This window comes from Vanellus vanellus (genome assembly GCF_965231255.1).
Source record: "Vanellus vanellus genome assembly, contig: HAP1_SCAFFOLD_35, whole genome shotgun sequence".
In the NCBI taxonomy this organism is placed as follows: Eukaryota; Metazoa; Chordata; class Aves; order Charadriiformes; family Charadriidae; genus Vanellus; species Vanellus vanellus.
The window spans coordinates 2,434,941-2,576,366 of NW_028128889.1; the positions used below are offsets into that span (position 1 = coordinate 2,434,941).

The following is a 141,426-nucleotide window of genomic DNA, read 5'->3' on the forward strand; positions in this document are numbered from 1 at the left end:
CAATTGTTGCAGATGAAAGAGAAAAACTTTGCTTGCCTGAAGGGTTAACAGCTGCTGTGAAAGCAGAAGGAATCCCTGATGTTTACCTAAACCTTGAACCTTCTCCCACAAGAAGTTGTTCTGAAACTCGCAATGATATACTGCCAAAAGTTCCTTTCCAACTTTAACTGGAAGGACTCCACCTCATTAACCCAACTGTAACCTGAAACGTTGAAAGGACAGTGACTAGGGAGCAGCGCCTGTTCAGAAACAGTAAGAGCAACTTTCAGTGCAAGCCCAGTGAGGCTGAGGCCATCACAGACTAATGAGGTTCCTTAAATAGAAGTGCTGTAATGGACTGGTGCACTTCAGCAGAATGGTGCACTTCAGCATAAAGTGCACTTCAGCCATGCTTCAACAGAGTACGCTTGACCCAGCTGGCTCATGCAAGTCCCTCTGATACAGATGTGTGTATGTTTGGGGAAGGTTTAAGAATTTTAGCCAATACAGACATGAACTTCAACAGGTTATTGCAAGAGGTTTAAGCCTGTTTTTCCTGGGGAAGAGTCTTAACACTCTGTTTAAGAAACTCAAAGGCCAAATGAAAATCCTGAACCTTACACATCCAGAAAGAAGCTTCCAGGGGTCCCCTCTGGTAAAGTTCTTCTTTGTGCTGTGACCTCTAATAGAAATGAATGTATGTCAGAGGACTGAGTTCCTCAATGAAATTAGGCTCAGGACTTTTTGACCCTGCACAGAGCACCTGGGAAGAATTTTCCACCAGTTTGCACAGAGTGGCTACACTGCTGCGGTGGGACCAGAAGGAGACCCAATCAGTTGCAAGGGAGAAACTCCTCTGAACCCATTCAAACTATTTTTTTTTCTAATCATGGTCCTCACTCCACTTCAGTACCAGAGCAGAAAACCTCACAATACCTGAGTTTTTATATTCCTTCAAGGAATAAGTCTGAGGTCTAGTCAGAGGCGACCACTCCTTCATCAAAACCATGTTGTCAAAGAAACCCAACTCAACTCATCCTCTACTCAGAATCCTTATCCAAAATCTCCTTTCACGCAACTCTGAAACCAACTCTGGAAGGAACTGAGTGATGTTGAAGAAGATATGACAATCTATCATAACCAATCTGATATCCAGAGTTTCTACTCTGCTGCTCTCCTTCTGTGCTCCCCTGAACTCCAGTATTTCATGTTGGCTGCAGTCAAGGCAGCCACTGAATGTCTTTGTCCCAACTCTCTTGGTTATAAGATTGCCCTTCTTGCCATTGGGATACACATTTTCGCCTTCACATCCCCAAAAACCCCAGCACCAAAACTGCCAGTGAGAGTAGAGGGTCACCTCCCATCATGCAGCCAAGACCAGTCCTGAGAAGCAAGGCCCAGGCTCAACACCTTCTCTGCCTGGGATGTGTAAACCAGCTCTTCCCTGCTCTCCACAGGGGACCCTAGTGACAATGGCACCTGTACTGGCAAAGCCCTTACACTGGAAGAGAGATGCCCTGGATGCAGGGACCAGCACCAAACCCCTCACTCCTGAGCTGTAATCTTCAGGCCCCTCCAACATTTTCAGGCTGCAACCAGCAGAGTTCACATCATACAAAGGAAAGAGTTGCACCAGTCTGGGACCTTGGTGTAATTATTCAACAGAACATAGATCTGTGTGTGCCGTCCCAGCTGGCAGTCACCTGTACCTCTCCTTCCAGCCTGTCACTCGGCTCTTCTCCCCACAACTAAGGAGCGAGAAGATGCAAAGTGCAAGTCATGGGGAGAAAGGCAGAGAAATACTGTGTACTATTTCAGGCCACACATCTTTGGATGTGCCTCCAATGGCCCCTCCATGCTTACCATGACGTGACATAGGCCCATGTCCAGACAGGGTCCCATGGCAGCCTGAGAGTCTGGTGGGACCAAGACTGGGGGTGAGCCAGAACTCACTGAGAGCTTTGAAAAGGGGAAAAAAAAACCAAACAAAACACTGGAGGGATCCTTTTGCATTCAGCTGCTCAGGGCTTCTACTTCCCATCTTTTCATCCTATTCTGAGTGCTCAACAGTGACCACATGGATGGAAGGGGTGTCCGAAGCAAGGCCAGTGTGGCTCACTGGCAGGGAAGCATGCTGCAGCAGCAGTGACACCTCCTCTCTCTCACTCTGGCTGAAACCCCTTCTGCTTCTCTCCTGCCTCAGCCCCTCCATGCCTGCTCCCGCTTGCAGCTACAGCCCCTTCAGCTCCAAATGAGTGTTGGGCGTTTGCCTGGGGCTGTAGAGAACTTCTTGGTGCCAGGGTCTAACCCAGGTCAACCTCTTGTCAAAAAAAAAAAAGTCACAGGATGTCACATCCCACTCAGTGCCTCTGGGATTGGGATTTTGAAATCTCAGTGGGGTCACTGCCACTTAACTGTCCCCAGCTTCTCCTGGACTTGGCATACACTTACTCAGTCTGTCATGTCCCCATCCTCTCAGTTGCTCTTTTTTCCTCCTCATTTGTGCAAAGGAAGTTAACTTACATAGTCACAGTCCTCATCTGATGCCTGGTGGTACTCAAGGACTTCCTGAACACTTGGTTTTTCCTCAGTCAGCTTCTCATCCGTCTTTCCCAGCTCAGGGCAGAATTAAGAGCAACCAACCGAAGTGGTTGGGTTTCAGTACTTCACTGAACCTGCATGGCAATCTGACATACTTTAGCCCTGCTCCCAAGCTCACTCTGGTGCTCTGAACATGCACCACTAGGGCAGCCAGCACCTAAAGATGCTGGACTGTCACCAGCCCCTTTGGTCTGGTGCAGCCTCAGGTACCACTGGCAGGGACGCTGGAACCCTATCTAGAGAACCAGGAGAGCCACTTCAGCACAGCCCTCAGGGCATGTCCCAGCCTTACAAAGGAGTCTAAACGAGGGGAGGGACTGTCCTCAAGCTTGACTCCTTTCTGAGTAACTCCTCCAACAGAAGAGCCATTTGCAGTGCATGCCAGGGCACAGAGCATTCAGAAATACCAGCTGCAGCTGGGAGTGCTGGACTTGCCCCGAGATTTTCTTACCTCAAAAGTTACTGGAGATTTTCCACCACAGGGAAGCAGCATCACATCCTGTGTCTTGTGCTACCTGAGGCATTGCACTGTAGCCTTGGCTTCAGTCCCCCACCAATAAGGGCAGAAGGAGAAGGTACACACCCCTGCCTGTGATCAGCTCTTTCACTACCTATCTTGCCCAGGTGTCATCTTTTCCCCACTCCTCTTCCCAGGTGGGCTTCACAAGTCCTACAGGCCTCACAAATGGTTTTCTAGCTGCCATCGCAAACTTGCACATGGAAAGAGGAAAAAAAACACGAGTCTGAAGGAAAGGCACTACATTTCCTTCATACCTTGTGTTAGTAATGGGGACAAGAGGACACTTGGGAGTTACTATGACATCCATTCAAAGTAGAAGCAGCAGAATGTGACAGATCCTGGAGGACTGCATTAGGAAGCTGAGTGAAGACCTCTAGTGCCTGGAACGGTATAAGGTTCACTAGACTGTGTTTCCAGTAAGAAAGCTTATTTTAACACAAAGCCTCTGTTGCCATTGGAGATCATCTTCCATCTCCTCTTCATGCTCATGTCCAGGCAGAACAGACTAATCTCCTTTCCTCCAGCTTTCCAGCACCATTTCTAATTCCAGTCTTGCCCTCCAAGAAGTCTAATGGGAAAAAAACATACAAGACTCATCATTTTATTTGCCCTTTTCCCTGAGCATTGCAGGATGGGATCCCAGGCTGGATGAATCTTTTGGTAAATCCAGTACAGCTGTTCTCAAGTCATCTGAATCCTACAGAAGAAACAGTTCAGGGAGCTGGCTTTACCAGGATTATTCACAAGCCTAGGAAGGCTGTGGCAGGCCAATAGAAATCCTTTCACTTATACTTTGCGAGGGTTTTAAAAGAACAAGTACCACTGGAGAAAAGAAAAACTTGCCCTAGGAAGAGCTTTTGCCAGCTGTTCAGTGTCATTCAGCCTTTGGAGAAACATTATTTAGAATCTTTTTTTCACATATTTTCCTAGAATAATGAGCAGATCAATGTCCTTCAAAATAAGGGCAACCTTCTTCCCACTCTGGAAGCAGTGAGAGAATAGGTGCACAGTCCCTCCTATGCAAAGCCTGCACTGTGTTCTGAGAAACTGCAATGCTCCAGGCTGTCCAAGCATACTTCATGGACTCAGCTTGCTTCTCACCTAGGAAGCAACAACAGAAAAGCAAAGTCACTAACAGAGAAGTTCGGAAGCTAAAAGAGAGGGCCAGGAGCTTTGAGGTCTTCGAGAAAGACAGTGCTACAGAACTGTCTTCTTCAACACTCCAGTAAAGTTTATGAAGGTGGCTGATGTCATCTATCCCTAGGAGAAGTGCAAGGCACTCTGTAACTTGATGCAGTGCCAAGTGTACAGCAATGCTTTCCCCCCACCCCTCCCCAAGATAAATAGGAAAAAGAAAAAAGGTCCTCGTCCTCTGGTATGAACATGAGGCAGGATGGCAGAACAAGAATTGGGTGAAAGAGGGCTGGTTCCCATGAGAAGGGAGCAGTTGCAGGTCAATTTAATTGTGTCCATACTCAAGGCACTCCAGGTTTGAAGAAACTTAGCTGTGCCACTTTGCATGGATAGAATGATGAAGGAGAACACAAGGATTCCACAACAGCCCTTAAGATCATTCTGGCCACCTCCAGGACCCTCAGAATTGGTCAGGAAGCACCCTCCACTACCAGAGGCCTGTCCTTGAGGGATGCCAAGCTGATGTCCACATCACAGACACAATGTAGTAATTTTAAAGACTGATGGGTTTTCCAACACCCTACTGTTCCCATCTCCATTTCAAGGCTCTCTACAGCCAGCTTCAACCCTCTTCTAAGTAGGAAAATAGTAAGAGCCAGCACGAACACCAGTGTTTGCCTTTACAAGGTCTGGTGGGGCATAAACATGGGCCAAGAGTTTTAATTAATCGGATTAGAAGCAGCAGTCCCAATACAGCTGGTATGTAGCCACCTTTAAAGCAAGGCTTGGGAAGGGGGGCACCGGACGAAAAGAAAGAGGGAGAATATAATTTTATTCTGCATTAAGAAGTCATGATAATTAAAATCAAAACCTGAAGCTGTTCTCAGAAATCTAGCTGTTCACTAGATTTCTAAAAGTCACTGCTAAACAGCAATTATCCACAGCCCAGAGGCATCACAGGGGGAAGCAGAAGTTTCACTGTCTTCCTACCAGCAACCTGGTAAGAAGACATTCTTAGCCTACAGTTGGTGAGGCCATGAACCTCTACAGTATACTTGGAAAGACGAGATGTGGGTCTGCAAACTGTGAGAGAACCCTTCTTTCCACCACCTTCTTGTCCTCTTGCAACACTGAAGGTCCCCAGTTGAGTAATTCTAATACCCTGAAAATAGGAAAGCATGACTAGTCTGTTTGATGGACAAAAACTGATGACTTGTTGGAGTATGGGGATAGTGCTCTGCGCCCTGTCCAGTCCTGACCTATGAATGCAAGACAGAGCACTCTGGAGAAGCCATGGAGAAGCCTTGGAGAAGTCCTTTTGAAAAGCATTCCAGATGTTTCCATGCCCCTCTTCATCACTCTCTCAAAAATGCATGTAAAACCAGAAATAAACCCCTCAAATACATAGGATCATAAGAACGTTTCCAAGAATTAAGGTCACTTCAGAAAAACGCACCGACCTCTGTATTTGATCTTTCCACTCTGACAGGTGGGTCTAGAGAAGTCCCAGAAAGCATCTCTCACAACCATCTAGTGAAGCTGGACTGGAGTGTTTTCATCGCAGTTTAGGGAAAAGCTGGTCCATTGCACATGCCATCTGCAGTGTCCTCCTGAAGGGGTTTTCTTTTGGTTTCTAAGGAGGGGAAGAACAGTTCTGTGGGGACTGAGGCAAAAGAAGGGTTAAGTGTGGTAGAACTAATAGGGAGGAATAAGCAGCTGCAGCACTGTTCTGGCAGACGATGAAGTTGTGTGAAGCTACTCCCTAGATAAGGAGGTGCTGCTCACATGGAAGGAAGATTCCCTTTTCGGTGGGAACATGATCTTTTGGAGTATGCGATGGTGTAAACAAGTAAAGTAGAAAATTACTGGCCTTGGTAGAAAAGTATATAAAGAGCACGCTTGCTTAATAAAGCTGATTTCGATCCTACATATCGGAGTCCGTGCCACTTCATCTCCAACACAGTTCCACACATGCCACCAGGGTGTCAGGACTGCTGAAACCATTAGAGTGGGAGGGGAGAGACAGGATGACGGATGAAACCCCACCTTGCTCAGCACCAGCTGCTCTATGTGAAATACTCCTCCCCAGATAGCAAGTCTTTGGAAAGGCACATCATGCTCCAGGTTGGCTGGCTGACAACCATTCAGCACATGCCTAACCAAGAAGACAAATGCAGGTGTAATCAAACGGTATCCCCCTCTCCAAACTTGGCCTCATCCAAGACAGGGCCTGCAGACCTCGGCTGGGTAAGGCCTTCAGGCTATAACCTTTAATCATACCTTAAGCTGAAGCAGAGGCATTAGGACATGGTGATCCTGCCACCCGACAGCCACAAGAACCTCAGGCACGTTAGAATGTAGTTATTCTCCTGTTATGACATCACTCTTCTTTGTCACCACATTGCAACGCACTGGTGGCAAGTAGTCATGTGTAATTAAACTGTGAACTTAAAATGTTTCAGGCCCAAAAGGGAACATCCCACCACCAAGATGGTCTAGCTCTGAGGATACTTGGTGCTAACCCACATTTGGAGGATGAACTCAGGGCTCATCAGAGGTCACAGAATCACTCAACCATCCAGGCAGGAAGGGACCTTGTGTGGTCTCCAGCCCCATCTCCTGCTCACATTAGGATCAACAATGAAGCCACCCCAAGTTCCTCAGGGCTTTGACCAACAAAGTCCTAAAACCCTTAAAAGAACAGAGTCCATAAGCTCTCTGGAGCCGTTCAAATGCTTTGTTACCCTAACTCTTTCCTTCACATCCAGTCTGACTGGCACTTGTTTCAGCTGATGACCATCATCTCTTACTCTCTACAGATCTTGTAAAGACTGCTATCTTTTTGGCCCAGTGGAAAGTGAATGTGTGGCACCAACACCTGTGTCTATGTGAAGTGCATGCCTGTATTCATGCCACAGGAAGGACATGTAGTCTGGGGAGACGTGTCTGTGTGCTGTGGTCACTTGTATAGATGTGTTATGTGCGTATGCATTTGTACATGCCCTGGGCATCCTGGTGGACACCAAGCTGACCATGAGCCAGCAGTGCGCCCTTCTGGCAAGAAGGCTGAGGATATCCTGGGCTGCATTAGCAGTCTTGGTCGGGGGAAGTGATCCTTCCCCTCAGCACTGGTGGGGCCACACCACGAGTGCTGTGTCCAGTGCTGGGCTCCCCAGTACAAGGGAGGCATGGACACTCTGGAGTGAGTCCAATGAAGGCCCACAAAGATGATGAAGGGACTGGAGCATCTCTCCTATGAAGAGAGGCTGAGAGAGGTGGAACTGTTCAGCCTGGAGAAGGCTCAGGGGGATCTTATCAATGTATATAAATACCTGAAGGTTGGGTGCAGAGAGGATGGAGCCAGGCTCTTCTCACTGGTGCCCAGTGACAGGACCAGAGGCAATGGGCAGAAAGTGAGAGACAAGAGGTTCCCTCTGAACATCAGGAAACACTTTCACTGTGAGGGTGACTGAGCACTGGCATAGGTTGCCCAGGGAATTTGACAAGTCTCTATCCATGTATAATCAAAAGCCGACTAAACATAGTCAACCTAGGTGGACCTGCTTGAGCAGGAGGTTGGACCAGATGATCTCAAGATATCCTTTCCAGCTTAAACAATTCTGTGGCTCATGTCCAATTTACCCAGGTGACCAAAGGATCCAGCCACCCAGGCTCCACCTCCTGCATGACCCCCTCAGTCTCCTGACAGGCTGAGACAGTTGGGGCTGTTCAGCCTGGAGAAGAGAAAGCTCTGGGGAGAGTTTATAGTGGCCTTTCAGTACCTAAAGAGCCTACAGGAGAGCTGGGGAGGACTTTTTACAAGGGCATGTAGTGATAGGACGAGGCAGAATGGCTTCAAACTGTAAGAGGGTGGATTTAGATTAGATGTTAGTAACAAATTTTTCACTCTGAGGGTGATGAGGCACTGGCCCAAGTTGCCCCAAGAAGCTGTGGCTGCCCAATCCCTGGATGTGTTCAAGGCCAGGTTGGACGGGGCTTGGAGCAACCTGGGCTGGTGGGAGGTGTCCCTGCCCAGGGCAGGGGGGGTTGAAACTCGATGATCTTCAAGGTCCCTTCCAACCTAAACTATTCTATGATTCTATGACCCTGGTGGCCAGGTGCCCCTGCCCTTCAAACCCCTCAGCTTGTGTCTGGGGGACCTAGGAGTCCATGGAAGCCATCCCCCCAAGCCTCTCTGCCCATGTCTGGAGGACCCAAACCTCCAAAGGTCCTAGTTGCCTGGGTGCCCTGCTCCCCCCAAGTCCCAGGAACATGGATGTTCAGGCAGGAACAGAAGGTTGGTGCCACGAGTGACAGGCAGTATTGGGGGTAGGGGGGCCTGGATGTGACAGCAGTGTCCCTAGGGTGCTGAGCAGGTTAGCCTGCAGAGAGGAGGGTGGCATCTGCTACCTGGGAACAGCCTGAACTTTGGACATCCCCACCTTGGGGGTGGTGGGGTGGGGATCTGTCCACCTAGAGACCCCCACACCCTGAGGACACACCACTGGCACCATCATGTGTGGCCTCCATCCTGAAGACAGAGGAGCACCTGCTACACCCAACATTTACTGGACCCTGCCCAGGCTCCAGTGTGGAACTGGTGGCAGTGGTACCTGGGGAAGTGCAGGGGGTGTGTGTCAGGGAGGAGCTCCCAAATACCCACCCTGGTCCCCATCTCAACCCCCACTGTGTCCCCACATTCTCCCCTGCTCTTGTGTCCCACCGTCCTCATCCCAGATCCCCATACCACCCCCCTTCTGTTCACTGGTTCCCATGTCCCCCCAGCCAATCTCCATGTAACTTCCCTTGTTCCCAGTGCCTCCCACATGCCCTCACATCTTCCCACTGTCCCTCCCGGTGTCCCGCACCAGTCTTCCCTAAACGCATTCCCAGTGCCCCCACATCTCCCCAAGTCCCCATATCACTCCCCCTTCACCACATCTCCTACTGTGCCCCACATAACCCCAGTGCCACCCACATCCCCTTACCCAGCTGAACATCACCACTGCCACCCCCTTGTCCCCTGCTGGTCCCCACATCCCCGCTGCTGGTCTCCACATCCCCTCCCATGTTCCAAGGACTCCCCACCTCCCCTCACCCATCGCCAAATGTTGCCCACTTGCTCCCCCTGGTCCCCAGTGCCTCCCCCATCCCATTAATCATCCCCACATGTATCCCCATGCCCACGAGGAGACATGGCAGCAGGTGCCAAACCGGGGTCTCTCCTCAGGGCCGTGGCACAACAGAGACATGAAGCCAGGGCTAAAGGCAATGCAGGTGGCCCCCTGGGTGCTGCTAAGGAGCTGCAGGCTATGCCATCAGGGGGCTTGGCAGCACCTAGAGGAGAGAGGGGCACAGAGAGTACTGGCCACAAACAGGTGCCGGGAACACAGCCCCAGGGTGTACCACACCTCCCCTCCAGAGATCATTCACACACCTGGATCCATACCAGGGGAACTTACATCCCCCTTCCCCCAAGGCCCATCCCCTTTGAGCTCACCCCCCTCCTTGTTTGGTCCCCTCCCCGGGACTGTCCCCCCCAACCATCCTCCTCTCCCCTCAGAACCCCGACCACCCCCCAGGCCTTACCCCCCCTCAGACCCCCACCCTGGGCATGTCCCCACGAACCCTCCTCCTCTCCCCTCAGAATCCAGATGCCCCCCAGGCCTGTCCCCCCCAACCCTCCTCCTGTCTCCTCAGACCCGACACCCCCCCTGGCCTGTCCCCCCCAAGCCCTCCTCCTCTCCCCTCAGAACCCCCCTGTGGGTCCTGTACCCTCAGATGCCCACCCTGGGCTTGTCCCCACCCAACCCTCCTCCTGTCCCCTCAGACCCCCCCCTCAGGCCTGTCCCCCCGCAATCCCTCCTCCTGTCCCCTCAGACCCCCGACCCCTACCGCCCTGTCCTCCACAACCCTCCTCCTGTCCCCTCAGACCCCCACTCTGGGCCTGTCCCTCCCCAACACCTCCTCCTGTCCCCTCAGACCCGACACTCCCCCTGGGCCTGTGCCCTGCAACCCTCCTCCTGTCCCCTCAGATCCCCACCCTGGGCCTGTCCCCCCCAACCCTCCTCCTCTCTCCTCAGATCCCCACCCTGGGCTTGTCCCCCCCCAAACCCTCTCCTGTCCCCTCAGAATCCTGACCCCCCCCCAGGCCTGTACGCCCCAACCCCTCCTCCTGTCCCCTCAGATGCCCATCCTGGGCCTTTCCCCCCCAACCCTCCTCCTGTCCCCTCAGACCCCAACCCCCCCAGGCCTGTATCCCCCAACCCCTCCTCCTCTCCCCTCAGACGCCCACCCTGGGCCTGTCCCCCCCAACCCCTCCTCCTGTCCCCTCAGACCCCAAACCCCCACTGCCCTGTTCCCCCTCAACCCTCCTCCTGTCCCCTCAGAACCCCAACCCCCCCTGGCCTGTCCCCCCCAACCCCTTCTCCTGTCCCCTCAGACCCCACCCCTCAGGCCTGTCCCCCCCAGCCCCTGCTCTTTACCCTCAGAACCCCGAACCCCCTCAGGCCTGTACCCCCCACCCCCTCCTCCTGTCCCCTCAGACCCGACACCCCCCTGGGCCTGTCCCCCCCCAACCCTCCTCCTCTCCCCTCAGATCCCCACCCTGGGCTTGTCCCCCCCCAAACCCTCTCCTGTCCCCTCGGAATCCCGACCCCCCCCAGGCCTGTACCCCCCAACCCCTCCTCCTGTCCCCTCAGACGCCCATCCTGGGCCTGTTCCCCCCAACCCTCCTCCTGTCCCCTCAAACCCCACACCCCCCCAGGCCTGTATCCCCCAACCCCTCCTCCTCTCCCCTCAGATGCCCACCCTGGGCCTCTCCCCTGCAACCCCTCCTCCTGTCCCCTCAGACCCCCAACCCCCCCTATCCTGTCCCCCCCAACCCTCCTCCTGTCCCCTCAGACTCTCACCCTGGGCCTGTCCCTCCCCAACCCCTCCTCCTGTCCCCTCAGACCCCCAACCCCCTCTATCCTGTCCCCCCCAACCCTCCTCCTGTCCCCTCAGAACCCCCACCCCGGGCTTGTCCCCCCCCCCCGATCCCTCCTCCTGTCTCCCGGAACCCTGAACTCCTCAGGCCTGTCCCACCCAACCCTCCTCCTGTCCCCTCAGACCCCCGACCCCCACCACCCTGTCCCCCCCCAACCCCTCCTCCTGTCCCCTCAGAACCCCGACCCCCCCCGGCTTGTACCCCCCAACCCCTCCTTCCCTCCCCTCCCCTCAGACCCCCGATCCCCCCAGGCCTGTTCCCCGCCGCCGGGGGGGCAACAGCGCATGCGTGCCGCCACGGCGCGGCGAAAAAGATGGCGGTGCCGTCTGCCGAGCAAGGGGACAGGGGCAGCGGGTCCCCGCTGGCCCCGGAGCCGGAGCCGGAGCCGGAGCCGGAGCCGGAGCCGACCCCTCTGTCCCCATCCGCCCCCGCCGCACCGAGCCCGCCCGCCCCCTGTGGCCGCGCCCGCCCCCTGTGGCCGCGCCCACCGAGCCCGGCCCTGCGGCCCGGCCCTGCTGGGAAAATCCCCTCCCTGGGCGGGGGCTGACAGTGCCCTGCGTAGGGGTGAATTCTGCCTCTGGGGTTGGGCGGTACATGCCGCCCAGGAGGGGGCAGATTGTGTCCTTGGGGGGGAGATTCTTTGTGGGGGCGTAGATCCTCCCGGGGGCGGTGGGGGTGTAAAGCCGGGCCCGTGGGGCGGGCCGCGCTGGGCCGGGCCTGTGCAAAGGATTTTCCGGACTCTCCTCCCCCACAAGGAAGTGTCCTGCCCCACAGGGAAGTGTCCAGCCCGGCGGCGAGGTGGTCTCCTTCCCCACGGTGAGGTTTCCTTCCCCACCCCTCCCCAGCCCCATGGCAAGCTCGCCTGTCGCAGCGCAAGCTTTCCTAGCCCTCGGCATCCCACCCTGCTGTGAGCTCCCCTGCCCGATAGTGAGGTCTCGCCCCACGGCAAGCTTTTCCCAGCCCATGCCAAAGCTTCCTACCCCACCATGAGCCCTGTGGTGAGGTCTTCTGCCCCACCCCAGCAAGTTCATCTGCAGCTTTTCCACCCTGTGGAAAGGTCTCCCACCCCACCATGCACCCCATTGGGAAGTCTTCTGCCCGCTGCTTGCCCCGTGATGAGCTTATCTGCCCCACAGCAATCTCTTCTGCCACACAGCAGCCTCATCTGCCTCATGGAAAGCTTCTCCATCTTGTGGCAAGGTTTTCTACCCCACCAGGAGCCCCATGGTGAGGGGTCTGCTGCCCCACAGCACTCTTATTTCTGCCACACAGGGACCTCGTCTCCCCCACAGGAAGCTTTTCCACCCTGTGGCCAGATTTCCCACCCACCCATGAGCCCCATAGCGATGTCTTCTGCCTGCTGCCCCTCCTCCCCGTGAACTCATCCACCCCACAGCAATCTTTTCTGCCACACAGTGACTTCATTTTCCCCACAGCAAGTTTTTTCACCTTGTGGCAAAGTCTGCCACCCCACAGTGAGCTGTTCTGTCCCACAGCAAGCTGATCTACACCCCGGGAAGCTCTCCTGCCCCACAGTGAAGTCTCCTGCCCCATGGAGGACCCTGTGATTCGCATACCCCCCTACCACTATGTCCATGTACTGGACCTCAACAGCAATGTCACCCGCGTGGAGGTTGGGCCCCACACCTACATCCGGCAGGATCATGAGAGGTGGGTGCTATGGAGCAGAGGGGTGCCTATGAGTTGGGGGGGATGCAATTCCTACATCTGGCAGGACCCAAAAAAGTGGATGTTATGGGACAGGAGGGGGTCTATAGGATGATGGGTCCCACCCCTGTGTCCGGCAGCACTACAAACTGTGGGTGCTACAGGGCAGGGGGTGAATTTCTGTGGCTATAAGGTGATCTAGTTTTATAGGTGTGCGGGGTCTGTGTAGGGCTGTGGGGGATGTTTGGGGGACTCTGTAGAACCACAGGGGGCTTGAGAGGATCTGTAGGACCATTGTAGCTCTTTAGGGCTGTGGGAACTCTATGGTCACTGGGGATCATTGAGGTTGTATGGGGCCATGGGGGTGTTTGGAGGCTCTGTAGGGCTATAGGGGCTCTATGGGGTCATGGGGATTCCATCAGGCTGTAGAGGGCCATAGGAGGTCTATAGGGCTCTATAGGACTGGAGGACTTGATGAGCTCTATAGATCCCTGGGGGTTCTATAGGGCTTTATAGGGCTTTGAGGGTTTGGGGGGGTGGGCTCTGTAGGGCCTTGAGGGCTCTATAGGGCCGAGGGGAGCAAGGGGGGGCCACCCGCAGGGTGATGTTCGCCCCGAGGCGCATGGTGATGGTGCCCCCCCGGCACTACTGCGTGGTGCTCAACCCTGTGGTCCGGGACCCTACGGGGGCCGTGGTGCTTGATGGAGCGGGGCAGGCCCGTCTGCGGCATGCCGACCTCGATATTCGCCTGGCCCAGGAGCCCTTCCCCCTATACCCTGGCGAGGAGATCCAGCAGGTACCTGTAGCCCCCTATGGCAACCCCAGGGCTCCCCATAGCTTCTGTAGTCCCTCCATGGTTCCCTCCATAACCTCTCCCCGTAACTCACCACTGTAGCCTTCCATAGCCACCCATAGCCCCTATCGCTCCTCTAATCTGTCTTCTCTGACAGTTCCCATAGCTCATATAGCTCCCTATGCCTCCCATCCTCCCATAGCTCCTACAGTCACCTCATTGTCCCCCCTCCATTGTTCCTATAGCCCCCCCCCCAGCCTCCTATAGCCCCCAGCTTGTTATCCCAATCCCTGCTCTGAATCCGTGTACCTCTCCCCAGGGTGTCCCTGGAGTGTTCTCTCTTCCCCAATAGTGTCTTCCCTGTCCCCAGGCTGTACCCCACATCCCCTGCAGCAAAAACCTGTGTCCAAGTCCCCAGGGTTTTACCCACCATGTCCCCTGCTGCCAACCCTGTGCCCCCTTACCCCCACAACCCTGTCATGACCCCCATGTCCCCACATTCCCCATGGTGACCCCCAGATGCATCCCCACGTCCCCCGCAGTGACCCCCCCATGGCCTCCATGTCTCCCACCATGCCCCCTACATCCCCAGAGTGTCCCCAGCGGATCTTCCAAAGTGCTCACTGCACCCTTCAGCCCCACATCCTCTACACCGCCGCTGTGACACTGTCCCCAGGGGATTATCTCTCAACCCCGTATCCATGTGTCCCAGGACATCACCCCACTGCAGATGGTGCTGGCAGACACCGCCCTGCGCCTGCGAGCCTTGCTTGACTTCAAGGATGAGGATGGGAAGAAGTTCTTGGCAGGAGATGAGTGGCTCTTCGAGGGTCCCAGTGAGCATGGGGTGGCACTCCCTTTTGGGGACAACCTGGGGGACCTGTGGGCTGATGGTGCCACCTGCCCACAGGCACCTACATCCCCCGCAAGGAGGTGGAGGTGGCCGAGACGCTGCAGGCCACTGTCATTGGGCACAACCAGGCCATCCGCCTGCGAGCACGGAAGGAGTGCCTCGACCGCTATGGCACCCGCCGCGTCACAGGTAGCATCTGGGGACAGCCTGGTGGCTTCCTGGGTTCAGCCCTTGCTTAGCAGCCTTGGTGTGAGCTGGCATGATATCACCCTGTACCATCAGTGCTACCCCTGGGAACCCATGGGACCCCTCTGTTGCCTGAAAGCACCCCTGGGACACCCCACCCCATACCCCTGGGACCCTTTTCTCACCCTCCAGCACCTCTGGGACCTCTCCAGCACCCATGGGAGCTCCATGTCATCTGACATAACCCCTGGGGCCTCCAGTACCCCATCCCATCTCCTGGGACCCTCAGCACCCTCTTCCTACCCCACAGCATTCCCAGGATCCCTGTCCCATCCCTCAGTGCCTCTGGGATCCCCAACACTCCCATCCCACTCCTCATAACCACCTTCCCACCCCACAGCATCCCTGGGATCCACAATGCTCCCATACCACGCACCCCATATCCTCCCTCCCACCTCACAGCACCCCCAGGATGCCTGTCTGATCCCCCCAGCACCCCTGAGATCCCCAACTTGCTCATTGTACCCCCCATAAACCTAACCTCATCCTGCCCTGCAGCACCCTTGGGACCCCATCTTATCCCCCAGTGCCCATAGGACTCTCGGAACCACCAGTACCTCCAGGGCCCAGCACCCTTAGGATCCTCCCATCCCAACCTTAGGACCCCCCAACACCCTCAGGGCTGCCATCCCACCTGTAGGACCCCTTGCCCCCAGCATCCTTAGGATGCTTGAGAGCCATAGGATCCTCAGCACCCCTAGGACATCTGTAGCACCCCATGCTGCCTGTTCCCCAGCACCCTCATGACCCACATCCCACCCCAGCACCCTTGGGACTCCTGGTCCCCTCCCTCCCCAAGCACCCCAGCGTCCTCAGCTCTCCCAGCACCCGTCACCCTGCTCCCAGGTGAGGAGTGGCTGGTGAAGCAGGTGGGTGCCTACCTGCCCGGTGTCTACGAGGAGGTGATGGACATTGTGGACGCCTACATCCTCACTGACAAGGTACCGGGCATCCTAACCCTTGCCTCCTTGGTGCCCATGGGTGATGAGGCCCCTCTGGGCTGGGATTGGGGGTCCTGTGTCTCTATTTCCCTGCACCCATGGGTGACAGGAACCCTTCAGGAAGGGTGAAGGGTCCCATCACCCCCTGATCCACCATGACCCTGACCCCTTGCACCCATGGGTGACCAGGACTCTCCAGGGAGACCTGGGGATCTTTCCAAGCCACTGTGTTCCAGTGGTCCCTGGTCCCATGAGTGATGAGGACTCTCCAGGAAGTCCCATCCCCTTCACCCGTGGTGTCCCTGTTCCCACTGCCTCAGTTGATAATGAAAACCCTCCTGTCCCCCTGCCTCCCACCATGACCCTTTTCCTGCTGCACCCATGGGTGATGAAGACCCCCTGGGATACGTTTGGGAGTCCTGTGCCCCCTGCACCCATGGGGGATAAGGAGGCCCAGGATGGGCATGTCAGTTCTCTTGCACTCACGGGTGACAAGGACCTTCCAGGGGGTTGTGCTGCCTCCACCCACCCCATCCCTCTTCCCCCGCACACAGAGGTGATGAGGTCCTTCAGATGTAGATTTGGGGGTCCCATCACTTATGGGTCTCCCTGCACTGATGGGTGACAAGGCCTGTTGGGGCCAACTTTGGGTGTCCCATCACCCACCATGTCCCCGTGTGTCCCCTCACTGCAGAAAGCCCTGCACCTGCGGGCAATGCGGACCTTTGAGGATGAAGAGGGCCGGGTGCGGCGCACAGGCGAGGAGTGGCTGGTGACCCAGGCAGAGAGCGAGGCTTACATCCCGGAGGTGTTCGAGGAGGTGGTGGCAGAGGTGGCGGTGACGACGCTGGGTCCCCGGCAGTACTGCGTGGTGCTTGATCCCGTGGGACCCAATGGGCAGCCCCAGCTGGGCCAGCAGCTTGTTGTCAAGGTGAGCACCTGAAGGTGGCCCCGGGGGACTTGCAGGTGGCCCCAAGGGACGTAGTGTAGCCTTAGCTTGCCCATAGGTATCAAAGGTGGTCCCGAGGGACCTTAAGATAATGTGATGTACCACTGTTGTGTCACTGGGGGACCCTAAGATGCCCTGAGATACCCAAGTGTGGCTCCCAGGACCTGAGGTTGGCCCCAAGGGACACCTGGGTAGCTCTGAGGGAACCTTGTGTATGCATAGGTGTCCTCTAAAGCCTCAAAGATGGCCCCAAGGAACTCCAACGTACCCCTGAGATGTCCCTAAAAGTCCCTAAGGCATTCCTGAGGGATCCTAACATACCCTTGAGGGCCCCAGCAACCACAGGTAGCCCTGATGTACCCAAATACATCTCCAAAGGTTGCAAAGGTGGTCTCACGGTACCCTAAAATACCTACATTAGCCCTGATGTCTTGCTGCAGGACCCTGAGTTTCCGTAGGAACCCATGGGTGGTCACCAGGAACCAGAAGTTGGCCCTGGCATACCCCTGTAGACACCCCTGAAGGTCTTGAAGGTAGCCCGCTTGGGCCCTAAGACATTCCTGAGGGACCATAATGCACCTGTGTCCCTGCCCTGTGCCCCACCATGTTCTGATGTCCCTATCCCCAGTCCCACCATGTCCCCATTCCCTTATTTCATGTTCCACTGTGTCCCCATGCCCCTGCCCCATGTCCCCACTGGTTTTCCACATCTCTGTCCTGCTGGTAACATTTCCCCATGTTCCCAGGGGGAGAAGTCCTTCTTTCTGCAGCCGGGCGAGCGGCTCCAGGCTGGCATCCAGGATGTCTATGTGCTCTCTGAGGATGAGGGACTTCTGCTCCAGGCGCTCCAGACCATCAAGGACACCAATGAGGTGGCCCAGGGGACACCTGGAGTTTCAGATCCCCTGGGAGAAACTGGGGGGGAAAGCCAGTGAACCTGGGATGACTGGGGCAACCAGAAGTAGTTGGGGGACAAAAGGGGACAACTCGGAGGAGGGGGGGACGCAGGAGTGGTTGGGGGTCATCGGGGACAGCTGGGGCACCTGGGAACCAGTTGGGGTATGTGAGGGACTCCTGGGGTATTATGGAGGCCGCAGAGGATACCTGGAGGGACTCCTGTCCTCATTCCCGTGTCCCCAAGCCAGGTGGGTAGCAGAGGGCCATGGGACGAGTCCCTCCTACTCTGTCCCACAGCTGAGGGGCTATGGGGAGGGTGTCCTGTCTCCATGTCTTCAAGCCAGTGGTTGGCAGAGGGCCGTGAGAGAATGTCTGTGTCCCCATGTCCTCATCCAGGGGATGGGGGAATCCCTGCATCCCCAGGCCGGTTGCTGATGCCATCCCCGCGTTCTCAGGAGGGGACGGAGGTGACGCGGCGGGCAGGCGACCGCTGGCTGGCCCGGGGCCCCCTGGAGTACGTGCCACCGGCAGAGGTGGCTGTGCTGGAGCGACGCCGGGCAGTGGCCCTCGCTGACAACGAGGGCATCTACGTGCGCGACATCCGCACTGGCAAGGTGCCCACCCCAGCACCACAGCTCCCTATAGGTCCCCTGGAGCTCCCTTGTAACCCCTATAGATCCCCAACTCCACTATAGCCCCTTTTAGCTTCCCATAACCCACATGGCCCCCCATGGTTCCCCATAATGCTCATAACTCCCCATAACCCCTATAGCCCACCATAATCGTGCAACCCCCTTTAGCCTCCCATACCCCTTCCCACTGCCCCCAGTTCCCATGCCCATATTCCACATTTCCCTAGTGCCCCCCATACCCTCACCCAGTGCTCCTAGCCCGCTCCCAGTGCTCCCAGTAACCGTATACCCCATCCCAGTATCCACCCACTGCCTCCCAGTACTCCCAGTATTCCATGTATCTCATCCCAGTGCCCCCAAACATAGTCCCAGTCTCCCAGCCTCCCTCTCAGTGCCCCCAGATACCCCTCCACCTCATCCCAGTGCTCCCAGTACCCCATATACCTGCTCCCTATGCCTCCAAACCCCATCCCAGTTCCCCTGATCCCTCCCAGTGCCCCCAGTACCCCATCACCACATCCCAGTGCTCCCTGTATCCCTTATAGCTCTCCCAGTGCCTCCGCACACCCTCCATAACCCCTCCCAGTGCTCCCAGTAACCCCCAGCCCCTCACCCAGTATCACCCACACCCCTTTGCAGTAGTCCCAAACCCCATCCAAGTGCTCCTGTTGCCCCCCAAGCCACCCAGACACCCCCTTCCAGCATTCCCAATCCCTCCAGTGGCTGTCCGAGCCTGGCAGCACCCTGAGGTGGCTCTGGCTGCAGGTTCGGGTGGTGACAGGCCAGACCTACATGCTGACAGAGGCCGAGGAGCTGTGGGAGAAGGAGCTGCCCCCTGGGGTGGAGGTGCTGCTGACCGAAGTCCGTGGAGAAACCCGTGTCGTGGACGCCGGGATCCACTCCTCCTCCAGCCCAGACACTGGGATCCCTCAACGTGACCGCACCCGCGCTGTCACCTACCAAGTGCCCCACAATGCCGCCGTGCAGGTCTACGACTACCGGGAGCGGCGGGCACGGTGAGCACCCGTGGTTCTGGGCATGGGGGAGAAGGGATGTGGCAGGGAATGGAGGACATGTATGGGGATGTGGGAGGATATGGGGATGGAGTGGCCAGAGGGGGGTGCTGGGCACCAGGATGCAGGTGATGTTGCTGTGGTGCCTGTGCCGTGGTGTGTTCCTTGGTGTGTCCTTGGCATGTGACCAGTGTCTTTGGCATGTCTGTGGCTGGCTGATGCTGGGCCCAGCGCTGGTGGTGCTGGGCCTCAGGGAGCAGCTGATGGTGTGGGGACTGGTGTGTCTTTGGCATGTGACCCATGTCCTTCACGTGTTTTTGGCACATCACAGAGTGGTGCTGGGTATAGAGTTGGTCATGTAGGGTCCTGGGGAGCAAGTGACAGGGCAAGGACTCTTGTGTCACAGTATATCCTTGGCTTCAGTCTGTACGAGTCATCCTCGGGGATCCTGGGCTCCAGAGACCAGAGGGAAAGTCTGGAGCAAGGAAGATGCACCCTTGGTAGAAAAGGTTCAGGTTAAAGAATACTTAAGCTAATGTATAGGTCCATGAGCCCTAATGGGGTGCAGTTACGAGTGCTGAAGGAGCTGACTGATGTCATTGAGTGGCTGCTCTAGATAATCTTTGGTCAGTCATGGAAAGTGGGAGAAGTGTCCAAAGACTGGAAAGGTCACCCTAGTTTCCAGAAGTGCAAGAAGGAGGACCCAGGGAACTACAGGCCTCTCAGCCTCACTTTGATCCCTGGGAAGGTGATGGAGCTGCTCATCCTGGAAACCATTTCCAGGTGCGTGAAGGACAAGAAAATCATCAGGAGCAGTCAGCATAGCTTCACCAAAGGGAAGTCATGCTTGACTAACCTGATAAACATCTCTGATGAAATGACTGGGTTTGAAGATGAGGGGAGAGCAGTGACTATTGTCTCCCTGGACTTCAGGAACTCCTTCGACACTGTCTCCTACATGATCCTCATAGAGAAGCTGATGAAGTTTGGGCTGGATGAACAGTGAGGTGGACTGAAAACTGTCTGAGTGTCCAGGCCCAGAGGGTGGTGATCAGTGGAATGAGCTCTAGTCAGAGGACAGTAACTAGTGGTGTACCCCAGGGGTGAACCCAGGAGTGAATGCAGGGTCCAGTGCTGTTTAACATCTTCATTAATGATCTGGATGATGGGGCAGAGTGTACCCTCAGCAAGCTCGCAGAGGACACCAAAGTGGGAGGAATGGCTGAGACGCCAGAGAGTCAGGCTGCCATGCCGAGAGACCTCAACAGGCTGGAGAAATGGGCTGACAGGAACCTCATGAAGATCAACAAGTGGAAGAGCAAAGTCCTGCCCCTGGGGAAGGACAGCCCCAGGCACCAGTATATGCTGGGGGCTGATCAGCTGGAAAGCAGCTCAGCAGAAAAGGACCTGGGGTCCTCATGGACACCAAGATGATTATAAGCCAGCAGCGTGCCCTTGTGACAAAGGTGGAGAATGGTGTCCTGGGCTGCATTAGGAGTGTTGCCAGTAGGTGGGCAGGTGATCCTTTCCCTCTGCTCATCACTGGTGAGGTTCCACGTGGAGTGCTGTGTCCAGTTCTGGCCTCGCCAGTACAAGAGAACATGGCCATACTGGAGAGAGTCCAACAAAGGGCCAGAAGGCTGATTAAGGGACTGGAGCACCTCACAGATGAGGAGTGGCTGAGAGAGGTGGAACTGCTCGGTCTGGAGAAGAGAAGGCTCAGGGGGATCTTATCAATGTATATAAACACCTGAAGGTTGGGTGCAGAGAGGATGGAGCCAGGCTCTTCTCACTGGTGCCCAGTGACAGGACCAGAGGCAATGGGCAGAAAGTGAGAGACAGGAGGTTCCCTCTGAACATCAGGAAACACTTTTTCACTGTGAGGGTGACTGAGCACTGGCACAGGTTGCCCAGGGAGGTGGTGGAGTCTCCATCCTTGGAGATATTTGAAACCAGACTACACATGGTCATGGGCAACCATCTGTAGGTGGTCCTGCTTGAACAGGGGGGCTGGACAAGATGATCTTCAGACGTCCCTCCTCACGTCAACCATACTGTGATCATATCATCCAGTGGTTCTGTGATATGTCCTTGGTGTGTCCTTGCCTTGTGACCTTCATCCGTGACACATGTCTGGTGGTACATCACAAGGTGGTGTGGGCGCCCACATGTCACAGCTAGTCCTTGGTCCAGCAGGGTGGCTCTGGGCTGCACAGAGCAGGTGACAGCGCTGGGTCCAGCATGTGGTAGCTTGTCCTTGGTGTGCTCTGGTCCCCTCCTGTGCAGAACGGTGCCCCTGGCATGTCACCCATGCCCTTGCCACGCTCTTGTCCTGTCACAGGGTGGTGCTGGGCCCCGAGCTGGTTATGCTGGGCCCCGGGGAGCAACTGACGGTCCTGTCCCTCTCGGCGGGGCGCCCCAAGCGTCCCCATGCCCGCCGCAGCCTCTGCCTCCGCCTGGGCCCGGACTTCTGCGCCGACATTGTCACCATCGAGACAGCTGACCATGCCCGCCTCCAGCTCCAGCTGGCCTACAACTGTTGGGAGAGGCTTTGAGGGTGGGCCGTGAGTCATGGGGGTGGGGCCTGTGACTTGGGGGTGGGGTTCGTGGTGTGGGTGGGGCTAGGGGAGGGGGTGTGGCCTGGGTCTGAGGGGTGTGGTCAGGCAGTATGGGTGGGGCTAGGGAAGGGGGTGTGACTTTGGTATTGGGTGGGGTCAGGCAGCATGGGTGGGGCTAGGCAAGGAGGTGTGGCTTTGGTCCTGGGGGTGGTGTCAGACTGCCTAGGTGTGGCTAGGCAAGGGGGTGTGGCTTGGGTCTTATGGGTGGAGTCAGGCAGTATGGGTGGGGCCTCAGTCTTCAGGGTGGGGCACTGTGGGGGCAGGGCCTCTCAGGAGGCGGAGCCAGATGCCAAATGGTGTTGGGGTGGGTGTGGCTCTGGGACAGGGCGGGGTTATGGCAGTGGGCGGGACTGGGGTGGGAGCAGCCCAGGGTGGGCGAGACCTGAGAGCAGACCCTCCCTCCCCACAGGCACTTCGAAGTGCCGGAGGACCCCAAGGCCCTGGGGCGTCTCTTCAGCGTCCCCGACTTCGTGGGTGACGCCTGCAAGGCCCTGGCCTCCCGCGTGCGTGGCGCCGTGGCAGCCGTCACCTTTGACGACTTTCACAAGGTCTCCTCGGCTGCCCCCACGTCCTCCCAGCACATCCCCTTGGTTGGGCACAACTGCCCCCACTTCCACCCACCTCACCCGCGTTCTCTCACTGGTGCCCTGGGTCACCTCGTACCCCCCTCCATGTCACCCAAGGTCTCCCTGGATCCTTGATGTCCCCTTGAGTCCCTCATGTCCCCAAGTGTCTTGCATATCCCTGGTGTCTCAAGAACTCAAAGCTGATCTGCTCAGCCATATTTGGCTTTGATGAAGCCCCCTTTGTTCCCAATATCTCCCCATGTCCCCAGTGCCCCAACATCCTCAACGTCCCCAGGTGTCCTCAATGTCCCCAAGTGTCTTGCATAACCTTGATGTCCCAAGAACTTTAATCAGTTCACCTGCTCAGCCATGTTTGGCTTTGATGAAGCCCCATGTGTTCCCAATATCCCTCCATGTCTCCAGTGCCCCAGCATCCTCGATGTCCCCAGGTGACCCTGATGTCCCCAGGTGTCTCACATGTCTCTGCTGTCCCCAGAACTCCAATCGTCTCATCTGCTCAGCCGTGTTTGGCTTTGATGAGGGCGGGCGGCTGCGGGAGCAGCTCCGCTTTGCCCCCAACGGACTGGTGGTGACGAGCGTCGACATCCAGAGCGTGGAGCCCGTGGATCAGCGCACCCGCGATGCCCTGCAGCGCAGTGTCCAGCTGGCCATTGAGATCGCCACCAACTCCCAGGAGGCCACAGCCAGGTCCCCATGTCCCCCTGTGTCACTTCATGTCCCACCAGGTTGCTTCTGTGTCCCCCTGTGTCCCTCCAGCACACCTTCCAGCTGGAGATCAACATCAGCACCAACTCCCAGGAGGCCACTGACAGGTCTCTGTGTCCCGTGCATCCCCAAATGTCCCTCCATGTCCCACGTGTCCTGCCATGTCCCCCACGTCTCTTAAGTCCCCCCCATATCCTCCAATGTTTCCTTATGTTTCCCCATACACCCCATGTTGCCATGTCCCTCCCATGTCCCTGAATGTCCCCTACACCCCCATGTCCCCCATACCAGCCACATCCCACCGTGCCCCCTGCGTCCACTGTATCCTCAACACGCCCAGTTTCCCTCCATGTCCCTGGTGTCTCCCAACATCCCCCGTGTGCCCCGTGTCCCACGCACCTCCCCACCCCTCGGTCCCTGTCCCCAGGCATGAGGCAGAGCGGCTGGCGCAGGAGGCCCGGGGACGCCTGGAGCGGCAGCGCCTCCTGGACCAGGCGGAGGCCGAGCGGGCGCGCAGAGAGCTGCTGGAGCTCGAGGCACTCAGGTCGGCCATCTTCCTAGTGGGCACTGCTGGGGGCACTGAGCTCGTCCACCTTCCTGGGGGGCACAGGGCGGGGTGGGCTGGAGCTACGGTGGGCGGGGCCCGTGTTGGGCAGGGTGAGTGACTCTGTGTCTCCCCCTTCTCCCCAGCGCGGCAGTGGAGAGCGCGGGAGCGGCCCGTGCGGAGGCGCAGGCCCGGGCAGAGGCCGCCCGCATTGAGGGTGAAGCCGCCATCCTCCAGGCCAAGCTGAAGGCTGAGGCCATCGCAATAGAGACGGTGCGGGGAAGGGGGGGGTGGGGCCTGCCCAGGGGAGGTGCCCTGCACTAGCCCCACCCCCAGGAGGTGGAGCTGTGTGTTGGGGGTGTGTCCTGATGGTGTCCCTGCCCCCAGGAGGCAGAGCTGTGGGGTGGGGGGCAATGTCACAATGGCGTCCCTGCCCCCAGGAGGCAGAGCTGTGGGGTGGGGGGGTGTGTCCCGATGGTGTCCCTGCCCCCAGGAGGCGGAGCTGTCACGTCTGGAGCGGATGCAGGCCCAGGAGGTGCGGGCCCAGCGGGCGCGGGGGGAGGCGGAGGCAGCACGGGCCCAGGCGCTGGCAAACGTGGAGTCCTCGCGGGTGCGGGAGGTGGCAGCTGCTCTGGGGCCTGAAACCATCCGGGACATCGCCCGGGCCGGGCCTGAGCTGCAGGTGAGGGGGCGGAGCTTGGTGGGGTGGGGCCCCTGGGGGTGGGGCTGGGGAGGCAGGGTTAGGACTTGGTGGGTGGTGCTAAGTGGAGGGGGTGGAGCCTGAAGGAGGTACAGCCACCTGGAGGGGGTGGGGTCTGTAGAAGGGTGCAGAGGCAGAGCCTTGGCTGGGGGGTGTGGTCTCTGTGGAGGGGGTGGGGCTTTGCTGGGTGTGGCACCTCTGGGCTGCCAGCAGTGGGTGGAGTCTTAAGGGGTAGGATCTCCTTGGGGTGGAGTCTCTGTTGGTGGGGGTATGGCTGGAGGGAGCAGGGGGAGTTGGGGGCAGGGTTTTCTGGGAGGGCATGGCCTGCCGGGAGGCGTGGCCAGCACAGTTCCCACCCCCAGGTGAAGCTGCTGCAGGGCCTGGGGCTGCAGTCCACCCTCATCACTGACGGCAGCAGCCCCCTCAACCTCTTCACCACTGCCCGGGGGCTGCTGGGGCTGGCTGCGTCCCCAGAAAGCCCCGCCCCCCAAGACCCCGCCCCCTGAGGCCCAAGGCATCCGGGCTGCCCGCCCTCCCTCCCCAGGACCACGGTGCCCAGAGCCGCCGGAACAGCCCAATAAAGGCAGCAGTTGGCAGTGCTGGTGTCTGCGTGATGGTGTGATGTCATAGTGACGGCAGGGTCTGGGGCAGTGATGTCAGAGGTGGCAGCGCTTGGGATTATGGCGGCATAACTTGGAACTCCCCGGTGCTCACGTGGGGGGTTCTGGGGGCTGCGTTGTCAGCCATGAGGGCAGCGGGGGCAGTACCTTCATAGTCCCGGGGGTTTCGGGAACTGTGAGGTCATCAGCATTTGGGTACCAGGACAAGCGCTATCGCAGCGATGCCAGGGACTGTAGTGCTGTAGCCCAGAGGATCAGGAGACTGTGAGGTCAGAGCCATGTCAGTATGGGGCGGGGGGAGCTGTGATTTCACAGCAGCACAGTGACTCCCATGTCATGTAATCGGGTAGAAGTGAGCTCATAATCCCTGACTGTGCACTTGCCTCTGGCCTATCCGGCACTGGGCTGGGGGCTGCTGGGGGGCATCAGGCATCTGGCTCCTCTTGCATGTGGTTTCCCTGGCTCTGGTCTCCCCAGTCACTGCCCCACAGACCCCCCACGAACTGTGGGCTGGCTCCAGGTGCTGTGCTCTCTGGGAAGGGGTTCAATAAGCAGGCAGGACAGACTGCGTTGGTCACACTGGTCACACCTAAGGCATGGCGTCACCAGCCAGCAAGCGTGATGGAGCCTTTCTATCCATTTTCCCCTAGTTGGTCTTCCCCAGGTCCCCTGAATCCTTCCATTTGGTTCCTCCCCAAAACATCTTGCGTGATGCCAAGATGTTCACCCCAGCACCCCTTGAGGTGTCCCGTGGTGGGCCAGTGAGTCCTGTGGTGGGACACAGAGAAGCTGCTGCAGGGCAGTTTTTTGGGGAAGGGGGAAAGTCCTCTACCTTCCATGCTCTGTTGCGGGTATGCAGACAAACTTTTATCACACAAGCTGATGTTCCCCAAAACTTCCAGCCTTTCTTCTCACACAGCCCTTCCCAGCCATCCTTTCCACGCAGGGGATGTGCTTCTGCAGCAGGAGGCTTGGTGCTGCTGCCAGCTGCCTCCTAAGGGGCTTGTAGGTCCCCAGTGCACCACCAGCACAAATTTTACATTAAATGTGACTAGCAAATGAGCCGCTGCTCCCAGACTCAGTGAATTGTCGCATGTGTCAACAAGGTGCATTTACAAAGGTCTTTTAGTCCAACCCCCCCTGCCATGAGCAGGGACATCTTCAACTAGACCAGGTTGCTCAGAGCCCCGTCCAACCTGGCCTGGAACGTTTCCAGGGATGGGGCAGCCACCACCTCTCTGGGCAACCTGGGCCAGTGTCTCACCACACTCAAAAATTTTCTTCCTTATATCTAGTCTGAATCTCCCCTCTTTTTAGTTTAAAACCGTCAAACCTTGTCCTACTGCAACAGGCCCTACTAAAAAGCTTGTCCCCGTCTTTCTTATAAGCCCCCTTCATATACTGAAATGCCACAATAAGGTCTCCCCGGAGCCTTCTCTTCTCCAGGCTGAACACCCCCAACTCTCCCAGCCTGTCCTCCCAGCAGAGGGGCTCCAGCCCTCACAGCATCTTCATACCCTCCTCTGGCCCTGCTCCAACAGGTTCATATCTTTCCTGACTGAGGCCCCCCGAGCTGGAGGCAGCAATGCAGGGGGGTCTCCCCAGAGCAGAGCAGAGGGGCAGAATCCCCTCCCTCGCCCTGCTGGCCACGCTGCTGGGGATGCAGCCTGGGATGTTGCTGGCCTTCTGGGCTGCCAGCGCACATTGCCGGCTCGTGGCCAGCTTTTCATCTGCCAGTATCCCCAGGACCTTCTCTGCAGGGCTGTTCTCAATCAGGTCATCCCTCAGCCTGTATGGATACCGGGGATTGCCCCAACACGGGTGCAGGACCCTGCACTTGGCCTTGTTGAACCTCATGAGGTTGACACAGACGCACTTCTCCAGCCTGTCCAGGTCCCTCTGAATGGCATCCCGTCCCTCTAGCGAATCACCTGCACCATTCAGCAGGGTGTCATCCACCACAAGAAGACTTCTGGCGTCCTGCAGGCAGCCAATACTGATCTGCAAGAGATACGGGTGGGTATGGATGTATCCTGCTCAGGGCTGGCACATGGGTCCCAGGGTTGTCCACAGCACCTAGGGTTTAAGCTGGACTGTTGGTCAGTCTTCTAAGTGCCCATTATGGCAATATCTAACTGCTGGGACCTGGTGGAGACTAAATATAGATGCAACAAATAACTGTTCAAATAGGTAAAGAATAAGGAGACCACAAAGGGCACAGTTTGAGGCAGAGCTCTGAAGAGACATTGTGAGTCCTTCAAGAGGCGTCTTGTATCAGGAATATGGCAGCCTGGTACAGGCAAGGCTGCCACAGCTTCATGGCCTCAAAGTCCAACCAGAAGTGAGGCTTGGACCTGTATGGGGTTTACCTCACAAGGTCAGGATGGGGGGGGGCTGCAGGGACTTACCCTGAAAAGAGACCAGGGGCTTCCCCCATGTCAGAAGGGGGCAGTTCCAGCCGGCAGCAAAACAGACCCACCACCAGAACTCACAGCCAAGCACAGAGTCAGGAGGCGGTCCAGGAGTCCTGGCTGCCCATTGCCCCTGAACCACATGGGACCACCTGTCCAGGCTCTTGCTGCAACCAGCAGCCCTGCCCAGCCATCTTCCAACAGGTCCCAGGGCTTGCAGGGCTTGGCTCGGGGCTAATGACCTCTATGCCAATACCTGTGAAATAGCTCCTGAAGGCCTTACCCTCGGGGGCAAAAGCCCTGAGCGTGACCAGCCTGTGCACACTGTGCCTGCAGTAGTCAGCACACAAGATGTCCCTCCTGGCTCCTCACTCGAGGTCAGCACCTGCAGCGCCAGGACCAAGAGGCTCTTCTGGCTCTGATGAAGGATCCCCTTGTCACCATCCTGGGTGCACTGCACCACTAACCCTCCCAGGTGCTGCTGGGTGAGACCCCATGGCAGAGTTTAGGGACAGCTGTGCCCCAAACCCACAACCACAGGATGGGACACGCCACAGGATGGTGCCCATTGGCCCTGCTCACGTCCTGCTGCCCTGGGACTTGCGGGTCTCCCCAGCCCCCAAGGAACCTGCCCCTGCAATGGGCAATGGGAACCTTCCCATTGAAGATGCTCCCATTGAGAGCAAGAACGCTCTCCTGGCGGCAAAAAAAAACAGTTTGTCACCTTTAAAGGTAAGAGAAGGAGGAGGAGCAAGAAACCCCCTTTGCTTAACTGTGAGTCTGCTCAAAACCAAAAGAGAAGCGTATCAGAGATGGAAAAGTGGACAAATACCCATTGAGAACTATAAGGACCTTGTCAGGACGTGCAGAGATCATAGAATCATAGAATGGTTTAGGTTGGAAGGGACCTTGAATATCATCTAAGTTCCAACCCCGCTGCCATAGGCAGGGACACCTCTCACTAGACCAGGTTGCACCAATCCCTGTCCTACCTGGCCTTGAACACCTCCAGGGCCAGAGCTTCTGCAAGTTCTCAGGGCAACTTGGGCCAGTGCCTCACCAACCTCACAGTGAAAAATTTCTTCCCAATATCAGCTTTTGAGAACAGACATGTTAAACTGTAGATCATTTAACTGGGGGGAAGTCCTTTTTTTATTCAGAAAGCAATACATAAAAATACACCTCAGAAAACTCTATTTTCCATATTAGAAGTAGAGAAATCCAAGCAATAAACCTTAATGTCACTCTGTAAAAGCTCTCCGAAGTAGCACAAATACAAACTTAAATTTTGAAAACCAACATGTATCTATAAGGTTAATGCAAACATTGTGCTACAAAAACCAGTTTATTGACCCCAGCAGGGAACTCAGGCACTATAATCTAAAAGGTTTAGGAAAAGAAAATAATAAGGATTTATTTAAAGAAGAGTGAAGAACACTTCTATTCTTCTGAGGAGCTGAAGGAAAAAGATCAGCAAAGATGTAGAGATGCTGCTGCCCCCATCTCAGTAGAAGTCCTGCTGTAAGGACCGATCCCAGCAGAGAGGGCAGGAGGATGGAAGAGAACTAAAAAAGATCCAACGCTGCTCTTTTAACCATCAGTAGAGCATTTACATGACATTTGTCCCACATTCTTTCTTCATCTGATACGACATTCAGAGACTATTTTAGCAAGAACTTCACACAGGGTCTCCCCCTCCTTCCTCCTGAGTTTAGGTACCAAAAGATGCCAATACAAACCATAATGATTGTTAATATCGAGACATTCTGAAAAATATGTGTGTATTGGGTTTACGTGGCAAGGTTTTGGTAGCAGGTGGGGGCGGGGGATGTTGAGCTGCAGGGGTGGCGTCTGTGAGAAGACACCAGAAGCTTCTGGGGGTTGGACTAGATGATCTCCAGAGGTCCCCTCCAACCCTGACCATTCTGTGATTCTCCCATGTCCTACTGAGCCAGTTCCAACCAAGATGGACCTGCTGCTGGCCAAGGCTGAACCCATCAGCAAGGTGGTGTCACCTCCCTGACAATGTATTTAAGAGGGGTAAAAAATGCTGCCCAGGAGCTGGGAGAGAAGAGTAAGAATACGCGAGAGAAACAACTAAGGAGACATCAAGGTCAGTGAAGGAGTGGGAGGAGGTGTCCCATGTCCCGTAGCAGATTCCCCTGCAGCCTGTGGTGAAGATGATGGTGAGGCAGGCTGTCCCCTTGCTGCCCATGGAGGTTAATGGTGGAGCAGATATCCACCTACAGGCTATGGAGGACCCCATACTGGAGCATGTGGTCTCAAAGGTGGCTGTGACCCTGTGAAGAGCCCACACTGGAGCAGGTTTGTGACACCACATGGGACACACGCTGGAGCAGTGTGTTCATGAAGAACTGCATCCCGTGGAAGGGACCCACACAGAGGCAGTTCATGAAGACCTGCAGCCTGTGGGAAGGACTGACATCAGAGGAGGTCATGGAGGACTGTCTCCCGTGGGAGGGACCCCACGCTGGAGCAGGGGAGGAGTGTGAGGAGTCCTCCCCCTGAGGAGGAAGGAGCAGCAGAGACGTGTGATGATCTGACCACAACCCCCATTCCCCGTCCCCCTGTGCCGCTGGTGGGGGGAGGCAGAGAAATGGGGAGTGAAGTTGAGCCTGGGAAGAAGGGAGAGTTGGGGGGGAAAGGTGTTTGATTTGTTCTTATTTCTCACTATCCTACTGCTACAATTAGTTGGCGATAAAGTAAATGAATCCCCCTCCCCCAGCCATCGAGTCTGTTTGACTCATGACAGTAATTGTAAGCGATCTGCCTGTCCTGTTGATGGAGCGATAGAGTAGCTTGGAGGGCAGCAGGCAGCCAGCAAAGGTCAGCCCACCACAATGTGCTTCTACACGTTTTGGAGCACACTGCATCACTGCTTCATATATTAGAGTCATGGAATGGTTTGGGTTGGAAGGGACCTTAAAGATCACCCAGTTCCAACCCCCTGCCATGAGCAGGGATACCTCCCACTAGACCAGGTTGCTCAAATCCCCACCCAACCTGGCCTTGAACACCTCCAGCATATATTAACACCACTAAAACTCTTTCAATTAAGAAAAAATACATTTAAATAGACGTTTGGTCTCTTCAACATAACAGCCCTGCATTAGAAGCCACTCGAAGCTGAAGCCAGCCTCTATGTGGACACAGCATTTTCTGGACAGTCGTTGTCTGAGAGCTCCTCAGCTTCACAACACACATCCCACAGGGACTGCAGCCGGCTGCAGCTCCCCAGCAGACACTTCAGCAGCACTGCTCCCAGCCTGCAGGTTCTGAAGAGGCCACACTCAACATCATCAGCCAGACTCAGCTTTAATAATCCAAGCATCAGGAACTTCAGTGTCACTGCAGAGTGAAGGATGGAGGGCAGCAGCGCTGATCCCTGCCACTCTCCTGAACATAGAGTCCTACATCGACATTTCCATCTGCAGTCAGAATCCTGAAGCTGCTTCTCAAACAGGAATCCTGTTTGGCAAGAAAAGCAGAAATAAAAGCATCATGGTTTGAGCAACACAGGACTAATTTATCTTCTAATGTTTGGGAAAACTGCACTTTTAGAAGACTCTAGTGTCTGAATTTGTGAAAATATTTACTTTACGGCCAGCTACGGAATCACGGAATTTTCAGAGTTGGAAGGGACCACTAGAGATCATCTAGTCCAACTCCCCTGCTAAAGCAGGATTGCCTAGAGCACATTACTCAGGACTGCATCCAGGCAGGTCTTGAAAATCTCCAGAGAAGGGGACTCCACAACCTCCCTGGGCAGCCTGTGCCAGTGCTCTGTCACCCTCAACGTAAAGAAGTGTTTCCGTGTATTTGAACGGAACTTCCTGTGTTCTAACTTGTGCCCATTACCCCTCGTCCTGTCACTGGGAACCATTGAAAAGAGCCTGGCTCCATCCTCCTTCAACCCACCCTTTAGATACTTGTACGCCATAATAAGGTCTCCCCTCAGCCTTCTCTTCTCCAGGCTAAAGAGTCCCAGCGCTCTCAGCCTTTCCGCATCAGGGAGATGCTCCAATCCCTTAATCATCTTAGTTGCCCTTCGCTGGACTCGCTCCAGCAGTTCCCTGTCCCTCTTGAACTGGGGAGCCCAAAACTGGACACAGTATTCCAGTTGTGGCCTCACCAGTGCAGAGTAGAGGGGGAGAATGACCTCCTTCGACCTACTGGCCACACTCTTCCCTATGCAGCCCAGGATTCCATTGGCCTTTTTGGCAACAAGGGCACATTGCTGGGCCATGGATAATTTACTGTCTACTAGGACCCCCAGATCCTTCTCCTCAAAGCTACTTCCCAGCAGGTCCGCCCCTAACCTATACTGGTGCTAATCCACGCTGTGTGGATTTCAAGCTCTCGGTGTTTTCAAGCTCACCAGGTGCGGAGACGAGGAGAAATGAGACCCGAGCGCTTGCCCCAAGCTGCCCAACAGGGTTATTTCATACATGAACAGCACATTCAATACAAATTAGAAAGTTTGTTGAGGCGTTCTCTCTCTCATGACGACTGCCACCCTGAGAACTCCTCGCCCCGGTGCCGCAGTCCTGAGCCCTCCCCTTCCTCCCGAAGCCACAGTGCTTGCAGGGTCCCACATTGGCTGTCACTTCTGAGAGCACACAGCTTCTACGGGTAGAATGGGCTGAGTGTAATCCTGGTATATTTTATATTGGTATCGGGATCAATACTGGTTCTTTAGTTTTATTAATGTTAATCATTTAGTCTGATTCTATGAAATCTGTTTATATTTCAACCCCCGGGTTTTCTTGTTTTTCTGCGATTCCCCTTCCCAGGTTGGGAGGGACCATCAAGTGACAGAATAATTGTCGAAATGACAATAAACTGTTGTAGGTTCCTCAAGCCATAAGAAAAAGGAACATCCCTTCCCCCTCCTCCTTTTCTTATGGTCCCAAATCCCAAGTGTGACTTTACCAGCCAGGCTGACCCAACGTAAGTGCAAAGAAGCATCTCTGGAATAAAGCACATACGTCTGGACTTGACCATGTTCTTAGAAGATAACAGAAAGGTGAGGGTTTCCCCCCGGGGATTTTCTTTTAACAAACATATCTACAGCTACACAATTTTGATTAGTCTTTCGCAAATGCTCATACAGCACCTTGTAAAACTTCGCTGGGATGGGTACACTGCAGTACTGAAAACCAAGTACTACGATGGACAGCAGAATAATTACTGCAATGTTTCTAAATATGTAAGCTCAGAAGTATCAAGAAATACATTTAACAAAATAGATGTAGACAATAGCAATGTATTCTGCACCACAACGACACAAGTCTTTTAAGATACTGTGGGAAAATAACAGAAGAGCAGCGAGGAGGATGGTAAAAATGCTCAAGTGACTTGCAGCTGAGGTGTTGAAAACCCATCTATCACACTAATCATTGTTTAGTCATTGTGTGCTCGACAAATAGAACATCCGCACTCGGATGACACAGGCCTGTGATGGACTCGGAGGCACTTTATCGAACACGCCTGAGATTCCTGCCCTGCTGCGGGAAAGATCAAAGCACAGCGGGAAGCTCCACCTCTGTGAACTGCTGACACACAGGCGAGAACAGCAGGTCCAAGCTCCCTCTGGCAAGGACCTTCTCACTCTGCGGTTGCTGCCTTCCCACTTGCATGCCTCTGCCCAGGTGCTCTACCAGAGATCCCCCGGTTTGTGAGGTACCAAGATTAAATTTACAGCTGTGTTTTGTGGTTGTTCCTGCATCCTGCGTCACCTCACACATACACATTGGGCAACTCATTTTGTTCACAGTACACTGAAAAGAAACGCGATTGCTTAAGAAATTGTGAAGACCCTTTACAAATATAGTATTCTATAACATTTTTTGTTAAAAATGTATGAATATTTTTAAGTTTTTAGTTCATACACATACTTACTCTCCTTTAATCCATAAATCTTATAAGGAGACCTTTAAAAATCACAGCTGACTTAGGAAATGAAGTTAACCAGACCCCCTCCAGAGAAGAACTCCAATATTATTAAGAGGATTTCAACCTACTGTGGTCTACACTGTCATGTAGTATCACCCACATATTAATTTCCACGGTGTCTCAGTCTATACTAGAGACTATGAAGATCTTTTTTAGTATCTACACAACATGGAGAAAATATGGCAAATTCTTATGTACCGAGTGTGAGTCCCTGGACAAAAAGTAGCACTTGCAAAGGTAACCTGGAACTAGATAACAAAAATTTTTAAAGTTTTGTTAACTTTAGAGAACACCTGACCAGTGCTCTCATTCCACGCCCACAAAGCCTACTGTAACTTTTTTTAAGCTTTCACAAAGAAAATTCCAGGCTTTGAGCAGAGACTTCATCAGGCAGCTAGGCAGCTGAGTCATTGTTTGACCCCATCTAAAGGCCTTTAGAGAAAATAAAGGCTTAAAAAACTTTGTTAGAGAGGCAAAGCATTTGACACTGTCCCACATGACAGCCTGGTCTCTAAACTGGAGAGACATGGATTTGATGGAAGCACCACTCTGTGGATAAGGAACTGGCTGGATGGTCACACTCAAGAGTTGCAGTTAACAGCTCAGTGTCCAAGTGGAGACCAGTAACAAGAGGCATTCCTCAGGGGTCTCCCATAACATCTTCATTAGGAAGCTGAGGAAGTATGGGCTAGATGAGGTGACAGTGAGGTGGATTGAGAGTCGGCTGTGTGACAGAACTCAGAGGGTTGTGATCAGCGGCACAGAGTCTAGTTGGAGGCCTGTAACCAGTGGTGTCCCCCAGGGGTCAATACTTGGTCCAATTTTGTTTAATATATTCATTAATGACCTGGATGAGGGGACAGAGTATCTTCAGCAAGTTTGCTGATGATACCAAACTGGGTGGGGTGGCTGACACCCCAGAGGGCCATGCTGCCATCCAGCGTGACCTGGACAGGCTGGAGAGCTGGGCAGAGAAGAACCTAATGAGGTTCAACAAAAGCAAGTGCAAGGTCCTGCACGTGAGGAGGAAGAATGCAAAGCACCAGTATAGGTTAGGGGCAGACCTGCTGGGAAGTAGCTTTGAGGAGAAGGATCTGGGGGTCGTGGTAGACAGTAAATTATCCATGGCCCAGCAATGTGCCCTTGTCGCCAAAAAGGCCAATGGAATCCTGGGCTGCATAGGGAAGAGTGTGGCCAGTAGGTCGAAGGAGGTCATTCTCCCCCTCTACTCTGCACTGGTGAGGCCACAACTGGAATACTGTGTCCAGTTTTGGGCTCCCCAGTTCAAGAGGGACAGGGAACTGCTGGAGCGAGTCCAGCGAAGGGCAACTAAGATGATGAAGGGCTTGGAGCATCTGCCTTATGAGGAAAGGCTGAGAGAGCTGGGACTCTTTAGCCTGGAGAAGAGAAGGCTGAGGGGAGACTTTATTATGGCGTACAAGTATCTAAAGGGTGGGTTGAAGGAGGATGGAGCCAGGCTCTTTTCAATGGTTCCCAGTGACAGGACGAGGGGTAATGGGCACAAGTTAGAACACAGGAAGTTCCGTTCAAATACAGGGAAACACTTCTTTACGTTGAGGGTGACAGAGCACTGGCACAGGCTGCCCAGGGAGGTTGTGGAGTCCCCTTCTCTGGAGATTTTCAAGACCTGCCTGGATGCAGTCCTGAGTAATGTGCTCTGGGCAATGCTGCTTTAGCAGGGGAGTTGGACTAGATGATCTCTAGAAGTCCCTTCCAACTCTGAAAACTCCGTGATTCCGTGAAAAGGAAATACAAAAGGAAAAACCTGCAAATATGCACAACTACTATGTTAGGTTCCAAGCAACTAGTTCTTGATAACTTAAGATGACAAAACTTTATAGTTAAATGGTTCAAAACCTGAAACACAATCACAGCGTCAAATCAGAAGACTACAATCTAAAATGAAATTAAAAAAAAAAAAAAAACAACCACCTAACAGGATCTGTTAGGCATGGGTTTCTACAGGAAGAAAGGAAAAACCTGTAAGCACCAGTGTTTCTGTGGCTGTGCCTACTACCACAATAGACATGATAGGTAAAAATAATATGAAACGACTGCTAAACATAACATGCATAAACCCCCAAAGATGCCTGCATTAGGTATGGAAGAACTCTGCAAACTTGGTCTTCTAGCAAGACAGAAGCAGCTCAAGTTTAATCCCAAGACCAGAAAAGCATAGTAACTTCAAATGTTAAGCTTTTCTTAGGGCCATCTAAATAGAAAATGGTATTTTTATGAACTCCTTGGAAATTAAAAACCTTTTCACACCCTCAAAACACGTTATAAGTGAAAGAGCATAATAGACATGCCCAGCCCCACTACTGCAAAGAATGTATCAGCTTACAAAGTAAGAGAGAGCTACCTCAGTCATTAAAACCTGTGTGGAGAAAGGACAAGACGTGGACAGCTGTAGTAAAAATAACTAAATTTCCCCCTAACCTTTGACAACTAAGCAGCCAAGTGTTCTATACGAGTTACACTGAGGTCTTGTAACACTTGCAATTTTATCTGACCAGCACCTATGAAAGACATGATGTTAGTTTGCCACTTTTCTTGGACAATCTCAATTACTTCCATTTGAAACTAGACAGAACAGGCCAGAAAAATAAACCATAACACACTCTCAACACAGGGAAAAGCAAATTGCAGTAGCTGCAGAAAAAAACAGCTGTGCTGAAATAACTCCACACTCACCTCGTCACCTTGCCTTGCCCCACACAGAGATAGAGAGGCCACATGTTTCCCCAGAAGCAACAGGCTCGGGGCAACAGCTTTTCTTAGCGTGTCCTTTCGCAGCATTGCCTTGCAGCACAGACGGAGAACCTTGCAGCTATTCCTCCTGACACACAGCGGGGGGAAGGGAGTGAAAGAAATACTGTTTAACACCAACAAAACGACATTTCAATCCTCATTCAAAAAACCGAACAACAGGCTTAAGCCCAGGGTTTACATGGAACGAAATCTAAACTGTTCCCCAAAACTGGTTCCTTTGCACTGACGAGATCACAGCCCATCGCCATTAACTACCAAGCAGGAACCGTTCCTTACGGACTAGCGGTAACGAGCACGTCCAATGGCAGTTACTGTAAGTAACACAGAGGTTTCCTTCCTTAGGAGCGGCGCTATTTACTTCTCATGCAAGGAGAGACCTCAACTTTAGAACCCTTCAGAAAGGAACGAGACCCAACTCTGTCCTTCACAAAACCTCCTCTTCCACAACTTCGCAACTAAACCAGCGTTCGCAGGCAACACGTAAGCACCCAAGCAAACTGAAGTTCTGAGGCTTACACACCTCAGCCTAGTCACTCTCTTTTAAGGAGCTAAAAATTACCCCAGCAAGCCACCCACCTTCTTTTCCCAACTTCTATATCCATTCAACAATCCCATTTACATCACCAACAGGGAGACATCGGAGAAGAACCTGGAAATAAAGCCACAAAAAAAATTAAAATAATCAGAGAGGGGCAAAGGCGTTAGCGTTTACTTCTTTTAAAGAAGAGAGAAAAACAACATCAAACCCCTGCATTGACACAAGACTTCACTAAACTCTTGTGAATACTCGTCGGTAAGGTCGAGTAAGCTAAAATTTGTCCAGCTGCAGTTCATCTATTGCTGTCTAAAATCATAAAGAAATTCCCAAAGGAAAACAAAGACAACTCCAGCTGCACCCTGCGCCTTCCAGCTCTCCTTTCAACAGCATGAGCAGGCTCGTCGGTTTTCACGTGAGCATAACGTACAGCAGCACAGATGTGATTATAGGTGAACCCCGCGATGAGACACCGACACCCTGGGCTCCCAAACCTGCAGCCTGCGCACTGCTGCCGTTTGGATTCGTGCAGGAGGAGCTGAAGCAGCTGCTTGGTAAGAACACGGACAGCCAACGCCTGCCAGCGGCCACTAGTCTCAAAGGGTAAGACCTGCGTTTACAGTCCAATTTGAAACACAGGGAGTAAAAGCAAACTGCAGAAAAAAACATGAACGACTTCATCAGACACAAACTGCACAGGGCACATATTCAGGGGGAAAAAGAAAGGTCTGAGTAGCGAATACAAAGGTTTCAGAGCTCGCACTGACTCTAGACAGCAAGCCCCGGTGACACAACGTCCCACAAACACAACGGTGCCGTCCTGAGCCCCAGCTGCCTTTGCGGCTCTACAAGTTACACAAACTGGGACTAAAGACAGGAATTCAGACATTATTATAAACACCGTAATAGAAAGAACAACAGATGAAACTAAGGAATATCCCTGGGGAATCCTTCAACAATGCCAACCACTTCAACTTCCCATACCTAGAGGCAGCGGGAATCTTTCAAGCGCCAGCTAAAATTTAAGTCTCGCAAAACAAAACCAAACCCAGTTTTTGCAAGGCGTTTCATAAAAGCCACGACATTTTCCACAGGTTCTTCAAATTTTAAAAAAATAATCTCTGTTGAGCTCGGAACAAACAAAAGACACCATCCAATACCTTCTCTGGTCACCCGGGCACTCCTCCAGAAGGTACCGGATGCTCACAGCGCCACCAATCCAGCAGGCCAACATTCGCTTGATGCAACCCGTCTGGTACAGCCAGCAGTCCTGTCACACAATACATCCAAAATTACAGAAATGAGCCTGTATGCAAAAACTGACTATACTTTCGCACACTCAATGCGGGAAGGTCTCAAAGCAGGAATCCAGTCCCGCACACCTGATGCAAACAAAATAAGCACAGAGCTCCCCTTTTCGCTTCAAGTGAGTTTTGCTTTGCCATTACATTAACGTTACTTCCGTAGAAAAGGTCCAGTTACACAAGGTAATTTCAAACAGCAACGTTTCACCAATATATTACACTAGCATATCCTTTGGAAAATGATCCCAAAACATCAGGCAGAGCACTACTGTTTTCTTAAATAAAAAACCAAACAAAACCCACCACTAAAGTACTAAAACTGCTCTCTGGAGGATGGATACAGCCTCTAGGACAACGCTGCATCCAGCCCGCGGTTTCACCCCGTATATTCCTCTTAGCCTAAGGCTTACGCAGGGCAAGCTGAAGACCAAGCGCCTTCTCGGGCAGAAACAGAGAATGGAACCCTGATCATTAATGTTCCCGGCAATCCCACCTACATCTACCACCAGGCTTGCTTACAGCGTGCCACGTAACACACAGCCATTGACACATCCCTCCCTTGTCCCTGCAAAATAACGTTTGCGGTGCTTCAGGCCACGAGCCTGCCAGTCCCTGGGAACTTACATATTGCCGGAAACCACAGTATCAACTGAAGGCTGCTCATAATCCCCTTCCCCTGATAACAAATGTGGAGGTGGGACTCAACAGCGTCTGCGAGTCAAGAACACGCACCCTCGTTAGAACAGGCAAGGCAAGTTTGCCACCAAATCTCCACCTCCGCATTTGCTAACACCGCTCCACTGCGGGTGTCCGGAGATGCATGCGGGTAGCGGGAAGGCGTCTCCGACTAACAGCCAGTATTATGCAAAGAACGATACCTCTCTAACACCTAAATGCCACAACGCTCTAACTGTGCCCCCTTCTCCTGACGCCGCGTTAAAACTTGGGACAGGAATTTGATTGCGCAGTATGCAGAAGCTCCGAGGTCGCAGCCAAAACAAACAGGAGTTCCTCGGGTCTCAGAGTAATTCTAGAGCTAAAGGGGTGATAGGCATCAACTTTACATCAGATAATACATGCCACCACTCATCACCGACCCAAGCACGAGACCTCCTTCTGCCCTACCCAAGGCTTCCCCATGCAACACACCACCTTCCGCAAACAGGACGCCACCTGCTTCGTGTGTAACACCAGTAATGCGTTGCTTCCTTCTTGAGGTGAGACAAGACACATCACGCAGGCAACCAACCCACTGCTTGGAAGCACTGGATCCTTCGGGCTATTGCTCTTCACCACGGTGGGCAGCAGGAAGAAAATGAAAGACAGAATAGATGGACATCGCGTTTACACATCCGCGTCTACAAATATCTATCAAATCCAAACCTTTCCTCTTCCTCTGGCCACATGCATCATCTTTCACCTTGATGTACACTGAGAAGCGTCCCTAACATCCCAAAGTATTTATCTACAGGATTCCACTAAAACCTCTAACTAAGAAATACTGTGGGAAGACTGCTACAAAACTCATGAGAATGCAGACAAAACCACCGGTAAAGGAACACTGAAAGCAGCATTCCCAAACCTGACAATGTTTTTTAGAAGAAGCCGCCTAAAGTTCAGCAGTTACATTATTCCCTTTTTTGGAGAGGGGACGGAAATACCTTTTGCTATTGCTATCCAAGAGCACCACTTCCTAAGTCAGCAAAATCATTAAGTAAAGGCAGCTCTTTCTACAGTTACCCTGTTACATTTCCTGGACGTGCTGAGGGCCGACAGAGGAGGAGCGCCGGGACCTGTGCTGGCACTTACTGCACCGCATTTGTGCTGACGCTGCCCGACGAATGCCAGAATTCCGTCTGTCTGCCTTCCGTGCAGCCGTCCCACGAGAGCCACTGCAGTCTTCCCCCAGGAAACGCTGCTCAGCCTCAAATACTGCAACGCACTGCGCCCCTAAGCGGGGCATTAGTTCAGTTCTGAATCAGATAAGCACAGCATCCACAAGGTTCGCCCCCCCCCCTCCACCCACAGTCTCCCCACCCCATCGTTGCCTTTCACCTCCTTTTCTCCCCGCCCTTCTACCGGAAAGGGGAAGAACTGCACCAGGGGCTGTGTGGCCCTAGCCGCCGGCTGGCCTTAAACCACAACAACTACCCAGAAGCATCAGTTTCTGGTGCAGTAACTAAAACCTGCACGTTTTCAGCACAGCAACAACTGTCATGAGCCATAGTGCCTCCAGTTCTGGTGCAAACATTAACGATAACTGCAGACATAAGCAGTTCTTGACATCTTCCACCTCCTGGAACTGGAATCCAGCTCTCGCAGCTGCGCCTGCTAACCCACGCCTTCAAAACCAACGCTCGTTGCAGCGGATCTCAACCCGAGCAAGCACAGAGCAGTGCTGCGGACAGACTCGGCACTTTCTCCTATCAAGACAGCCGCGTGGAGGTACACCCACAGTCTCCTTGCAGATCAAGGACCGACAAGGGCTTCGCTTCCCAGGTCTCACCGTCATTCCAGAGCTGAACCCATCGTCTTCAGGCTTATGCTCAGGTCACACGTGCCAACACCCACCGCAGACCCAGGGGTACTAACACGGCACGGGGGACGGCGGGGCGGGAGGGGAGCAGCAGGGCAGCATGCACCCAACCCCGAACGCCCAATGCAGCACTCAGGGTTACTGCTCTTGATAAACGCACACCTGTGCTGAAATAGCTCCACACTCACCTCGTCACCTTGCCTTGCTCCACACAGAGATAGAGAGGCCACGTGTTTCCCCAGAAGCAACAGGCTCGGGGCAACAGCTTTTCTTAGCGTGTCCTTTCGCAGCATTGCCTTGCAGCACAGACGGAGAACCTTGCAGCTATTCCTCCTGGAACGCAGCGGGGGGGAAGGGAGTGAAAGAAATACTGTTTAACACCCACAAAACGACGTTTCAATCCTCATTCAAACTACGGAAAAACAGGCTCAAGGCCAGGGTTTACATGGAACGAAATCTAAACTCTTCCCCAAAACTGCTTCCTTTGCCCGCCCACCGACAGCTTCAATAGTCGACAAGTGCATGTGACACACAAGCGAGCTGTGTGCTCACTGCACAGCAACACCGACAACTCCTCTGCAGCGGTGATACAGTCAGATACACATCCACCACTCCTCAACCAGCACAACTTGCAAAGAGCCGTGTCATTTGAAACTGCCCTGGCAAACTGCAGAGCTGTGGGCTCTCAGGGAAATACTGGGGCACCACACTTGGCCCCCCCAAAACGGTCACGGCACTCTCGCACACCCGGGCAGAAGTGGAAACTGTGGCTGGTTTTCGAGCAAGACCCACTCGACTTGCAACTCCTCTTCTGCATCCACACGCCAGGAAGCTACACCCAAACAGCTACACACACAGCTGAATGCTCGCTCCGCGCACCCACACCAACAGAGCTCTCCTAACACACACCGGGAACAATTGATACCGACGGTCCGCATTTCACATTGAACCCGCGCACAAACATGGTGCCCATGTAATTTTCACGTCCAACCGATGCAAGGCTTTTCTCCTTAAGAAACCCACAAACTGAAGGCAATAAAACACTCACTCTTCTCTGCGACATCAGGAATCGCACCCACCCAGTTCGGCTGTTATCGCTTTTCCGGAGTAACACAAAGCCACCCTGCACTCGACAGATGGGTTTCAATACGCCAACAGAAAGGGCACTGCAAACTATGAACCGTTTCGACACTCCGCATCATAACGGCTGGCTTCACAGCTGTGTACGTGCACCACCATGATCTCGATCCATGAGTTCTACTAGAACGATAACACCAGAGTACATTTTAGAAAAAGAAAAGCTATCCCCGTGGAAAGCGTGAGTTGCCGAGTTACTAAATACTCACGCGATCCCTTAGAAAGGCTGCCTTTGGTCACACAGAAGGTTGTCACGGGCACAAACTAAAGTAGTAGCAACAGCCCTTGACGAGCACAAACAGCTCTTATTTTCCTCATTCCCACACCACGAAACACGGAGGCGCCTTTCACAGCCTACGCGGATCAAGACCACGCAGAACCGCCAGCCTTGGAAGGGACCTTCGCAGATCACCGAGTCCAAACCCCCTGCCGACGCAGGGTCCCCCACAGCAGGCTGCACAGCATCGTCTCCAGGCGGGTTTTCGCTGTCTCCAGAGAAGGAGACTCCACAGCCCCTCGGGGCAGCCTCTGCCACTGCTCCGGCACCCTCCAACTAAACAAAGCTTTCCCTCATGTCGAGATGGAAATTTCCTGCGCTCCAGTTTGTGCCCGTTGCCCCTCGTCCTGGCGCTGGGCACGGCCTCTCCACACCCGCCCTTTAGGCACTGAGAAGCACTGACGAGATCACAGCCCATCGCCATTAACTACCAAGCAGGAACCGTTCCTTACGGACTAGCGGTAACGAGCACGTCCAATGGCAGTTACTGTAAGTAACACAGAGGTTTCCTTCCTTAGGAGCGGCGCTATTTACTTCTCATGCAAGGAGAGACCTCAACTTTAGAACCCTTCAGAAAGGAACGAGACCCAACTCTGTCCTTCACAAAACCTCCTCTTCCACAACTTCGCAACTAAACCAGCGTTCGCAGGCAACACGTAAGCACCCAAGCAAACTGAAGTTCTGAGGCTTACACACCTCAGCCTAGTCACTCTCTTTTAAGGAGCTAAAAATTACCCCAGCAAGCCACCCACCTTCTTTTCCCAACTTCTATATCCATTCAACAATCCCATTTACATCACCAACAGGGAGACATCGGAGAAGAACCTGGAAATAAAGCCACAAAAAAAATTAAAATAATCAGAGAGGGGCAAAGGCGTTAGCGTTTACTTCTTTTAAAGAAGAGAGAAAAACAACATCAAACCCCTGCATTGACACAAGACTTCACTAAACTCTTGTGAATACTCGTCGGTAAGGTCGAGTAAGCTAAAATTTGTCCAGCTGCAGTTCATCTATTGCTGTCTAAAATCATAAAGAAATTCCCAAAGGAAAACAAAGACAACTCCAGCTGCACCCTGCGCCTTCCAGCTCTCCTTTCAACAGCATGAGCAGGCTCGTCGGTTTTCACGTGAGCATAACGTACAGCAGCACAGATGTGATTATAGGTGAACCCCGCGATGAGACACCGACACCCTGGGCTCCCAAACCTGCAGCCTGCGCACTGCTGCCGTTTGGATTCGTGCAGGAGGAGCTGAAGCAGCTGCTTGGTAAGAACACGGACAGCCAACGCCTGCCAGCGGCCACTAGTCTCAAAGGGTAAGACCTGCGTTTACAGTCCAATTTGAAACACAGGGAGTAAAAGCAAACTGCAGAAAAAAACATGAACGACTTCATCAGACACAAACTGCACAGGGCACATATTCAGGGGGAAAAAGAAAGGTCTGAGTAGCGAATACAAAGGTTTCAGAGCTCGCACTGACTCTAGACAGCAAGCCCCGGTGACACAACGTCCCACAAACACAACGGTGCCGTCCTGAGCCCCAGCTGCCTTTGCGGCTCTACAAGTTACACAAACTGGGACTAAAGACAGGAATTCAGACATTATTATAAACACCGTAATAGAAAGAACAACAGATGAAACTAAGGAATATCCCTGGGGAATCCTTCAACAATGCCAACCACTTCAACTTCCCATACCTAGAGGCAGCGGGAATCTTTCAAGCGCCAGCTAAAATTTAAGTCTCGCAAAACAAAACCAAACCCAGTTTTTGCAAGGCGTTTCATAAAAGCCACGACATTTTCCACAGGTTCTTCAAATTTTAAAAAAATAATCTCTGTTGAGCTCGGAACAAACAAAAGACACCATCCAATACCTTCTCTGGTCACCCGGGCACTCCTCCAGAAGGTACCGGATGCTCACAGCGCCACCAATCCAGCAGGCCAACATTCGCTTGATGCAACCCGTCTGGTACAGCCAGCAGTCCTGTCACACAATACATCCAAAATTACAGAAATGAGCCTGTATGCAAAAACTGACTATACTTTCGCACACTCAATGCGGGAAGGTCTCAAAGCAGGAATCCAGTCCCGCACACCTGATGCAAACAAAATAAGCACAGAGCTCCCCTTTTCGCTTCAAGTGAGTTTTGCTTTGCCATTACATTAACGTTACTTCCGTAGAAAAGGTCCAGTTACACAAGGTAATTTCAAACAGCAACGTTTCACCAATATATTACACTAGCATATCCTTTGGAAAATGATCCCAAAACATCAGGCAGAGCACTACTGTTTTCTTAAATAAAAAACCAAACAAAACCCACCACTAAAGTACTAAAACTGCTCTCTGGAGGATGGATACAGCCTCTAGGACAACGCTGCATCCAGCCCGCGGTTTCACCCCGTATATTCCTCTTAGCCTAAGGCTTACGCAGGGCAAGCTGAAGACCAAGCGCCTTCTCGGGCAGAAACAGAGAATGGAACCCTGATCATTAATGTTCCCGGCAATCCCACCTACATCTACCACCAGGCTTGCTTACAGCGTGCCACGTAACACACAGCCATTGACACATCCCTCCCTTGTCCCTGCAAAATAACGTTTGCGGTGCTTCAGGCCACGTGCCTGCCAGTCCCTGGGAACTTACATATTGCCGGAAACCACAGTATCAACTGAAGGCTGCTCATAATCCCCTTCCCCTGATAACAAATGTGGAGGTGGGACTCAACAGCGTCTGCGAGTCAAGAACACGCACCCTCGTTAGAACAGGCAAGGCAAGTTTGCCACCAAATCTCCACCTCCGCATTTGCTAACACCGCTCCACTGCGGGTGTCCGGAGATGCATGCGGGTAGCGGGAAGGCGTCTCCGACTAACAGCCAGTATTATGCAAAGAACGATACCTCTCTAACACCTAAATGCCACAACGCTCTAACTGTGCCCCCTTCTCCTGACGCCGCGTTAAAACTTGGGACAGGAATTTGATTGCGCAGTATGCAGAAGCTCCGAGGTCGCAGCCAAAACAAACAGGAGTTCCTCGGGTCTCAGAGTAATTCTAGAGCTAAAGGGGTGATAGGCATCAACTTTACATCAGATAATACATGCCACCACTCATCACCGACCCAAGCACGAGACCTCCTTCTGCCCTACCCAAGGCTTCCCCATGCAACACACCACCTTCCGCAAACAGGACGCCACCTGCTTCGTGTGTAACACCAGTAATGCGTTGCTTCCTTCTTGAGGTGAGACAAGACACATCACGCAGGCAACCAACCCACTGCTTGGAAGCACTGGAGCCTTCGGGCTATTGCTCTTCACCACGGTGGGCAGCAGGAAGAAAATGAAAGACAGAATAGATGGACATCGCGTTTACACATCCGCGTCTACAAATATCTATCAAATCCAAACCTTTCCTCTTCCTCTGGCCACACGCATCATCTTTCACCTCGATGTACACTGAGAAGCGTCCCTAACATCCCAAAGTATTTATCTACAGGATTCCACTAAAACCTCTAACTAAGAAATACTGTGGGAAGACTGCTACAAAACTCATGAGAATGCAGACAAAACCACCGGTAAAGGAACACTGAAAGCAGCATTCCCAAACCTGACAATGTTTTTTAGAAGAAGCCGCCTAAAGTTCAGCAGTTACATTATTCCCTTTTTGGAGAGGGGACGGAAATACCTTTTGCTATTGCTATCCAAGAGCACCACTTCCTAAGTCAGCAAAATCATTAAGTAAAGGCAGCTCTTTCTACAGTTACCCTGTTACATTTACCTGGACGTGCTGAGGGCCGACAGAGGAGGAGCGCCGGGACCTGTGCTGGCACTTACTGCACCGCATTTGTGCTGACGCTGCCCGACGAATGCCAGAATTCCGTCTGTCTGCCTTCCGTGCAGCCGTCCCACGAGAGCCACTGCAGTCTTCCCCCAGGAAACGCTGCTCAGCCTCAAATACTGCAACGCACTGCGCCCCTAAGCGGGACATTAGTTCAGTTCTGAATCAGATATTCACAGCATCCACAAGGTTCGCCCCCCCCCCTCCACCCACAGTCTCCCCACCCCATCGTTGCCTTTCATCTCCTTTTCTCCCCGCCCTTCTACCGGAAAGGGGAAGAACTGCACCAGGGGCTGTGTGGCCCTAGCCGCCGGCTGGCCTTAAACCACAACAACTACCCAGAAGCATCAGTTTCTGGTGCAGTAACTAAAACCTGCACGTTTTCAGCACAGCAACAACTGTCATGAGCCATAGTGCCTCCAGTTCTGGTGCAAACACTAACGATAACTGCAGACATAAGCAGTTCTTGACATCTTCCACCTCCTGGAACTGGAATCCAGCTCTCGCAGCTGCGCCTGCTAACCCACGCCTTCAAAACCAACGCTCGTTGCAGCGGATCTCAACCCGAGCAAGCACAGAGCAGTGCTGGGGACAGACTCGGCACTTCCTCCTATCAAGACAGCCGCGTGGAGGTACACCCACAGTCTCCTTGCAGATCAAGGACTGACAAGGGGTTCGCTTCCCAGGTCTCACCGTCATTCCAGAGCTGAACCCATCGTCTTCAGGCTTATGCTCAGGTCACACGTGCCAACACCCACCGCAGACCCAGGGGTACTAACACGGCACGGGGGACGGCGGGGCGGGAGGGGAGCAGCAGGGCAGCATGCACCCAACCCCGAACGCCCAACGCAGCACTCAGGGTTACTGCTCTTGATAAACGCACACCTGTGCTGAAATAGCTCCACACTCACCTCGTCACCTTGCCTTGCTCCACACAGAGATAGAGAGGCCACGTGTTTCCCCAGAAGCAACAGGCTCGGGGCAACAGCTTTTCTTAGCGTGTCCTTTCGCAGCATTGCCTTGCAGCACAGATGGAGAACCTTGCAGCTATTCCTCCTGGAATGCAGCGGGGGGAAGGGAGTGAAAGAAATACTGTTTAACACCCACAAAACGACGTTTCAATCCTCATTCAAACTACGGAAAAACAGGCCCAAGGCCAGGGTTTACATGGAACGAAATCTAAACTCTTCCCCAAAACTGCTTCCCTTGCCCGCCCACCGACAGCTTCAATAGTCGACAAGTGCATGTGACACACAAGCGAGCTGTGTGCTCACTGCACAGCAACACCGACAACTCCTCTGCAGCGGTGATACAGTCAGATACACATCCACCACTCCTCAACCAGCACAACTTGCAAAGAGCCGTGTCATTTGAAACTGCCCTGGCAAACTGCAGAGCTGTGGGCTCTCAGGGAAGTACTGGGGCACCACACTTGGCCCCCTCAAAATGGTCATGGCACTCTCGCACACCCGGGCAGAAGTGGAAACCGTGGCTGGTTTTCGAGCAAGACCCACTCGACTTGCAACTCTTCTTCTGCATCCACACGCCAGGAAGCTACACAGGCTGTTCTTGAACTCGGGACAGGAATTTGAATGCAGAAGCTCCGAGGTCGCAGCCAAAACAAACAGGAGTTCCCTGGGTCTCAGAGTAATTCTAGAGCTAAAGGGGTGATAGGCATCAACTTTACATCAGATAATACATGCCACCACTCATCACTGACCCAAGAACAAGACCTCCTTCTGCCCTACCCAAGGCTTCCCCATGCAATACACCACCATCCTCTAACAGAAAGCCACCTGCTTCACGTGTTTCCCCAGAAGCAACAGCCTCGGGGCAACAGCTTTTCTTAGTGTGTCCTTTCACAGCGTCGTATTGCAGCACAGACAGAGAACCTTGTAGCTATTCCTCCTAGAACATAGCGGGGGAGAAGGGAATGAAAGAAATGTTATTTAACACGCACAAAAAGATTTTTCAATCCTCAGTGAAAATATGGAACATGCTGAACCCCTGAACAAAAGGCAGTTACAAGTACCCACAGTCTTCTCTCCTTTGGAGTGACAGTATTTACTTTTCATTGAAGAAGAGATCTGAAGTTTAGAACCCTTCAGAAAGGAATGAGACCCAACTCTGTCCTTCACAAAACCTCCTGTTCCACAACTTTGCAACTAAACCAGCATTCGCAGGCAACATGTAAGCACCCAAGCAAATTTAAGTTCTGAGGCTCACTTATAGAGATAAAAATTTAACCTACAATCGTGCTAGGTACATCAAAAAATAAGGCTGAGATTTACCCACTTTTTCCAGGGGAAAGGTACTCACTAAATAGTTACTGAACAGATCACTCTAATTCTCAGAAAAAAATAATCCCTAACTCTCATTAACTTGAATGACGGTTGTTACTCTTAATAATAGCACAGGATACTGAACTAAATCGGTTTTTATCTAGCTGCCTTTTTTTGCCCCAAAAGAAGCTACTCGGGCCATGTGCTTCTCCGGAAGTATGGTGCTTAGGCATCAGGCTTCCTTATCACTTCCTGTCGCCCTTTCACCTTTAAAAAGCACCAAGAAACTTCAGCTGTGGGGTCAGCTCGGGTCGGGGGGGAAATGCCGTGGCACCGTGTAACTCGGGCAACTCCTCCGCAGTCGGGATACAGACCCTCCTCCCTCCCCTCTGACCGCGGGCACGTACCGCCGAACCCTCCCCGGGAAAGAGACGCGAGGGAAACCCCCCCGAGGGGGCCGAGACGAACCGCCAGCCCGGCCACTGGGAGACCCAGACCCCGCTGGGGGGCCCGGGCCCTCCCCCCCGGACGCCCGCGGGAAGATCAATACTGCGACCTGCCACACAAGTGTTTGCTCTACTTAAAAAAAGAACAACACCAAAAACTCTGTCTAAAAACCCAAGGGACCCTCGTAACCCCTCACACCCCTCCCCCCTCGGCTGTCCCCTCTACTCACGGACGCCCTCCCCCCATACCACTCCGCCGTCCCCCCTCCCCCTTACGGACTCCCCCCCACTCCGGAGCCGTCCCCCCCATCTCCGCCTCCCCAGCGGACGCCTCCCGGCGCCAGTCCCGGCCCAGCCGCACTGCCCGGACCATCGCATCGCTGGATGTGCGGCGGCCGGGCCCCTCATAGCCGCAGAAGCCGTCTGGCCGGGCCCGTCCCCAGCACGCGGAGCGCGCACCCACCTCCTTCGCCGCGCGAGCCGGAAAGAGCGCGCGGCCCCGGGGCGGGGATGGAGGTAGCTGCCGGAAGGACCCCGCTGTAGCTGCCCGCGCCGTTCGCCTGACCCGCGCTGGCCGGCCGAGGCGGCGCCGCGGGCGGAAAGGAGCCGGCGGTCAGGCGGACGCCCTGCGGCGGGGGGGAGGACCCCGCGGCCGCCCCGGGCCTGCGGAGGAGCCTGTTCTCGCGCTCAGCGCCAGCAGCTTCCCTTAGAAATAAACCGCTTTCCTCCCTAGTTAAAACGGATTACTCGGAGTGCGAAGTTAATTACCAACGTGAGACTCCGGCAGCCGTGATCCGTGCCGGGCGGGAACACCATTTTGAGACTATACAAGAAATCTATATCTTTTTCTCTATACTGCTGGCTGGTATAGAGCAATTGAAAATGAGGTCTCTTGTTTTGTTTTGGGTTGGGTATTTTTTTGGGGGGGTCTAGGGTAGGGCGTTGAGGGGTTATGGGGCTGCTTTGGATTTTTTTTTTTGGGGGGGGGATTGGTGTTTTTTTAAGTAGAGCAAACACTTGTTCAGGGTGTCAGAGTATTGATCTTCCTGCAGGTAAATAAAGTGGTGGTCTATAGCCATTAGCAACGCAAACTTCCTCCCCGGTGACAGGACCTGTACTGTCCAGTATGGCCAGTGGGTTGGGTGACAAGGACCCCGGTGAAGCAAGGGCGTTTCTGCAAGCAGCTGCAGAGGGATTCTTGGAAGGGTTCAAGTGGAATGGCACCTCTGGAGGCCACCTACTCCAGCAGAGCCAGTGGCCCAGGACCACGTCCAGCTGGGGTTTGACCATCTCCAAGGATGGAGATGCCACAGCCTGTCTGGGCAACCTGTGCCAGGCTTTGACCCACCCTCACAGTAAAAAAAAAAAAAAAAAAATTGTGTTTCCTCGTGTTCAAGTGGGATTTCATGTGTTTTAATTTGTGCCATTGCCTCTTGCCATCAGTGCGCACTCCTGGCTCCCTCTGCTTCCTTCCATCCCGTCAAGGTTTGATTGACAAGATCCCCCCGAGCCTTCAGCAGGCTGACTGGTCCCAGCTCTCTCAGCCTTATGCTCCAGACCCTTTGTCGTCATCAAGGACTCTCTCCAGTATGCCCAGGCCTTGGGCATGGGAATCCCAGCACTGGCCACAGCACTCCAGGTGCGGCCCCACCAGCGAGCAACTTCCCCAAGAACTCCAGAGAAGGTGCATTCCACCAGCACTGAAAGAAGGGCCTCTCCAAGGTAAAAAATAAATCTCTCAAAAATTTCTCCTTCTCAGCTGTTCTTTCTGCAGATTTCTTTTAGTATATATACTGATGGAAAGGAGTAACAGGTTTGAATATACTGGGTTTGAACTAAACGTGATATGGTGAGTCATTCTTGAGGAAAAGCTAGACGCTTTCACTTGAATCATCCTAATTGAACATTGACTTGCTTAGGAAGTGTAGCAGTGAAAGAGGCCACGCTCTCTGAAGCTGATACTCTGGTCCTGCTGGACAGTATCTAAATCTGTAAAAACAAATGGCAGTGTAGGTCCTGGCACTGCAGAGCTGGAACGGCTGTTCAGCCGCTGTGGGCTGCAGCGGAGCGAGAACCACAGTGCAGCTGTAACACGCTTCAGACGCTGGACAACTCGCCTGAAATACAATTTACATGATACAAGCAAAGTGAATAAAAGCAAACACACCTCTCTGCTTAAAAATAGTTCTTTATTAGAATGCAGCAACGCCTGTCAGAAATAACATTTTGATCATCCAATTTTACAGTGAAAAAACACTCAGTTGTGAGGTTCTCATTTTTTGTCCCTTATTGTATTTGGGCATTTAGGGTAATATCCAAGTTTAGAACAGCATTGTTATAACGGAACATAAGGCAGTTTCGTACAGTTTTCTTCACATGGGAGTTAAAATGAAAACATGTTTAAAACTGAATGATCATACATCTTTTTTCCTAAGGTGATAAAAATATGTACCTGCATTTCTCAAGAGCTGTCCTTAACTTTCATCCATAAAGAAGACTTGCTTAAGGCACAGGAAAATAGATGTTTTCTTTATAAACATTACAGGTTTCTTTGAGGCACAGAGATAAACGTGTTAAATGACAGATGAACTGGACTCAGATGAGTAAGATGGTTAAGTCACAGAAAAGAAGCCCTATTATGCTATATGTTTTGACAACAAAAACTAGGTTTTGGATGCATGTAAAACACCGATAATCTGCAAGTAGTAATCCAGCCATCGTTTGAGAAAAATAACACCAAGCTGTGTCATAATTTATGAGAATGTATGTTTCTGAAAGGTCCAGAAGTCAATATATATTAACTTTCAATTTTTTTTTTAAAGATGGAAGTTTCTAAAGGCCACAAAAACACAGTGTTACCATATTTATTTTAGCAAGTGGTGATCTAGAGACCGTGTGCTGCAACACAGTCTTCCTGAGGAAGCTGAATTCCTTTTTTTAAATTTCCCTGAGATTTATTAATTTGATATCCACCCAAACTCCAGTGCTAAAACAGGGGGAGCAAATCTGTATCATTATAAACAATACAGAAACACCTAAAATCCAATTCCTTGTTACACGCTGAATGGCTTCACAGACACACAAAAAAAATTAAAAAATCTGAATATTGTTCACGTTTTTGATCATATAAATTTCACAAGGAAGGTGTTTATATCTTCTCCCACCAAAAGCCAAAGATTTGAGTGAAAGAGAGTGAGTGGGGAAAGATGACAACCAATCACTTTGGATTCAGAAATGTTTAGGAAACACCAAGTTTGTTAATCAGAAGGAATGAAGTGAGAGAATGGACGGGCTGCACAAAAGTAGTACTTAATTGTGTATGACATAAAAAGATTTTGAAGGAAAGGGGTTTTTCCATGCCTTTCTAATTGAATTGCACTAAATCTTCTTCCACGAGAACACAGAATTACAGCAGCACCAGACATGTTTGATACATTTCTTTAAGCCTTGTATTTGCCAACATGTTCACGAGCTATGATCATCCTTTGAATCTGAGCAGTTCCCTCATAAATCTGAAAAGAAGAAAATAATGTTAGGTGATCGTTTCTAAAAATATTTTAACAGATCTTTTGATGCTTGTAAACCTTCATAACGCTAATCCAGTGTCAATTAGTGTGTGCAGAAAGACAGAGAAAACTGAAAAAAATTCGAGTCTGACTTGAGTAATTAGAGTGGGCTAAATGCAGTAAATCACATAGAAGATACTGAGAGACAGCCTTGTTCTCTTATGTGCTCTCATCAAAATGCAGTAAGGTTCCCAGGAAATTGACAGACATAGTGGGTGAAGGATGGGGAAAATGTGTTATCTGGGGAAGAAAAATTGAGGTTTTACAAAGTAGGTTTTAAAACAGTGGGTGGAGAGGAGGAGGTGGCCGGTGCTGGAAGTGTTGTGTTTTCTTTGACTAGCCTTTCAAGGCCATAGCAAATGTTCCCTTTCATCCATTTATTCCCACTGCTCCTTCTTAACTAGTATTCTCTAGAACACAGTATTTCTTTTTTATTATTATTATTATTTTTATTTAGCCACGTACTCTTACATTCCATATTCTCTGTTCCGCTTGGCTTGCTTGTCAGATGCACACAACAAAACAGGTCTGTAGGGCTAATGCAGAAAGAATGCCGTATACTCCACAGGTATAGAGCAATGTGATTTTAGAGCAGTTTAGGTATTTAAGCGTTTCGGCTCCCAGTTCTGCCAAAACTTGCTTTGGCAAATTGCTCGAAGGCATGCAAAATCACTTCCTCTGTAGTCACAAACTAGGGATAATCTTCCCAAGAACCTTACAAAGCTTTTAAAAAATAAAGACAGTATAACCTGCTGTCACATTAGTTTTTTGGTTCAGAGGAAATGGTTCATTCCAAAATGAAATCTCTGACTGCTGCTGCTTACATCATCTGGATCCAGTTCATGGAGCAGATTTTGCCTGGTGCATACTAGGTGCCCTCTGGAGTAACTGAACTGAGAGCTCTCCTCTCTGCGTACACCAATACTCTCCAAACCCTAACGGAGACATAATGGTCCAAGCCTACAGCTTGACATGCACAGTGGGGACGTTCAGCCCAAACCGGCCTGCTGTGAACTCAACCTCCCCAAATCCCACACAGTAGATGAGCAGCAGGAGGACCTGCTGAGGCCCCGCATCTGCTCCTGCCACACTGAATGACTGGCTGGTGAAGAAAGCCATGAAACTCAAGCGTAAAGACAGCAAAACCCAGTCTTCTCACATAACCATGAGAAAGGGTTTGGTTTGTAAGCCAATGGGAGTAGTTTCAAGAACACTTGACAATTAAAGAAGGAAAGTTTTCTGAATTTGAGAAACGAAGTTACGAGTTTCTATCATAGCAGCCTAGATTTGTAGCCAGATGGAAACCCAGAGAGCAAAGCACGGACATGTAAGAAAGATAACAGTAAACACCATAGCAGAGTTGTGTCATACTGAGAAATATTAAACATATGGCAGAAGAGGTAGAAAACAAAGTTACTTTACATGAAACCCATGGCCAAAAGCATATACCGTCTGGAATTGGAAAGTAATATAGCGAAGAGTAATCAAGAGACATGAATGAAACAATTGTAAAGACAAAGACTTTTCCTATATTCTTTTGGGGATGAAGGGCAGCAGAAAAACACCAAAAATGTAATACTAAATCTCATTAATTTGAATAATTAAAACCAAAGTCTACCTAGCCATGCATTCATGAAGGATCAGTGTAATGGAAAATCTAAATAAATGGATCCTGTAAAATCCGTCTCAAATAAATAAATTTCTACCCCTCTATCTCTAGAAACACATGGAACCTGACAGAAAAAAAGCCCAATCATAACAAAGTGCAATTATTCATTAATTTCCTCACTTGCAGGAGTGCAGTTAGGACTAAGAACCTTTAGATTCCAAAACAGCACTTTTCTATCCTTGAATAGAGAAAAAATCTTGGCTAGTGAGAATACTTTTCATTTTAAAGTCAGCTGTAAGAGAAATTTCTACTACCTAGAATCTTAAGAATGACAGCTGTTATTAATTAACATTACAGATCACAGTCCACATGCATTTCTTGGTATAATCTAATTTGATATGTTTTATCTAGTCATTATGAATGTCAGAAAGAGGTGGAAAGATAAAGATTACTGGTTTTCCTGAACATAATTAAATCATTCTTGCCGAATAAAGAACTGGAGTAGAGTATATGCTAAGAGAAGAATGACATGGAATAATTTCTTGGTAATAAAGCTGCAGAGAAAGATACGGGGATTATGGGTGACTACGGGCTAAACATAAGTAAATATGAACATGTTTTGTTGGTGTTTTTTTTGAAAGAAAGGCTAAGCGCTCCAGGTTGTGCCACACTTCCGTTAATACAACATGATACAAGATAATTAATCCATGGTACTCAGTGCTGGTGATATCTTAACTGAAGTAATCTGCCCAGCCTATGATACCAAAGTTTCAGACAGAAGGTTTAGAGCACAGCCAGGAGTGATGAGGAGAAAAGCATTATACATAAACCATGTCTACTTACAGAATAGCAAACAAAGCATTGATTGGTATTTTGATCAGTGTTTTCCATAGTGTTTTTTTCTAAGAGCTCAAAAGCTTCAAAATTAAGAGACCAAGAATTTCATAGTTACCACATCAGAAAAACAAAAGCACCCCCTAAATTTATTTCTCTTCTGTGGGTTAAGCTGTTGAACTAATGCAAAAGAGTTTCATATGCAAGATTTGTTTGCCTGATTTAAATGTCCTTTCTTTAAATGGGTTATTGCTCTCATCCGCAAAACTTTATATATGTACATCACGCTTTCAAGTAAGTAGCCATTAGTTTATTTTATATATAATGTATGCATTACTATAAAGATCATGTTCTCTTGTTTACTTACCTGGTAGATTTTAGCATCTCTCATTAGCTTTTCTACAGGATATTCAGTATTAAATCCGTTTCCTCCAAAAATCTGAACTGCATCTGTAGCTACTTGGTTTGCAACGTCACCAGCAAACGCCTTTGCAATGGAAGCATAGTAGGTGTTCCTGCGACCAGCATCGACTTCCCAGGCAGCTCGTTGGTAAGCCATCCTAGCCAGTTCCACTTTCATTGCCATTTCGGCCAGCATGAAAGACACCGCTTGGTGCTACAAATGACGAAATAAACTAGGTTAACATTGCCTGCTTAAAATTCAAGACATCCAAGAAGAATATAGCCTTCTCAATTTCTTAATTTGCAAATTTAATACACTCAGGAAATTGTACTTGATGACTTCTACAGAATTTGGATCAGGCTCTCATAACTGTATGTTGAATTAGACTTTTAAGTTTTTAGTTCTAAAATTCACTTAGTCACAGGGATTAAGTACTGAATTATGCAGTTGTGCTTTACTTTTTTTTTTTTTTTTTATGAGACGGGTATTTAGTTTGATGTTTACTGGCATTTCTTTCAGCTTGGTAAGCAGTGTGATTGGCAATGTATTCGACTAGTATCAATACTGAGAGTCTTGTTTCACATACCTCAAGAAGGTTTTTTCCTTCCCTGAAAATCCCTGTATATTAGTATTGAAGAACTTAAGTACGTCCTGACAGTACATGAGTTTCAGGGTTTCGGGCAGAGTTTGCTTTGTGATTTTACTATTATTGTGAATAACTTATTGAAGAATCCCAGGAGTTACTACATAGCTAGATTTACTTAGATAGAGCTGACTTGTATACTTGAAAACCCAAGCAATGGCAGAGATACAATAAATCACCCATCCTAAATATCAAAGAACAACCTTGAAAATTCGCTAGTAGTGCATCTGGTATGAAAACACAGCTTTTTGATATATTTCTTGTTATATATTTAACTTACTTCAACAATTGGTTTCCCAAAGGTTTTCCTCTCCAAAGCATATTTAGTGGCTTCATCAAGTGCTCTTTTTGCTAAGCCAACAGCACCAGCTGCTACCTGAATTAAACATAGTACAGAATGAAAATCAGAAATTCCTATTATATTTTTAAAGTAATTTATTTCTGATACTTACAGGTGGTCTGGTCTTATCAAAAGCTCCCATTGCGATTTTAAAGCCCGCTCCTTCAGCTATTAATACATTTTCTTTTGGAACTCTTACATCTTCAAAGACAATACCTCTTGTATCAGAGCAGCGCTGACCCATATTCATTTCCTGAAAAGGGAAGTTTACAGAGGTGCAACTAAATTGGCTTCTTCCAAGGTACAATGCATTTTTATTCCTTAGTTTACTCAAAGCATAAAGAAAGCTTTTTTTCCCCTCCTAAACGCATATACAGAACAAATACTAGTTTTGCATTTACAGATCAGCACACCCTTAATTTGTCAAAGCTGGACAGTTTACGGTCTCCATTTGTGAAATTAATTCCGTAGCTGTAATCACTCATTTTTCTTTTCCTAGTTCAATTATATCCTTTGAGATGGGAGAGGAAAAAGTAAAGAACCTAAAATGCAGGCTGTACTACAAACAAACAATAGGAAAGTAATTGGAAAACTTGAATTTATTTATTGTTCAATGTCCAATTTTGCCTGCTACTAAAAATAGTACTTTCTTTGTTTTCTTTCTTTCTTGCCCCCCCCCCCAGCCAAACAAGAACTTGCACCAGTGTCTCTGAGGCCTATTCCTCAAGCAGGAGTAGCTACAGTTAAAGCATCCGTGTGTTTATGGTTACAGTAGTCCACCCTGCTTCTTACACTTTCGAGGCATGCTACTTCACGTTAATTGGCACATGTCAATTAAATGGTTCTCAAAGATTCTTTTGCAGCTGTGCAAAGTCATCTTACTTTAGACCATTCTGAGTAATTCCTTATCTGAATTAGTAACATTGTAATTATTAAGTACATCTTACGAATACTTTCTGTATGCTGTGAGAATGGAAAGATCATTGTACATGAGCACATGAAAATGTTCACCTGCTTAACAGTCTTTTTTCTTTAATGGCAATTTGTTGCATTATTGATTTGGAAGGCAATAATAATTCCTGGCTTGTCAGAGATACACTGCTCACCTTTCTTCCAATTTGGATTCCAGGGCTATTTGCTTCCACAATGAATCCAGTAAAGGCTTTGCTTGCAGGAGCTTTTGGATCCGGATTGGTACGAGCTAGCAAAAAATACCTAGTGTAAAACAAAGGAGAGGGGAGTCAGTTTATCCTCACCGTTAAGAAACAGATACTTTTTTAGCTAACGTGTTAAATGTTTTTATGTGTATTTGTACCATATAATAAATCTATCAGTTAACAACCCTTTTTTCTTGTCCCTTCCAAAAATAAACTGAGAGGGAGTGAGGGAGAGGAAGTATCAGTGCATCTCCTACTGCAAACATCAAGATTGAATACAATTACCTCAGATCAACATGCAACAGTTCTCCACCTTTTCCACGTATCGTGAGTCTTAATATTACAGTCAGCTTCATGAATAGTGCAAAAGAAATCTATTCACAGCACATGCATAAAAATTATTGCTTAGGAAATAAGTATTGCATACAAAATGTTATGTTATCCTCTCGATTTCAAATATCTTAATTTTATTCTTCTAAGTTGCAAGTAAGTTTTTTCTATTAGAAATTAAACAATGGTAAATCACATTTATGGTCTTCCGTAACATCAAAAGATAGCTGGTAGATTCTCTTTGATAGTTCTGCCTTGAACAAGGAAATAAATAACGAGAAAATTCAACTTTATACATAAATGTATAAAGCTTTTCCTCTTGAATTAAAAAGAATTTATGTTGGGGACGAGCACGATCTTATGTGAGACATGATGAAAGAGGTCTATATTGTAAAGCACGATCGATAGACACCACAGCAAAGTCTGGACTCTGACACTTGGAAAATGTCTTCCCTTAAGAAAACAAAATAAAAAAAAACCTCTAGGATCATGGTGTTACATATCTTCACTAAAAGTGAGATGTTTCTAGTAGAATCAGAAGCAACAGGTCTGGGTCACCACACCAGCAAAGCAAGGTTGCTGGTAACATGAGCCTCTTGGGTACTCTGCAAGTTAACCCTTACTGCTGCTGCCCTTCCCTGAAGAGAAAGCACAATTAATTTTGTTTGATGGCAGCAAAATTTGAGAGGCATTTTTGAAGGGAGTTACATCATCGCTCAGTTTCCTTTTTAGGCACTGCACAGCACTGAGACTGCTTGCTCATACCTTGTTCTGATAAAGTGGTCACTGATTCAAGTGTGGTGTGGTGAAACATAATGTACATTCAGATTTATAAGATCTTTAATGAAACACTGATATCTATCCTGGGGGGGGAAGCACACCTCAGAACAGAATAACAGAAAGAGTAAGGTGAGTCAAAAGTCAACACACCAGTTTGCTTTCCCACCATTTGTGATCCACATCTTCTGACCATTAATAACATATTCATCTCCTTTCTTCTCAGCCTTTGTTTTTATACCAGCTACATCAGAGCCTGCTCCGGGCTCTGTTACACAGTAAGCCTAAAAGAAAATAAAAAGCAAAATCCTGAGGAATAAAAATTCTGTTTTTAAGCAACCACAAATTATTGCAGAACTACGTGCACCTAGCTGATCTATAAAAGTTTTACGTGAACTGCATGGAAGACCCCAAAATATTACATAAAAAAACCCCAACAACTGTCTAAGCAAGAATCCAAATGTAGGGTTAATTTTCCTTAGAAATCCATAATAATACTTAAAATTCTTTTACTTTAATGATAAACAGAACCATTCTGTAACTTTTAAATACGTCATCACTTCCTTATGCTTCACAAACGCTAATGTGAGAGCTGAGGATCTTTAAAATCTGAAATTAAGAGCACACAGGAACAAATGGTTACTGTGCTCTTCATTTTATGAGGCTTAGTTGTTCAGATTTTAACGCATTGCATATGAATCTTCTTTCTGTATAACAAATACTTCTTAGGCAATATTTAAGATTCGTAAGTGCTGTTTAATGCACTGAGTCGAGTTTGTGCTCATATAAACCTTACATTTTTCTTAAACTCCTACACTTTCTCTTGAAAGAAAAGGTATTAATTTTCAGTACGTGACTTATTTTCCAGGTATTATCTTCTATTTGCTTATTGAATACATCTAATTCAATATGCCTTGCCTTTCAGGAAATACCACCGTTTATTTGCAAACCAAAACAGGCTAACTTGTGAGTAGATATCGGTGTTTTAAACAAACAAACAAACAAACAAACAAGCCTGATTAATATGATTCAGGAACATTCTACAGCGTTCCTAAGTGATACTTACACACATCATTGGTTCTTCTGTCATTCTTCCTAGGTATTTCTTCTGCTGCTGCTCATTTCCTGCAATGATTACTGGCATTTGCTGAAAGAAAACAGACCATTACTCCACCTTTCTAAAGGGCACAGACCAGTTTAAAGGAGGTAAGAAAAGACAGAACTTACCCCGAGGGAGTTTGCCTCAATGGCAGTTTGAACCCCCGTGCATCCATAAGCTAACTCTTCCGTAATAAGGCACGCTTCGAAACTGCCGAGGCCAAGACCACCTACAGTTGAAATATTTGACTAAAATGAGTTTAAAGGGGAACGTATTAGTGATTTACAAAAATTACTTATCAAAAACATAATTCCCCCACGTACATTTTGTTGTGCACTGTCTTTGATTAGACATTCCCTTGCAAGCTTTCAAAATAAAGTTTTGTCAGATTAGTAATAGATGACTTTAAAACGACACCTCACAGTTCCGGAGTGATTGTGTGCTTCATGTGGGACAAGTTGTACAAAATGGCAAGAATGTACCACTAGAATCTTTTGACTACTTTACATCTGAGAATTTTCCTAAGAGTTCTTAGGAAGCAAAGAAACGGCCACAGGGGCTCCTGAGCTACCACAGTGCTTAGGAATAAAAAAAAAAAAAAGTGTCTATATCAGTCAGAAAAACAGCCCAGTGACCTGTTCTGACAGAAGCCAACACTTTGGGAAGTGCATAAAAACACTATAACAATACAGTAATACTTCCTCAGAACACTTTTCCTCAGCCAAAAGTATCTCTGGTATCTTTGTTAGCTAACCCCTGACAGATATTTCTTCTGTGAATTTGTCCAGTCTCTTTTTGAAGCTATATAAAATTTTGGTATCGAAAACATCCAGGGGCTATGAGTTTCACCAATTAACTATGCACATAGTTTAAAACCATCTCCTTTCATTTATTCTGAACCTGCTGTCTGCTGACTTCATGTGCTGCCTTCTAGTTGTACCGAAGGGGACAATCCCTTTGCACACCCTCCATGACACTGGAGTTTTAGGTGTTTCTCATACAGAAGCTGTTCTGTATCTTTTATCATCTTTATCATCCATTTAGGAACCTTCTCCATTACCACAACACACTTTTGAGGTAGAAGGATCAGACTGCATCATGAATTAAAGAGGCAACTGCAGTTTGGGTTCAAGCAGCAGCAGAATTATGGCTTCTGCTTTTTTCGTCATTTCCTTCTTAATATCTGAACTTAAATTTATGGTTTTGACCACTTCTGGGCATTATGCTGACACCTTCACAAAACTATATAATATAACCCCCAAAATCTTTTTTTTTTTTTTTTTTCAGAGGTAGTAACTTGTTCAGAAGACACCGTTTTATCTGGGAAGTTTGGATTGCTTCTTTCCTTTCTTGCGTGCATCATTTTTCCTATTTTGAGTTTTATCTGCCATTTTAACAGTTACCCAGTTTCACGATCTTCTCCTACAGCTCTTTGCACCAGCCCCATCTTTTCTATACTGAATAACTGAGTATTATCAGTAAACTCTTTTACCTCACTATTGATATCCTTTTCCAGATTCTTTATAGATACTCCAAATAGCACAAGCACCAACAAGACTGTGCTGCTGAGTTTTCCACTATGAAACCTGATGATTTTTCAAATTCATTTTGGAAGTTCATGCATTTCATACCACGCAGGCATCTCTTGTTCACACACTTATTCGCTACTTCAGAGAACTCCAGTTATTTTTTTGTGCCAGGACTTCCTTTTACAACCCCCCTTCTCTAGCATATCATGTTTATCTGTGTCCACTCTACCTGTACTTCATCTTACTTGTTCTTTATTTACGTGGTATATCAGGCTTACTGGTATTTTCCCAGCTCTCCTTTGGAAACATTGTAAAGGAACAGTGTCCAATTTGCCACTTGCGAGTTTTAATTTAACAATGAAGTGATTACACATCACAATAGTCCAGCTATTTCAGCCTTGAATTTCCCTAGAATTTGTGGCTGAATAAATGTGATCGTCACAATTGCTCCTTTTCTCTCTTTTCTCCTTAACCTTGTTAATTAAATTTTTGATACAAGATACACCCTCTGATGAGCCTTCAAAAAAAAAATAGGGTCTGCTATGGACATTTCCCCACCTTCTTTTTCAGGTAATATAAATACAATAAAGAAGATCTGAAAAATTAACATTTTCCCCATGGTTAGTCATATCCGTAAGCACTGCCAAAGCACTGCTGTACTGCATATCTTCTAAACTGGAAAACTGTCCTTCTGGAATAAACTCTTAAATTGCTCCAGCCTGTGTCAGAGACTAGATCAAAATGTGACCTTCCAATTTCTCTGCCTCCGCAGCTGACACAGTGCACCAGGGCAACATTAGGCAGTTGTAATCATGGTAGAAAACACGGTCATAAATTGCTAAATCATCATCTGTCTAATTTGTTTGCCTGATTACATCCACCCCTAATAACACTTGTGTGTCAACACACCAACTGACTAAATTCAGAGTATTCAAGTACACAACTGTTCATTTTATACAGAATCCATAATTACACATATAAATATCCTCTGAAGCCTTTTCTTTGTTTCATTTTACAGATTAAAAAGAATGTTTACTTACCACAGCTTTCTGGTATGTGTGAATTTATAAGACCAAGTTCCCAAGCCCGTTTTATAAGCGGAAGAGGATACTGAAATAGACAGGGAAAATCACCATCTGATTCATCACAGTTAACGTTTTACATTTCACACAGATTAAGATAAAAATCTATTTTTCCCCTACTGTACAGTAGATTTACCTCTCCAGTTTTGTCATATTGTGCAGCAACAGGAATAATTTCCTCCACAGCAAATTTACGAGCAGTAGCTTGAAACTCCTTCTGTTCATCAGTAAGTTCTATTAAAAAGAGAAAGTAAAACATGAAGCCACGAATTCTGTAGTTTCTTTAATTTTGCTAGTTGTTAGAGTATGAGAAAAGAAAAAAAAAAAACCAAACAAACAAGTCTCAGTTCCTTCCAGGACAATTCAAACCGCCAGGACCCACCATCTTGGGCCTCTGCAGAAATCAAAGCAGCTCAGCTTCCTGTCTCCCTCTAGACAAAACCTCCACTTATCTCTAATGAACATCTACAGTGCACTTAATTACTTCTGACACAATTATCCACAAAATATTGAAAATGGAGTAGGAAGTACCATGTAACATAAACTGTAGTACCAACAGAAACAAGAAGCTTGCTGTGCTAATTAAATGAAGGAGGTGGTGGGGCAGATAAGTGTTCCTTATTTGACAATTCTGGCTACTCCTTTTCAAACATCTAGCTGCTGACCCACTAAATTTGCTTTTATGATATAATATGCCAAGATGAGAATTAATTCTCTATGACCAAGTTCAACTAAGACTACATACAGTTATTTTAACATTTTAAAATCCAGTGTGAGATAATTATTCAAAGCTAAGGCAACCTTGGTAATAAAAAAGCTCAAGACGGACATTAGTTTAAAAAATAAGAAAATCTCATAAATATCACACACATACCTGGCTTTCCTGAGCTGAAAAAAAAAAGTAATTTTGGTTTTCAAATACTTTTTTTAAAAAATGTGGAAATGTATTCAGAATAAACACTTTCATTGTAAATTCATACCGAACTGCAATTTTTCCTAACTTTGCAATTTGTCCTTAACTTGTATTTCTTTCAAAAACGGCAGTACTTACCAAAGCTAAAGCCAGCTCCAGGTTTGCTTGTATGTACGTTTTGAGCGGGTTTACTAGAACGTGCTCTCCATCCATGCCTTGCAATGGTTCGGAGCATCTGCTGAAGAAAAAAAGATGAGGTGTAAGATCTTTGCAGCTCAAGTCTCGTAGCCTGACTGCGGCACAACTACACAACGAAGCATGAAGAACACAGGCAATAATAGGTATGAACACAGTTTTCAGAGAATACCGAAAACATCTATAAGCTTAAAAGGTGATGAAATGCAGGAAGACCACTCGTAGGCATAGAAGCTCTGAACACTGAAGCGTTAAGCGAGTGTATTAATAGTTCAGGATTGTATTTTCCAGTAGGCAATATATTACTCATCTGGAGTTTTCACAAGCCACAGCCATTGCAAAACGGTACGCTCCTTTCTCACCTAAGTTTTACCTTCTTGCCTAAGCGTTCTTACCTAACTGTTACCACCATTATATAGCAAAACAAAACAATCAAACAATACCAACAAACATTTAGACAGACCTGGATCCTCCTTCCAAAGGTTTTATACCTTATTTTAACTGGAAGCAGGCAAGAAGATGAGGTTGAGAAAAAGCAAGGTAATTGTAACCACTTTTTTTTTTTTTTTTTTTTTTTTTAAGGATGATCCAGTCATATAGCTTTGCCACCAAAATATTTTGTCTAAACTAGAAAAAGTCCTGAATTCAAAATAATAGGATCATAGAATGGTTTAGGTTGGAAGGGTCCTTGAAGATCATCAAACTCCAACCCCCTACCCTGGGCAGGGACACCTCCCACCAGCCCAGGTTGCTCCAAGCCCCGTCCAACCTGGCCTTGAACACCTCCAGGGATGGGGCAGCCACAGCTTCTCGGGGCAACCTGCGCCAGGGGCTCACCACCCTCACAGTCAAGAATTTCTTCCTAATATCTAATCTAAACCTTCCTTCTTCCAGTCTGAAGCCATTCCCCCTCGTCCTATCGCTACATGCCCTTGTAAAAAGTCCTTCCCCAGCTCTCCTGGAGCCCCTTTAGGTATTAGAAGGCCACTATAAGGTCTCCCCGGAGCCTTCTCTTCTCCAGGCTGAACAACCCCAAATGTCTCTAATGCTAAAGGTGATAGGCTACATGAAAGAAGCTGTCAAATTTATGCCAGAGAACTTAAATCTGTCATGTTTTTCATACCTGTGTGGTGTGCAAGGCCAACACTGGAGGTTACTCTGAAAAAAAAAACACTGCCCCCAAGAAATGGAAATACGGATTGGAGAGGGGGTTTAGCACCTGGAGGTGGCACAAAGGGGTGACAAAGGACCACAGTTCACAACATGTAAGGATTCGGGTGACCACCTGCCCGCTCCATCAACCCCCCTGTTGTCTGACTGGGTGGATTCAGCCACAAGTCCCTGTGGCCATGCTCAAACCCAACCGCTCGCCACCTTTGCCACCCTCCAAAACACCACCGCCGCATGATGGTTGGTGGGGGCTAACTCCAACTACCGGTGCTTAAAGTGTCGCCTTCGGTCTGCGAGGGACCAGCTGCCGTTGGGTGCAGCCGCCTTCCACTGCCGCTGTCACTGCGGTGCTCCAGGCGGGTGGCCACGGGGGGGACATGGCATGGCTGCCCGAGGGAAGGAAGGGCATGGCTGCTGCTCGAGGGAGAGACGCAGCTGTCCGAGAGAAGGACACGGCTGCCCCAGGGAGGAAAGGACGACATGGCTGCCCCAGGGAGGGAAGGGCGGACGCGGCTGCCTGAGGGGAGGACATGGCGGCCCGGCCGCCCTGACCCAGCGCCCTTCACCCTTCACCCAGTTTGGGAGCGACTGTGGGGACCGGGGGAGTGGGACAGCGGCCGCAGCACAGCGGGACTGCCCGACCCGCGGCCCGCCCTGCAGCCCAGGGGGAAGGCGGGAGGGCACTGGTGGTTCCATAACGTCTACTTACAGAAGTAATGCTCTTAGTTCCTGACGGGGCGGGTTAGTACGTCCGAAAACGGCTTTTATAGACCACGGATTAAAAAACGCCGCCGGGAACGCGTTGGGGAAGGCGGCTGGGAGGCGGCGGGGGGAGGCCGGGTGCCCGCCCCGCGGCCCATGGAGGGTGACGGCCCCCGGGCTCCGCCGGCCCCGGCAGCGCCCACCCGGGCCCCGGCGCCGAGGGCTGCGGCCCGGCCCCCCGCGGGGTACGGCGGGCGGCAGCCGGGCTCGCCCCGAGGCTGCCGGCCCTTCGCCCTCCCCGTCCCCCCCCCCCCCCCCTCCCCTCCCCGGCCGCTCACCCGGCTGACTCCGAAGGCCGACATCTTGAGAGCTCCCGGCGGCCGCGGAGACGCCCGGCAGTGCCGGGCCGGGGGGCGGCGCCGGGGGGCGGCCTGCGGGGCCCGGGCCAGCCCGCCCCGGCCCGGCCCGGCTGGGCCCTGCCCCCACACAGACCAGGCCCGCCGGCGGCCGGAGGGGCCGCGATGCTCTTCCCCTCCCGCGGGGGACTGCAGCGGGCCCGGCGCTGCCCGCCGGGGCCCTCTCCCTTCACCTTGTCCGCGGCCCAGCCCGGAGCTGGTGCCGCTCGGGTTGCGCCCACCCTCCTTCCCGCAGAGGAACCGGCTTCGCTGGGCTTTTAAAATGCATTTTCGGTACCATGGTGGGCTTCGATGGCGTTCGGCAGCCGAGGCCGGCAGCCGAGGCCGGCAGCCGGCTGCGGGCGGCCCCCACTCCCCACCCGGCCAAAGGGGCCAAACCCGCTCTGCCGAGGGCTCTTCCCTCAGCGGGCTAAAGCGGCGTTATTTCAGGCTTTATTAAAGTACCGCTGTCCAGAGAAACCGCTGCTTTGGTTTCTCTGTGAACAGCCTGTTTGGGTACGAGATTTTTAACAGCATTACTGCAATACGGAGCCCTTTTTCCGAAGGCTGGATTTTTGGATAGCGTTTTGTTTTGCATAATGGCTCAAAGTAAGGCGTGCCGAATATTTTTAGCAGCGTTACCGCCTTGGTGCGTTGGATTCTTGGTCGCTGGGGTTGCTGCTGACAGCCACCGCTGTGGATTTTGTGCTTGGCGCCACAGAAGCGCTGCAGGCAGAAGCTCACCGTGTGGGAGTTATATTTTGGCACACATACCAGCAGATTAAAAGGAAGCTGATTGTAATTGCGCATAGGCTTTGTCCTGGCGTGACTCCAGGCTTTTACTGACTCCAGTAAACGCCGATTTTCCTCTCCAATACCAGTGGATTTTTAATCCCTGTACTTAGAGAGTAGTTGGGTAAAAGGTAATTTGTAACTTTATGTTATTCAAAGATCTCATGAAGATTTTCACGTGTTCTTCCAGTTTTGAGTCTCAAGTACACACGATACTTTTGGGCTTTGGGGCGTTTAAATATCAGCTCTCACGCCTGCGTTCTGTGCACCGCTTTACATGCTTCTGCTCTGTAGGTCGTGTTGCTGAGCATGGTGTGGAATTCCTCATCAGCCCACTTTTTATTCATTTATTTCTCTTTTATTTGTATAGTTGCATACCTCATATCTCGCTATTCCTCAGTTGATTTATCATCACAACAGCCCTGTGAAACAGAGAAATATATTCATCCCATTTTCCCAATAAAGCTTTTAACAGTTTGGGTTATTTATGATGAGCAGCGTGGCTTTTACTGTGAGTACGCTGGCTAGGATTATACCCACAACACAGCTGTAGAGGCAGGGAGGTGGGTTCAGTGTCCGTATGGAAAGGTATTTGTTCTGGTTTGAGGTAAAACAGAACCAATTTTGTTCAGTAACTTCACTTTTTAGCTGGGCCTCTTCTAACTACTGAAATTAACAGCATATTGTGCAGACAATGGTCACTCTCTCAGAGTGATAAGACCTGTGTTGATAGCTGATGCCCAGGCATGGTATGCAGAGAGGCTCCTGCTTATACTTATTGCTATAGCACCCAAGGGCGGCTCACTTTATTTGCCCCATTGGAGGGTCGGAAGCGGAAAAGCATAGCGGAGTCCCACCTGCAGGGAGGAGTGGACAGGACAAGTGACCCAAAACTGACCGAGGGGGTATTCCATCCCATCTGCCTCGTGCTCAGTATAAAAGCTGAGGGATCAAAGGGTCAGCGCTCTTCCTTCAATGGCCGACATCTGAGGAGGACTCTGTTCATCTGCCTGTGATCCTGATCCTGAATGCAGATCCAGAATCCAGTTCCCGTCCATCACTAAGTCCAGCCTGGGACTGCCCCAGTGCCAGCTGGTGTCGTGATTGTCATCCTGGGAGCTTGATATGGTTTTGTATATATTTCATTATTTCTTTTTATTTTATTATTAATATTTCATTAAAGTAGTTTAGTTCCTTCTAAACTCATACGTCTCTTTTTCCTCCTCTGCCTCTCTCTTTGAAGAGGGGTAGAGAGGAGCATCTGTTGGTCCCATCTGGGGTGCCCCAGGTCCCCAGTAGCCGATTTGGCCTAAACCACGACAGTAATGGCATAGGTAATATATGGTCTCCTGGGGAACTAACAAGGGGGATGGACTGGATGATCTCTGAAGGTCCCTTCCAAGCCCGACGGTTCTGTGATTCTGTGCAGCTGGCCAAGCCAGGTGCCGGAATGAACACCTGTAGGGATGCCATCCACTAGGGATCTTTACTAGTTGCTGGAAGGGATTTAGATACAACAGCGATCAAACTGAGGTGTTACTTCTAAGTGCCTTCCGGCATAGGATCCATAACCCCTTGGTAATTGAAGAAGGTCCTGTAATTTGTCGCCTGGTCTGGAGGGCGAGATGGTCTGGCTGTGGAAGGGGTTAACCTGGCTGGAAGCAGGAATGCCAGGGGGCAGTTTCCCTTGTCGGTGAGATAAGCAGCAGCCTGGGCTTGCAGTCCTGGAACGCAAGCCAGCTCAGGGGCCACCTCTGGGCAGCAGAGTGGGGCTTGGGTGGACCCCCTGCGATGCTCACTGGGTGGGTGCTGGTCCCAGTGCCTGTGAGGGACTGGTTCCTGCCCCGTCTCTGCTGACTCCTTGCAGGACCGCTCATGGCCGTAGGACTCCGCCCCATGCATTGCTCATTATTTTATTTTTAGAGATATATATATTTAAGCACAAATGTGTTCAATTCACCTCAAGGGGTACAATAAAAAATCCCCAACACTGCTAAGTATTCGGGAAAAAAGGGATATGAACAATAGCGAGGTTATCTGTCAAAGCCTGAACCACTTGAGCCTTGAGCGTCAAAGTTGTTTACCTAAGAAATGACAGTAGACATTTCTGTTAGGTGCATCTAGCATTTTTAGCCTTTCTTACAGAAGAAGGAAATACAGCACGTTTCTTTCTCTTTTATCTTATCAAACTCTTTTGTAATAACTCAAATACTCCTTACTTATTATTCCTCTGTTTACTTTTACTACAGCATAAATTATAAACTGTGCAGTCCCTTGCATTGTTAGGCTAGAATCCTCTCTTTTGCACTTATCACCACAATACACAGTGCTTTTTGCTGAAATGTATAAATGAGCAAGTAAACATAACAAAAATATTACATCAGAAAATATATTTCGGTCCTTAAAGTTAGCAATTCTAATCTAGGCTGAAGTGTTATTTTCTTAGTAGTAGTTACAAATGTTTTACACTTGGTGGTTTTTTTTTTTTTAATTATTAGGAACAAACTGTATTCTAGCACTTGCTAATGAACAATTATTTTAGAAATGGAAAGCAACTTGAATGTTATGCAGGAATTGATGTAGTGCAAGTAACTGAAGCTACTGCCATGAAAGAACATTTTAAAATTCAATTAAAATATTTTCAGGTGTATTTTTAGCTTGTTTGATTCCCATGTATCACAAACATTCCTTCATTTCAAATTTTCAATCTTTTTCATAATTATAAATCTATATCTCCTCAAAGTCTTGGAGGCTAGTAATTTGCTGTATGTAAATATATCAAATACTTTTTTTTTAAAAATGTCATAAAAAGGTACAGAGTTACATTTCTATGACTATCTAATGCGAACTATAAAGAAGGAACAGGTATATAGATACTGAGAATGAATAAAAAACATTTGGTTGCATCTGGTGACACAGAGAAGATTAGCATGGCCCCTGCGCAAGGATGACATGCAAATTTGTGAAGCGTTCCATATTTTTTGTGGCCAGTAGGTTGAAGGAGGTCATTCTCCCCCTCTACTCTGCACTAGTGAGGCCACAACTGGAATACTGTGTCCAGTTTTGGGCTCCCCAGTTCAAGAGGGACAGGGAACTGCTGGAGCATCTGCCTTATGGGGAAAGGCTGAGAGAGCTGGGACTCTTTAGCCTGGAGAAGAGAAGGTTAAGGGGAGACCTTATTATGGCATATGAGTATCTAAAGGGTGGGTTGAAGGAGGATGGAGCCAGGCTCTTTTCAATGGTTCCCAGTGACAGGACGAGGGGTAACGGGCACAAGTTAGAACACAGGAAGTTCCGTTCAAATACACGGAAAAACTTCTATACGTTGAGGGTGACAGAGCACTGGCACAGGCTGCCCAGGGAGGTTGTGGAGTCCCCTTCCCTGGAGATTTTCAAGACCCGCCTGGATGCAGTCCTGAGTCATGTGCTCTAGGCAATCCTGCTTTAGCAGGGAAGTTGGACTAGATGATCTCTAGAGGTCCCTCCCAACTCTGTAAACTCCATGATTCCATGATTTGGCTTGTCTGGCTTTCTGAAGACAAGGCAGGTCAGCACGGGGCTCAGCAGACAGCTTCTGCCTCATGCCTTCGGAGAAAGGTCACCTGTCCTGACTTTTTTCAAAGTACAAGGAAATTTGGTTTAGTGTTTTTCAGGACTAGCTGCTTTAAGGAACAAGGACTTACTCAGACAACCGTTGAAGTTTGCATTTCACTCATGTGAAATATAAACAAGTTAATTGTTAGAAGAAAGATGGTGCAGTCTGGGCTTGCCCTGTGTAAAGGAAACATCCAGGGCATTTTAGCACTGAGTCAGTTCTAGTCGTCATACTGAAATACACCAGCGGGATGCAGGCTGGTGGGTCAAGGGGGTCAGAGGGGTTGGTGGGACTGTGCAAACTGGTGAAGGAGTCGGGGGAAGGGCGCTGGGGCAGGGGGCGAGCGAAGGAGGGACAGACAACGGGGTGCAGAAGGGACAGGGGGTGAAAGGGGGCGGTCAGCGCCCCCCTTGGACGAGCCCTGCCCTGATGACCGCAGTCTGACCTGTCTTATTCCCTCCTCCTATTCCATCTTTTACCTACCTCTTAAAACCTTAACTCTGTCTAATCTCACCATCTCCCGTGCTTGTGTGCTGCAAGGACCAAGTGCCAGCACAGGTGACACCTGCGTGTTCATGCGTGGAATTTGGTGCTGGCTGCTGGAGTCAGACCAAGGGCAGGGCTCTCCCTGGGCTGTGCTGTCTCCCAGTGCAGCTATTGGAGCTCCCAGTGCAGCTGTGGGAGCCAGTAGGAGTCTTTAATCTCCAGCCACGGCAGCAGGAACGGTCTGTGTCCCCAAAACAAGCTGCTGGGGAGGGTAGAATGAGTGGGGGGCTCCCCGCCGGCACCTGGAGTGGGACAGTGCGCCACAGTCCAGGACCCCAGGAGGATCCTGGGCTGGATTTACTGGAGATGGTAGCAGCTCCTGACGTCCCTTGACATCCCACTCTGCTGCCGCGCTTGCACGACTGCCTCAGCTGGGCCCGAGTGCCTGGAGTATAGCACAGCTCCCGCAGGGGAGGATTGTCTCCTCTGCAGCACCAGCCTTGCTTACTCACCTGCTTTCCTGAGCAGAGTTTCTTGGCCCCTTTGCTCCCTGCTGCGATGTTGGGTGAAATACATACGTGCTCTTCTCTGGGCATCAGCAGGGAGCGAAACAGCATGGACAGACCCGCAGCGAACAGCTCCTTCCCCCTGAAGGGGCGACTGTGGCATAGAGGTGGCAGTAGTGACTCCCCGGGGTCTAGCGGGGACAGCTACGGGCTGTGACAGCGCGACTTCAGAGCAGCTCCAGCTCAGAGACCAGCGGTCATTTTTCCTCTGCAGATTTGCCTTCCTCTGCCCTTCCTGCACATCGCACCCAGAGTTTACGTCTGTGTTCTCTGTCCCCTCTGCACCGGGCCAAGGGCTCACAGCACAAGAACCTTGACCAGAGGTTGGTGAGGATGGCGCTGGCACCCAACATGCACAGAGCAGAAAAGAGATGAGCAGTCCATCCCTGCCACCACCGGTGCACTCCAGGAGATGATGGTCAGTGTGGTCCAGCTTTGGTTCCCCAGCCCCTCTGTGAGGCTGGTGCTCAGCTGGGACAGATCCAGACCATCAGCCAGCACAGCCCCCCGGCCACACTGCCCAGAGCCCAGCCCTGTCCCGGGGGGCTGAACCACCAAGCTTTTGGTTATCATCCGTGTGTGCTCGCCTGCTGTGCTGCAGAGCCTTTGGGTGGAGGTGTCCTGGGGCACAGTGTGGGTGTGGGGACAGTCCCTGGTGCTGTGGGAAGAGGAGGGTCCCTCGGCCAGCCTCCACCCCCGGCCCCCAGATGGGGGGAAGCCATCCATCACCCCACCCCAGGGATGCCGGCGGGCAGAGGGGTGCAGGAGGAGACCCCGTGCCTGGGTGAGGGTTTGCGAGCACTCCAGGCCCAGGAGCCCCTCTTTGCTGTCCCGTGTCCCGGCCACCACCCCCCCGCCATCGGAGCCTGGGGCACCTCAGCCAAGGGAGGGCACTTACTTGCCTGGCCCCTTCCCTGCTCCTGCTGCTGCAGGCGGGGACAGATGTGACACACACAGGAGTGTTGCAGTGGGTGGCAGAGGCGTTGCAGGTGAAGGGATTTGCTCCTCTCTGTTGACCCACCCGTGGTGGCAGAGACACTGAAGGGTCTGGGCTCTGCGGTGCAGCCCTGTGCCAGGAGCAGTTCCCAGCTGAGACACAATCCCAACTTCCCCCATCCCAGCCTGCAGCCTCGCAGGAGGCTTCAAATGCTGCTTTCCAAACGGCCTGCCCCCAGCATGTACTGGTGGACGGGGTAATACCTCCCCAGGTGCCGGACTCTGCACTTTGGGATTTTGCAAACATGAGAAAAAACTTTCTTTTACTGTGAGTGTGACAGAGGATCAGACTTGGCTGCCCAGAGAAGTTGTGGATTCTCAGTCCCTGGAGATATTCAAAACCTGATGGGACATGACTTAGGCAACCTGCTCTAGCTGACACAGGGGGTTTGGTTCCTTTCCAGCCCACCCATTCTGTGATTTTGCGTTTCTGTGAATCCTCCCTCAGGCACCTTCAGGCAGGCCTGTCTTGTCTGCGTGGTTACAGGTACAAACTGCTGCCTATTCATTCCACAGTCCCCTTGTGACAGAACCAGTCCTTAATCCTGCCACTACGCACACAGGAGAACAGCAAGGCAGGAGGAGGAAGGACCTGGACAAGTAATTACAGGGATTTACTGAGGGTCCAAGGGAGTTAAAAGAAGAAGATGTCTCCGCAGCTCAGGGAAGCCCTACTTTGCCACTGTGATGTTGTTGGCTGTGGAGTGAGAAGCAGATTTCCTGGGTGCCATCCCTGGGGATTGTCTGGCACTAGGAGAGTCCAGAGACTGCCACTGACTACAGGAAGGGAGGAAAATGCCACAACCTGAGGAGATCCCAGCGTCAGGCCCTTTATGCAAAATCAGAAAAAATTCTTCTAGATAAAAGCATAGATAAACAAAAGAGAGAGAAGTAACCTTTGAAGCTGTCAAATCAGAACTGTTGAAATCAGAATTCCTGGGAACAGGGAAATCATCCATCCTTATACATGAAGCTGGCAGAAACTTCAGGAAGGAGGGCCTACCCAGAGCCTCAGTGCTGTTCTCTACATCCCTACTCCAACGCCCTCTGGCCCCTGCTCCCCTCCCGCCCTAACGGAGATCCAGGCAGGACCCCTTCATGCCTGCGCAGAACTCAGTCCCAAGCAGCATCTCCCACCCTCGTCATGCCAGTCAGCCAAGACTGCAGCGACATCCCAACCGGACATGCTGGTAACCCCTTTTTGGCTTTAAAGGCAATATCCATAAATGCAGCAACCATTCCCAATTCACTTTTCCCTTTTAGCCAATCTCTGTGAGAGCATCATTAGGACAGAGACCCTGCCTGCTGACCATCCTGCTCCAGAAATGTGGCATTTATTCCACGTGGGCTTTTCCTCTTTCAGGGAGCCAGCTTCTGCTGTGTTCTTTCATTTAATCCAGATCTGATCAACCTTTGGAGGGAAGCAGAGAAGAAGAACTGTTAAATCTGCCTGATACCAACCACCGCCTGACACCCTAAGCGCACTGTACAACCAGGGACCAGTAACACCTCTGCTTCATCAAGTGCCTGCCTGAGCCCCCTCTTGCTGTCATCCCCATTCCCCAACTGCTGCTCTCCCTGCCCATGGGCTGTCACGGAGAGGGGAGTGGGGAGGTTTAAAGGCTGAGCTGCTCTGAGGGTTTCTGCTCCCCTGAAGACCCTTTGCCAAGGAAATTCCTCTTTGTTCAAGGCATGCAAACCACAATCAGCACACCCTTCGTGCAAGTAATTGAGACTCATCTGTGCTTCATCCAGTGGAACCAAGCTGGGTGCCCATCTTAGTTGATTCTCCAGCCAAAACAGCACAGTGCAAGACCTTGTGGTCTTGGGAAAACTCCGTCAGCAGCCCCACAAATGAGCCTGGACTGAAAAGACCCTGCCCTTCTTTCAGAATAAGGACCTTCATAACAGAACCCTTCTTTCACTGAGAAGAGAAACAACCTACCCACTCTCTCAATGGAAAGATCTCCCGGTGTTGGAGACATGGAGTCTTTGCTCCATGCTGGCTGGGGACAGGACAACCACCTAAGTCCAACCTCAGATCTCACACCATGAAATAGCAATGTAGTTCAACCTCTCAACAACCTCAAGAAAGAGGTACATATTTGAGTGGTAATTCTAGAAATGGGATATGACTGTCCAGGTAGGATGATAACATGGCCAGGAATTGACTGGACATGGCTGAACCAAGGCAATAGCAAAGTTGGAGCTACCAGTGAACTTCTCTGGGCGTTAAGTGAAAATCCACCCGGTCCACCACACAGGTTACACCTGCAAGCCACCCCAAGGGTGAAGGACCCAGGGCAAGGGAAGAAGATGCCTGGAGAGGCATCCCTTTCACACACTCCTCTTGCTCCCTGGGCAGGCAGGGAGCACGGGATGAGCAGGGACCCAGCGCTGCAGGTTCACCTCGATGGCAGCCTCTCCCCATCCCTGCACCCCCATCGAGTGCTGCCTGTGGGGCAGCCAGGAAAACGCCCCGAGGAGCCCCAGGTCCCTCACCACATGCTCTCCTGCCGCCAGGTAGAATTCTTCAGCCCCTCGCACAGCAGCCGCACCTCGGCATCTCCCAGGTCATTAATACCCACGTCCAGCTCCTGCAGGCTCTGGTTGGTGCTGAGCACGTCGGCCAGGTCATTGCAGGCGGCACCGGTGATCCGGCAGCACCGCAGCCTGCGGGGGAGATGCCCCAAAGAGGTGGAGAGGTGTCATCAGCCCCCATGGGAGGCGCAGCCACTCAGCAGCCCCTCCCCAGCCAATGCCCAGACAAACCCCACCCACACTCAGGACACACCCACCACACAGCCAATGAGGGGAGAGCATAGGAGACACTGCTTCCTCCCAGACCTGCCATTGGCCTCCCCACAGCAAATCCCCTCACAGAAAGGACCAAAAGGGTCTTCTCGGAGGTGTGAAGGAGAAGGATGAGAGCAAATGAGCCTGAGGGAGGGAGGAAAGGAAAAGGAAAAGGAAAAGGAAAAGGAAAAGGAAAAGGAAAAGGAAAAGGAAAAGGAAAAGGAAAAGGAAAAAAAAGGAAAAGGAAAAGGAAAAGGAAAAGGAAAAGGAAAAGGAAAAGGAAAAGGAAAAGGAAAAGGAAAAAAGGAAAAGGAAAAGAAAAAGGGATGGGGATGGGGAAGGGGAAGGGAGGGAGAAAGGGAATGAGGGAAGGAGGAAGTTCATAGCATGATCCAGGACTCCCCATCCACAGGCTCCTCTTGCTCTCTGGGCAGGCAGACAAGGCGCATGGGATGGGCAGGGACACAGCCTCACCCTGTCCTTGCAGGCAGCAGCTGCCCAGCCCCAGCCCCAGCCCCTAGTGCTGCCCAGGAGAAATGCCCTGAGCAGCCCAACATCCCTTACCGCAGTTTCTCCAGCCGGCAGGCGGGATGCTTCAGCCCCTCACATAGCAGCCGTACCCCAGCATCTCCCAGGCTGTTTCCACCAAGGTTCAGCACCCGCAGGCTCTGGTTGGTGCTCAGTGCTGCAGCCAGGTCCCCACAGCAGGCGCTGGTGAGCTGGGACCACCACAACCTGCAGGCACAGCAAATCAGGAATACAACAGGTCTTCTCGCAGCTGGGATGACAGATGCGCACAGATGCACAGGCAGATGCACACACCTCATGAGGCCATTGCCCAAAAGCAATGTTTACAAATCCCACCAATAATCACAGAATTCACACACCTTGGCCAGTGAGGGGCCAGTGCTGGAGACAATGCCTGCTCCCAGGGCAGCCCAAGAATATCCACGTACTTTAGGAAGTGCCTATTGGGCACAGCAATGAGGAGAGCTCCCACAGCCTTCCTGGGAAATCAGCACAGCCGGGCACCTCTCTGAAGGGCTGTTACACAGGTGTGTGCAGGAGAGGGAAGAAACAAAAGGAATTGGAGGTCTGCGTGCAGTCGCAGGGCTTTAGCAGCTCATTGGGATCACAGAGTCATAGCGGAATAGCTCACATGACCCTAGTGCTGCGGTGAGTGGGTACAGGCTTTTTCAGATGGACATGCTGGGAAAGCAAGATGGGGGACTTGCTCTTTACATGAGAGCGTAGCAGATCACAGCCCTGGACTTCAGGAGAGCTGACTCCGGCCTGTTCAGAGATCTGTATGGAAGAATCCCATGAGAGACTGTCTGCCAGAGAAGAGGGGTCAAGGAGAGCTGGTTGACAATAAAGGATCACCTCCTCCAAGCTCAACAACCATACCATCTAACAAACATGAAAAGGAAGCATACAGGAGGTGGAAGCGCAGGATGGTGGCTTGGGAAAAATACAGAGATGCTGCCCAAGCGTGCAGGAATCAGGTCAGCAAAGCCAAAGCCCAACAACTGGAGTTGAACGTGGTGAAGGATGTAAAGGACAACAAGGAAGGTTTCTATAGGTACATGTGCAGCAGGATGAACAATACAGAAGATGTGGGCCTGCTGCTGAATAATGAGTAGGGACCTGGTCACAAAGGACATGCAGAAGGCCAAAGTACTGAATGCCTTCTTCACTTCAGTCTTCACTAGAAAGACAGGCCTTCAGCAATTCCAGGTCCCTGAGACCAAAGGCAGAGTCCAGGGCAAGGTGGATCTATCTTTGGTGCAGAGAACCAGGCTGGGGAATGTTTAAACAAGCGGGACATAGGTAAGTCCCTGGACCTGATGGGCTGCACCCACAAGGGCTGCAGGAGCTGACTGGTGTCCCTGCAAGGCCACTCTTGATAATCTCTGAAAGGTCAAGATGATCAGGGCAGGTTCCTGAGGTCTGGAAGAATGCAGATGTTGTCCCTATCTTCAAGAGAGGCAAGAAAGAGGATCCAGGGAACTACAGGCTGGTTAGTCACCTCCATCCCAGGAAAGATGATGGAGCAAATAATCCTGGGAACCACTTCTGACCACAGGAAGGACAGGACTGGCAGTACTCAGCATGGATTTGCAAAGGGCAAGTCATATCTGACCAACCTGACAGCTCTCTTTGGCAAAATGAATGACTTGGTGGATGAGGAGAGAGCATTGAATGTCATTTAGCTTAAGTTCAGAAGGGATTTTGACGCTGTCTTCTGCAACACCCTCTTAGACAAACTGATGACTGTTGGCTAGGAAAGCAGACAGTGAGATGGATTTAAAAGCAGCTGAACAGCTTGTGGCACCGAGTCCACCTGGAGGCCTATCACCAGTGGTATACACCAGGGGGTGACATGGGCTAATGATGTTCAACGTCTTCATTACACACCAGGACCAAGCGCACCCTCAGCAAGTAGAGGAGTGGCTGACAGACCAGGTGAGCATGCAGGCATTCAGAGGGACCTGTCCAGGCTGGAGAAAGGGAATGACAAGAACCTCATGAGATTCAACAAGGGGAAGTGCAAAGTCTTTCATACTGGGATGAGTAACTCCGTACACCAGGAGAGGCTGGGGGCTGACCAGCTGGAAAGCAGCTTGGCAGAAAAGGACCTGAGGGTGCTGGTGGACACCAAGCTGACTATGAGCCAGCAGTGTGCCCTTGCCGCAACAAAGGATGAGGATTTCACAGGCTGCAATAGGAGAAGTGTTGCCAGCAAGTGGAGAGAGGTGATCCTTCCCCTCTACTCATCACTGGAGTGAAGTCACATCCGGAGTGCCGTGTCCCATTCTGGGTTCCCAGTACAAGGGAGACATGGCCATACTGGAGAGAGTCCAACAAAAGGCCACAAGGATGATGCAGGGACTGGAGCATCTGTCATAGGAGGAAAGGCTGAGGGAGGTGGGGCAGTTTAGCCTGGAAAAGAGAAGGCCCAGGCTCATCAAAGTGTATAAATGTGACAGTGACATGGCAGTGATGCTTCTTGGTGCTGGGCATGGCTGAGAAATGGCTGCCAATGTGATGCCCTCCTGTCTGCATGAGTGTGTCACAGAGAATCGTGGTGTCTTTCTGCACGTGTGCCCCCAGTCTTGGCTCCCAGGTACAGCTGCACCGATGGGGTCTGTGCTGCCCACAGCAGAGCCTATGAGGAATGGAGATGGGAAGATGAGCCTCCTGCTTCAGAGAACCTTTTCTTCTGGGTTGGGTTTTGAAGCTTCCTTGGGCCAAGAAGTCCCAAGAGAGTGTCCTCACAGTGGGGACTGTGACAGAGAAGCATGGCTCAGAGCGCACAGTCCAGCAAGAGGGACTGCCTGGAAACACAGAGGTGTGTGTTTGGAGATGCCCAGGTAGCCAGGAGTCACACAGATCAGCTGACAGAAGACTGCAGCGGTAGAGGAAGGAAACGGCAGGGGCACTTTCTCTTTGAGCATTTCCATGAGTCTTTTCACTCCTGTCAGTGGCATGTTTCTGAGATACACCTCTGGACTGGCCCAGTCGTTGTGCTCCATTTCTCCCTGTGGAGCAGCCTCAGAGGGTGGGAACTGGGTTCCTCTGCAATGAGCTGGCCCCAGAAGTCGTGCTCCGGCAGCACAACTGTTGCGCTCCAGCTGTCTGTAGGCTTCCGGTCCATAGCACAAGACCAAAGGGAAGCCAAAGACCTTTCAGCAGACCCGTCTCCTCAATGATTCCTGCTGGTGTTTATCCCCAAGCATCCTTCCCACTACTTTGGGCCCATCATGGTGGAGACAGGGAATGGGAATTTCTGGCCATTTTGTTTTGTGCAGTCATCTCGGTGTGTATGCTAGCGGTCACACTGCTGTAAGGGAGGCAGTAGGGCTGGATGCTGCTGACTGAACAACTCAAGTGCCATGGGGTATGCCCCACACACCCCTGATATCCACATGCAGCTTTCCGAGATGACATGAGGCCTGTACTTGAGCCCTGAAATTTGGGATGGCAGCTGGGGGCCAAGAAGACTGTGGGCAAAAGGACTGAGGGGAGAGGGAGTGTTAACAGCACGTGAAAATCCTAGGGAGCCCCGAGTCCCTCACCCCAGCCTCTCCAGCCGGCAGGAGGGATGCTTCAGCCCCTCGCACAGCAGCCGTGCCCCAGCGTCTCCAATGTCATTATTACCCAGGTGCAGCTCCCGCAGACTCGGGCTGGTGCTGAGCACGGTGGCCAGGTCCCTGCAGCCAGCGCTGGTGATCTGGCACCACTGCATCCTGCAGGGGAGGCACACAAAGAGGAGCTATGGGATTGTCACAGCCACCAAGAGACAGGTGTACCCACCCACCAGCCTTCCCAGTTCAGTCCCACTAGTCCATGGCCCTGAACTTCCCCAGTCACTGGGCACTCCCCAAGGCTACAGACAAGAAATGAGAATTTCTGGGCACTTTGTTTTGTTCACAAAGTCATCTCAGTGGGCATGCTAGTCATGCTGCCATGGGAGCAGTAATTGTGTGGCTGCGTTCCCAAGGCTCGGCAGAGCGCTCTAGAGCCACAGGAGATGCCCCACATGGCTCAAACCTCCAGGCCGAGCTGGCAGAGACAACACAGGGCCTGCACAAGAGGGCCTGCACAAGAGCCCTGGCACTCTGCACGTCATCCAGGGTGGAGATGAGAGCAAAAGCATGGACTGGGAGGGAGCCGTGTGGCCCAGCCCAGGGTGACTTGGCCCTGGCAGAAGAGGGACTTCTCACAAGGCTGCCCTGCGGTGCCTGCTCCTGTGGGACTGAACACCCTGGACTCAGCAGACACCAGGCTAGGCAAAGAAGGTCCTCTTTCACACACTCCTCTTGCCCTCTGGGCAGGCAGGCAGGGAGCATGGGATGAGCAGGGACCCAGCGTTGCAGACTCACCTCGATGGCAGCCTTTCCCCATCCCTGCAGGCAGCAGCTGCCCAGCCCCAGTCCCAGCCCAGACCCCATCAAGGGCTGCTCAGGAGGTGGCGAGGGAAATGCCCCAAGGGGCCCTGGGTCCCTCACCCCATGATCTCCAGCCGGCAGGTGGGTTGCTTCAGCCCCTTGCACAGCAGCCGCAGTCCAGGGTCTCCAAAGTAATTATCACCCAGATCCAGCTCCCGCAGACTCGGGCTGATGCCGAGAGCAGTGGCCAAGTCCTCGCAGCTGGAGCTGGTCAGCTGGCAATATCGCAACCTGCAGGGGAGACACAGGAAAAGGAACCACAAGACCATCACAGCCACCAGGACAGACGTAACCTCCCACCAGCCTCTCAAAGGGCTGATGCCCACACACCAGGGCCAGAAACCCTGCCTACACTCATGGGTTCCAGCGCTCAGCCAAGAGCTTGGTGCTGGAGCCACCACGTGCTCCAAGCCCAGGCGCTGGCCTCCTCTGAACCCATCTCTTCCCAGAAGGGAACAAATGGCTCTTCTCAGTGTTGCGTAATGGAAGGAAAAGAAGCGACAGCCATGAGTTGCAGGACAGGAAACTAACTAGACTTCAGATATCTGTCCCCCATCCCCCCTCCATGTGTGTGGTCAAAAAATGGAACAAGACCCCAGAGAGACTGTGGGATCCTCACATTTGGAAACAGTCCTAACCCAGTGGATGAGACCCTGAACAACAACCTAAAGTCCTTTATGATTCTGGATCTGGGCAAGACCCTGCTCGTTAACTGTCATTCTGCAAATGGCTGGAGGCGTGGGGAATGGAAACAGGTGTATTCCTACAGTCCTCCAGAGCCTGCCTGCACTCAGGACATGCACTCTTTTAACCAAAAATGTGGGAACACTAACTCCCCCTTTGCCAACCCAATCCTTACTGCTGGGCTTGCTCATTCATGGCAGGACTGCAAAATCCTGCCATGCAAAGGCTGATGTAAAGACCTCCACTAGTCTCTCCAGGACATCCTTCTGCTGCCCAGCTGCTCTCTTCCATCTTGGAGGGAAGAGCAGGCAAGACCATTTTAGTTGCCCAGCCCACCTGCCTGTGACCCAGGATCCATTTCCTCTGCCATTGCCTTCGATATCATAGAATCATAGAATGGTTTAGGTTGGAAAGGATCTTGAAGATCATCGAGTTCCACCCCCCCTGCCATAGGCAGGGACACCTCGCACTAGACCAGGTTGCCCAAGGCCACGTCCAGCCTGGCCTTGAACACCTCCAGGGATGGGGCCTCAACAACCTCTCTGCGCAACCTGTTCCAGTGCCTTACATCCCTCAAAGTAAAAAATTTCTTCCTAATGTTCAATCTAAACCTGCCCTCTTCCAGTTTAAAGCCATTCCCCCTCGTCCTATCGCTACATGCCCGAGTAAAAAGTCCTTCCCCAGCTCTCCTGTAGGCCCCTTTTAGGTACTGGAAGGCCGCAATAAGATCACCCCAGAGCCTTCTCTTCTCCAGGCTGAACAGCCCCAACTCTTTCAGCCTCTCCTCATAGGAGAGATACTCCAGCCCTTGGATCATCCTCGTGGCTCTCCTCTGGACACGCTCCAGCAGGTCCATGTCCTTCTTATGTTGGGGACTCCAGAGCTGGATGCAGTACTCCAGGTGGGGTCTCACGAGAGCGGAGTAGAGGGGCAGAATCACCTCCTTTGACCTGCTGGCCACACTTCTTTTCATGCAGCCCAGGATATGGTTGGCCTTCTGGGCTGCGATCACACACTGCTGGCTCATGTTGAGCTTATCCTCATGCATCCCCTCAAGCTTCCATGGTATCACACTCCTGCCCTAAGCCAACAGTGGGAATCACAAGTTTAGCAGCACTTTTTTCTATCTACTCAATGATCTCAAAAAAGTGAATACTACTACTCTCCTCCCTTGACAAGTTCTGCCCATTTATAAAGGTCCCTCTCTGCTGAGAAGCCTTAGATTTTTCTCACTCTCATCTGTGGGAAGTGTCTTGCCCGTCTTTGCCCCTCAGCATCAGGTGATGGGCACCAGAGAATCCTGCAGGTCATCTCAGCTGGCACAGGCTGCCTCTGTGAGGGATTTCTGTCAAGCTCCCTCAGGCAGTGCATGGCAGATGTTTTTTTTTTTGTTTCTCTCAGAGGACCTCAATGAGCAACTTTCAATCCAGTTTCTGTGTAGAGATTCCTTTTTCCTCTGTCCAAGCAGACATCAAAAACTGTATGAAGTTTAGCAAAGACAAGTGCAAGGTCCTGTACCTGGAAAAACATAACCAAAGAGCCCTGCACAGACAGGGATCAGTATGCCTGGGGAGCAGCCTTGCTGAAAGGGACCTGGGGGTCCTGGTGGACAACAAGCTGAACACAAGTCAGCAGTACACTGCTGCAGCAAATGAAGGCAAATCAGATCCTGGGCTGCATCCACAGGGGCATTGTGAGCAGAGCTAGAGATGTGATCATCCCACTCTCCTTCATGCTTATCAGGCCACACCTGGAGTACTGTGTCCAGTTCTGGTCTCCACAATTCAAGAAAGACGTGCCAGACTAGAGACGGTCCAAAGGAGGGCCATGAAGATGATCATAGGAGATCATGAGAACTTGCCCTATGAGGAAAGACTGAAGGAGTTAGGTCTTTTCTGGCTGGAGAAGAGAAAGCTCAGGGGTGACCTCATCACAGTATTCCAGTACCTAAACAGTAGCTACAAAGAGGATGGAGACTCTCTCTTCACAAGGAGCTACACAGGGAAGACGAGAGGCAACAGGTACAAGTTGCACTGGGAGAGGTTGCAGCTGAACATAAGAAAGAAATTTTTTACAGTAAGAACAATCATCCACTGGAACAACCTTCCCAGGGACGTGGTAGAAGCCCAGTTGCTGGATGTTTACAAGATGTTATTGGACAAGTTGCTATATAATATCATCTAGGTTCCCTTTCCTACAAAAGGTTGGATCAGATTATCTTTTGGGGTCCTTTCCATCCTGGGCTATTTTATGATTCTATGATCAACCATTCTGATTCATGCAGGAGATCATTTGAGAAGAGGAGGCATACGTCGTAGTATTTCAGACTGTGTTCTCCTTGGTAGTTTCATGATACTGCTCCCATTTCAGTCACAAGAGATGCCAAGCTGAATCCCATTGTCCAAAGAAAGGGATCCAGGGGCAACTGAGACATGGGGTCATGATCTGGGGCTTGCAAACATGACACGGAGCCAACAAACCTCAATGCCAGGAAGGCTGTACGAGAAAAGCAATAGCCTGGAAAGGTAGGTGAGTGACCCAGCTTGTATCAACTTGTGACCGTGGTCAGAGCGTGCACAGACATAGTGCACTGGAGGAATTCAGGGACTGACTCTCCAGCTCAGAAACACTGGGTGAGACCCAGAGGAGATCGCTGTGTTTCAGGTGGTCACCCTGAGGCCTCTCCTTTGCAGGAGGAGAGACAGGTTCCCTCAGAAAGGCGTGCAGCTCTCTGAGGTGCTGCAGAGTCCTACACTGGAGCAACGAGTTGGCTGTGGCAGAAGATTGCCTTTTCACAAGGACATTGTCCTCTGCTCTCCTCCAGTGCCCGCTCACGTGGGACTGAACACCCTGGACTCAGCAGACACCAGGGCTGGGAAAACAGGTGCCTGGAGGTCAGGTCCCCTTTCACACACTCCTCTTGCCCTCTGGGCAGGCAGGCAGGGAGCATGGGACGAGCAGGGACCCAGCGTTGCAGGCTCACCTCGATGGCAACCTCTCCGCACATCTGCAGGCAGCAGCTGCCCAGCCCCATTGAGTGCTGCCCAGGGAAATGTTCCAAGGAGCCCCAGGTCACTCACCCCAGATTCTGCAGCTGGCAGGTGGGATGCTTCAGCCCCTCGCACAGCACCTGCACCCCAGCATCTCCCAGGTCATTAGCGCCAACGTCCAGCTCCCGCAGGCTCTGGTTGGTATTGAGCATGGTGGCCAGGTCCCCACAGCCAGCGCTGGTGAGCCGGCAGTACCACAGCCTGTGGGGAGACACACCAAAGAGAAGCCAGGCGTCATCGCAGCCACCAGGACCAATGCACCCAGCCCTGCCATCCCCACTCACCTGTCCCAGCTGACCCCTCCAGGCCTACCCACTAGGCACTGGTGACAGTGGGGCCCAGTCCCCACCGGCCATGGGGCTGCCCTGTCCTAACGCTGAGCAATGCTCCCCGTGGTCACTGGGCCTCTGGCTGCCCCCTGCCTTGCACTCACCGTGCGCCAGGTCCCACAGAAACCCTGCTGGCAGAGGGACAGCAGGGCCAGAACAGAGGAGGAGACAGATGGAGGTCAGAGGAGAACCCTGCCCCACAGATGGCTGCACTGGGGCACAGACCTGCAGCCAAATGATGACATGCCGCATGACGGTGTGATGAAAGTCTGAAGGGCTCAGCAGCTCTGGGATAGTGCTCAGAGATCTCAGGGGTGGGATCAAGAGGGCACAGGGGGGAATGGGGCAGAAGTTAATGGACCGAAGGGACCCGGAGGACACTACAGATACCCAAAGGCTACAGTAGGGTGAATGATGGACCAGATCTTCTCCAAGACCCTGCAGCTTCAACAGCCCCAACCTGCAGCTGTCCCATACTGGAAGAGGGGCAGGAGCTCACATCTGTTAGGGTGGGAAGTGTAAAATCCTAGGATGGTGAAGGCTAACTTTTAACTTCCGCCTCCACAGGGAAGGCTCCTGCTTCACCCCAAGATCTGCAATCCCAGAACAGATTCAGTGTTGTCATAGCTAGCAAGGGGATGGGGCCCTTCTTCAGTGAAGCACTCAAGGCAGTTAAACCTGAGCCAGGCGGCAGCACCAGGAAGAAGTGGTGAGTATATAGTAGCAGGTGACAGGCTGCTGTTGGGGGTGGATGCTGCCACCGGTTAACCCAACCTTGTGGGTCTTGGCTGCTGTTGTGGTTTCAGCTGGCATGGAGCTGACTTTCTGACTAGCAGCTGATATAGTACTATGTTTTGGGTTTGGGATGGGAATACTGTTGATGGTACGCTAATGTTTTCGGTTGTTGCTAAGCAGTCAAAGCCTTTTCTGTTGCTCATACTGGCCCTGCCAGCGAGTAGTCTGGGAATGCATAAAAAGGTTGGGAGGACACACAGCCGGGAAAGCTGACCCTAGCTGACCAAAGGAATATTCCATGCCATGTGATGTCATACTCAGTATATAAAGCTGGGGGAAGAAGGAAGGGAGGGGATGTTTGGAGTTATGGCATTTGTCTTTGCAAGTAACCATTATGAGTGATGGAGCCCTGCTGTCTTGGAGAACACCTGCCTGCTGATGGGAAGTAGTGAATTAATTCCTTGGTTTGTTGGGCGTGCATGGCTTTTGCTCTACTTATTAAACTGTCTTTATCTCAACCCATGAGTTTTCTCACTTTTACTCTTCTGATTCTCTTCCCCATCCTGCTGTGAGGGGAGTGAGTGAACAGCTGTGTGGTCCTAGGTGCTGGCTTGGGTTAAACCATGACAGTTGCTTACCCAGAGATGGTGCTGTTAGTGCACAGTGTGCAAACACAGACATAGTGCACTGGAGGAATTCAGGGACTGACTCTCCAGCTCAGACACACTGGGTGAGACCCAGAGGAGATCTCTGTGTTTCATGTGGTCACCCTGAGGCTTCTCCTTTGCAGGAGGAGAGACAGGTTCCCTCAGAAAGGTGTGCAGCTCTCTGGGGTGCTGCAGAGTCCTACACTGGAGCAACGTGGGACTGAACACCCTGGACTCAGCAGACACCAGGCTAGGCAAAGAAGGTCCTCTTTCACACACTCCTCTTGCCCTCTGGGCAGGCAGGCAGGGAGCATGGGACGAGCAGGGACCCAGCGTTGCAGACTCACCTCGATGGCAGCCTCTCCCCATCCCTGCAGGCAGCAGCTGCCCAGCCCCAGTCCCAGCCCAGACCCCATCAAGGGCTGCTCAGGAGGTGGCGAGGGAAATGCCCCAAGGGGCCCTGGGTCCCTCACCCCATGATCTCCAGCCGGCAGGTGGGTTGCTTCAGCCCCTTGCACAGCAGCCACAGTCCAGGGTCTCCAAAGTAATTATCACCCAGATCCAGCTCCCGCAGACTCGGGCTGATGCCGAGAGCAGTGGCCAAGTCCTCGCAGCTGGAGCTGGTCAGCTGGCAATATCGCAACCTGCAGGGGAGACACAGGAAAAGGAACCACAAGACCATCACAGCCACCAGGACAGACGTAACCTCCCACCAGCCTCTCATGCCCACACACCAGGGCCAGAAACCCTGCCCACACTCATGGGATCCAGCGCTCAGCCAAGAGCTTGGTGCTGGAGCCACCACGTGCTCCAAGCCCAGGCGCTGGCCTCCTCTGAACCCATCTCTTCCCAGAAGGGAACAAATGGCTCTTCTCAGTGTTGCCTAATGGAAGGAAAAGAAGCAACAGCCACAAGTTGCAGGACAGGAAACTAACTAGACTTCAGATATCTGTCCCCTGTCACCCCTCCATGAGTGTGGTGAAAGAATGGAACAAGACCCCAGAGAGACTGTGGGATCCTCTCCCTTGGAAACAGTCCTAACCCAGTGGACGAGACCCTGAACAACTGACTGTGTCAGCCCAGCTTTGAACATGAAGAAGTCCCAGATGACCTCTGGAGGTCCCCTCCTACCTAAAGTCCTTTATGATTCTGGATCTGGGCAAGACCCTTCTCATTAATTGCCATTCTGCAAATGGCTGGAGCTGTGGAGAATGGAAAACAGGTGTATTCCTACAGTCCTCCAGAGCCTGCCTGCACTCAGGACATGCACTCCTTTAACCAAAAATGTGGCAGCACTAACTCCCCCTTTGCCAACCCAATCCTTACTGCTGGGCTTGCTCATTCATGGCAGGACTGCAAAATCCTGCCATGCAAAGGCTGATGTAAAGACCTCCACTAGTCTCTCCAGGACATCCTTCTGCTGCCCAGCTGCTCTCTTCCATCTTGGAGGGAAGAGCAGACCAGCCCTCCTGCCTGCGCTCCAGCATCCATTTCCTCCCACATTAGCTCCATGCAACCACCCTAGCTTTAGCCATATCACTCACATGTCTCAGTACAACAGTGGGGACCTCAAGCTTAGCAGCACTTTCACCCCACGATCTCGAATGACCTGCCTCCCCTTTGAGGAGTTCATCTCCTCTCTCAGCTCACCTCTTTGATGAGTGCCATTTGGGAGATACCACATCCCAGCTGGCAGTAGCAGCTGCCCAGCCTCAGCCCCAACCCCATCGAGTGCTGCCCAGGGAAATACGCCAAGGAGCTCCAGGTCTCTCACCGCAGTCTCTCCAGCCGGCAGGTGGGATGCTTCAGCCCCTCACACAGCAGCTGCACCCTGGCATCTCCCATCTGCCTGTCTTGTAGGTCCAACTCCTGCAGGCTCTGGCTGGTGTTGAGAACTGCAGCCAGGTCCCTGAAGCCAGGGCTGGTGAGCTGGCACTGCCACAGCCTGTAGAGAGATTCACCAAAGAGGGGACGGGGCTTATCAGAGCCACTGGAACAGATGCAGCCCCTCACCACATTCCCAGCAGCCTTGGTCTTGCTTACAGGCTCCATGAAGGAGGAGAGGCCCTAGAGCCACAGGGATCAGCAGAGCCTGATCCTGTCCCATACGTGGCCCACATGCACACAGCTGGGGTTCAGCTACCCCTGGTTTGGGGTCGAGTATCCCTCTCTGCCTTCTCCACCCCAAGCTGATGTTCCTAGGGGACCAGGGCCAGGTTCCAGCGGAGCACTGGACAACCCCTCTACCTCAGTGCCCTGTGGCAGGACCTTTGGATACCATCCTGGGGCTCAAGGGCTGTGAATACAAGCATTATCAGGTGAAGAAGGACTCGACTCCTCCTCTCCACTCCCTGGTCACAGACAAGACACACAAGGTTTTTACCCTCTCCAGCAGGATTCAGGTGGGCAGTGAGCTGCCTGCTTGAGAGAAAGTCTGGCATTTTGGTTGGTTTGTCTCTAAGGAACAGAACCATTTTCTCACCTGAGTGTCTTCAATTTGCTCCTTGGATTCCCTACAGCTTGATGGAGTAGGGACAGAGGTGATGACTGTGACTGCTCTGCCTGGAGTGGCTGTCTAGAGAAGAGAGAGGGGAGATGGTCTGCATGAGAGGTGGCAAGCTGGATTCATTACTAGTTCACAAACATCAAGAGAGCACATCAAGGAGCATGACCTTCCACTCAAAACAGGATGGTGTGTATTCCCAGTTAATTGCAAATCATCTGAAAACCAGACGTGGCTCACACTATGCAATGCTGGGTCAGACGTTCAGGACAACGAGAATAATCACCAATGCTGTGCATTGTACACAGATACCTCAGTGTGACCGATCACTTGACTCCCACTCAGCTTTTGGCATAACATGTGGCTCACACCAAGGTCCAAGTGACCCATGTCCCCATGCAGGGAATGGGAATGGGAGTACATCCCACAGCCTTCCCTTGCACTGCTAATCTTTTCCTTCATAAGATGCAGTCCCTTTCTGAGCATTAACTACCACTGTTGGGAAAAGGGTGACTGTGCTCCCCACTGAGCATACACCTCCCACAGGGAAAAACCACAGGATTGAGTCCAGCCTGGTATTGACAGCTGGTGCAAAGAGCAGTAGCCCAGTGTCCTGCTATGAGGGGATATAGACAAAAACTGTGCTTTTACAGGGGTTATGGTTTTTCCAGTACCAAACTCCTGAAAAGCCCTCTGCAGCCTGAGCCATCTCTTGCCCTGTCTCAGGGTCCAGGCTCATTTTCTGCTGTGCTGAGCAGCTCCTCCAGCTCACTCGGGGCTCCTGGGCACTTGCCTGGCCATTTTGCTGAGAGGTGAACAGATCCCTTCTAGCTGGGTACCAGGGCCCTCTGCCTGATCAAGCACAGCACTCACAAGAGACTCTGCCAGCTTGCACAGCGCAGATATAGAGTCAAATAGGTCAAGGGAGAAGCAACAGCCTGTGGCCATCTCGCACACATACCTGGGCAAGTGTAGGACTGCAGCTTAAACCCGTCCAAACTCAAACAGGAATGCAAAATGGCCCAAACTCTGGATGTGAGCAGCAGATGCAGAAGCCCACGTTTGCTTCTTTGCTAGGGCTCCCTCTGAACCCAACCCAAACCTTCCAGCCTTTCAGACCAAGGACTACAGGGAAAGGGGTAGTGAAAAAAGAAAGTTTACATTTTCAGAAAGAGCTAATGAAAATGCCCTTAAAAATATCTTTCACAGTGCCTTCTTCTACTAGGGCAAAGTGGTGGAGATGAGTGCACGTATTTCCTGCAGAGAGACACCACTCTGTCTTGGTACTTTCCTGGGCCTAGGAGAAGGGGCTTTGTAGAGACAGTGGACGGCTACACAGCTCTGCAGCTCCTTTGTGGAACTGCTGACACAGTAGATCTCAACTCCATCAGCATGGTCTCCACAATAGCCTTAGTCAATCAGCAATGAAATGAGTAACCATGATGAGGGTGTGGGGGGAAGAGTTTTGTTAGTAGGAAAGCAGGAAGAGTCCCTTCACTATAATGGCATTAGTTTGCTGGGAAAGAAAACTACAATTTATCTACCATTTTTAGCTGTTAAAAGGGGAGAGAAGACCAACCTGTTGGTTCAAGAAACTTTGTCACTGTGGTTTTCAGACAATACTTACAGACAAGATCTCTCTGGGGGTCCTGGAATGACCTCGTTTTCATGGTCTTCCCATGTAAGGAAGCACCATTCAAGATGAAAGGAGTCCAGACCCTTCCAGTGTTTGACACAGAATGAGAGAACCCTTTGATCAAATTGGGTCAGGCTGACGTCTCTTAGAGCAATCTCAGTGAAATGCTCCAATGCATTGCTCACAAATGTTTCTTCTTGACTCTCAAACAAACAGTGAAATATATTCAAGTCATAAATCACTCTACAAGAACTTGAAGCCATTCCTCGGCTTATCTGAGTCCACCTCAGCAAGCCTTCCTCAATTTGAGGTGAGGTTTCACATCCAGTTATTTCCTTCAGCTTCTTCTGTAGTTCCTTGTTCAACAGGCCAAACAGGAATCGCACAACTAATATCAAACGTGTTTTACATTCACTGTCATTTTCAAGCACTACCTTTATTCTCTTCTCAGGAGTCCTCGAGTGTCCCCTTGTATCCTCATCATCCCTCAGGGCATAGAACAACGCTGCAAAAAACTCTTGAAAACTCAGATGAATGAAGCTGTAGACATTCATGCACTCCCTGTCTTTTCTTAGAACACTCTTATTCAGAAAAAGGGAGCAGAGAACTGGGTGATTTAAGCTGTGTTTCTTGATCTCCTTTTCCTCAAACAGGATTTCCTGCTTCCAGATTCCATCAGCAGCCAGGCAGCAAAGTCTGCCCAGGAAATTCTTCAGATCTTGCTTCAGATCTTTTCCGCACTTGAGCAATCTGGAAAGGTAGGACACATACAGCTCTGTGATTGTTGTAAAAGTCTGTGAAAGATCGTTCCCTTCATCAAGTTTTTGTTCAAGGACAGTGCAGGTGGTCCAACACAAGATGGGTACAAGGCACATGGTAAAAAGAATGTCATTTCTTTTGACAAAGCTAATAGCTTTTCTTGCTTTGTCTTCATCCATGAAGAACTTGTGGAAGTATTCCTCCCTCTCAGCTTCTGAAAAACCCAGTATCTCTGCAAAAAACTCCACCTTTAAACACTGCCCCAGACTTTGAAGAGCTGTTGGTCTTGTGGTGATGAGTAAGGAGGACTCTGAAAGGAGAGTTTTCTCCAATAAACTGCTCAGAATAATTTCCACGGGCTTCTTTTCCTCAGCACTTGAGCATAATTTACATTTTGGTTGATCCACGGAAAACCTCAGTTCATCAAAGCCATCAATGATGAAGAGAAGCTTCTGGGGACTAGCCAGGATCTCCTTAAGTGGTGCCCGTTGATCAGGACAGCAACCTGACATCAAGTCACCTAGGCTCAGCATGTCCTCTTGCTGAGAAAGGTTGATCTCTCTACAGCTTATGTAGAAAGCATAGTCAAACTGTGCATAAAGGACTCCTTTTGCCCAGTCTAACATGATCTTTCTTGATGTCGTTGTCTTTCCAATCCCGGCAGCTCCCACCAGCACAATGATCTGTGGTATTTGTCCTCTTTTATCAGGCTGAAAAAGAGCTTCCACAGTGATGGTAGCACCTTTCCTTCTGGCCTCCTCATGTCTCTGTCTGAGACCCAGGACCTCATGTTCAGTTCTGTTCTCAGTCTTGATAACCTTCATCAGCTTTGCATATCTGCTGCTTAGAGTCACGTTCTCACCCAGGCGAGCGTTCACTTCTTTAAAAGCACAGAACTCTCTTGCTACATGGTCTCTGTATTTCTGCCTGTAATCTAAACGAATAAGAAACATAAGTACCACCTTCTAACAAAGTAAAACTTATTAGGGCCTCATAATTAAAATTATTCCCACAATACATTCCCAATACACTGCACTTGTTTTACACGACTGCTTTAGAAGATTTCCAAAGACCTTTACAATGGCTTGCACTGAGTAACCACCTGAGCAGGCCTCTCTGCCTTCTATTTGGGGAAGGTAGGGAGAACCAGCTCCTTTTCACACAGCTCCATTAAGTACAACCAAGTAGGGTGGAAGGAACCCAGCGCGGGAAGAAAGCATTCATGGGAAAGACTGGTAAGTATTTGCTTGGAAAACAGTTGCTAAGCATACTCCTCTTTTTGTAAAGCACCCTGTCTTCTCTACCAAGGCAGAAGAGAACTTCCACCTTCATTTCTCAAATGGAAGACACATGGTTAATGGTGCATTCCCTGGCCCAAATCAGACACGGAGGGCGGAGCTCCAGCCAACCTCCACTGCAATAAGCAGGTGATACTGCCAGTTGCTTAGAGATCACTCACTGAATCACCGCTCTTCTTTCAAATTCTGCCAGAAAAGGAGAATCTGAAGTGTCCCTTGTATTCCCTAGGTCCACAGATGGCTCTGCACCCTGATCTCCTGGCTGAGATAGCTGCACATAGCTTCTGTTTCTGCTGAAATGTCACATACCGTCAGCTGATGTTCTGGGACTGGGAGCTGAAATGGTGAAGTGAACACGAGTATTAGCATAGCGGTGTGGCAGAGTCCCACAGACAACAATCCCTCTGGAGCCTGCCCAAAATCCGGGAGGATTCTGGTGCTGGCATTGCCACACAAGTGCTGTGAATGCTGCCTGCCCTCTGCAAATCACAGAATCAGAATCACAGAATGGTAGGGGTTGGAAGAGACCTTAGGAGAACCCCGCTGCCAAAGCAGGGTCACCCAGAACAGGTTGGACAGGCAGGTTTTGAAAATCTCCAGAGGAGACTCCACTCCCTCTGTGGGCAGCCTGTTCCAGTGGTCTGGCACCTCAAAGTAAACAAGTTTTTCCTTTTGTTCAGATGGAATTTCCCGTGTTCCAGTTTGTGCCCGTTGCCCCTTGTCCTGTCACTGGGCACCACTGAAGAACCCGGCCCCATCCTCTAGATCCCCACCCTTTAGATAATTATAAGCATTGATGAGATCCCCTCTCGGTCTTCTCTAGGCTAAACAGACCCAAGTCTCTCAGCCTTTCAAATCAAATCAACCTGAACCCCTCTCCTCCTGGGGAACCCCTGGTCCCATAAGGGCACATTCTTCCTTCCCAGAGCAGAATAAATTGCCTGAGCTGTGGGCCACAATCCACCCCACCTGATCAAGAGAGCATGTAGCCCCCCAGAGCAATCATGGCAGCAATCCCCAAAATAGGCAAGTAGGGCACTGGCGGGGGGGGCAGGGGGCTGCAGTTCCTCCCGACAGCAGCAAAGAGAGCACTGGGCTCCTCTCCTTCTCCCCTTTCCCCAGGACGTGCTTTCTTTGCGCTTTTGCACCCCACCTGATCAAGAGGGCAGGGCATGTAGCACCCCAGGAGAAAGGGAGGGATCATGTCAGCAGCCCCTGAAATGGGCAAAGAGGGCAGGGGAAGGGGCTGTGCAGTTTCCCCCCCACCAGCAAAGAGAGCACTGGGCTCCTCTCCTCCCCTTTTCCTAGGACCTGAAATCTGCTCTCACCCCTTTGAGGAGGTGCTTTCTTTGCACTTTTTTCCCAGGGAGCAGACAGAGAAAAAGAAAGAAAAATATTAGTAACCTCCTTCTTCCTCACCTTCCTCTTTGTCCTGCCTCAGTTGAGCAGCCATGGCTCTATTGAACCCATCCAGCACGTGGATGGCCACCTTCATCCACTGCAACCTCTGATTCCCCAGCACTCGCACATGCGCACAAGAGTGACTGCATCATCAGTTTCCTCAAACCAACCTCTGGGCAGCCTCTGGGCACCTTCATAATGTAAATGCCACAATCTAAACTTAAACTTCTTACCCACGACGAGATCCTCCAGCGCTTCCAAATGGATGTTCTGGGGGTTCACCTCCCCTGCCATCAGGCGATACTTCGAGGGCGCTGGCAAAAGGGGTGGAGGTTCCTGCCGAAACGCCTCGCCAGGCCCTCGCCGCTGCCGCCCCCGCAGGCTACGGGCGAGCTCGGGCCGGGAGCCGGGAGCATCCAGCCAGACTCACCCCGGCGCTCCGCTGACGCTCCTGCGGGCGGCCGCTTCCCCTGCGCTGCCCTGCTCCGGCCCCGGGGCTCGCCCGGCTCTGCCCCGAACTCCAACCCCTCCCCGAACTCCCGCCCCGCCCACACCCCGCCCCCTCCCCGCCCACACCCCGTCCCCGCCCCGCCTACACCCCGCCCCCGCCCCGCCCCCTACCCGGCTCAGAGCGCTGCGGTGCACAGCGGGCACACGCCGCTGTCTGGCGGCTGCCCGCGCCCGCGTATTATGGTTTGAGACATCCCACAGCAGTTCATTGTCGTTTAGACAATTATTCTCTCACCCAATGCCCTCTCCCCACCCGGGAAGGGGAATCCAGAAAAAACAAGGAAACCTGGGGGTTGAAATATAAACAGATTGAATAGATAATTAGCAGTAAAGAGCCAATATTGGTCCCAATACCAATATAAAATACCCAAGGGTTATACTCAGACGATTATACCAATAGGAAGCTGTGCGCTCCCAGCAGTGAGAGCAAATCTGGGACACTGCCAGCGCTGCGACATCGGGAGGAAGGGACGGGCTCAGGGATGCAGCACCGGGGTGAGGAGTTCTCAGGATGACAGCCATCATGGGAGAGAGAGCACTTCACAGCAAACTGCAGTCTACAGGTGCCTGTATTGGATGTAATCATCAGGGCTTTGGTAGTGGGGACCCACAGGGATGACACTTTGGAGGTGGTTCAGACCCTGTCCATGGCAGAGGTTCTCCTCTTTCAGTCATTCGAGCTGTTACAGGATTTTATTGAAGGAAAGAGCTCTATCACTTCTACAGTCAAACAGAAAGGATGTCCTTACGAGAGCTTCTTGCTGCACTATCAGGTGAAGGCACAGCCAGGCAGGAGGAGTGAGAGCTGCTGCAGGCTCCTCTGCTGTGCTGAGCTGCTGAAGTTGTCCTGAGGCAAGGGATTGTGCAGCACAGCGCGGCACTGGCCTGCATTCGCCCAGGCTGACTGTTATGTGGATGACCAAGTCTCGATGTCCGATGGTCTCCCAGTCAGGACCACCGCACCAGCCCAAGCTGTGTGTCTCCTGATGGCTTTCAGTTTCTCGAGCAGAAGTCACCTCAGTACCTATGGCAGTGAATCTTTGGGAGAGCGTTTCCAAGTTTCAGGACAACTTCTTGTGGGAGAAGGTTCAAGGTTTAGGTAAACATCAGGGATTCCTTCTGCTTTCACAGCAGCTGTTAACCCTTCAGGCAAGCAAAGTTTTTCTCTTTCATCTGCAACGATTGCACTCCCTTGATCCTGACTTACCTTAGTGGCTTTACATTGCTCTGCCAGAAGCTGAACTGCTGTGCTAGCTGTATCTAGCTCTTCCTAAAATCGTCTATTTCTAAATCTTGTACTTTCCCACTACTCTAGTTGAGTAATTTGTGAATTTGTAAATCGGGGCTCTGGCTGTGGCCCCTAAGGTCTCCTCTCTTCTGATTAAGGTGGTGTTTTGTTCTGCTGATTTGGGAATTTCCTCCTCCTTTAGCCTCTGCGTTTCTTTTTGCCACTTCTTTAGCTCCCCACCTTTTTCTGGTAGCAGACACTGTGACCCCCACGCATGGCATAGTCCAAATGGCTCAAGCTGCCTTTTTACTGCCTTTCGATTTTGCCCATTTGCAGTGATTGATACCAGGCTCACAGCGGGCAGAGGTGGGGTCTGCTCCTTTAAAGCAGCCGGTCCCCCAGGGTCTTTTCCCTTGTTTAATCACCAATTGTGGAGTTCAGTAACATCCTGCTAGCGAGAGCCGCCTGGTCTGGTTTGCCTTGTGTTCTTCCCACGCTGCCTTTACACAAACACAGACTATCAGGAATTTTCTTGGTCCAACAGGCCACTTAAAAGGAGTTTTAAATGTGGTTTTTGTAAGAACTAGTTCCAGATGTCCTTTTATGAGCTCAGTTGCTTGGGAGCCCCCTGACGGTCAGATGCATTTCTGGTCCTCTCAGCGACCAGCCTCCCTCACAAGCCTTCTGCTTCTGCTGCAGGGCTTGTCTCCCAGGTTTGGGGCAGCAGAATGAAACTGGTTAGTTTATCAAACAGCGTCTGTGTGGAGGAGTGAGGGCTGCCTCCAGTCCCACACACCGCTCTTCGTGCTGTTCCTGCAGTGTCGGGGCAGGGGAGTCCATGCTACGGATTTTCTGTACTCACTCCAGGTGCTAAAACCCACCAGGGACCCAGAGGTGGGACAGCCCATTGCCAGATGGCACCCCGTGCAGTGCAGGGCTGCTGTCAAAGACACCAGAGGGTGAAGGGTTAAGGCAAATACCCAAACCCCACAGACCCAGTGGGGTAATTGTCACTTTTCCTGGAACATACATATTCCTTGAGACACAATCTGGCCAATCCTGGATAAGCTCAGACCAACACAAAAGGAAAAAAAAAAGAAGAAAAAATACCTGCTCTGTCAAGCAAGCAGTAAAAAGTGCAAAAAAGGAAAGTGGTTTGGGAAAATGAGTTCAAATGGTGCCCACACACTCAGGCTCGCTAAGGCCAAAGGCAGCGAGCGCACAGGCTAAGGTCCAAGTCCCAACAAGACGCACACACGGGTCAGGATATTCATAAATTCAGAGCCTTGTTTGGCAGAAATAAAATGCAGGAGCACGACTGTACAAGCCCACGCGTTTTGTTATAGGGTCCCTCAAAACCACCTGCTGGTGATAACAGGATTCCTATTACAGAGAAGGAATCCTGCCTTTGGTCAGTCTTTTGCAAATTCGGCAACTCTGGATCTCACCCAACAGGGTCCGTCTCTGCAGGAGCCCCCCAGAAATGGTCCCACCCACCCTCCCCCCAGCGTTGGGAAGATTTCCCAGTTACAGCCTGGGGGAGCTTCCAGTGCGGGTGGCTGGCTGAGGAGAGAGAGCAGCTTTCCTATGTGATCAACGGGACAATGATACCTTCAGCCTGGGGCTGAGTGGAGTCTGGCCCCCGGGTGCTGCTCCTCCTCACCTCTCTCCACTTTCCATGTACCTGCAGCTCTGCAGGAGTAGACGGAGCCTTCCTTCTGTGCCAGAAGCCACCGATTTCCATCCCCTCCTTGCTGGGGGAGGGGGCTTGTCTTGGGGGTGGTCCTCTGGGGGTGGTCTCTAGCTGTACCTCCTGTCCTGCACCACAGGGGTTGGTGTCAGCCCTGCTCAGGTTCTCTGCAGAGACCCTCCTGTCGCTCTCCTGTTTGTCCTCCTTGATGGTGCGTGGAAGGGCATGTGGAAGGAGAGAGTGTCTGTTCCTTTAAGAGTGTCTGACCGAGCGCCTTTTTGGATGCAGAAGAAGTTAATGAGAAAAGGAGGAAGTCATAAACAAGAAAGTGCAGGGACACTGACCTGACCAACAAGCGATAAGGGAGGCAGTAAGGAGACCACACCTGGAGGCCACACCTGGGCAAAGCCTTGGCAATCCCGGAGGGATGCGAAACCGGAGGGTCCGGGATGGAGAAGGTGTTCAGAGGGTGTGTGTGGGTGTGTGTGCATGTGTGCGTGTGTGTGGGTCTGTGTGTGTGCTGCTAGTGCCAGCAATTGCTGGCAGTGAATGGATTTGGGGCCAGCAACAGGAGTCAGACCAGGACCAGTGGGGGTCTGGGCCTCCAGCCAGCGAGGTGGGAACGGTGTGTGTCCCCAAAACCCGCTGTTGGGGGGGACCAATGGTGGGAGGGTTTTTTTGTACCCCTTGAGGTGAATTGAGCTTGCTTGTGTTTAAACAGAGATGCGTTGGGCCACGCGTGGGGCAGAGTCCCACCCTCCACAGGGGCTTCTGCGACGGCTCGCACCGATGGGGCAGGAGCAGGTTCCTTCCCCACACAGGGGCCAGCACCCTCCTGTGAGCACCCCCATTGCAGGACCCTCACGAGTCCATCCTGCGGGCCCGGAGTCGCTCTGTCCTGGCTCCTGCTCCTGACCAGCTGAACTCCTTCCTGCCTTCCCTGCCAGGTTGCTCCTCGGTCACCAGGTGCCATTGCGGGGCCGTTGCAATCTGGGTGTCCCCTTCGCAGGGTGAGTGAGGGGCTCCACGCTGGCGCCTTGAGTGGGACCGTGGGTGACAGCCCCTGTGCCTTGGGGGGCAAGGTTCTGTATCCCCCCAAACCGTGTGTGTGGTGTGTGCGTGTGTGTATTCACCAGCAAACTTCAGGCTGGACCAGCCGGGAGCAGGGGGGCCTCATGTCTGTGCTGGTACCCGGGAGGACCCATCAGTGCGGGGCGCCCATGGGACAGGCGTGTGAGTGCTGGCTGCCTGTTTACAGCAAGCACCGAGCTGGACCGGACGGCGAGTCGGGGACCTGTGGGGTGGGTGAGAGGTCCGGGGTCCGGGCAGGGCTCCCGGGTGGCAGAGGGGCCATGCTGGTGCTCGGGGTTCCGAGTGTGCCTGAGTGCCTGCAGGAGTGACTGTCTGTGCTGGCCCCAGAGGAGGAGGGGACATGGCTGTGGGTGCTGGTGTGCGATGGGGGTCCTGCGCGTGGGTGCTGCTGGTGGCAGTGTCTTGGCTGTGGAGGGTGTGTGACTGGCTGTGTCTGTGTGTCCTCTGTGTGACCAGCTATGTCCATCTGTGTCTCTGGGACATGTGCTCAGCTTCGCTGCTGGTTGAACCTGCAAAGGGGAAAGCAGCAGTACTGTCCCTTGTCCTGGGCAGAGCCCCAGGGTCCCCAGCGGGGTCCTGGGCTGGATTTACTGGAGACGGTGGCAGCTCCTGACGTCCCTTGACATCCCACTCTGCTGCCGCGCTTGCACGACTGCCTCAGCTGGGCCCGAGTGCCTGGAGCGCAGCACAGCTTCCGCAGGGGAGGATTGTCTCCTCTGCAGCACCAGCCTTGCTTACTCACCTGCTTTCCTGAGCAGAGTTTCTTGGCCCCTTTGCTCCCTGCTGCGATGTTGGGTGAAATACATACGTGCTCTTCTCTGGGCATCAGCAGGGAGCGAAACAGCATGGACAGACCCGCAGCGAACAGCTCCTTCCCCCTGAAGGGGTGACTGTGGTGTAGAGGTGGCAGCAGTGACTCCCCGGGGTCTAGCGGGGACAGCTACGGGCCGTGACAGCGCGACTTCAGAGCAGCTCCAGCTCAGAGACCAGCGGTCATTTTTCCTCTGCAGATTTGCCTTCCTCTGCCCTTCCTGCACATCGCACCCAGAGTTTACGTCTGTGTTCTCTGTCCCCTCTGCACCGGGCCAAGGGCTCACAGCAGAAGCACCTTGACCATCCCCTAAATGCTCACCAGCAGTCCTGGCAAACTGGGGAGGTCCCAGAAGGCTAGAGGTTAGCAAACGTGATGCCCATACACAAGAAGGGCCAGATGCAGGATCCAGGGAACTGCAGGCCTGTCAGTCTGACCTCGGTTCCAGGGAAGGTTATGGAACAGATCATCTTGAGTGCCATTATGCGGCACATGCAGGGCAACCAGGTGATCAAGCCCAGTCAGCACAGATTCATGAAAGGCAGGTCCTGCTTGACAAACCTGATTTCCTTTTATGACAGGTGACCTGCTTAGTGGACGAGGGAGAGGCTGTGGATGTTGTCTACCTGGGCTTTAGTAAAGCCTTCGACACCATTTCCCACAGCATTATTCTGGAGAAACTAGCAAGCAATAGGACAAGAGGGAATGGCCTGGTTGTGCCAGGGAAGGTTTAGATTGGACATTAGGAAAAATATTTTCACTGGAAGGGTTGTCAAGCATTGGAACAGGCTGCCCGGGGAAGTGGTGGAATCACCACTACCCCTGGAGATATTTAAAATACGTGGAGATGTGGTGCTTAGGGACATGGATTAGTGGTGGACTTAGCAGCATTAGGTTTACAGTTGGACTCAATGATCTTAAAGTTCTTTTCCAATCTGAATGACTTTATGATTCTATGATTCCATGATTCTATGATCCGCAGCAGGATGAACAATACAGCAGATGTTGGCCTGCTGCTGAATAATGAGTAGGGACCTGGTCGCAAAGGACATGCAGAAGGCCAAAGTACTGAATGCCTTCTTCACCTCAGTCTTCACTAGAAAGACAGGCCTTCAGCAATTCCAGGTCCCTGAGACCAAAGGCAGAGTCCAGGGCAAGGTGGATCTATCTTTGGTGCAGAGAACCAGGCTGGGGAATGTTTAAACAAGCGGGACATAGGTAAGTCCCTGGACCTGATGGGCTGCATCCACAAGGGCTGCAGGAGCTGACTGGTGTCCCTGCAAGGCCACTCTTGATAATCTCTGAAAGGTCAAGATGATCAGGGCAGGTTCCTGAGGTCTGGAAGAACATAAATGTTGCCCCTATCTTCCCCCAAGATAAGAAGGACACGGACCTGTTGGAGCAAGTCCAGAGAAGGGCTAAGGAGATGATCAGAGGGCTGGAGAACCTCTGCTATGAAGACAGGCTGAGAGAATTGGGGTTGTTCAGCCTGGAGAAGAGAAGGCTCTGGGGACATCTTAGAGCCCCTTCCAGTACCTAAATGGGCTACAGGAAAGCTGGGCAGGGACTCTTGATCAGGGATTATAGTGATAGGATGAGAGGTAACCATTTTAAACCGGAAGAGGGGAGATTTAGATTAGATATTAGGAAGAAATTCTTGACTGTGAGGGTGATGAGACACTGTAACACGTTGCCCAGGGAAGCTGTGGCTGCCCCATCCCTGGAAGTGTTCCAGGCCAGGCTGGATGGGGCTTTGAGCAACCTGGTCTAGTGGAAGGTGTCCCTGCCCATAGCAGGGGGGTTGGAACTAGATGATCTTTAAGGTCCCTTCCAACTCTAACCATTCTATGATTCTATGAGGTGCAGACAGCTCACTCTGACTGCAGTGCCTGTAACAAGATAACAAATAGCATGAGACGTTGCAGCACACTAAAGATAGTAAAAGGTTAAATGGAATTTAACTGGTTAAATGGAATTGCAGAGGAAAGTAGGAATTACCATGGTGATCCAAATGAAGGTACAAGGCAAGCACAGCCAGGGCTTTTGGGTAAAAAGAGATGGGCTATTTGTATGGTAGGGTATTGTCGCTTAAAGAACCACTGTCAAAGGTATCAGCAAAAGTGGTTTTATTGGAATATGGTGTTGTAAAAGTGTGACTTAACAAACTTTGATGGCAAGGTTCACTCTTACCATACTGCACAATAATTCAAAACTACCAAGGCAGAGTCAAAGCTACCAAGACACAAATCAAAGTTACCATACTACAAGGTTATGTGTGATATCAGTTGCTTGCGAAAGATCTGCCATTGGTGATCAAGGAGCAACCTTGAGAGGTGTCCCAGCTCAAGGGGGGATCACCGCCATGCAGCCATACTGCTTAGCAAGAAGAGCTCAAAGAAGGCTCCCTTAGGCTGTCGTATTTATGGGATAAAGTGGTTGGCTCATAGTCAAATTACATGCAATGGAAAGGTATGCATGAGAGTCCTTGTACCCACAACTTTCTTTGTTCCTTGATAAATGAGTCTTGGAAAAGCCACCTGCTATTCATGTGTTAATGGCATGATTGGTGTTCCAAGCTCATATGCATGGATGCTCCCTGTGTCACTCTGCTCCTTTGTGGGTTTTCAGAGAACAGACTGGAACTAGAGAAGTTCTTGGCCTGTCTACAGCTCAGGCTGTTACCTCCTTCGGAGCCTGTACCAAACTACTGGTAATTTGATTAAGGGGTTGAGTGCATTGGTCACAGGTATGAGGATGATCTGAAGGGGAAAAGAGGGAGGAAGCACATAAATCTGCATGGAGGAACAAGGAGCTCCTGGTGAAACTCAAACTCAAACTCAAAAAGGAAGCAGAGGCTGAGAGCAAAGACGGGTAACCTAGGAGGAATACAGAGATGTTGTCTGAGCATCCAGGGATGAGCTTAGGAAAGCTGAATCTGATTGAATCTGACCGGGGATGTCAAAGACACCAAAAAGGGCTTCTATAAGTACAGAAGCAATGTACTTCTATAAGTACCAAGGCTGACAAAAGGGAGGCTATAGAAAATGTGAGCCCACTGCTGAATGAGCCAGAGCACTTGGTGACACAAGACATGGAAAAGGCTGAGGCACTGAATGCTGCCTTTGCCTCAGCAAACAAGACCAGCCGTCGGGAATCCCAGGTCCCAGACAACAGTGGGAATGTCTGGAGTAAGGCAGATGTACCCTTGGTGGAATAGGGCCAGGCCAGGAAATACTTAAACAAACAGGACATACATAAGTCCATGGGGCCCAGATGGGATGCACCCATGAGGGCGGAAGTGGCTGATGTCATTGCAAGGCCCCTCTCAATAATCTTAGATTGACCATGGCAACTAGGAGAAGTGCCCAAAGGCTGGAGAAAAGCAAATGTCACTCCTATCTTCCAGAAGAGCAACGAAGACCCAGCAATGAAGCAGCTAATCCTGAAAGGATTTCCAGGCACAAGGACAAGAAAATAATCTGGAGCAGTCAGCATAGCTTCACCAAGGGGAAGTCATACTTGATCAATTTGATAAATGTCTCTCAGGAAATGACTGGGTTTGTAGACGAGGGGAGAGCAGTGGCTATTGTCTCCCTGGACTTCAGGAACTCCTTCGACACTGTCTCCTACAAGATCCTCATAGAGTAGCTGATGAAGTTTGGGCTGGATGAGCAGCGAGGTGGATTGAAAACTGTCTGAGTGGCCAGGCCCAGAGGGTGGTGATCAGTGGGACGAGCTCTAGTCGGAGGACAGTAACTAGTGGTGTACCCCAGGGGTGAACCCAGGAGTGAATGCAGGGTCCAGTGCTGTTTAACATCTTCATTAATGATCTGGATGATGGGGCAGAGTGTACCCTCAGCAAGCTCGCAGAGGACACCAAAGTGGGAGGAATGGCTGAGATGCCAGAGAGTCAGGCTGCCATGCCGAGAGACCTCAACAGGCTGGAGAAATGGGCTGACAGGAACCTCATGAAGATCAACAAGTGGAAGAGCAAAGTCCTGCCCCTGGGGAAGGACAGCCCCAGGCACCAGTATATGCTGGGGGCTGATCAGCTGGAAAGCAGCTCAGCAGAAAAGGACCTGGGGTCCTCATGGACACCAAGATGACTATAAGCCAGCAGCGTGCCCTTGTGGCAAAGGTGGGGAATGGTGTCCTGGGCTGCATTAGGAGTGTTGCCAGTAGGTGGGCAGGTGATCCTTTCCCTCTGCTCATCACTGGTGAGGTTCCATGTGGAGTGCTGTGTCCAGTTCTGGCCTCGCCAGTACAAGAGAACATGGCCATACTGGAGAGAGTCCAACAAAGGGCCAGAAGGCTGATTAAGGGACTGGAGCACCTCACAGATGAGGAGTGGCTGAGAGAGGTGGAACTGCTCGGTCTGGAGAAGAGAAGGCTCAGGGGGATCTTATCAATGTATATAAACACCTGAAGGTTGGGTGCAGAGAGGATGGAGCCAGGCTCTTCTCACTGGTGCCCAGTGACAGGACCAGAGGCAATGGGCAGAAAGTGAGAGACAGGAGGTTCCCTCTGAACATCAGGAAACACTTTTTCACTGTGAGGGTGACTGAGCACTGGCACAGGTTGCTCACAGGTTATTTTTTAAATATCACTGCCTAAGCAACATTAGACTCTATTGTAATTTCCTTTGGCAATTTCACTCAGAATAAAGAATAATCAGGGGAAAAATTATGGAAGCTGTTGCCTCAGTTCCTCAGTATGTCATTCCATAGGGAATTAAGAGATGTCAAACACATTTGCCGTTCCATGTTACCACACAGAGGGCACCCTTATCCTAAACCAGAAAGAGTAAGCTTTTAATTTGCTGGGAAACTTTCTTGGAAAGGCTGATGGAAGCAGCTGAGAGCGCTCTGCAAGGGAGAAACTCGGCTGTCTGGTATGAGCTGGATGCAGGACCAGCTGGGGAGACCAGGGCAGTGCCCATGGCAAGAAGAGGGCTCCTTATAATCAGCAGTAAGCACAGGCCCTCAGTGTGCTGCAAAGGGCAGCTAATTTTAGCAGGTGAGATTTCCTTATTTATTCCCCCTGGCTCAAGGTCAGCACCTGCAGTGCCTGGGCAAAGAGGCTCTTCTGGTTTTCTGTGGGAAGTATCCTCCTCACCTCTCTCCTCCTCCTCTTCCTTACTTTACCCACTGCCTGAGTGCTGCCCTGTGATCTCCCTTCACCTAAAGGCATGGAGGGATAAATAAAATAGAAGACAACAGAACAGAACATCACATCTCACAGCTGGACAACTTGCCCAGAAGAATGCTATGAGGGACAGTATCAAAAGCCTTACCGAAATCCAGAAGAACTACATCCACCATTTTCCCTTCATCCACTTGGTGGGTGACCTTGTTGTAGAAGGATATCAAATTAGTTAAATGGGACTTTCCTTGTTTCCCTGGAGAAACCCAGTGAGTGTCAGCCATGACAGCACACTCCCCTCCCTTTCTTTGCTCTCCCCTTCTATCCCTTTCCTTCACCTACCCTGTGGAGAGAGCTTTAAAGTAGATTTAGTGGGGGAGGGAGATGCAGTTGAGAACAGCCAGGGGCTGCTGGTCTATTAGGAATCAACAGGGAAACACCAGTGAAATTCCGTAAGGGAATTAGGGCATGTTCCTCTGAAAAGGTGACAAGCTCAATAGCCTGGTTGAACTGCCTCTCTGCCAATGCATGAATCATGGGTAACAAACAGGAGGAATTGTAAGCCGCTGTGCAGCTAGGAAGCTATGATCTAATCACTGTCGCTGAAACATGGTGGGACAAATCACATGACAAGAGTGCTGCAATGAATGGCTATAAACTGTTCAGCAGGGACGGGCAAGGAAGGAGGGGTGGGGCACAAATACAGGCTCGGTGGGGAATGGCTGGAGAGGAGCCCTGAGGAGAAGGACCTGGGGGTGCTGATTGACGAGAAGCTCAACATGATCCAGCAGTGTGCGATCGCAGCCCAGAAGGCCAACCATATCCTGGGCTGCATGAAAAGAAGTGTGGCCAGCAAGCCAAAGGAGGTGATTCTGCCCCTCTACTCCGCTCTTGTGAGACCCCACCTGGAGTACTGCATCCAGCTCTGGAGTCCCCAACATAAGAAGGACATGGACCTGCTGGAGCGTGTCCAGAGGAGAGCCACGAGGATGATCCGAGGGCTGGAGTATGAGGAGAGGCTGAAAGAGTTGGGGCTGTTCAGCCTGGAGAAGAGAAGGCTCTGGGGTGATCTTATTGCGGCCTTCCAGTACCTAAAGTCCTTCCCCAGGAGAGCTGGGGAAGGACTTTTTACTCGGGCATGTAGCGATAGGACGAGGGGGAATGGCTTTAAACTGGAAGAGGGCAGGTTTAGATTGAACATTAGGAAGAAATTTTTCACTTTGAGGGTGGTAAGGCACTGGAACAGGTTGCGCAGAGAGGTTGTTGAGGCCCCATCCCTGGAGGTGTTCAAGGCCAGGCTGGACGTGGCCTTGGGCAACCTGGTCTAGTGCGAGGTGTCCCTGCCTATGGCAGGGGGGTTGGAACTCGATGATCTTCAAGATCTTTTCCAACCTAAACCATTCTATGATTCTATGATTCTGTGATTCTCTGATTCTCTGAAGTTGCCCTCTATGCCAAAAAGTGGATTGACTACCCAGAGCTGTCTTGGAAATACAGCAATGAACAGGTTGGGAGCTTATGGATAAAAATTAGGGGCTGAGCCATCAGTGGAAACCTCATGGCTGGTGCTTACTACAGGCTACTGGATCAAGGGGAGCCTGCTGATAAAGCGTTCTTACTTCAACTACACTTGCAGACTCTGATCCTCCTAGGGGACTTCAAACCCCTTGAAGATGCTGGAAAAGCAGCACAGCAAGCTGACAAGTCCAGGAAACTCTTGGAGTTCATTGAGTTAATTTCTTAATCCAGGGGATAGACAAGCCAACCAGAGGAGAAGCTTTACTGGACCCATTGCTTACCAAGAAGGATGAACTAACTAGAGAGGTCAAGACTGATGGCAGCTTGGGATGCAGTGATCGTGCCCTGGTGCAATTTGCAAACTTGAGGCATATGGGCCAGGCGAAGAGTACAGTCAGGATGCTGAATTTGAGGAGAGCAAGTTTTCAGTTCTTTAAGAAACTAGTGGATGGCATCCCCTGGGACACAGCCCTCAGGGATAAAAGAGCTGAACAGAGTTGGAAGTTCTTTAAAGACATTTATGAAATCAGGCAAGGGAAGCAGGAGACTGGCATGGCTCAGTAAGGGTCACCTGGTCAAACTGAAGTGTAAGAAGGGCATGCACAGGCAGTGGAATGAGGGACGTATATCCCAGAAAAAATACAGGGACACTGCCTGGGTGTGTTGGGATGGGATCAGGAAAGCTAAGGCATAGTTGGACCTGAGTTTGGCAAGGGGTGCAAAGAAGAAGAAGAACCTCTACAGGTACATTAGTAAGAAAAGGAAGATGGAAGCAAGTGTACCCCTCCCAGTAAATGAGGCAGGAGACCTGGTGACAAACAACGTGGAGAAGGCTGAGGTACTCAACAATTGCTATGCCTCCATTTTCAAAGGTAATTTCTCTTCCCACATCTCTCATGTCCCTGAACCTGAAGGCAGGGACTGGGCATATGCAGTCCCACTCATCATAGGAGAAGATCAGGTTCAAGATCCCCTGCAGAACCTGTACATACACAAGTCTATTGGACCTGATGAGATGCATCCCAGGGTCCTGAGGGAATTGGCTGATGTAGTTGCTAAGCCACTCTCAATAATATTTGGAAAGTCATGGCAGCGAGGTGAAGTCTCCAGTGACTGGAGAAAAGGGAAACATTACTCCCGTTTTTAAGAAGGGTAAAAAGGAGGACCCTGGGAACTACCAACTAGTCAGCCTCACCTCCATGCCTGGTAAGATTGTGGAACAGATCCTCCGGGAAGATATGCCAAAACATATGGAAGACAGGGAGGTTATTAGAGACAGCCAACATGGTTTCACCAAGGGCAGCAGAGCTTGTGCCAACACGGCAGCAGCTGCCTGGGGCAATGGTTTTCTCTGTGCTCTGCTGCGCACTGCCAATACATTTTCAATACCAGTCTGCCAAGGCAATACCCTGGACCAGTTCTTCTGTGAAAACCCTCAGCTCCTCAAGCTCTCCTGCACAGACTCCTACCTCAGGGAAGTTGGGCTTCTGGTGGTTAGTGTCTGGTTTGCATTTGGGTGTTTTATTTCCATTGTGTTGTCCTATATACTGATCTTCTGAAGCGACACTTAGAACGATTGGTGATGCCGCAACAAAAGAACGTTAACCCCTGCAATGTTCCATTGCCTGATGACTTGCCTCTTTCACCAAAGGGAAAACCGTTGGCAGATGATACAGCTGCCCGGCGTTGGAAAGGAGTTATAAAAGAAGCTATGCTAGATGGGGTTATTTTGCCTCTTGATTTGCCTCATGCTTTTCCAGTAGTAGTTAATGCTCAAGGGGAAAGAGCATGGCAGTCTTTGGACTGGAAAACTTTAAAGGAAATAAAAAGTGCTATTGCACAATATGGGTTGACATCTAATTATACACAGCAAATGCTTAGTGCAATGTTTTCTAGTACACTTTTGGTGTCTAATGATTACTATCGTTTGGCTAATATTCTGCTTACTCCGTCCCAAGTGTTACATTTTAAAAGTGCCTTTGAAACTTTGGTGGATCGCGATGCAGATAACAATGCAAATCGTGGGGTAAACGATCCGTTACCTGGAGTTACCTTTGATATGTTAGTGGGTTGAGGTCAGTTTAGCTCAGAAAATGCACAAATGCACATGGCTATTGATGTTTTGCAGCAATCTCAGGAGCTTGCTTTGGCAGCTTTTAAAGCAATTCCTGAAGCTGGAAAACCTATTCCATCTTATGTTTCAGTTAAGCGAGAACCGAATGAATTGTATATGCAATTTATTGATAGGCTTACTACAGCTATTGAAAGGAACATGGATTTGGCTCCTGGAGCAAAGGAGTCAGTGTTGATGTCACTTGCAGTAGAAAATGCTAACTCAATTTGTAAGCATATTTTGCAGACTTCACCGAAATCGGCAGGATTGCAAGATGACGGATGTGTGTGCAAAAGTAGGAACCGCTGAAGAGAAGGCTGGGTACCTTGCCAATGCATTTGCCGCTGCTGTTAAGCCGCTGCTTAATCATGGGAGAGGAGCCAAAGGATCCTCCTCTAACGTACGCTGTTATAATTGTGGTAAGATGGGGCACCTGCAGCGACAACGTCAGCAAGGTAGCCTTGCAGCCAGGGCTACCTAGTCTGGTCATGATACTGAAGAAAAAAAAATATTTTTTTCTTAAATTTTTTTTATTTTCCAACTATATGTCTCTTGGGTTCTGCAGCCACTCCAGGAACGATTTATTACCTTTGTGATTTATCATTATATGGATGACATTTTAATTGTGGGAAAAGAGTTAAATCCTAACATTGTTGTACCTATTTTTCAGCAGGAGTTTTCAAAGGCTGGATTGGTTATCGCTCCAGAACAGGTGCAGCAGCAATCACCATGGAAATATTTAGGTTGGATCATATCTGGAACTAAAGTTACTCCACAAAAAGTAACTCTAAATGAGAAAATAGAAACACTATCTGATATCTAAAAATTGATGGGTGATATCCAATGGGTGCGCGCAATATGTGGTATCACTAATGATGGCCTTGCAGCACTTATGCCTTTGCTAAAGGGGTCTCCCGATGTGAGAGAACCTCGACAGTTGTCTCAAATGCAGAAGAAGGCATTACAAAATATTGTCGATAAAAACTCTATATCTAAAGCCAGCCTGTGGAATACCGAGCTACCAGTTCAAGCCTTTATTTTTAATGGTGGGATTCAGCCATTTGCTATCTTGGCACAATGGGATGAAAACCAGGTTGATCCTTTATGTATCATGGAATGGATATTTTTGCCATATTGATTGTCAAAATCCACTGTGACTAAAGTGGAAGCTATTGCCCAAGTGATCATTCGTGTAAGAAAACGATGTCGAAAAATAGCTGGTTTTGACCCTGCTATTATCTATGTCCCTATTATAGCGGAATACTTTAATTGGGTATTGCAAAACGATTTTGTGTTAGCCCTAGCCTTGAATGCTTTCATTGGAGATCTTACCATTAATTACCCAGCTCACCGATTAATCAAGTTTTTGCTCCGTTATGGTTTTGAAATTATTCCAAAGTTCTCTAGGAGACCGGTTAACTGACTGACCGTCTTTACAGATGCTAGTAAGAACAGTCATCAGGCTGGGTATGTGTGGCATCACAATGGGCAATGGCATTCACAACGCTTAATGGGTGATGGCTGCTGCATGGAATGGTCTGCCTCCTAATGCATTCTAGCAGGCTTGAAACTCACATATGTTTTTCCATCAGGCTCCGAAAATGTTAATTCGACAGTTTGACATCCCATTACCGGACGCTAAAGGAATTGTTCAGGCTTGCCCTGACTGTCAAGGACAAGTGTTGGGGGTGGACTTAGGAGTCAACCCCCAGGGCCTATGGCCATTACAGCTTTGGCAAATGGATGTTACCCACGTACCAAGTTTTGGTCATTTGAAATATGTACATGTTACAGTAGACACCTTTTCTCACGCTCTTTGGGCTACCCATTTGTCTGGGGAAACAGCTCGACATGTAAAGCTACATTTACGCGGATGTTTTGCCACGCTAGGAGTTCCTCTTGAAATTAAAACAGACAACGGTCCTGCTTATACTTTGCAGGCCCTGTAAGGATTTATGAACCTCTGGGGAGTTAAACATGTTACAGGTATTCCTCATTCCCCCACAGGACAGGCAATTGTAGAACATGTGCATCAAGTAATCAAACAGTTACTGTTAAAACAAAAAGGGGGAGAGGAGGAGAATTTGTCTCCTGTAGCACGAATACAGAAGGTAATATATGTGATGAATTTTTTACGGTTAGTGGGAACCAACACTCAGCCCCCCGCAGTGATTCACAGTCAAGCTTTGGGCTCGGGACATAAAGAACAGAACCAAGGTATTTTTGTCCAATATAAGGACCCTGAAACTGCAGTATGGAAAGGTCCTGCTGAACTGCGATATATTGGCCGAGGGTATGTTTGTATTGTTACAGAAAGAGGTCCTTGCTGGATTCCAGCCAGATGGATCAGGCCCTGGAAGGGTCTGGCTGAAGACCCGCTCATCCAGGAGCAAGACAAGGAATAGCGAGCTGTATCGTGGAACATGGCCTTTTGGACATTAATCTTGTGTTTTGGCCTTCTTTATGAAGGAGTAGAAAGTATCTGTGACATTTCACCGAGACAATATATGGGTAACTTGGGCCAACCAGACAGGCCAAGAGGCTTTTTGCCTGTCAATGGCTACGTCTTCTGATCCTTTTCGAGCATGTCTGATCAGTTTTCCATATATAGGCTTAAAAGATTTTAAAGGTTATGTTAGTAATAGTAGCTTATTAAACGAGAGTTTAGTGGATACTACTCACGCTAATCATACGTGTTATAGCCTTTATTATAACTCTGATATTATTAGCGCATTACTGACAGATGTAGATAGTGTTAGGCATGCTGTATTGCAAAATCGCTCTGCTATTGATTTTTTGCTTTTAGTGCATGGCTGTGAGGAATTTGATGGTGTGTATTGCATGAATCTTTCTGACCACTCAATTTCAATTCATAAGCAATTAAACCAGCTGAGAGCTAATAAGCACAAGTTAACCATTGATCACTTGTGGCTTGATGAATTGTTTGAAAGATGGGGGTTAACAGGATGGTTGAAAGGAATCTTAAAACAAGAACTATTATCCTTATAGTGTTGATAATTTTGATATTTGTGCCATGTCTAATATCTTGTGTAAAGCGATCAATACAGAAATCTTTAGAGGGAGTATGGGCTGCTGAACTGAAACAAAAAGGGGGAATTGTGGGAAGCTTTTTGGAAAACAACGGACACGTTGAAATAATGAGCTTATGAACTTTGTGCAACAGAAGAGATAAAAGACAAGCTGGTACAGTCTGAAGGTAGACATGAAGGAGGAATTCACAGGAGGAATTCACACGCTGATACTGAAACTGCTGCGACCCCTAAATAGATGCTGAATGTGTATTGCTACAGCTGTATTTTACCAATAATAGTTTGTGTGTATAAGTTCAAAGGCCAATGAGCACAAGACACGATGCTAACCCACGTTGTAGTAAAAGCATATAACACTTCAAGTTTTGTAATAAAACGGCTTCAGCGTGATCATATTGGTCTACGTCTGAATCCCACCGCATACTGGTCCAAAAGTTCTGGGTTTAAAGGCTCTCTTCTTGTTGTCCAGTTGCAGTGGAGATGGCCCACGAGTTGTCCATCACCTCCTCAGGCTGCTTCATGTATGACAAGACTGATGGCATATAGCAATGTCTCTGAAAATGAATTTGGAGGAGTCAGGAGAGGACGGGCACTCACCACGTGCCCTGGGGTGGCAGTGAATGGAGAAAGTGCTGGGCAATCACCAAACGTATGAAGTTTAACAAGAGCAATGCCCTGTTCTGCACCCAGGATGGGGTAATCATGGTTATACATACAAACTGGGGGATGAGAGGCTGGAGAGTAGTCCCTTGGAAAGAGATCTGGGGGTTTGGGTTGACAGTTGAATATGAGACAACAGTGCGCCCTGGGAGCCAAAAGGGACAACTGTGTCCTGGGGTGCATCAAACACAGCATCACTAGCCAGTCGAGGGAGGTGATTGTCCCACTCTGCACTGCACTAATGCAGCCCCACCTTGAGTACTGTGTGCCGTCTTGGGTGCCTCAATATAAGAAGGACATCAGATTATTAGAGTGTGTCCAGGGGAGGGCAACCAAGATGGTGAAAGGTCTCAAGTGCAAGACCTTACAAGGAGCAGCTGAGGTCACTTGGCTTGTTCAGCTTGGAGAGGGGTGAGGGGTAGACTTCATTGTAGTCTACCACTTCCCCAAGGGGGGCAGCAGAGGAGGAGGTGCTGATCTCCTCTCTCTGGTGACCAGCGACAGGACACAAGTAAATGGAACGAAGCCGCATCAGCAGAAGTCCGGATTGGACATTAGGAAACAGTTGTTCCCTGAGAGGGTGGTTGGTCCTTGGAACAGACTTCCCAGGGAAGTGGTCACCAAGCCCATCAGAGTTCAAGGATCATCTCGATGATGCTCTTAGTCATATGGTGTAATGTTACATAGTCCTGTGAGGAACAGGAAGGTGGACTTGATGATCCTTACGGGTCCCTTCCAACTTGAGATATTCTGTGATTCTATGGTTCTATTCAGCTGACTAAATGGAGGAGTGCCCCAGAAGGGCCTTCTAGGCTCCATCCACTGAATTTACTAGAGTTCAAGGCACTACAAAGCTAAGACGCATCCACACCCTTGCACTGAAGATAATTCATTTTAATGACATAAAAAGAAGCATAGTAAAGTGTCTGGGGTGCCCAGCACACTCCCATGGAGCTGGCAAATGTAGCACAGGACCTTCAGGAAAGCCATGGTCTCCTCGAGTTGATGCAGGGCAGACATTCCAGGGCCTTCCAAAGGGGTCTGGTGCTTGAGCAGTCATACCACGGCATAGAGGCAAGGTCCATCCTGGCTACATCCAAGGATGCTACAGGAATGGGAGGCTCTTTCAAGTGCACAGACATTAACGCACACAGCATGAGGAGCAACCATGGTGAGTTAGAGACCTGTGTGTAGCTGAGGACTAGTCTTGCCAGGATCACAGAGAAGTGGTGGGATGACTCCCCATGGCTGGAGTGTCGCAATGGAGGCACACAGGAGGGAACTTCCCTTTGTCCAGTGGCCAGCCCAGGCCAAACCTTTATGTGAGACAGCAGCTGGAGTGTGTAGAGTGTGTGTGGGATGAGTGGGGAGCCAAGTGAGAGCTTATGGGTGAGGATTAAACAGAAGACAGGCAAAGGTGACATTATAGTGGGTGTCTGACCTGACTAGGAGGAACAGGGGAGAGGAGAACTCCTCTCCCCGATCAGCTGAACAGGGTGGCTTGGAGGACAGGGGGCAATGGCAAGTTGTTCCTGCCCGACGCAGCAGGTGCCGCAGGCACATCTGCCCAACAACTCTCACACCTTCCCAAGTCCCACTGCACAATAGATACACTGTTCTTCATGGGGAACGGCACAACAGTGAGGATGATAATCCTCCCAAGTTGGAGGACTCGCTGAGGCCTCGTCAGACCACACACCGAATCAAAACTTCCTCAGTGAAAAAGAAAAGACGGGTCATTGTAACAGGGGACTCAGTTCTGAGGGGGGCGGAGGGCCTCATATGCAGATTGGACCCGCTATATAGGAGGTTTGCTGCCTCCCTGGGGCCCGGGTTGGTGATGTTAAGAGGAAGCTTCCATTCCTGGTGCGGCAATCGGATTATTATCCCCTTTTAGTGTTTCAAATAGACAGTGATGATGTAGTAAGAAGAACGCCAAGAGCAATAAAGAAGTATTTCAGGGCCTTGGGACGACTATTTAAGGGATTGGGAGCCCAAGTCTTGTTTTCTTCTGTCCCTCCTGTTGCAGGGAACAATGAGGGGGTTAACAGGAAGAGTCAGCAGGTCAATGACTGGCTCCGAACTTGGTGCCACAGACAGGGTTTTGGGTTCTTCGATCATGGCCTGATCTACAGAACACCAGGCCTGCTGGCAGCAGATGGGAAAAGCCTGTCTCGCAGGGGGAAAATGGTTCTTGGGGCAGAGTTATCAGGGCTCATTGGGAGAGCTTTAAACTAGATTTGAAGGGGGATGGGCATGTAAATGGGCTTGCTAGAGAGGCGCCTGGGCATAGTAGCTCAGCAACTGTGGGGCCGAGCGCTAGTACTTTTGAGAATCAGAAGGCCCACCACTCCTCAAGGGCAAAAACTACACACTCGTTGGCTTTTCTGAAATGCCTGTACACCAACACGTGTAGCATGGGGAATAAACAGGAGGAGTTAAAGATCTGTGTGTGGTCACAGGACCATGATCTCATTGCAATTACTGAGATGTGGTGGGATGGCTCACATGACTGGAACACTGTCATGGAGGGCTATGTTCTCTTTAGGAAAGATAGGCCAGCGAGGCGAGGTGGTGGAGTTGCTCTTTATGTCAGAGAGCAACTGGAATGTATTGAGCTCTCCCTGGGAGCAGATGAAGAGCAAGTTGAGAGCTTGTGGGTAAGGATCAAGGGGCAGGGTAATATGAGAGACACTGTTGTGGGTGTCTATTACAGGCCACCTGATCAGGATGGGGTAGTTGATGAGGCCTTCTACAGACAGGTGAAAATCGCCTCACAATCACAGGCCTTGATTCTCATGGGGGACTTCAACTACCTTGATATCTTCTGGGAAGGCCACACAGCTAGGCATGTACAGTCCAGGAGGTTCCTCCAGTGCATTGATGACAACTTTTTGACTCAGGTGGTGGAGGAGCCTACAAGGAAAGGTGCTCTACTGGACCTGGTACTGACAAACAAAGAGGTGGAGGATGTAAAGGTTGGGGGCAGACTGGGCTGCAGTGATCATGAGAAGATAGAATTCAGGATTAAGTGTAGTATAGACAAAATGACAAGTAGAGTTGAAACCTTAAACTTCAGGAGGGCTAACTTTGATCGTTTCAAGGAGTTGCTTGGAGAAATCCCATGGGAGAGGGCTCTAGAGGGTAAGGGGGCTCAAGAGAGCTGGCTGCTATTTAAGCGTCACTTCCTCCAAGCTCAGGATCGGTGCATCCCGAAGAGCAAGAAATCAGGCAAGGGAAGAAGGAGACCTGCATGGCTGAGTAGGGACCTTCTGAAAAAGCTCAGGTGGAAGAAGGGAGTTTACAATAGGTGGAAGAAGGGGCTGACTGCTTGGGAGGAATACAAGAATGCTGTCAGGGTATGCAGGGAGGAAACAAGGAAAGCCAAGGCAGCCTTGGAATTGAACCTGGCAAGGGATGTCAAGGCCAACAGGAAGGGTTTCTTTAAGTATATAGGAGACAAAAGGAAAACTAGGGAAAATGTGGGCCCGCTGTTGAATGAGACAGGTGCCGTGGTGACAGATGATGCAGAGAAGGCGGAGCTGCTAAATGCATTCTTCGCTTCTGTCTTCACTGTTCAGGCCAGTCCTCAGGAAACCCAGATTTTGCAGGTAACAGAGAAAGTCTGGAGGGAGCAAGACTTTCCTTTGGTTGACGAGGAGCAAGTTAGAGATCAGTTAGATAAACTGGATATCCACAAATCCATGGGGCCTTATGGGATGCACTCTTGAGTGCTGAGGGAGCTGGGGGAAGTCATTGCTGGGCTGCTCTCCATCATCTTTGAAAGGTCCTGGGGGACAGGTGAGGTGCCTGAGGACTGGAGGATAGCTAATGTCACTCCAGTCTTCAAAAAGGGCAAGAAGGATGACCCAGAAAACTACAGGCCGGTCAGCCTCACCTCCATCCCAGGAAAGATGATGGAACAGCTTGTTGCGGGTGTCATCTCAAAGCACCTGGATGAAAAGAAGGTTATCAGAAGTAGTCAACATGGATTCACTAAGGGGAAGTCGTGTCTGACTAATCTGATAGCATTCTATGATGAAGTGACTAGATGGGTGGATGAGGGGAGGGCAGTGGATGTTGTCTACCTTGACTTTGGCAAGGCTTTCGACACTGTCTCCCACATCATCCTCACATGCAAGCTTAGGAAGTGCGGGCTAGATGAATGGACAGTGGGGTGGATTGAGAACTGGCTGACAGATAGAGCTCAGAGGGTTGTGGTTAGTGGTGCAGAGTCTAGTTGGAGGTCAGTAACAAGTGGTGTCCCTCAGGGGTCAGTACTGGGTCCAGTCCTGTTCAATATATTCATCGATGATTTGGATGAAGGCATAGAGTGTACCATCAGCAAGTTTGCTGATGACACTAAACTGGGAGGAGTGGCTGACACGCCAGAAGGCTGTGCTGCTTTACAGCGAGACCTGGACAGGCTGGAGAGTTGGGCAGAGAGGAACCTAATGAAATTCAACAAGGGTAAATGTAGGGTACTGCATGTGGGGAGGAATAACTTCACGCATCAGTACAGGTTGGGGGCTGACCTCCTGGAGAGCAGCTCTGTGGGAAGGGACCTGGGAGTCCTGCTGGACAACAGGATGACCATGAGCCAGCAATGTGCCCTGGTGGCCAAGAGGGCCAATGGCATCCTGGGGTGCATCAAAAAGAGTGTGTCCAGCAGGTCGAAGGAGGTCATCCTCCCCCTCTACTCTGCCCTGTTGAGGCCGCATCTGGAGTACTGCGTCCAGTTCTGGGCTCCCCAGTTCAAGAAAGACAGGGATCTGCTGGAGAGGGTCCAGCAAAGGGCTACGAAGATGATTAGGGGATTAGAACATCTTTCATATGAGGAAAGGCTGAGGAACTTGGGTCTCTTTAGTCTAGAGAAAAGAAGAATGAGGGGGGAATCTCATTAATGCTTACAAATACTTAAAGGGAGGATGCCAGAGGGATGGGAGGAGTCTTTTTTCAGTGGTGCCCATTGATAGGATGAGGGGTAATGGGCACAAGCTTGAACATAGGAAGTTCCATCTTAACATGAGGAGGAACTTCTTCACTTTGAGGGTAGTGGAGCACTGGAACAGGCTGCCCGGAGAGGTTGTGGAGTCTCCTACCATGGAGACATTCAAAACCCACCTGGATGCTGTCCTGTGTAACCTGTTGTAGGTGACCCTGCTCTGGCAGGGGGGTTGGACTAGATGATCTCCAGAGGTCCCTTCCAACCCTGACTATTCTGTGATTCTGTGAACAAGTGGATCACGCCCTCTACAGACAGATAGGAGGAACCTCAAGTTTGCAGTCCCTGGTCCTCATGGGGTACTTCAGCCACCTGGACAGCTGTTGGAGGGGCAATAGAGCAGGACACAAGCAATCCAGGAGAGTCCTTGAGTGCACTGCAGACGAATTCCTCCTCCAAGTGACAGGAGCACACAAGGAGAGGTGCTCTGCTGGACCTCATCTTCACCAACAAGGAGGGGCTCACTGGCGATGTGAATGTCAAAGACAACCACGGCTGCAGTGACCACAGGGTGGTGGAGCTCAGGATCCTGAGGGCAGTGAGGAGGGTGTAAAGCAAGCTCACAACCCTGGACATTAGGAGAACAGGCTTTAGTCTCTTCAAAGATCTACTTGGAATAGCCCTGCGGGTTAAGGCCCTGCAGTGAAGAGGGCTCCAATAAAGCTGGTTAATATGTCAAGGGCAACAACAGGAACTTGTGTAAGTGCATAGGTGACAAAAGGAAGGCTAGGGTGTTGCGAATAGGTGATTTAGAACCACTGTCTAATGTGGTAGCAAAGTGGCTTTAATATGATGTTGCAAAAGTGTGACTTAACAAAGCTGTATGGCAAGGTTCACTCTATTAATTACTGCTTGGAAAAACATACCCAGGAAAATCGAGTTGCACTCGAGTTAGAATGAATCACAGAGACACCAGGGACTCAAAGGGTAAGGGGAGGCCCTCCCGTGGTGTCATGAGGTTCAGAATGGACCCCCTTGCTTTCTAAACTCCTTCTCAGAGAGGAGTCTAGGTGCAGCTGGATCTAGACTTAGTCCCAGACTTGGTCAAAAGTTTATGTCTAAAGGATTATATATGCCAAGTTGATGTAATGTTTCATTATCATCAAGTTGCCAAGGCAAAATCATCATCATACTACAAGGTTATGTGTGATATCAGTTGCTTACCAAAGATCTGCCATTGGTGAAAGGTCTCTGCCTCAAGGAGCAACCCTGGGAGGCGTCCCAGATGAAGGAAAGATCACTGCCATGCAGCCATGCTGCCTAGCAGGGAGATCCAAAAGAAGGCTCCCTTAGGCTGTCATATTTATGGGATAAAGTGGTTGGCTTGTAGTCAAATCACATGTGATGGAAAGGTATGCATGAGACTCTTTGTACCCACAGCTTGCTTTGTTCCTTGATAAATCAGTCTTGGAAAAGCCACCTGTTATTTATGTGTTAATGGCATGATCGGTATTCCAAATTCCTATGTATTGATGTTTGCAGTGTTATTCTGTTCCTTTGTGGGTTTCCAGAGAGCAGGCTGAACTAGAGGAGTTCTGGGCCTGGCTACAGCTCAGGCCTTTACCTCCTTTGGAGCCTGTACCAAAGTACCGCTAGTTTGGCTAAGGGGTTGAGCACATCTGTCACACTCCATCCCATGACTACAGTCAATCCACTTTATCAACTCACAGAGTGGTAGCACGGTTACCTCTTGCCTCTGTGTCATAAATATGTGTTCCAGCCCCTCTGGGCAGCTGGCAGGGGGGTGAGGGGACACTCTGGCAGCTACAGCCATGGCAGGTGTAAGAGTCGATCAGAAGACCAGTATTGTCTCAACATTGTCATCAGTAACTAGACCCCAAAACCTGGACTAACGTCTTGACATGAGTTTGCAGTGGCTCGCTGAGCTGCCTGTTATCAGACGTGGAAACCTTGGAGAAAGGACTGAGGTATGAACAGTGTCGTTACCATGGTATGAAGGTACGAACAGTGTCGTTACCTGCTACAAGCCTAATGTACTGGAGCAGCAAAGCGAAGAAAACCGCATAACTGCTGTCGAAGAAGATGGATCGCACTGGCTGTGCCAGCACTGATGAAAGAATCTTGAACCTCAGTCGAACTTTCCTCATTATAGTGTCATTATAATATAAAGACACACCTCCTGGTAAGAAGTTATCTGCCTCCAAAGCTGACCACGCCTCAGACACTCCTCTCTGGACATGCATGGAAGCCTTACTCCAGACAGGGGGAGATGGGCACCTTTCCACGGGACAGAGGTGGAGTGGAGGTGGGTCCAAGGAGGAGCAAGGTGTGCTACCTAGCATAAAAGATGGTTCCTTAGTAACTGAATTTTGAAGATCTTCCCCACCGAGAGACCACGACGGTTGAAGAAGAAGCAGCGGAATGCCTTCTGGATTCGGGACCATCGGGACACCTGTGGACCCGTGGTGGTAGCTATTATCCCGTTTCCCCCCCTTTTTACCTCATCTTTCCTATTATTCTTCCTTTGTATCGCATGCCGCTTTAGGGACAGAACCAATAAAGTAATTGTGTGTTGAAAGCATAACTCCCTGGGCTTGATGCCATTTCTTTTTGCACTCCGGGATCACAGCTGAAACGAGCCATCACGTGTCCACTGAGGAGTGGACTGTGGACTGTGACGGGGGGGAAGCTGGGGGAGGGAGGGGGACACAGAGGCAGGGGTTCTGCAGGCTGCAGGAGCTTGGTCTGGAATTGCTTGGATTCACTTGATCCGGAATTGCTTCCTGTGTAGGAGAACGGTCCGTTAATTTAATCTTGTGTGCATAGGCAGGGCCTTGAGAGTGCTACTGCGCAGGCCCCGAGTCTGTGGGTGTCTGCTTTTCTGCATGTTTGTGACTGACCTTTCTGGTGTCTTTTTGTCAGGAAAATCTTGATAGGTACTCCGGAGGGAAGAAAGAAATACACAGAACTGAGAAAGACAGTGCTGCCAATCAAAGGGGTTAGTAGGGGTAGGTTAGGTAGATTAGTTAGGAGTAGGTTAGTTAGGGGTAGGTTAGTTCTGGTTTAAAATTGTTTCAGCTGTCTTCTAGCCACAAGCCTTGTCTTAAACAGCTGAAATGAGTTGAATCGCAGGGTATTTTTCATGCCTGCACAATTCTGTATCACTGTGGGCTTTACCAGCCACAGCCACGGCCTCTGGGCCTGTCCCATAGGGAGGTCAGAGCAGGTCTTCAGAAGAAATAGGGTGCTTTTCCAAAATGCTGGTGAGAGAGAGGGCAACAGCTGCTGTAGGCAGGTGGGAATACACAGAGCTGGGCAGTGTCCCTGGGGATGAAGAACAGGGATGTGGGTGCAGACGCAGCGTGACCGTCGTCATGGCCTGGAGCAGCACGTCAGGAATTCTCGGGCAGCAAGGGGCGCGTGAGCAGCTCCTCCCGAGTGAGCGTGGAGACTGGCAGGGGAGAGGACAGGGCTGTTCCTCTTGCTGTGAGCAGGGGACAGTGGGTGGAAGCTGCTCTCCGGACGTACAGTGAAGAGCTGCCATCTTGGTACTTGGTGGGAAGTCCCATGAGGAAGGAGGCTGCGTCAAGAAAGGCTTTATTAACTGCACGTGGGCAGTGACGGAAACAGCTTCAGGGGCCACCGCTAGTTGTGATTAAGGCGGTGAGTGAGATGGTCCTTGTAGGCGCTTTCTGAGTGGCTCAGAATGGGGCACGACTGCTCGTAAAGACAGAAAAGGCTGTGGCAGTGGTTGAGCTGCTCAGATGTCAAATGGAAGGTGATTTGGGCAATAGCTGGCAAAGTCAGCATCTTGTACACGCTGGGCAGACCGCGTGACTTGACCGCTGGCAAGGGCAGGAGTGTGCTAGGAGTGTTGGAGCGCCGAGGAATGGGGATGGGAGTGTGTTGGAGATGAAGTGGCAGGGACTCTGACATGCAGGATCGAAATCAGCTTTATTAAGCAAGAATGTTCTTTATATACTCTTCTGCCAAGGCCAGTAATTTTCTACTTGTTTACACCATCGCGTACTCTAAAAGATCACGTTCTCACTGAAAAGGGAATCTCTCTTCCCTGTGAGCAGCACCTCCTTATCTAGGGAGTAGCTTCACACAACTTCATTGTCTGCCAGAACAGTGCTGCAGCTGATTATTCCTCCCACACTTAACCCTTCTTTTGCCTCAGTCCCCACAGGAGCAATCACAGCCTGTATGCTGATTGTCTCCTGGTTTTGCACCTCTTTCACTAACTATCCTGCTTTCTCTGAAACTTGTTTGTATCATTATTCTAAATTATTTGCCTTCAGTAGAGCCAGGACACCCTAAGATCCTGTTTTGGGGCCGGTCATCTCTTGTCAGGCAGAGATGTCCACATAGACATTGGTGAATGATGGTTTGGAGGGGTTTCAGACTGGTGGTAATTACAGTATAATCGTATGATTATTACTGCTGTAGTCTGAGGGTAGGAGGGAAACAGATTTGGGGAGGAAAAGATACTTTGCATTAGCTGTCAGATTTCTTTGCAACACAGCATTTGTGGGTCACTGACAAGAGGATCTTGGAGGTGTTGGCTGAGATTCTGTAATGGAAATTCTTTTGTTCTGGGACTGAAGCCCAAATCGCCCTCTCATAGTCTTAGACTATGTAAGCTGGAATTATATTGTTTCTCTTCTTAAAACAGAAGATAATTCAGGTAGAGGGAGAGCCTGTTGGGAAGGTGTAGTAGTCTGGGGACAGAGACGTGTTGGCAGCTGGGCCCTCGGGGATGGGGGCTGTTTGTGCCCTGTGCCCTTGGCCTGGTGCTCACAGCTGGAACAAGCTCTCCAAAATCCTGCTGGAAGGAGCCAGACGCGGGACCTGTGGCCAAGCTGGGAGAGAGGGAGAAACCCTGGAGCGGCCTGGGGACCTGTGGTAAATCTGCCTTCAAATCAGCTCTTCCCAGGAGTCACTGAGTGATGTGGTTCTTCAGGAAGCATGGTACGCACCAAGCACAGCCAGAGCTGTTCCTGTGCCAGGAGAAGACTTCCCGCAGTGCTGGGGCTGATGGTGACAGTTCCCACCAGATGCCTGGCTGTCACTTCTCTTGCAGGTTTAACAGCAGAAGAGAGGGAAGATAAGAGGGTGCATGAGGTCAAAAAGCTCATCAGACAGCTGGTGCAGTAATGATGACCACAGAAGGAGATGCAGGTGATGTGGCTGGGACAATGCTTCCGAGGTACCATCTGCCACACAAACACAGTGACATCCGGAGGTGTTGGGAGGTCATGGAGCGGGTGAGAAAGGTGCCTGGGAGAGGGGAGAGCCCAGGGAAGTGGGAGACGGAGACGGAGATGGAGATGAAGAGGGAGAGGGAGATGGAGGGGCAAAAGCCGGGGGGTTGGCAGTAAGGGTGCTCCTGCTGTGCAGGCGCTTGTGAGGTCACTGGTGGCTGAGCAGGATTTAAGGCAGGAGAAGCCCCTGGCTTGTGCAGCTGCTTGTGCTGCCACAGCTGGGTGAGTAGGTGATAGTCTAGAAGGGCACACCTGGCTTGTTCATGTGCTTGTGCCATCCCATGTGCCTGAAGAGGTGCCTGCCTGAGGGCATCTGTGTTTGAGTAGGTGTGAGGGCAGGAGAAGCCTCTGGCTTGTTGTTTCAGGAATTATGCAGCTGCCAGCGAGACTCTGGTAGGAATTATGTGGGTGCCACCCCAACAGGGCTTGGCCCTGGGTTCCCTCTTGCAGAAGACAAGTCGCCAGTCCACTGAGTAACTCAGTGGTTTATTTATCTGACACGCAGAGCAGCTCGAGCTGTTGCCTCCAGGGAGGGACCCCTACTGCAGATTGCACACCTCAGTTATACCCTTACAGATAGATTCCCTGGAACATACCGCCCATCACCCAATGCCCAAGTCCAATCACTTCATTCTGTTCGGTGGTCTCCTGATTTCTTATTGGTTTTCTTGGTTGCTGTGTGGCCTTCTTCTGAAGTTACCTCATTCTCTCAGAATTGTCTCCTTGCTCCTTTTGCGGAAGGAAACACTGATGTTCCCTTCCTCAGCCAGGGTCAAAGGTTTCTTTCCAGCAGTGTCATTTCTCCTACCAGGAAAACAACTGGGCATGAGAATTGTCGTGCCTTGTCCCATCGTTAGGCAGGACACCCAGACAGTGCCAGGGAGGGATCTCCTTTACCCCTGAGAAGGGAAGGGATTCAGCTGAGTCAATTGAGGCACCTTTTGTGGTGTTTTCAGTCCTGGGGACAGGAGGGGACTCAACTCCCTCCCACGCACACCCCAAATCCGTCAAAGGAGGTGATATTCCTCTTGCCTCAGCTCAGGTGTACACAACACAGCCACCCTTGTGGGAGCTCCTTGTCTGGGCTCTGCTGCTGATGACTGGAGGTGGAGGGCAGTGGTGAGCTGCTCAGACACAAACACTTGGTGACATGTGAGGTACTGCAGTTGGTCCAGGATAGGTGCAGGTAACTGCAAGCTCTAAGGGAGCAACTCTGAGAGACTGGGCAACATCTGCGGGCATCTCCTTGGAGATTGTTGGGAAATTCCTTTGGCCAACTGAGGTGACAGCAGATGCCAACATTTAGAGCAACTGCACCTTTTGCTACTCGTTATGGGCTCCATCACGCATAACAGTCACTTGGAAAGACAAACGCCATAGCCTTGAACAGCCCCCCCCAACACCTGGCTCCTTCTTTCCCCAACTTTTATTGCTGAGCATGATGTCCTATGGTGTGGGATATCCCTTTGGTCAGTCATATGGTGTAGGATATCCCTTTGGTCAGTTGGGGTCAGCTGTCCCAGCTGTGTCCTCTCCCAGCTTCTTGCCCGCCCCCAGGCTAGTTGCTGGTGGGTCATCATGAGAGGCAGAGGCAGCCTTGCTGCTGTGCAAGCACTGTTCAGCGACAGCTGAAACTGCGGTGTGTTATCAGGACTGTTTTGGTCACGGATCCAAAACACGGCACCATTTGGGCTGCTGTGGAGAAAATTAACTCTGCCCCAGGCAAAAGCAGTGCCGTAAAGCCCATCCTACTCCTGCCGCACCAGCCACACGCAGCGGAGTGCTGGGGCACGCTGGAAGGGATGTTGCATCCCACAGGCCTTCGGTGCCTTTTCTCATAACTGCCCAGCCGCAGCCCACCCCTAAACCCCACCTGCCCAGACAGGCTGCCAGCGGCAAAGACATGCTGGTGCAGGGGGCAGACGGGATTTTTGGAAAAGGACTGGGGAGAAAGGGGATGGCTGATTCCCAGGACAAGACCGGAAACCTATCTCCTCTCTGCCCAGCTGTGCCACCTCCGTGCAGGTGTCATAATGCACCTTCAGGTGACGCAGGCTGATGTCACAGGGAGGTCTCCCCAGCGACGCAGCAGTGCCGGCACTTCCCAGCGAGGCCTGGGCACTGCTGGGCACTGCTCAGGGGCTCCCCACTGCTGCCCTTCAGAGCTGCTGCACAGCCAGGCGCACGGTCGGGAGGCAGTGGGGCTGCGCTGGGGGACCCTCACTGACAGGCAGAGCAGGGGCACGTCAGAGAGGAGTTTTGGGCGAGGAGCTGCCAACAGCACCCCTTTCCCTGAGCTGAGGGCAAGCGGCAAGCACGATGGAGGGCTGCTGCACTATGGCCGTCAGCTCAGGCCTGAGCCGCTTGTTCCCACGCTCCTGCAGCTCTCCAGCAAGGGTAAGGCTTTTGGGAGTACTTCACGAGGGGTCGCACTGGGGCTGTCCACTGTGAAAAGCTGTGGCTGCTGGGCTGTGGGGGTGGCTGGACAGGGCTGGGGGCTGCCGCCAGAGCCCTGCCTGAGGGTCCCACAGGGCTTGGGGGACAATGTGGCTGCCAGAACTCCTGGGTCGTGGTGCTGGGGCTGCCAAGAGCCCCGTGGCTCCCGTGGGAATGGCTCAGTCCCATCATGAGCGGGGCCATCCAGGGCCATCTCTCCCTGGGAGCTGGTACCTCTCGGGGTTCTGGCTCTGGGATGAAAAGCCCCTGCCTTCCAGGGGCTGAGGTGTCCTGTGGTTCTGCCAGGCCTCTCACAAGACAGCTAGAAATGCCTGAAATCTGCCCTTTCCCTTGAACTCGTCTCCTCTGGGAGGACCTCTGTTCCTTCCCATGGGATCCCCTTGTGCCAGCAGGCCGGCAGATCATGTTCTGGGCCCTGGGGTGCCAACACTTTCTGGGGGTTAGGTGGCCACAGCCCTGGTCCGGAGCCCTTCCTACATCCCCCTTTTGCTCCAGCCCTGCCCCGGCAGTGGAGTAAGGCTGGTGGGTGGGAGTTGGGGCATGGCCCAGCTCCACAGCCATGATGGTGGTGTTTGCCTGGGCTGTTTGTGGGTGCCTGGGCGAGGAGCTTGCTGAGAGGCTGTGAGCTGGCTGGCCACGAGCCTGACACCTCTCTCCCTTGCTTTCCAGAGGTTGTGGCTATCTGGGATGCTGTGTCTGCGTACATCCTGGGACAGCTGAAGCTGGACAAGGTGGGCTGGCATCTTAGTCCCCTTTCGCCCTGCAGAGCCTGGGCCTTGGGGAGCGATCCCTCCCTGAGCATTGTGGCAGCACACTGAGATGACCCCGTCTGCTGACAGCTTCTTCTTGGTCAGCCAGGAGAGAAACCAAGTCCAGATGTAGTCTGAGAAAGCATTTGGCACATGACAGGACTTCAGCCTTTTCTGTGGTCAGAGTGGAGAGACCAAGCAGAGAGACAGGGGATTACGCTGGGTCCGCGCCAAGGTTAATCGCCGGGAATCAGTCCCAGGGGTATTCCCTGTGCTGGAAATGCCTGGGATCTTCTCTAGCCAAGGGCTGTTAGCAAATGTTCTGAGGAGGGGAAGGAAACAAAAGGAGAATGTGGGCCTATCCAAAGCTTTCACTTTTGCCATGGCTGAAGTACTCACTCATCAGCCTTTTTGTCTTTTTCCCGAGCAGGGTGTGCTGCTCACAGGACTTGGGACCTTCGCTATGGTCCAAGAGCAATTCCATGGTGAAGAAGAGGTGTATATGGTTCAAAGGCCAGTCTTCCAGGTGGACAGCGATGCATTCTGTCTGCAGGAGCTCGTGTTCCCCACAGTGGTTATCCCCGGTGAGAAGGCAGCGGCCACCCTCCACTTACCCCCTCCATGTCTGGGGAGGTACCTGCTCTCCGCTCTTTGGAAAGGGCTGGCAGAAGTAGAGAATTGCCTCCAAAGGTCAGGGGACGGCTTGAGCTCCCCCCAAACAAACAACTCCCCAAGAGCTGTTTTTGTAAACAACCTTTTCTGTGGCATTTTGTTATGAATCTTACATGGAAGTTTAGCCTGCTGTGGCGGTGACGATGTTCCTCCTCCTTGCAGATGATGTCAAGATCAAGCCACTGAATTACAGGTGGCTATCGCAAGCCACCTCCTTCCCGTGGCACGTGGTGGAGGCCTGCGTGCAAGAGACCATATTCTTGTACTCTTTCCAACTGGGGAACAGGCAGTGCCTTGCCTTTGCCTTCAAGGACATTGGCGTTCTGTCCTGCAGAGACAATGTGCTGTGCATGCGGTTTTGTTACGAATGTGACACCTGGGTTTTGCTGGTGCTTGGGATGTCCATGGTGGCCCTGTAGCTCTTGGTGCAGGAGCACGCAGCTCTCTTCTGCTTCTTGTGATGTCGTATATGCCTGAGCAGGGGATAAGGCAGAAGCAGGCCCATGGCTTGTTATTTCAGGAATTACACAGCTGCCACCTAGACCCTGGTAGGAATTATGCTGGTGCCACCCCAATAGGCTCAGCCATGCGTTCCCACTCGCAGAAGACGAGTCACCAGTCCTCTGAGTCAAACAGTGGCATCTGTCCACTCCACATCCTACGAGGAGAAACTGCTTTGACTGTGAAACAGGGAGCCAAAATCTGCATCTGGAGAATCAAATGGGCAGCCACGCCTCATCTTCAGAGATGCCCAGAGCTGCCCTGGCCCTAAAGCCCCTGGTGCATCAGCATTTGCTTGGTCCTGAAGCCCTGCGGGGCCTGTCAGTGCTGGGGACCCTGGGGAGAGGGGTCAAGGCCGGTGCTGAGCCCCTGGGGGGGGGGGCGTGACAGGCTCTGTCCTCCCTGCTGGCCACTGGAGGGTGGCCTGGGCCTCGCCAGGACAGACAGACCCACATTTTGGAGCAGACTCTCCACATTTCAGGACAGACTTCAGCCCAGCCCCACTGTCCCTGCAGCTGACGAGCAGCTCTGTGAGGAGAGACCTGGGCTGCCATTGGCCAGGGCTGAGCCAATCAGCAGAGCTGGTGGTGGCCTGTCAGTCACAGCCAGCCAGGGGCGAGGCGGAGCTGCCTGAGGAGAAGAGGGCCTGAGGTGAGAGATAGGTGTGGGGGGCAGTGGGGCACAAGCACAAGCACAAGCACAAGCACAAGCACAAGCACAAGCACAAGCACAAGCGCAAGCGCAAGCGCAAGCGCACAAGCACAAGGGGAGGGGTGCTGCAGGAGCTTGGTCTGGAATTGCTTGGTTCACTATATCCGTAATTGCTTCCTGTGTAGAAGGATGGTCCGTTAATTTAATCTTGTGTGCATAGGCAGAGCCTTGAGAGTGGTACTGCGCAGGCCCTGAGTCTGTGGGTGTCTGCTTTTCTGCATGTTTGTTGACTGACCTTTCTGGTGTCTTTTTGTCAGGAAAATCTTGATATTGTTATAAGTAGATCCCACAAAATTGATGTGAGACAGAGTCAATTAAAATTTGAAGTATTTATTAGCAAGCGGCAGCAAGCAAAACAGCGCTGGGCGGCCTGGGAGTCTCACTCCACCGACGGCACGCCTTCACCCTTGTTAGAGTCCCCTTTTTATAACCCTTTTAATTCCGGGTTGTTGCAGTCTTCTCTGGTTTCTTCTTAGGTTCGGTTCTTTGTTGCTAGGAGGAAGTCACTATTCTTCCCCTTTGTGGTAAGGCGCGACCTTCCCCCTTCATAGAGCCCGTTCACTGCTTGCACACCATACATCAAACAAAACAACTTGGTTTACTTAGCCGGATATTGCGGTTATATAGAACTTCAGTTACACCAGTTTCCAAAACTACATCTTATCTAATATATCAGTTTGGCTAACAGTTATAACTAAGGGTCTGAATCTGTTTTACACTATTAACTTTTATAGTTTATATAAAAATACAGCTTGTGCGTGATTATAACAATACATAAGCCATAAAATCATAACATTGCGATTAAGCTTTTCATATTATGCAAGCAGTTTTAATGTTGAGCCTTAGCTTGAGATGAACTACGTCCAGACGGTTCTTCAGCAATTGGTTGGATCAGCAAATTATCTTCTGTCACTTGTTACAATATGTACTCCGGAGGGAAGAAAGAAATACACAAAACTGAGAAAGACAGTGCTGCCTGATGCGTGGAAACAAACTCCACAACTGACGGGGAGTTATAAAGCAGTATGTTTATTGCAGTGCTGGGTGCAAGGGGGATCGCTCCTCCAAACTTGCACACCGTATCAGGAAGCAAGTGTTCATTTATGATACAAAAGCATTCATATTCATTAGTGTAGGCTGCGAATAGGCACAGCTATGGTAATTATTTCCAGGAACTCATTACCATAAGTCTCCTCCTTTTGCTGCATGCGCATTGCCATCTGGTGGTCGTGGGCCAGGGTCTTCTGGAGGAAGGCTCATAGTCATCCTCACAGTGTACTTTTAACCTTTGGCTCAAGAATGCTGATCTGGCTGAGCTCCGAGCTGCGAGACCAGTTCTCACCAGATGGTTACTCCTCACAGACAATAAGGCCTTGGATAGCCATCCCGTTATCTTTATGGCTCCAGATGGCTCTGCTCCTCTGCTGCTTCTAAGGTCGGGCTGCCCTAGTGTCATCATTCAGGAACCTCTTATCTATACGATTCTCACTTCTGACAGGGTTTTGGTATCTTGCTAAGCTATTTGCTATGTTGCAATATGTAACTGGGCGTTATTTCCCATATCAGTATCCATATAAGAATGAACACACAAAAAATGATTAACTATAAAATTAGCTAATGGCTTCCCAAACCTAAATGCAGGGCCTGCCGCGGTGATTAGAGTGCAATAATGCTCTTTACAGCCAGGCAGCTCACCAGGAATGAGATGGAGAGTGACACCCATATTCCCTCCGTCACCTGGAAACCCTTTGATGCAGCAAATCCCTTATATGCTCTCCCAGATTGCCAGTTCTTTACTTCCATGTGGAATTTGTGGCCTTTTACTGTCGTATTATGTGACCAGAACGAGCCTGGCCATTCCTTATTACGTCCTTACCAGTCTTCAGCATTTCACTCCGATTACCTCCCTGTCCCACTTCCATCGCTGCATGATTTTTACTGTGGGGACGGGGAAATTAGGTGGACAGTCTTCTGGTTCTAATTGAAACACCTATTAGCACAATTGAAAGCTAGCCAAATGAGAAGGCCATGTTAAATCTCAGCCCCGAGGGAAAAGAAATGTGCCTGAAGACATGCTAAAAGGCACTCTGGTACATGCAACCTCCCCCCCCCCCCCCCCCCCAAAACTGATAAGTTTTCTTCCTTTGCGGCCTTAGTGAGGCTGTGGTTTATTTATTTCTTTTTGTAGGTTTTAGATATGGGAAATGCAGGGTTTCTCCCAGCTTCCCTGCAGCAAAAAACAGTTTTTAACACTTCCAAAGCAGTTTTTCAACCTTCCTAAAGCAGTTTTTAACCCTTCTTAAGTACAGTTTTTTCCTTGTAAGTGAATATATGTAAAGATATTTTTCATAATGTTTTAAATCAGTGTCAAGTCCCTGCAGCGCTGCCTCCATGTGCTTTCTTCTGGCTTCAGACACGGGATCAGACAAATAGAAGGAGCAGTGCCAATTACACTGGCAAACCCGCTCCTCCCTTCCTGGTTTTATTGCTCATTTCTTTAGGTTTTTCAGCCACGATTCAGAGAAATTTATTTGATGGAGGCGTGCAGAATCTAAACCATTTTTTGGGAGGAAGCCGTTACTTGTCGGAGGATGTAAATCTGATCGGTGACAGTCTCTGTCTCTGCTTTTGTCAATAACATTTTTGGTGTCCTGTGCGTGTGTTCTTTGTCCGGGTGACAAAGGACTTGAGAGCATTTTATTGGTTTATTTATCTCTACAATAACTTGGGGAACTGTAATTAAAACCCGCTGAGTCCTTCAGAGCTGCCCGTGGGTCTCTGCCAGACCGATTTGGGGGCTTTTTCTCCCCACCAGCTCGGTATCAATGCCTGTACCCAGCATCCTTCCCAAATGTTCCTGGAGCACCATTGGATTGATTCCGTCTCTAAAATTGTGTTTAAAACCCCTTTTTTTGTCGCCGCAGGGCCCATCCCATGGCAGGAGGCAAGGGGGTGGGCTCGTTCTCCCCCAGTGCTGGGTGGGGGTCGCCCCACAGGAAACACCCATTCAGGGGGTCCAAAGCCCCCATGAACTCCCACATTTTCAGCCGTTTTGGTGGTTTGGTGTCCCTGGTTGTCCCCGTGGTGATGCATCCCAGCTGGCAGGAGGGTGCCAGTGACACCCTCATTTTGGGGAGGGCTGGGCTGGTTTGGGGGAGTCCCGGCTCATTTTGGGGAGTCTCGGGCTGGTTTCAGGGGTCCCAGCTCATTTTGGGCATGGCTGGGCTTGTTTCAGGGGTCCTGGCTCATTTTGGAGAGGGCTGGGCTGGTTTCGGGGGGTCCTGTCTCATTTTGGGGAGGGCTGGGCTGGTTTTGGCATCGCACAGCCCGCTGTGGAGGGAAGCGGTGGGGCGGAGCTAAGGGCGAAATGGAGGGTGGAGCCCCACCTGGCCCCGCCCCCTCGGTCTCCTCAGCGTGGCATCACCCCTCTCACCTGCCGTTGCTGTGGCGACGCTGGGGGGCGTGGCCTGTGGTTTTCCCCTCGGCGCATGCACGGGTGGGGCAGATGCAAAGGGGAGCACTTCTTGCGGCAGGTGGGAGGTACTGGGGGAGACGGGGGGACCTGTGCTGAGGGGCGTGGGAGCGGGAGCAGGAGCCGGGGGGCTGGCAGGACCGGTCCAGAGGTCTCCACGGCCAGTTCGGGGGGTTTGTGGGGTGGCAGGACTGGGCTGGGGAGCTCGGGCGGTGGCCTGGGCCTGTTGGGGTGGAAGAGCCAAGTGGGTGGTTTCCAGGGGGCACAGGGCTGATTCAGGCCACCACCCCCCCCGTCCCCTGCTGCCGCCCCCTCACCCCCCGCTCGCTCCCTGCAGGTGGTGGCAGCCCTGGTCGCAGCGCAGGGTGCCCGGGGCCGGCCTGGCCGGGCACTTGGCTCCGCTCTGGGCTCCGCTCTCAGCCCCCCCCGGCAGGTCAGCCCGGCTGTGCCCCCTTTGCCCACCTCCAGCCCACGGCCGAGTCCCCCCAGGTACCCCCGAGATGGGGTGGGGGGTGGCAGCGCTGGGCCCCATGAAATGGAGGTGGTTGAGGGGCACGGGCATTGCTGGGACCCCGTGGGCAGCCCTAGGACCCCCTTAAAGCCTACTGAGACCCTCAGGGCACCCTCGTGTCCCCCAGAGGCTACGGGGACCAGTAGCTCTGGAGTCAGCTTAAGGAGTCTGCACTAAGGAATGCTGCTTTTTGTAGCATTGATGGAGGGAGAGAGTTGGTGGTGTGGGGGAGGGCCGGTGTCTTGAGGGAGATCTGGGGGAGTTGGGCAGATTTGGGGGAGTGGGGGAGAAGGCGAAGGGGGAAGGCAATAGAGTGAATTGCTGTATTTCAGTCCTTGGTTGAGAGTAAGTGACTCTGCTCCCTTGCTGCTTGGCAGACTATTAGCTCCATGGGGCTGTTTATACAGGCAGGCTATGACTACTGAAATGGCCCGACTTCCTCGGAAGAGTTGTCAGTGGTGACGTCTCCTGGGAACGTACTGCCTGACGTTGGATAGACCTGGCACCACGCAGCAGCTCAGAGCCCCACAGTGTATGCTGCTGTGCTCAGTTGGCTCCATCAAATCTTCCAACCTGCGAATGCCAAAGGTATGGAGTTGAAATGGGCCTTTCCTCACCTGCTGAGTCAGATGAACCTTTTTGAGCACAAGTCAGCTGGTGACTGCTCCTGCCTTGCTGACTTCAGGCGGAGCATGACTGAGAGCAGGGGAGCTCAAAACACAGTGCTTGCTGATTGCAGCCTGCTCCCTTGGGGGAGCACCCACAGCCGCAGGATGGGAGGAGGAATGACAGCACGAGGGATAGAGACAAGCATTTTATTTCTTTAACGTTTCACATGGGGGGTACCCCAGAGAGGTTCCTGGCCTCACGTCCGCTCAGTATTAGGGGTACCGTTGGTCTTCTGGGCCTGGTGCTGCCACCACTTGTAGGGCTGGCAGAAGCAGACATGACATGGCTAGTGGCATCTCCACCAGCCCTTCAGGTAGCTCCACAGCCAGGCGCAGCCCTGCCGCAGGCACCTTCCTGTCCTGCACAGCCCTGGGGCTGCCTGGCCACACTCCCTGCCCGTGAGCTCGCAGGGCTGCTCTGTCTTTGCCTTCAAGGCCCGGAAAGCGCAGGCAGTCTCACGGACCTGCTCCACCTTGTCCATGTCCGTGGCTGGGCGGCTGCTGGGGTGCAGCTGCCTGTCCGTGCGCCTCTGTGCCCTCTCCATTCCCTGCCTGGGCACCCACTGTTTCTCGGTCTGTGCTGGTCCTGGCTGAGGACCAGCCCTGGTTTCGCCACTGACCCACCGGCAGTCATGGGAGAGCGGGGGTGTCCTGAGTGTGTGAGCACCACTGGCTCTGTTGCTGCACTGGGCCAGGGCTCCAGGAAGTTGTAGAGGGAGCTCTGGGAAAAGGAGCTGCTCCTTAACAGGCTGCTGCATTCCTCCGAGTTGGCCAGTGAGCACAGGCTGCAGGGGCTCTTGCGGTGGCCCTCAGGGGGCTCAGGAGTCCGGGGGGTGCCTGGACCAGAAGGAGCTGTCCCCACTGATAGGACCTATAGGCGGCAGAGGAGGGCAGGGGGACCTGGGGGCTTGGGGGGGGCAGGGGGTAGAGAGAGGCATCACTGATTAGATGGTATATGGTTGGCAGGGAACCCAGTGGGTCCTGCGGGGCCCGGTGCTCCCTCCTCGCTGCCTCCTCGGTTGCCCTGCAGAGGAGGAGAGAGAAGAGACCCTGCTGCACCCCGTCTCCTCCGTTAGGGTCTGCAGGCAGCACCCCCTCCTCAGCAGGCGGGCAGGGCTGCTCAGTGCAGGCAGGGCAGGGCACAGGCTGAGGGTCTGGGGAAGGATCTGTGGGTCTTGCCCACACTCACTGCTTCTCCTGCTTCAGCTTGAGCTCCAATCCTCCATCCACTAGCCAAGAAGCTGCTGAGGGAGATAATGGAGTGAGCAGCCGGTAGCCCCCAGCACAGCCTGGGCTCAGGGCTGTCGTGGGCTGTCAGCCCTTTGCATGGCACTTGGTGCCGGGGCCACTCACCGCTCTGCTCCTCCGGCTGGGTTCTTGCTGCCCTTGTCCCTCACGTTGCCTTCTTCCCCATCCCCTGTAGGACCCCAGGAGCTGGGTGAGACGGGAGCAGCTCCCAGCCCCATGCCACAGCCCCCCATACCACTCCACTCCATCCCACACCATGGCACAGTGTGGCACAGTGCAGCATTCGCCTACCTGGAACCGCTTGGTCTGCAGCGTGTTAGAGAACATGCTGAGTTCCCCCACCAGAAGAACCAGGAGCAGGGCCAGGTGAGCCACGAGGTGGATGTTGGAGCACTCCATAGCTGCATCCTGCCCAGACAACACCAGACTGCATTGCCCAGCGCCTGCTGCCTGCTCACACAGGGCACACGCCCCCCTGGTGACATCACGGGGCAGTCAGAGACCCCCCTTGGTGACATCTCAGGGCAGGGGTGACCCCAGAAAGCTCCTGACTGGAAGAACTTCTTATAAGTGGATGTCCTGGTTCCAGCAGGGACAGGGTTAATTTCCCCAAGGGTCCAGCCTGGAACACAGGGATTCCATACCATGGGGGCTGTGCCCAGTCTACAGGGGAAGCTGGCTGGGGCAGGGGGCAGGAACTCGCCGCTCAGAGTGGGCTGGGGCTTCCCGGGTCCGGTCAGGGAGTGATGGTGCAGTGATCACATTTGTACATTCCTCTGTCGGTGGTATTGTTGTTTTTCTCTTTCCTTTGCTGTTCTGTTAAACTGCCTTTATCTCAACCCATGAGTTTTGCCTTTTTCTTTCGATCCTCCCCCACGGCTGCGGGGGTTGAGCGAGGGGCCACCTGGATCTTTGCTGCCAGCCGAGGCTAAAATCATGACACGGGTACTTCAGAGGGGAACTATAGATCAAAATAAAAGTTAGTCAAATCCTCATTCCATATATCACTAAGGGTTTCTAGAGCGTCTTGAACAATAAAAGGCCGCAAGGATACAGAACGCTCCTGCCTCGATAGTCTTATAGTATGGCGCACGACATGGAGAATGCAGCTCAGCACTGAAATGACAGGCCATTCTGAGGCCACACTTCAGAGGAGAGGGCAAAAATTGGTTCCAAAACTGGAGCAAAGCATGTGTGAAGTTGCTGTATCAAAGCTGTCACATTTAGGGAAGATCTTCCCCTTCCAGTGGACCCCCCCCACAACTTGACCATTTCATAGAATCATGGAATTACAGAATCATAGAATCGTCTAGGTTGGAAGGGATCTTTAAGATCATTGAGTCCAACCATCAACCTAACACTGCCAAAACCACCATGAAACCACATCCCTCAGCAACATGTCTGCCATCTGTTAAATACCTCCAGAGGTGGTGATCCCACTGCTTCCCTGGGCAGCCTGTTCTGATGTGTGATAACCCTTTCTGTGAAGAAATTTTTCATCGCTGTGCCCAAGACAGCCTCCAACCCTCGCATCTGCCCATACTGGCTGGGGAAGGGCATGGGGGGCTGCTGGCTGTCACCATGGGGGTCTCTGCCTGCCCCATGGTGTGACCAAGGGGGGTGTGCCTACCTGCTGGTACTACAAAAGGGGGTGCGGGCCCCGCAGTCTGGCATCATGTGGGCAGATTCCAGCATCAGCCTCTGCCGCATCAACAGTGTTGGTCCCATCACTGAGGACCCAGGAGGTCACTGGGGATCTGCACCGCCAGCCTGCGCTGGTCCCTCTGAGCACCGTGGCTGCACCAGAGCCAGTGCCATGGGGTTCAGCAACGATTCCTCCCTGGCTCGGCTGTTCTCGCTTCTATCTTCATTGTGAGGCTCTGCATGACCTCTGCCACGCAGCAGGCTGAGCAGCTCTGGGTAGGTGACTGCTGCACCACGCTGCACCACGCTGCACTGCAGCATGGGGTGGCGTGGGGGGGCTGCGGCCTGGGGCTGGGAGCTGCTCCCTTCTCACCCAGCTCCTGGGGGTCCTGCAGAGGTGCTGTATGATGTCCAAACAAGGGACGAGGGCAGTGAGAGCTCAGTCAGAAGAGCAGAGCGGTGAGTGGCCCTAGCACCAAGTGCCCCACAAAGGGCTGACACACCACGGCAGCCCTGTGCCAGGGGTTGCGGCCACTCACTCCATCTTCTCCCTCAGCGAGCAAACAGAAGAGCAAATAGAAGAGCAAGGAGACCCAGGTGAATGCAGGAGAAGGGGTGAGTGTGGGGAAAACCCCCAGATACTGCCCCAGACCCTCAGCCTGTGCCCTGCCCTGCCTGCACTGGGCAGCCCTGCCCGCCTGATGAGGAAGGGGTGCTGCCTGTGGGTCCCGACAGAGGAGACGGGGTGCAGCGGGGTCTCTTCTGTCCTCTGCAGGACAAGTGCAGAAGCGTCAAGGAGCAAGGCCATCCCTGCCAACAATACATCTCCTAAGTGGTGACGGGTCCCTGTATCCCCTGCCCCCAGCCGTCACCTCTGCCCTCCCTGCCATCTTTGTGCCACCTCAATGTCAACAGCTCCTTATGGTCCCTGCCCCACCTGGACTCCCGGGCCCCCCAGCCCTGCCAGGACCACCAAAAGAGCCCCTGCACCTCCTGCTCCCTGGCAAACGTGGAAGACTGCACCACCCTCTTGAGGAACAGCTCGTCTTCCCAGAGTTCCTTCTATGAATTCCCAGAGCCCTGGCCGGGACCCTGGCACCGCCTTCCCCACCCCCTCCCCCAACAGCCTTGGGAAACCAGGGGTGTCCCAAGCGGGTGAGTGTCATTGTTGGGACTGACACGACACTGGACATCAAGTTGCAGCAATCCAATTTCTTTATTTAACAAGCAGTGCTTTTTTATATTCTTTTACCCAGGTGCTTATCTGTGCATATATTCTAGCATTCTACTTTTGCCCAGTACGCTCTCACATCACATGCCAGCCAGCCAATACAATTGTTGATCACGCGCTGTTCATGCTCTGGTCAAAGCCAGGATGTTTGCTAACCCTTATCTTTTTCCTCAGCTCTTCTCAGGACTCCCCAGTCTCTTCAAGGGTACACAGATATCTGCTCAAGGTCAATGTTAAACTCGCATTCTGATCCCTCGGACCAGCTCAGGTTTCCCACAATTCCCCCTTTTTGTATTTGTGCTACAAATGCCACCCCCATCACCCGCTGCAGGGCCCTTTGCAGCAGGGAGATGAGACATGGCACCATCATTAGCACAACTACAACTATCAACAATATTATTAATCCTGCTTTGACCACTGAAACCAGCCATCCCGAGAGTCTCCAATTTTGCAAAAGGTGATCAAAAGAGAAGAACCCATCCTCTTCCTTTAACTTTTTCGTTCGTTCCATGAACTCTTGTATGTGTGCATGAATAGATTGAGAATGGTCTGATAAGTTCATGCAGCACATCCCATCAAAATCTTGACAACCATGACCTTGAGCCAGCAACAAAAAATCTATTGCAGCTCAATTCTGCAGTGTGGCATGTCTAACTGAGTCTACATCTAGTAGTAAACTACTTAAAGCTGAAAATGTAGCATTAGCCAGCCAACACCCAAGCTTGTTAAGTGTAGGGAGCGCTTTAGCTGACGCCACTCTGGGGGCTAAAAAGGATGCCATGATTATTTCTCCAGGGTTCCAAAACGGTACATTGTCATCACAGCTATTTTTGAATGCATGAGCACTTTGTTTTGGGCGCCTATAGTGTTGCACAATCATAGATGTATTTGGTGTTAGTAAGGTTAATCTTCCTAAACTACAGGGGCCCCCTTTTATATGAGAGGGGATACCAGGCCATGCTCTATCTCCGCAAATGAGAAAGATTCCTGCTGGCAAGCTAAGAGGATGTTTAGTAGATTTAGAGATATTAGTTGATGTGTAGTTGCACCAAGCAGATTCATTTCTATAAACAAACAGACTAGAATTAATACATTAATACATACACCCGTTCCTGGGTCACAAGGGAACCAAAGTGCCGAAGAAGGGGTGGCATCGCAGCAGGAGTATCATCAGCAAGCTGCAAAAAGTTTAATACATATACAGCTTTAGTTAATCGTGCTTCAGGGGTTTCCCTTATCATTCCCCCTTTTTGTTTTTGTAAAAGGCGTTTTAGAGTACCGTGTGCACGCTCAACAATACTCTGACCCGTGGGTGAGTGGGGGATGCCTGTGACATGTGTCACACCCCAGAGTTGTAAAAAACAAGCTACCTTTTGCGATACATAAGCAGGACCATTATCAGTTTTGATCTGTTGTGGGACACCTAAAACAGAAAATGCACTCTGCCAATGGCGTAAGACGTCTCGAGCTGATTCTCCAGCTGATTCTGTGAGCAGTGGCTACGAGGGCAGAAGAAAAGGTATTGATTGATACACATATATACTTCAAACGGCCGAATTCAGTAATATGTGTGACATCAGTTTGCCAAAGCTGTAAAGCGCGTAATCCTCATGGATTGGTGCCATAATATACAGGTATGTGTTCATCTTGACAGTCGGGGCAGGCTGCAATAATATTGCGGGCCTCAGTATTACTAAGATTAAACTGACGTTTTAAAGCACGATATCCCTGATGATAAGAACTATGCGATGCTATCTCTTGCTGTTTAACATTGGGCACAGGTCCCAGGGCCACTGCAGACACTAAAGCATCAGCTTGTGCATTGCCTTCTACAATAAATCCTGGTAACTGGGTATGACTTTTAATATGCATCACATAATATTCCTGCTGTCGCCTCTGCATTGTTATCCATAACAGTTTCAATACACCAAACAGTAATTCATTAGTTACATTACCTAAACCAGCTTTAACTAAATGTTGTACCAGACCCACCACGTAAGCTGAATCTGTCACAATGTTGACTGGGCCGGGGAACTCTGAAACACCATGGTCATCGCTCGTAGTTCTACGACTTGGGGCGAACCTTCTTGATGTTCGATCTTATGTCGCCATTGTGTTCCTTGTCTCCAGACAATGGCAGCTTTTCCAGTTTTTCCTGACCCGTCTGTGAACACCGTGGGGTCCTCCACTGGGTTTCTACAACTGAGATTTTTTTGTCCAAAGGTTATTTGTGTGCCCAATTTAATCAGTGGGTGTGAAGGTAAATGGTCAATGCTTTTGCTACAAACCATTGACAAATTATAGGTGAGTTTTTCATACCTTGTGGCAACACTTTCCACTGACACTACTTTTGGTAGGCTCCGTGTTATTCACAGACGGAACAGTAAATGCAAATTTTTCTTTGTCTTGTTCTGCCAGAGGGATGGTAAAAAAACAATCTTTTAAATCTATTACAACAATTTCCCACCCCATAGGTATCATAGTAGGCGAAGGTAATCCCGGTCGTAGTGCTCCCATTGTTGCCATGACATCATTAATCTTTCTCAAATCATGTAACAATCTCCATTTCCCCGATTTCTTTTTGATAACAAATACTGGGGTATTCCAAGGGCTATGTGAGGCCTCTACATGTCCTGCAACAAGTTGTTCTGTTACCAGAGACTGCAGGGCCTTTAATTTCTCTTGACCAAGGGGCCACTGATCAACCCACACCGGTTTTTCTGTTAGCCATTTTAGAGCTAAAGTGGGTTGAGAAACACCCTGCAATGCAGTGGCCCCGACTAAAAATCCGTAGTTATGCGAACTCCCCATTGGCCTAAGCAGTCCCTTCCCCATATGTTTAAAGGAGTTGAGGTCACATATGGCCGCTCTGTAGCCCTTTGCCCTTCTGAGTTTACAATCACAATAGGGTTAGTGGACATATAACTATTGGCAACTCCTCCGAGTCCTGCCACTCCCAAGGCATTGGAGGTTAATGGCCAAGAAACAGGCCACTCCCGTAAAGAGGTGATTGTCACATCTGCTCCAGTGTCTAATAATCCAGTCAGTCGGATCTTCTTGGGAGTGGCAGCATTTGTGGGCGTTGATTAGATACTCTTTGCACCCAATAGACTTGTGGCTTTCCTGTAGAGCCAAACCCACCATTACCACATGTAACGTTGTTTGTTCGTGGAACACAATTTTGAAATGGGATTAACTGAGCAAGTTGAGTTCCCTTCTCAATAGTCACAGGTGGTGTAGCTGTTGATACCATGGCACATATTTGTCCTGTGTAATCAGCATCAATCACTCCAACATGTACCATGAGGCCTTGTAAGGTGGTACTAGATCTTCCTATCAGTAAGGCACTTAAACCTTTGCCAATTGGTCCCCAAGTGTCCAGGGGCACCTTGTGTACTTCTTTTGTACTTATTGTCACTGCGTCAGCAGTGGATACATCCATCCCGGCTGCCCCTCTTGTCTCTCCTGATAGCCTGTCACAGAGGGTTGCTCTTGTGCTACTCCCAGGAACGGATTTTTGAGGCGGGGTATTTGTGTCTGTGCACACCTTTTTGTGCTCTTCTTGCTGTTTCCCGATGGTATAGGTTGCCCATTAAAGTGATATTTTGAGTGACATTGCTTAGCAACACGTCCCATTCTTCCACATCAATGACACATCATGCTTGCAGTGCCTTCTATACTCTGTTTCTGAGGGCTAGTTCCCTGTGGCTTCTTTCTAGGGCACTCCGCTTTTACATGGCCCGACTGACCACACCCATAACATTTTAGGCTTTGCACATGCACTGCTGCCATTGCTGTTGCAAGTGCAGTCATTTTATGTTCCACAGACCCAACTTTAGCACGTGTGTTTATCATTGCCTCTAAGGTGGGATCACCTGGCAAAGCTTCAATTATTTTTTGGCAGTCTGCATTTGCATTATCTCGGGCTAGCTGTTTCAGTAGCATCTCACAGAGATGAGTGCCAAACACCTGTCACTCAATGGGTGCCTGCAGTTTTTCAAAAAACGGAAGAAATGCTTCACGAGTACCTTGCTTAATAGTGGTATATTTCTGTTTTGGCTCTGCCAACTCGGCAGTATGGATTAATGATTCAATTCCTACTTGCTTTACTTGTTCTAACACAAGGGGAGGGCATTGCGCTTGGTGCTGTGGTTTATTAAATTGACCCGTCCCTGTTAATACTTCAGCGCCATTACCATAGCGAGGGTCCCCTTGCGGAAACTGTAAGTTAGCCACAGCTTGTGCCTCAGCTCTTTGTTGCCAAATGCTTCTAAAAACTGTTAACTGCACGGGCTGAAAAATAATGTGAGCAAGGTGTTGAATATCATAAGGAGTCATCGCTTCTAAGGACAGCAATCTTCTGAGTTGCATTACTGCAGGAGAGTTAGGGCTGTACTGAGCAACAGCTTTCTGCAAATCCTGAATCACTTTCCAGTAATAGGGCATATGTTCATGGGGCTGCCCTAATACAGGGTCATTATATACTACAGGAAAAGCAGCAGGCTCGGCAATTTCAGTACTAGGAGACTTGGCATGAGAAAGTGAAACAGGTATTTTCTCTGACAAGTCCCATTCACCCAATTCCATTGCTTTTTGCTTCACCTCCCTCCAAAATCGGACAGGGTTTCGGGGTTTAACCGTCATTTGAACTGGTGCTAAGTCCCAAATTCGGGGATACTTTGAACAACAGAGAGGACCCCCTTGTTCTATTTGCGATTTTACATCAGTTGGAGAAGGCCAAGGGGGAGGTGGGGCAGAAGGGACAGAAACTGGAGGAGAATTGCCCAAGTCGATCAAATTGCTTTCCTCCTCATCGTCCGATTCAGGGGGCAAAGGTGGATAAGGGAACGGTGGATTAGGAGGTTCACAAGGGATAAGCACCTCCTCTGGAGGGGTCTTTTGGACCTCTTCACTGCTTTTGATTTGGTCTCTAGGCAATACAAATCCTGATCAGTTAGCACCTTCACTTGCAACTTGGTCGCGAGGTAATACATATTTATATTGCTTATCTTTTGTGTTCATTGGGAACAATCCTTTATTTTCCCGAGCAGCAATCTCCTGCCCCTTTAAATCATAAACACGAGGTTCAGAGACAAACAGCCCAGGGGCTGCGGACGGCTGTTCACTCCCTCCTGCTAAATCTCTATGCTCCTTAAAGTTCTTTAATGTCTCTAATAAAAGTCGCCACGTAATTAACAGCAGCTGTTTTTGAGCCGCGCGTAGCTTCCTCAAATAAAGTCTGCCCAGCTTTGTCCATTGCGTTATACTAAATGCTGTAACCAATGTTACTTTTACTTCCCGTTCTTTTCCCCACAATAGCATTTTTCGCAGTCACTTCAGGGAGGATTACACCTTGCTGTTTCAACAACAGCGTTCATGTGGAGAGTGTAGTCTGCTACTACTTAGTTAACTTCCCTCCCATCTCCCCAGTGGCTCACCTGCTACAGGTGTCTTCTTAAATATGATCCGGATCCATTAACAGCTCTGCCCGCTGTCCTCAGCTTGACTGGGCTCCGTCCCCACAACTATTTCCAGTCGTCTTCTTCCTTAGAATCAAAAAAGTGTGAGGGGCATTTGAAGGGGTTCCAGGAGGCAGTGACGACCAGCATCACTTTTCCCTGCTGGCACCTTTGCTGTGGCAGCAAAAGCTGGACGTTTGCCTTTTTTGCTCCGGAGGCCACCGAGAATGAAAGCAGGTGCTTTTGAGGCTAGAGTCCACAGGAAAGCAGAAAGGGCCCAAGTGTGTGGGGCATTTGAAGGGGTTCCAGGAGGCAGTGAGGACCAGCATCACTTTTAATCGCTGGCACATTTGCAGTGGCAGCAAGAGCTGGACGTTTGCCTTCTTTGCTCCGTAAGTGGCCAAGAGTGAAAAAGTGTGTTTTTAGTGCTCAAGTCCACAGGAAAGCAGAGAGGCCCAAAGTGTGTGTGTGTCATTGGAAGGTGTTCCAGGAGGCAGTGAGGACAGCATCACTTTACCTCCCTGGCATATTGGCTGTCGCAGCAGGAGCTGGACGTTTACATTTTTTGATCCGGAGGCCACCGCCGAGAGGGAAAAAGGTGCTTTTGAGGCTAGAGTCCGCAGGAAAGCAGAGAGGGCCAAATTGTCTGGGGCATTGGAAGGGGTTCCAGGAGGCAGTGAGGACCAGCATGACTTTTCCCCGCTGGCATCTTTCTGTAGGAGCAGGAGCTGGACGTTTGCCTATTTTGCTCCGGAGGCCGCCGAGAGTCAAAAAAGAGGCCCTCTCTCATTTCCGACAACTCTAGCCTTAAAACCACCTTTTCTCACTCTCGGCGGCCTCCGCAGCAAAAAAAGGCAAATGTCCAGCTCCTGCTGTCACAGAAAAGGTGGAAGCAGGGTAAACAGTGATGCTGGTCCTCACTGCCTCCTGGAACCCCTACAAATGCCCCACACACTTGGGCCCACTCTGCTTTACTACGGACTCTATCCTCTAAAGCAACTTTTTTCACTCTTGGTGGCCTATGGAGCAAAAAAGGGAAACGTCCAGATCCAGCTGCCACAGCAAAGGTGTCAGCAGGGAAAAGTGATGCTGGTACTCACTGCCCCCTGGAACACCTTCAAATGCGATACCTAATTTGGCCCTCTCTGCTTTCCTATGGACTTAAGTCTCAAAAGAAGCTTTTTCCACTCACGGCGGCCTCCAGAACAAAAAAGCCAAATGTCCAGCTCCTGCTCCCACAGCAAAGGTGCCAGCAAGGAAATGTCAGGCTGGTCCTCACTACATCCTGGAATCCCCTCAAATGCCCCACAGACTAGGGACCTCTCTGCTTTCCTGCGGACTCTATCCTCAAAAGCACCTTTTTTCACTCTCGGCGCCCTCCGCAGCTAAAAAGACAAACGTCCAGCTTTTGCTGCCACAGCAAAGGTGCCAGCGGGTAAAAGTGGTGCTGGTCCTCACTGCCTCCTGGAACCCCTTCAAATGCCCCAGACAATTTGGCCCTCTCTGCTTGCCTGCGGACTCTATCCTCAAAAACACCTTTTTTCACTCTCGGCGCCCTCCGGAGCAAAAAAGAC

General features: G+C 51.0%; 4 protein-coding genes across 8 annotated transcripts; 1 reads left to right on the top strand and 3 right to left on the bottom strand.

Annotated features, from left to right (window-relative positions):
* Positions 1-12,763: 12,763 nt before the first annotated feature.
* On the top strand, positions 12,764-24,957 carry MVP (major vault protein). The gene is made up of 16 exons (XM_082499953.1): positions 12,764-12,893; positions 13,491-13,686; positions 14,396-14,519; positions 14,594-14,725; positions 15,629-15,723; positions 16,418-16,654; positions 17,419-17,544; positions 18,025-18,183; positions 18,967-19,217; positions 21,556-21,762; positions 22,242-22,380; positions 22,895-23,106; positions 23,552-23,668; positions 23,815-23,941; positions 24,162-24,350; positions 24,731-24,957. Exons 1-16 carry the CDS (start codon positions 12,775-12,777, stop codon positions 24,872-24,874), a joined length of 2,574 nt encoding a protein of 857 aa, XP_082356079.1. The 5' UTR covers positions 12,764-12,774; the 3' UTR covers positions 24,875-24,957.
* A 4,864-nt stretch (positions 24,958-29,821) lies between these two features.
* On the bottom strand, positions 29,822-47,811 carry LOC309683982 (uncharacterized protein). The gene is made up of 10 exons (XM_082499947.1): positions 47,582-47,811; positions 46,697-46,841; positions 45,726-45,914; positions 43,829-43,938; positions 40,732-40,876; positions 39,817-39,957; positions 39,181-39,294; positions 37,864-37,973; positions 36,091-36,235; positions 29,822-30,888 (listed from the first exon to the last, which is right to left on the bottom strand). Exons 2-10 carry the CDS (start codon positions 46,799-46,801, stop codon positions 30,766-30,768), a joined length of 1,182 nt encoding a protein of 393 aa, XP_082356073.1. The 5' UTR covers positions 46,802-46,841; positions 47,582-47,811; the 3' UTR covers positions 29,822-30,765.
* A 2,874-nt stretch (positions 47,812-50,685) lies between these two features.
* On the bottom strand, positions 50,686-65,260 carry LOC309683983 (medium-chain specific acyl-CoA dehydrogenase, mitochondrial). 5 transcript variants are annotated; one of them, XM_082499949.1, is made up of 12 exons: positions 65,201-65,260; positions 62,934-63,030; positions 62,019-62,116; positions 61,841-61,910; positions 59,400-59,500; positions 59,239-59,319; positions 58,326-58,456; positions 57,015-57,123; positions 56,021-56,161; positions 55,849-55,944; positions 54,890-55,138; positions 50,686-52,025 (listed from the first exon to the last, which is right to left on the bottom strand). In XM_082499949.1, exons 1-12 carry the CDS (start codon positions 65,222-65,224, stop codon positions 51,954-51,956), a joined length of 1,269 nt encoding a protein of 422 aa, XP_082356075.1. In that variant the 5' UTR covers positions 65,225-65,260; the 3' UTR covers positions 50,686-51,953. The 5 variants fall into 5 exon arrangements, with proteins under 5 accessions (XP_082356075.1, XP_082356074.1, XP_082356078.1 ...); XM_082499948.1 differs by having other exon boundaries at positions 62,934-63,033; positions 65,201-65,258; XM_082499952.1 differs by lacking the exon at positions 65,201-65,260 and adding an exon at positions 64,870-64,885 and having other exon boundaries at positions 62,934-63,033.
* Positions 65,261-74,190: 8,930 nt separating this feature from the next.
* Positions 74,191-92,776, bottom strand: LOC309683977 (NACHT, LRR and PYD domains-containing protein 12-like; the record flags this gene model as incomplete). Its single annotated transcript, XM_082499942.1, has 11 exons — positions 74,191-74,365; positions 75,053-75,223; positions 78,568-78,738; positions 79,501-79,671; positions 83,205-83,375; positions 85,359-85,529; positions 86,660-86,952; positions 87,368-87,460; positions 89,459-90,717; positions 92,501-92,602; positions 92,716-92,776. 11 exons carry the CDS (start codon positions 92,774-92,776, stop codon positions 74,191-74,193), a joined length of 2,838 nt encoding a protein of 945 aa, XP_082356068.1.
* Between the last annotated feature and the right edge of the window lie 48,650 nt (positions 92,777-141,426).

Bases quoted from the DNA above. Each gene is read 5' to 3' on its own strand.
- MVP (XM_082499953.1), top strand. From the start codon at position 12,775: ATGGAGGACCCTGTGATTCGCATACCCCCCTACCACTATGTCCATGTA. The intron at 16,655-17,418 runs GTGAGCACCTGA...CCATGTTCCCAG, and splicing joins GCCAGCAGCTTGTTGTCAAG to GGGGAGAAGTCCTTCTTTCT. The intron at 21,763-22,241 runs GCTTTGAGGGTG...CCCTCCCCACAG, and splicing joins GCCTACAACTGTTGGGAGAG to GCACTTCGAAGTGCCGGAGG.
- LOC309683982 (XM_082499947.1), bottom strand. From the start codon at position 46,801: ATGCTGCGAAAGGACACGCTAAGAAAAGCTGTTGCCCCGAGCCTGTTG. The intron at 45,915-46,696 runs GTGAGTGTGGAG...TTAGGGGCGCAG, and splicing joins GAGCAAGGCAAGGTGACGAG to TGCGTTGCAGTATTTGAGGC. The intron at 43,939-45,725 runs GTAAATGTAACA...ATTGTGTGACAG, and splicing joins TCGGCCCTCAGCACGTCCAG to GACTGCTGGCTGTACCAGAC.
- LOC309683983 (XM_082499948.1), bottom strand. From the start codon at position 65,224: ATGTCGGCCTTCGGAGTCAGCCGG. The intron at 59,501-61,840 runs GTAAGTAAACAT...TTTCAACTGTAG, and splicing joins ACACATACCAGAAAGCTGTG to GTGGTCTTGGCCTCGGCAGT. The intron at 59,320-59,399 runs GTAAGTTCTGTC...GTTTTCTTTCAG, and splicing joins TTGAGGCAAACTCCCTCGGG to CAAATGCCAGTAATCATTGC.